The sequence below is a fragment of the Xenopus laevis genome, chromosome 3L, assembly GCF_017654675.1.
Source record: "Xenopus laevis strain J_2021 chromosome 3L, Xenopus_laevis_v10.1, whole genome shotgun sequence".
Taxonomy (NCBI): Eukaryota; Metazoa; Chordata; class Amphibia; order Anura; family Pipidae; genus Xenopus; species Xenopus laevis.
Window position 1 is genome coordinate 86,879,841 of NC_054375.1, and position 129,024 is coordinate 87,008,864.

At 35.9% G+C, this 129,024-nt stretch overlaps 1 protein-coding gene across 3 annotated transcripts; it reads left to right on the top strand.

Annotated features, from left to right (window-relative positions):
• Positions 1 to 3,259: 3,259 nt before the first annotated feature.
• grm3.L (glutamate receptor, metabotropic 3 L homeolog) lies at positions 3,260 to 118,513 on the top strand. 3 transcript variants are annotated; one of them, XM_018252705.2, is made up of 6 exons: positions 3,260 to 3,938; positions 64,735 to 65,291; positions 73,409 to 74,264; positions 114,614 to 115,680; positions 116,581 to 116,755; positions 118,429 to 118,513. In XM_018252705.2, exons 2-6 carry the CDS (start codon positions 64,830 to 64,832, stop codon positions 118,503 to 118,505), a joined length of 2,637 nt encoding a protein of 878 aa, XP_018108194.1. In that variant the 5' UTR covers positions 3,260 to 3,938; positions 64,735 to 64,829; the 3' UTR covers positions 118,506 to 118,513. The 3 variants fall into 3 exon arrangements, with proteins under 3 accessions (XP_018108194.1, XP_041442491.1, XP_041442490.1); XM_041586557.1 differs by having other exon boundaries at positions 114,614 to 115,053; XM_041586556.1 differs by lacking the exon at positions 3,260 to 3,938 and adding an exon at positions 25,883 to 26,141.
• Positions 118,514 to 129,024: the final 10,511 nt, after the last annotated feature.

Below are 129,024 nucleotides of genomic sequence, written 5' to 3' on the forward strand. Positions count from 1 at the left end.
TGTTTTATTCTATTTGGATGCCTACAATAAAAGGGACCCCTGTGTTTTCTCAAAATCCTAGTATAAATGTGGCTTTAGATGCAGAATCGTTATGAGAAATAGTAGAATTATTGCTTAGCTTGCTTTGCAGATCACCCATATTTCTCAGCAAGATAATATGCATTTTGTAGAACTCGTTATCAATCAATGCCAGATTATGAAATATACAAAAAACAAACAATCATATGGTCCCTCCACTGGCATTCTGCTCTTGTTTGCAAAATGCAAAACAAATTGCAACACTCAGACAAAAGCATCAGTAGAAACAAAGGTGGAAACATATTAAATAACAACATGAGTGCAATGTAGTTCTAACAAAACAAAATATCTGTGCATGGCAATCTGAAGTAAAAGTTTATTGGATGTATGGTCATACCAATGCCCCAGTGGATCTGAGAATAAAAATGCAAATTTCAAGAAAAACTAAATGCTAAGTCAGCCTCCAAGATTTGGGTTAAACACTTATTCCCCACCCTAGATGTCCATGACTTTTTTATACATCTTGTGAAAATATGTAACATTATGAGGTAAGAGTGGGCTCTGACCAAATGTTGGACCACAAACAGGGTTAAAACGCAAATTGAACAAGATGCAAGTGCAATAGAAGTAAATGGTGCAGAAATGCTCCCTGCACAAATCACTTTTGTCTAGCCCTTCCAGATCTGTGATCTTTGCCAATTAAATACCTGATACAAGGTGCTGATTATAGCCCTGACAGATGTAATATATCTCCATGTTTGAATCTCAACAAAAAACTTTTTGAATAATAAAAGAAAATTTACTTTTAAATATTTTTACATTTTATTTGTAAAAGGTGTCATTGTTACTGAAAGCAAAATTGTCTGCCTGGTTACATTCTGTGCACTTCCCATTCCTGAAACAATGTAGTGGAAGCCTGTTGAATAAGGCTCTATGTTTGACCAGGTGCAATAACCCACAGCAACCAATAAAATGTTTGTTTGTAAATTGGTGACTAATAAATGCATCCTGCTGATTGGTTGCTACAGACAATTATAACATTTTATTTACATTTTCCCATCAAGCTTTTACAGATGAGCATTTCATCATGAGTTCCTCTATGGAGGTGAAATATATATGAATTCTACTGCAAGGGAACGCATGCGTTAACAAGAGCAACTGTACTCACTGCATGGAACAAAACTCCCAAGTGCAGGTGAAAATTAGCACCATGGTTGTGTATGGCCACCGTAAGAGTCATCAATCTTTCAATTCCCCAAAGAATTCACAAAGTCAGAACTTAGGTCTAATATTTAAATCCCAAACTGATGAGCTGCAGAACAACACATGAAATAATGTAAAAAACACATTTCAACCCATATTGGAATACCCTTGGGGATGTTTGGGGCATTAAACCATCCCCTATTCTGTACATTCTGAAATGGCAAGTTCAGCTTTTAAAGGTAATTGTGCTCCCCTGTTTATTTTTTATGAATCACATTAACTGGCTCATACTGTTTTTTCATATTGTTGTATACATATTTCTATTTTTTTCCTTTTAATATTTTATGAACATTTAAGCTGCACATGTGAGCATGAGAAATGTAGACTAAATTTAATTATAAATGTTTTCACCAGCACAACTACTCTAGACTTACTCTGTATTTAGCTCAATTGCTGGGAGGCCCATGGCTACCATGTGTCATTGTGCGCCCCCCTCAAAAACCTTGCTTGATTAAAGTCAAATAGGAGTTTTTACATTTTGCCATTATTATTGTTTTATTCCTTATAATGTACAATTAGGTTGTGGAGTCTCAGGCCTTCACAGTAATGCAACACAAAGGATAGTCTCTATTCTGTCTCACCACTGGCAGGTAAAGGGTATGAGTTTTAGGTGTGAAGGAGAGGACAAATTCACCAAAAATCTAGCAAGATAGTAATCAGTAATGAAATAAATTCACCATGTTAATTCTGACCTTTGCATCTTGGCAAAGGCAGAATTTATTTTTTCATCATGCTTTTGATATGGAGATAGTCGGGGGTTTCAATAGATTATGTAGAGATAAATGTATTCCCACCACCACACACAGACACATACACATGGACAAGGTTGTTTCAAATATTTCACCGGGTATTGGAGAAGACACTCCACCAGCCCTGCGTTTTGCAAGAGCTGCTCCATTTGCACAAGGTGAGGTAATGCAAAAACAACACTGAGGCTCATTTATAAACACTGGGCAAATTTGCATCTGGGCAGTAACCCACAGCAGCCAATCAGTGAACAATGACAGCTGCAAGTTGAACAATTAAATGAAACATCTGATTGGTTAACATGGGTGTCTGTCCTGTTGCTAATTTGGCCAGTGTTTATAAATGGCCCCCACTGCTTTATTTACATTTTATACATTTGCACCCTTACCCACCAACCACATCTTACAGCCCATGGGGTAGGGGACAACAAGATTATTACTACTAATGTATTTAAACTTAGATCTCCAGAATATCCCCACATAAGAACTTATCCTGTCTTTTAAGTGCTTCTGCCCTGTGATTTTTCATTAGAGCTTATATCAAAAGTATTAACGCTAGCCATTGGTTCTCACTAGAGTTCAATTGAATGGATCAGCTATGTATTCAATAATAAATGCTGACTGGTACAACATGAAAAAAAATATTTTTGCTTGCTTTGCATTGAACTGAAAAATATCAGTTATACCTAAGTCAAAGTTAAAATTCTCTTCTTTGATTTCATGCTGTTTTTATTTTTAGTACTGCACTTCAAAAAAACCAGCAAAGGCAGTGCAAAATGCTGAGGAATACTTTCACACTGAGATAAAAAAAAATCATGTCTGCACTTAGCGGCAGCTACTTAATTTCATTACATAATTGCATGCTGCAGCCATCACATAAATAATCATGTGATCCGTGCATAATGCTTTCTTATGCATTGGTTTTACTTAGCTTTCCGATGTATATATTTCTAGGTAAGATGCCTTTTTTCTGTGTAAATCTAAACTGAGAACTCAGAATGATCAGCTCGCAGAATAGCACAATGTTCTTTCCCTTTCTTTGCTTTATCCAGCTGGGACATGTGTGAAAAAGTAATATAGTCATGCGGTTGTTCTGAATAATTAAATAAGCAGTATCTGCTCTTGCTAAGACACTGCTTCATATATTTATACCGAGAGCTGTGTGAGTGATAGGTGATGTCACAGTGGGTGTTACCAATGGTTGGTGTGGAAGGTGATGTTAGGATCTTGCTTGTTACTGTGTAGAGCAGCAGCTTTGCTGCTGGGAAGAGCATTGTTGGTGTTTGGGAGCTGTTAGGAAAATTATCAGTCCTGTATTGCACCATTCAAACTAAGTTGCTGTGAGAGCAGAAAGTGTGTCCTCTCATTAAATCACAGCATGGGGGCAGGAGGCTACTCCAAGGACTAATTGTCCAGAAGCCTTGACAGAAGCAAAGATTCATCAAACTTAGAAAAGGGACTATCTGAATGGCAAAATTCATCAGGCTAACAATTCACTTTTCACTCCTGCAGTATACTTCTAATTAAAAGGAACTGGATCATCTTCAAAGGGAAAAAACAATCTTAATGAAATGGTCAGTTGCAAAGAACAGATGATGGGAACCGTTCTGGGAAAAAAATATTAAGGCAAAACAAATGTCTATATTCCTGTCACACTGAAGCTCTAGTTAACTGGTGTTTGAAATAAAAAAAGAGGAAGAAACGCATTCCAGGCATCCAAATGCTGAAAAGGACTTACTGGATCAGAAACAATGAAAGAGTGAGGAAAACCTGCTAAAAGGGGAATTCAAAGTGCTGTGTATTATGTTAGGCATTTGAACTTTAAAGCACATCTGATGGTAGTTTGCTCAGCTCCTGGATGGCAGGGATTATGCTTTCTGTGGCATGTTTGTACTCTGCTACATCTACAAGGTAAGATCTGTGTTTTTAGCCTAATTACTTTATGTATGATTCTATCCAAGGTATACAGATTTACTCTGGTGTCTTTCGTGCAGGCTCCCAGGGGTGGTATATCGTTATCTTCAAAAGGAAATCACATTAGATATCAAGACCACACTCATAAATGTAATGAACGCTGCAGGTTTTGTAGAGGCAAAATCATTAAAGATCAATACTAACTCATTGAGCAAGCTTGCCTGTCTTACTGGGAGAAGAATCAATGTATGCATGTTTTCCCGATATAATAAAGTTTGATACATTGGTAATGACATAATAACAGTATATTTTCCCCATTGAAGTTATTTGCTATGTGACCGGTAGGATAGGAATTTTTTTAAACTAATGATGACTGCAGATGCAGCAAGATTTCTTAGCTAATGATCTTATTGGTCAGGAATTGGCAGCAGCTTGAAATAATAAATAATATCCTGTGGCTCATAATATCAGTTCAAGTGATATATATGCTATAGGTATATTCATTGACTGCATATAATTAACTAACTGTTATTGGAAATGACTGTCTGAAAGTTACAATTTTAAACACAGATATATATATTACATTCATTACTTTTGCTCTGGTGTCCCTAAACCAACTGTAAAGGAATATTCAGTGACTATTGCTGCTCTTGGTTTCTTCTGACCCTTGCAGCCATCATGCTGAGCTATGTCTGAGAGGCAGCACAAAGCTGTCACAGGTATATTCACAAACGAAACCACAACTGAAAGAAACAAGGGCATTTACTGCCTAGCAGAAAGGCAACAGTGTCTCCAAATTCTCAGAAGGGAATTCATAAAGAGACCATGTATGAGAATAACTGAAATCTATGCACTGACAATCCCTCACATTGGAAGATGTGGATACAATTACAAATGTTCATTACCTTCAGCTTTCTGTATAGGCTAATTGCACTGATGTAAGAAGTGGTGAGTCTAATACAATGACGGGCTAATTTATTAAGTGATTTGGTTGCATTGTTATGCCAGGTACAGTAATTTAACACCATGATCATTGTCATCAACAAACATATGCTTTTTTAAGATAGCAAACAGATATTATTATATTATTTTAATGAGAATATAATATATTCAGTGTATTCAGAATAATTCTTTCTGCAATATCATGGTAAGTGAATTAAGCCTTATGCTTTCTTGAGACTGTTACTGACAGCCTCAACCACCCCCCTCTACCCCCCACCCCAAGATGTTAGAGTTTGCATAAAGTACATACAAATTATAAGCACAGCAATATCTACAAAAGAAAATGCTCATATTGGCTGTGATAAATTATTTGCTGAGCAGAATTCTAAGGAAATGACAGCTGAACGTTGTCCCGTGGGCATGCCATATTTTGTCTGGTTTTGTACATAGTAATAAACCAGCAGGGTAGCTAAATTATTGTATATTTGTTCATTTGGTTTCATATATACTATCGTTTGCAACAAATTATTAAATAGACTGACCAAGCCAATAACCATTAGTAGAGGTAATACCTTGAAAAGTAGAAGGCTTTTATGACAGCATGTTGCAAACAACATGTTTAAGTAATACTATACTCATCCGTGATGAATTGTTTTTGAATTGCTTATTATAGGGAGTAAAACAATAAACTCCCATGTCTGAGCAGTAGTCAGCTTGATAAAGAGCCAGAGATGGCTTGAAACGTTGCTACTGTTGGTCTGTATCATGTCTAAATAAAGGCCTTTTATTACATTAAGAAGGTGCTGTTCTTGTCTACATTGAGCAGTAGTTATTGTAAAATTATTACAAAGAAGAGCCAAAGCAGCATTGGTTCATCATAATTTGTCTATTGGGAGTATAAGAGATGAGTGATTTCTAATTTTACCAAAGCAAAAGGGCAACTCCTTCATTTGATACAAAATGCAATAATGTAAATACATTTTGCACTAAAGTACAGTACAATTTCCCCATTAGGTAGAATACTTTTCCATGGACATGTACCAAATCTAAAAACATTGTACAGGTAAGGGTCTTCTATCAAAGAAGACTTTCTAAATGTCCTGTGTCAATAACTTCAGGTGCTTCGCTGATTGTATGTATTGAATGTATTTCCTGTTTAACTTCTTTAAATTATTATGTTTATTATATGATGCTATAAAAGCTAATTTTGTGATTTGCTTAGCCCATTGGTTCATTTTAATGCTGCTGTAACTATAGGCAATTAAGCAGAAGAGAAGCCATCCCTGGCATTGGGCAAGTAAAGTATACAGCAATTACACCATTTGCATGGCATCAATGCTATCAACTCCATGTGCCATGGAGTTACAAGATATCTACATATTTCACACATTTTCCCACTTAACATTTTTTTGCAGACTAGTAAGTGCAATAATAAAAATACAATAGACAGGTTCATTTCATAAGAGTTCAGTTTGAATCACTGCTATGAGAAAAATAGTTAGTATTGCATTAAAAACGGTTCATTTTTTTTAATTCCAAAAAAATATTACAATAATTATTTTCTCCATCAATGTTAAAAATTAGGTTGCAAACTTGGTGCTGCTTGGTTTCAGGAAAATGTAAAAACATAATTCCCAAGGGAATGAATAACAAGATTTACGTAGCACTTTGGTCTCAGAGGACAGAATGCACTTTGCAACGATTACGGCAACCTTTTTGGCTGCATTAAGTATGCTGGAATAACAAGATATAAAATAGCTTGTCTGAGGTGACAAGTATTTGACCCTGAGATTTGAACCAGGGTATTTAGCCTTCACATCCACAATGAAAGCACTTAATGGCTGGGGTGACTGCAGGATGCAATTACAATGAACCAAGCAACAATATAGTCCTTTGTGAATTTATTTAGAACTCAGATGTACAAAAATATGAAGCAATTGTTCACAATTATATTTGTATGGAATAATAATAGAACATTGAACACCTGGGATGCACATGGTTGGATTTACATACACATGAACTATATTTACTACAGTAAAAATATGGCAAATAGTATCACAGAAATATGCTCGTCTGAGAAGATATAAAGTATTCATAGTGCAACAGCAGAACTTCACAGGTCTCTCTCAGTGGATTTAAGATACATACTGTACATTCTTACCTCTCTGTCTCATTGATGCCTATGTGCAGACACAACTGGGAAAACTGCATGCAAGGAAAAAGTAATGCAAGTCAGAGAAGCACAACATGTCTTGAAAAATCCATGCGTTTTTTTCATAAGGGAATCATAAAATCTATGCTCTGAATGATAAAATCTCTCTGTATCTATGCAGTTGTATACAGCAAGTATAGTGTGTGCACATTTTCCTTATATTCAGATTCCAGTATTCTAACATGAATACATTTATTGATGATTAGGAATCATTTTAATTCGTTTTTTTGGTTGGATACACGATGTGGTTTATTTTAATAGCATTGAGTTCTTTTGTTTTATGTGAATTTGAGTAAAAATGTTTTTCCAATACACCTCAAGGTTTTGGTCTAAAATTATTCCTAGGAGTTGTAAACCATGATAATTTTATGGCAAGGTTGTGACCAAATTTTTCAGCATTCTGCTAATATATTTATTTGACAAGATTTTTCCTAATTGGGAAGTCAAAAGGGTCACCTGCTTAGTAGGAGAATCAATGATGGAAGTGGCTTTAAGAAAGAACACATTCTAAGACATTGCAATAAAGCTAATGTAATATAAAGCAACTTCCTAGTACCAATTAAGTGCTAAACAAGGACTTCAAAGTGTTAGGGTGCTTGTCGGCTTTAAGGATATTTATGAAAGGCTAAACACACACAAGCTGGTTAGTGGCAACTTATAGGCAGTTAGACACATCTTCGGCATGTCACCTCTGGAATGTTTTTAATGGATCTATAGAGTCATATTGGGCAATTCAAGTCATCTAGTGTGATCCTAGCTAGAGAATGGGAATTAAGAAGTAAAGAGACTGTGATAATAGAAATAATAACGTGTCAGCACTTTATAAATCACAGGTAATAGACAAATAACTGCAGTCCTTATCTATCCTTCTTACCATGAAACTGTATATGATGCACAGCTTAGCTAGTAAAAATTTTCTCTGAGCATAACAGATTTGCAGTAGATATAATATGAGAGATGTCTTCATTTCTTTCTATTATCTAATCTAGCAAGATACCCAACCAAATGCTGTTACCTGGTTAGGTTACATCTATCTGTCTGTGAAGGCTGTAGTTACCAGGATAGAAACCCATAGATCGACCCTGGGACAGGGGAGGGGCATGACTGAATGGACTGTTTTGGTGGGGGTGCAAGTATGGCATTATTGGGTTTGTAGTAGAAGGCAGGCAGGATTGAAGGGGATGGGCTTAGGCTATAATTAAAGATGAGAGAGGCGGGAATTCAGTCTGACCTGGGAGGAATACACGGGTAACAATGTTTCCCGGCAACCCGAATAGGAGGGTTAGTTGAATGTCGTAGTTTTGGCGTAGTGAGGCTGCCTTACTGGATAGCCAAAAGGGCTAAGGTGAGATTGGCCTGGGGCTAGGCTTAGGGGAAAGGAAGCACAGCAGGCATGGAAATAAGTGATGAAGGCTTAGCTTTAGGCTGGAGAACGAGTTGGTTAACAGGAATACTGTCAGTTATTGCAAACTATTGTTAAATGTTATATGCAGCCTTGTATATAACAAGCTTGTATTTTACATATGTAAACATGTTACTCATTTTGGTATATGCAGCCTTCAGCGGCTATTATGTTTTTTACACATGTAAGAATTGTTACTTATGTGTTATAAGAAGAATGATGGTTTGGTTTTGGTGGATACTTTACATAAATTTGAATTAAGTTATGGAATAAAATAAGCTGCAGCCCTTTCACCCAAAAAGTATTGTTTTGAGTATTTATGGGGAGTTGGTGGGTGTTGGGGGGCCGACATTGAGTCATACGTAAATCAAGGTTATCTATCAGCATGCAAAACCTTACTGCTTTTTTTATCAACTTGTCACAATATTTATGTAACTTTTGTAAAGCACTTTTTGCCGTAACTGCAACACAAAGAATCCATATAATTATATTCCCTAACTTTCTCCTAGATTCTTTCCTTGCTCTCCAAATTAAATTGCGTACGTTGGTGATACATGTTGCAGCTTTGCTACCAGAATGGTATCTATTAAAAGCCTTGTAGCTGTTATATAAGCAATTAAGATGTGACTGTATCTGTAGAAATACCCCAATACCCAAATAGTGGTAGATGTGGGGTTTTTTTAGTATTCAAGAGATAGTATAATCCCATTTCCCGAGAGCCATCATTTGAAGGTACTGAAAAGTTCTGGGATGGCTCCCCTGACTGCCTGAAAATAAAAAAACACAGCTCCTTCAATAATTCGGAACACGTACACATTAGTATAAAATGAGTTACTTGATACTGTAGTTCCAATGCAATGAGCATTATTTTATGGTGCCATACAGTAGGTTGTTTTTTTGTCTAGGATAGTTTTGGCTACTCAGGTATTTGCAAAATGGTTGCCTTTCTCTGTCATTTGTTCTTAAGTGCATTTTCTGAATACATTGAATCCAGACTCATGGCATTAAAAAGCAACTACCACTGGAAGGTGAAGGAGGGTAGATATAACTTGAATGTGTGCATGTATCCCTGTGCGAAGTTTACTGCAGGATAGTGTCACATGCAATGTTAAAGGATAACCTTGATCCTTGAGAACAAACTTGATAGTGAGGGTTGCATCACCGGATCAACAATTTGCAGGGGAAACCAAACTTGAGTAAAAACAATTGAATCTTTATTAATCCATATTAAAATACAACAATGGTAGCGGGCAGGGGAACTAGCTTAACGTGTTTTGTGACTGACCATCACGTCATCAGAAGGAGAACTAAACCTGAAAATAAGGCTAGAAATACTATATTTTAGATACTGACCTTACTGCACAAAACTGAATGTTCAGCAGCCATATAACAGTAATGATCCAGTCCTTCAAAGTTGTCATAGGAGGTCACATCTTGGATTGTGTTAGTATCAGTGACACCATGCATGTACAGTGTGTTCTGAGATGCTTTTGAGAAGCTAAGCTTGGGGGTCGTCATAAACCATTAAGCAGAAAATTGCATTCTGATGCTAATTGTGTTGGTCTCAGAGCTGCCATGTAATGTGAGTCTAAAGGAATTACTAATCATGATTTGTCTGGGTACATTTATATTCTTTATAAACAATATATTGCGAGTTTTCAGGTAACTGACAGCAGCACAGAGCATGTGCTGTGAATCAGTTGAAAGAAGATGGAGAGCTACAGGGCCATCCTAGGAGGCAAAGATCTTTACTGCTAAAGGGCGGTGGTTATCTTGGGCCAGTATACAACCCCAAACCCTACTTTGTCAAGTTTTAGTTCTCCTAACAAACATGTGTACCACCTGTACAAGAAATTTAATAGCCAAGATGGCTGGAACGCTTTGCCATGTTTGATTCTCCTGCTAGCACATCAGATGCATTATGTATTGTTTGTAGTATGTCTAAAATAATTTGATCCAGCTGCTTGGTGTGTTGAATGTTAACACCTGAAATGTAAATTCCCTACACTTGTCACATCTGTAGCTGAAATAAAGTTGGATAAGAACCTTTCCACTGAATAGTGAATGCAGATCGTGCTTTGAATACATTGGAGTTATGGCTAGGGAACAACAGTACCACAAGAATATTATATCCCCTAAACAGTTGCTTAAACTGTTATAACAGATCCATTTTTTACTGGGATACTAATTTCAAAATTACTTGTCATCTAAAAAGCAGCTAATATTTCTTTAGATTCATTAGTGGCACATCATTAGGTTCATTAGTGAAATATAATCTTATTATCCTGTAAAACTTTCTACAAAACTTTACTTTTTTTTTTAAAGCAAAAGTGATTATTTCCATGCAAATTCACAAAGTTTTTGATTTTACTGTGTGAATGCACACTATATGCAAATTCGCCAACTCTAGCGTAACTTCTGAGCGTATTTTCGCAACTTTGCCAGCGTTTTTTCCAGGTAAAATATGTAGCAGCTATAACAGAAGTGAAAACCTTTAGAAATGTATTTACATTTTAGTAATGTACATGTAGGGATGTGTAAAATAGCTATCCCCAGTATTATTTAGCAGGCAGTTTTCCTAGTTTTATAGACACCTAACTGGGTCCTAAAATACAGTTGGGAGGGGTAACTGTTTCCTATTCCTGCTTTAAGCTATGCCCCTTGTTGTTTCTCACAGTGACCAGTAGATGGCATTGTGCTAGAGTATAAAAGGCTCTGAAGCCATGCTTTCAGTGTCCATCTTGTGCTGGCTCTAGCCTGAGCAGGAGGCAGAGCTCGAATGGAACCTAGACAGGTCAGGTCTAGTAAGAATAGGCTACTCACCTTTATAGGTCACTCTAGGAGTGACAGACAGTCAGTATTATTTAGTTGAGCAGCTTGAGGCTCCTACGAGGATTGTAGCGGGATTAAGATCCCAGGGTACTAATTGCCCAGAAGTAGGGACTAAGTGTACAGACCTAGGGTAGGTAGTATTCCCCTCAGGTTCCACTCAGGGAAAAGGCTGAAAGCTGGGTGTACCTCCTCAAAGCTGCATGTATTGTTCCTATCTCTGAGGCGAATCATCCTGACCAAAGGTGTTGTGAGTACTGCCTATTCAATGTACTGTATGATCCTGCAAATGTTCTGATTTATGTACACTCCACTGAGGGTTGTATATTGTGCTCAATAAATCTGTTCTATGGTTAAGTTATATGAACCACTGGCACCCAATTATTTGCACCCTGAATACAGTTACAGTTGCACTACACCCTGCTTCCACATCAATGCGAAGGCTCACTCCCTAAGGTTTTAAGGTCTCATCCAGAGCATATGTACTATAAGCTTCTGGAGTGAAGCTTATAGTAGAGTAAGGTGCACTCAATTTACTATAGCGCTACATACATAAAGCCTAAGCCAACTTCCAACAAAATCCAACTATCTTATTGCCAGTTCTTGACACCATAGCTTTTGTCAAAATTTGACCATATTGATTCCATATGTGTTTTTAAGGTTAATTTTATTAATCGGTACACATTGTAGATTCTTGGTTGGTCCCGCTTCTTAGTTTTATAATAAGAAAACTGCATTTATAAGAACTATTAAGTATAAGGGTAAAGCAAAATAACAAATTTGGGACTGCAAACTACTAAAATCAGAGACTATTGGCAATGTAAAACAAAATAACAACCTACATATACAGTGTGAATATGTATGTAGAGGTTTACAAACATTGCTGTCCAACTTCAAAGGTCACTGTGGTAGCAGACATGAATGACCTCTAATGAGTGCCTTATAGATCCCATTTAAATTTATAATTTTAAGAAACTCTGTAGTCAAAGGATAGTTGTTCATTTTTAGAAGTAACCATTAGATGGCCTCAATACAAGAGAATTTTGGAGAATGAATGAACCTTGTGTAGTTGGAAGCCAGATTGTTATTAGGTAATTGCAAATATACTGTTCATATTGCACCTATACTGTGGGATATTAGAGTTCGATTACAAATAAGTGTAGTGTACAAAGTGCAGTTTGTACAGCATACGTACAGAAACAAGTTGGTGATGCACCAGAAACAATTATGGCCAATTATGCATTAAAATATGATGAAATTGCTCTAATTTTCAGTGTAAGAATGTAGTAATTTCTGGCACTTGTACTATTAAAACATTCACATTCTGTAAAGGTGAAATAACACAAAATGTTCAAAGAACTGCTCAAACCAACAGACAAGCATCAATACTGGCATTTGAGCTGAAAGATGTGAACAGTAAGCCATGTGCTGTTAAAGCCTCCCACTAGATCAAACAAGTAGTGATGTTACAAATAAAAGTCTCAGAGCTGTTTTATCTATTTTTGCACTCAGAACCAATGGTACTCTACACTTTGAAGCTTCAGTATGTTGTAACTACACTGAAATATTATGTGAAAAAGTCTTTTACATCACAAGTTAACATCCATAGTCCTGTTCCACATATGAACTGCAGTCCAATTGCAGGGACACTTGCAGGGACACACAGATTTGCTACCACATAATGATAATTTGTCACTATCAAAGTTCTTGTGGCTAATGAGATAAATACACACTGGTCTACCATGTTAACAATTAAAAATGTGGTGTTCAATGTGAGGCAAGATACAGAACCTGAGAATATCAGCAAACCCAGAATAAAAAAAGATACATTATTTTAAATGAAACATGAGCAGACTTTTCAATAGTCTTGTAAAATACAATTCTAACTCCAGTTAAATAGCAATTACAGAAATGTCCACTTTTCTAAACAAATATTGAAATCTGAATTCAACTTTTTAGACCCCATCTTTATTTTGTTACATACAGTAGCTTGGTTTTTAACAATATCTTAAATCCATAGACACATTCTCTGTGTTTATCTACCTGGGAACACCTGTGCTTCTCTGTTTAGAAAAATTGGAGCAATTAACAATTTATGATTACCTGACCCATCTTGTTTCATAGTATAGGAGACTGTCCCAATTTTGATTTATCTAAATTCTCATTCAGATAGTTGCAGAATATGGTGAAGCTTTACAACTTAAATTTTATATAAATTATAGTCTTTACATATAGAATAGTATTGTAAACTGCTTTAAGTTTCAGGATATATGACTGAATCTGAGTTCAGCCCATGTTAGTAAGGGTTCCAGCTTGATCCCCACCTGAAGATAAAACAAATTGTCAATGTATATGTCTTTATCTACCAGGAAAGATCCCTCTTAAACCATTGAGGAACTATGATGCAGTTTACCAAGAGCATGAAAGGAAATTAAATTCCTACCCAATTGAATTCTTTTCACGGTCCATGGCAGACCTGAACAGACTCATAAAATGCAAAATAGCATTTCTGATTGTTAACAGGTGGTTATAACCACCCCTGAGTCAAAACAACCCCTGTTCTCTTACCAAAGCAGAAAACAGTTAAACTAAATATTATAAAGAGACAGAGAGATAGTAGATGTTTTAATAATTCAAAAAGCATTAAATAAATAAATAAATGAAAACTCAATTGCATTTTTTTTCATATGTAACGATTACCTTCTACATTTTAAAAACGAATAGCTAATTGAAATCTATGGAAATTGTAAAAATAAGATTAAATGAAGATTTGGCTAGGTTATAGTACACAGAAAATATATCCCACATAATGATTGTGGGGATTAATCACAGGTTCTTATATTTCACTGCATTTTTCTTCCCCATTGCCCTATTTGCTGGTATGCCCTGACAATGGGTGGTGAAGACCACAGCAAATTGGTTCATAGAAATATGGGGAACAAATGAAATAGAAAAAAATAGTGATTGAAAAGCACATTAAAAAATAGTCATTGCAAAGTATTTAATCCCAAGAACAGTTTATTCAAAAAATGAAATATAAAAAACATGTATTTTCTTAATGAAACTCATGCAGTCCAATTCTTTAAACAAATAAAGAAGCTTATGTAGCCTTAAAAGTTTATTCAGTTAAGTATTGTTTCTGTTTTATTATATTCAAAAATTATCTTGAATTAATTGTGCTGTTTAGCTGAACTTTGCTTTCCCTGGTATCCTAGGAGAAAAGTCCCAACAGGCTGGGAATTTCAACTCGCTTGCCTAATTTACTCGTAACTTTTTTTAACATAGTAGACATAGTAGATGTATATACATTAAACAAGTCAATGTATGTCTCCAGATATAACAAAATAGCACAGAAAAAAGCAATAAATAGGTATTCATTGCATGGATTAAAGTATTCCATAATCAATACTGTTAATGGTCTAATTTCTAGACTAATAGATAGAGTGTGAAGGACAAATATATTTTGGTCTTTGTGGTAAAAAGAGGGTCTAGATATACTGCAGACCAAAATGGATATTGAAAACATTCAAATGCTAATTTTGACTGCTTTACTAATTTTGTGCTTTAAGATAATGGCACACTAGGTGTTTTGATCTCTGTGATTTTCTTAGGCAAAATATCTACATACAAAACACCCAGAATTCCATTATACTTAATGGCTACTCAGAGATCGGAAAGTACACCAGAGGGATTCTTCCCTGAAAACATAAGCATCTTTGTTCCTAGGTGATAATAGTTCCAACATGCTAAAAGGCCTCCTGTTCTAGAAAAACAGACCGGGAAGAATTCTGCTGCTGACATTCTATTGGGAAATGCAAAATCCCATACTTTCACTTGGTTAAGAGACCAGTTTAAAGTGGGGTATCATAAAACCTATGCTCAGTTCAGCATTAAAGCAAAACCCAATGGGCCAGTCTACCCACTTTTGAATAATCTCAGAACAAACTCACCGCATAGCCCAGGATGGATGTGAAAGATCACAGCTTTAGTTACACAATAACAAATAACATTTAAATAATGCAATAAAACTGTATGTCAATTTTAGATAATTAAAAATAGCAGTTTGTATTGTGAGGGCCTTTCCATGAAATTTAGCAGTAAAAATTATTTTGTAATATTAGATTGGTACAGTTTAAAGCCAAAGTCATAGTGACCAAAGATTGATGGTGAATTATATGAGATCAATTCATCATCATCATCATTCTTTTTGTCCTTGAAACAATTTATTCATACACTATATATGTTTGATGGCTCTGTAGTGTTCATTTTTTTCATAGTTGAGATCTAATACGCAGAGTTGTGCATGTGGCAGATTTAAATCGGAATTAGAATACTGCATGCCTGTACCAACTTAGATTCACCCACTCAACCCTAAATGCCTTATTCAGTAACTTTGCTTTATACAGAACTATCTCCTTTATCACAAATCACTTTAGCTTTATGGATGGCTAAACATTCCCCTCTGTTCACATTGGAAGGTAAATGACAACTGAAACCACTCCTATTTTCAAACCTGCCTTATACTGTATATGTTTACATTTTTAATCTATAATTTTATTAAACTCACTGGATTTTAAAGGCTCAAACTCTAATGACAACCTAGCGCTGAGCCAAAAAAACACATGATTTTCACACATCTAAAGGCTCATTTACAAAATCACTGTCACAGTGGTGTGTACGTTAAGCCTGTAATGGAATATAAGAAGCTTCATGTTGGCATTGCATGGAAAACAACTTGCACACCCCTAACATATGAATCATTCCATTTGTGTTGGATGCACTAACCAATGCACAAACTCAATTTTAAACTCAAGTAGATGGGGGCAAAGTTGACAATGTTATGGCACAAAGAATGCAATTTTGTGCTATCCTATAATTAATGAATATTATTTGAACAGTAGGCACATTTCTTCTGCCCTTAAAAAACTATTATCCACAAAGCTGTTATAACCACCAATGTTTTTTTAGAAAATGCCTCATCTGCCAAAATGCATTTATCCTGAAAAGAAAAAAAAATCATAACCGATGGGAATAAAATGAAAACTCCTGCAAAATATCCCAATAATGCAGATAACATTTGTTTTTTGTAGTTTCCACTAGTGAACAATTAGGAGGATAGATAGAATTAAGTGTAGTTACACCAGCATGTAAGGTTTTATATGATTATATAATTGTAAATTGTATGCTAAAATACACAGCCTTTGTCTTTTCAACCTACTGCATCGGCAGAATTGTGTTTCCCAAAATTAGATTGATGCTTTATTGTAATCTAATGAACACTACTTTATTATTTTCTCATTTCCTCTTGCTTAACAATTTCAAAAGGCAATCATATATGATAACATCAGTTTTACTTATCCAAATGCCTACTCTATATTCTGAGAATATTAATTATGATCTTTCTGCAAAGAAAAAAAGTTCTCCACTCCCTTAAACTCCCCCTTCTTGCTTTCCTTCTATCTGTATATTTTCACTCACACAAACGCCATTTAATTAGCACTTAGGAACTCATGTGAATGATCACAGGTTTTGTACAGGATCTAAGATAAGTGCCATTGTTAAGAAAAAGGTGAGAGCAAACCAGTGATAAGAAAATCCATTTTGGGGGGTTCGGGTTTTACATTAAGTAAACATAGAAACAAAAACAAAACATTTTGAAGCCTCTCAAATTTGCCTCAGAGGGGCATTACCATTTATTTCTCATCTCTAACAAGGGGTGCAAAATTTGCCACAGTTTCCAGATGCATCTATTTCTTCAATTGGGTTTTAAGCCTGATTTGTGTCCTGTACACCGTGGTATCCTCCATTGTAATTCCAGGGTACAGTTGTGGTACAATGTTTGTCCATGAGTATAAACAAATCAGTTTATACTATACGTCTCTTCTGCATAACCCCTTTCCCAATATGTATGTCTATGACTTTACTTCAGTATATGCATATATGTTTTCCTTTTTAAGGTTACTTGCGCAATGTATATAAGTCTCTCTGCTTCTCTCTAATCACAGCTTAAAAATACCTTATGTCATTGCAGAGTTTGGTTTGTGGGGTAATATGGTAGTATTCAAGTTCTTTTTTAGTTCCACTATATTCTGGCCTCTGCATAATTGTCCCTCATTCCTTCCCTTCCTTTCATTTCCTTCCATTCCTTTCCTTCCTCTCCCCATCATGAGCAGTAACCCATAGCAACCAACCAGTGACTGGCCATGGGTTACTGCCCACTGCCCAGGTGTAAATTTGGCCAGTGTTTCTAAATAAGTTGCAAATTTATCTTCTTGTACCAGTAGTGTTTGTATTTTTTTAGACATATAATTGCAGCCATCTAATAATCTGAACGCGTCCTGTGATTATACCTTGTCAGTTTTGTTATGTATTATATCTTTCACTGTTTGCTTTGTTTTATAAAGTATTACCCTATACATTGTTGGCTAGCCTTTGCCTTTACACAGTGTGTTAGGAGGAAGTTATGTTCAAGAAAACACAAACTGCATTTTCAATGTCTGCAGGTTAAACAGATCACAAGCTTTACCCCACTGGAATACAAATTATATTGATTTTTTGTGTTCCTGGAATTGTACTGTGTAGAAAGTTTTTCCAAACTCGTGTGGGGAAAGAAAATTACAAAATAATCTGATAGAAATTGCAGAAAAGTTGTACCTTAGTAAAATTGGCAATTTATTTTGAACATTTGTGCTTTAAGACAACAGATACATTTGTCTATATATAAAATATACAGGTACATACTGGATACTGAATCCAAAGTCTTATCATTACATGTCATTAGCAGAGTAGGTTATATGTTTACTTGGTTTTCTCCTCTTGCATAATTAAATATATTTTTTAGTAATACTACCATTGCTTATAGTCAATTTGGCTATGTTTCCTCTATAACTCTTCTTTAATTACACACTTTTGACAGTCTGTTTACTCAGCAGATTATGAAGAAAATGTTGGGTTGAACATATTTTCCACTTTTCTTTTCCTAATCCCAAGAACATATAGAGAAAACATTTGCTGAATTGCACGCTTGAGTCTTTCCAAGCATTTAGGCATTTTCAGCCATGTGCGAATTTCCAATATTCAGAAAGACCTAACTGAACTCCCAAAGTGCAATAATGCAAGTGCATCAAGAAAAAAAAAACATGAATATACAACATATTGATTAATTAACATACTTTTTAGTGAATCATTATATTTTCCATATGTTCCCCCATCTAATAACTAATAACTAGTAATAAAAAACTAATAACTAATTATTACATTCTGCAATCCATAAATTAACAATAAACAGGATTGATCACATTTCGGAGATGGGGAGAGTTGTGGGGAGGGATTTGTTGTCAGGTGACCTTTGTGTTTACATGAAGTATAAGCCACCAATACAGTGGTATATGGCCTTTTAGAAACAAAGGATTTTGGAGAAATGCGAACAAGTTGACATAAGGGCAGATGTATCATAGGTTGAGATGCATTTTTTATTCATTATTAATGAAAAAGTCACTTTTCTCTTTTTTTTTTCTTATTGGCTACAAAAGAAAAACTGAAATCTTCTGATATCCCATAAAACCAAGGAGCACAACTTAAGCAATAATGTTTATTTCACCCCATACTCAAGAATTCTGTTGATAGTATTTGTAATCACTTGTACTTAAGTTTATTTATATAGCACTACTTACAGTATGTAAGCAGAACTGTACAGCACCGTACTTGTTAAACATTCATAACTTTTTTTTTATTTTTTTTAATTGATTTATAATACATGTATGGCATCGATTATCTGGAAACCTATTATCTAGAAAGATTCAAATTACAGGAAGGCCACCTCCCATATAAGCAGATCCACTAACTGACAAAAATTGCCCTTTAGTAAACCTGCCCCCATAGAGTGCATTTTAATCAATTCTAATATTTTTTTTAAAATTATTTCTATTTTTCTCTATCATAATAAAACAGTACTTTGTACTTGATCCCAACTAAGATACAGTATAATGAATACTTCTTGGAGGCAAAAAATGGGTTTAATGAATGTTTCAGTGATTTTGTAGTATATTTAAAGTATGGAGATCCAAATTACACAAAGACAGGGCCGGAACTAGGGGTAGGCAGAAGCAGGGTTCGGACTGGGCAGATGGGACACCTGGAAAAAACCTGGTGGGCCCCAAGCTCTGGTGGGCCCTGCCGGCTCAGATCCACAACTTGCTTTTCTTCCTGCCTGTCAGTCGATGCAAAAAAAGCTGTGCGCAAGCATAGACAGACAGGGATTGCCGGACGGGGGTTTCTAATATAGTTAGTCAGCCAAAAATGTAATGTATAAAGGCTGGAGTGAACAGATGTCTAATAAAACAGCCAGAATCCAACTCCTGCTTTTCAGCTCTATAACTCTGAGATAGTCATCTACTTGAAGGGCGGCCACATGGTACATTTCTGTTCAGTGAGTTTGCAATTGATTCTCAGCATTCAGCTCAGATTCAAAAGCAACAGATATGTGGCCCCCACTCAAGTCTCTAATTGGTTACTGCCTGGTAACCATGGTAACCAGTCAGTGTAAACCAAGAGAGCTGAAAAGCAGGAAGTAGTGTTCTGACTGACTTGTTATACATCAAATCACTCCAGCCTTTATACATTACATTTTTTGCAGTGTTCTTTTTCCGCCATGCAAAGCGTTTTTTGTTATGACCAGATAACTACATTTTTGTCTCATCAGTCCAAAGCACTTTGTTCCAAAATGACTGTGGCTTGTCTAAATGACCTTTTGCATACAAGTGACCCTGTTTGTGCAGAAAGTGCTTCTTTCTCATCACCCTGCCATACAGATGTTCCTTATGCAAATTGCGCTGAATTGTAGAACGATGTACAGATACACCATCTGCAGCAAGATGTTCTTGCAGGTCTTTGGAGGGGATCTTTTGGTTGTCTGTAACCATTCTCACAATCCTCTGCATATGCCACTCCTGAATTTTCTTGGCCTGCCAGACCTGAGTTTTACAACAACTGTGCCTGTGTCCTTCCATTTCCTGATTTCACTCCTTACAGTTGAAACTGGCAGTTTAAACCTCTGAGATAGCTTTTTGTAGCCTTCCCCTAAACCATGATACTGAAAAATATTTGTTTTCAGATCTTTTGAGAGTTGCTTTGAGGATCCCATGCTGTCACTCTTCAGAGGAGAGTAAAACAGAAGCACAACTTGAACTGACAACCTTAAATACATTTTATCATGATTGGACACACCTGCCTATGAAATTCAAGGCTTAATGAGTTAATCCAACGAGTTTGGTGTTGCCAGTAATCAGTATTGAGCAGTTACATGCATTCAAATTCACGAAATGACAAGGGTACCCACATTTTTGCACAGCCAGTTTTTCACATTTGATTTAATTTCCTACAACTGAATACTGCTTCACTAAAAATCTTTGTTCAGAAAACACCCCAGTACTCAGATGTTCCTGGGAAATGAAAGTGTTATCTTTTTTGTTGAAAGAGGAATGACTGTATATATATATATATATATATATATATATATATATATATATATATATATATATATATATATATATATATATATATATATGGCGTTTACAAAAAGTAAACGCCATCCTTTAATTTAGTTATATTCTAAGCAACTAATTTATTTTTTTTAAAATCCACTTTATTATTATTGAAATGTGATGAACACTAAAATCAACCTCCTGTTCCCAACCAGTTATTATTCTAAGCAAGTATCTTTTGAATTCCATTGCTTTTTAATATTTTACAATATCCAGCAGACTTCTTTTGATGAGGTGTGCTTTGTTACTATTTGAGCTAGTGATACAACAGAAAAGAAGCAAAGCCCATTGTGCATTGCTTATTTGTGCATTTCTCTCGTGATCTATGTACATTTCCAGTAAAGATTGCCCTAAAGCTGTCCTACAAGCACAGTTCCAACCATGCATGTTAAAGCATATATTTATACAAAAATGTATTATCAGTAGCGAAATTTTAAATGAGAAAATACAAGTTGATAAATGAATGTATTTTAAATATATATATATTTCTGACAATAAATCATGTTTCAGTAAAATTATTATTAGAACTGTATATTAATACAATACAAGGGTAAGAGTAGAATACAATCAAATGTACAATGATATTAATTATAACATACAATATGGACAAAGTCCTTAGAAGCATAAAAGGTGTTTTTTTTATACTGGTGGTGTGTGACTAGGAGACAGCAGATGGATATTTACAAAAGATATGGTGCAGAGAAATACTGAATATAATATCATTGATTCTGTTGTTCATGTGGGATTTAGTGGTGTTGCAGCCTATAGATACTAAATGCATTGGTAGGACATGTAAAAAATAGTATTTTTTTGAGTATTGCAGATAAATTGTTTTAAAATGTTTCATCATGTTATATTATGCAACATTAGATATAAATAAATGACAACAAACAGAGCAGTAGTTACAACATACAAAAACCCTCACTAAAATGTGGTTATTACCTTCAGACACAGTATTCTGTGCATTGTAAAGTTGATCTCTTTACTGGTTGAAGCAGGCCAAATTAAACCCAAGGTATCATTAGAAAAAAATTGACTTTAGTAAGAACAACTACAAAAACTATATTCTGTAGATGCTAAAGTTCATCAATCAAAACTTAGGAGCAGGTGAATGAAATTATCTCTTTTTGAGGCACTTAACTGAGGATAAGATAGCTATATCCAAATATATTAAGAATGAATAAAAATCAGAAAAATCCGAATGAGAATGCGAAAGCCTCAAAATCCTTGTTTACTCAAACAAATTTTTTGTGCGTTTACAAGCAAAAAACTAAATATTTTTTTTAACTTCTACATGACCTCAACATCTTTTAGATGGTGTACTTTTACATTAGTTTTATGTTTTTTACACTTAATAAATAGTGTTTTAAAATTCGTTTTGTAGCGCTAAAATGTTTGGGGAAAAAAAAATACATACGTAATAAAATGTCCCCCAAGTACGCATTCAACCAGGGATTGGTCTAATTGTCCTTTTGGAGTCTCTTGACCCACACAAAAGAGTTGTTTGATTCAGAGCCTTTGGAAAGCAAGGGTAGATCACTTTTAAATTAACTTTAGTAATATGTAGACTGATAGTGAATAATATGTAGACTGATAGTATATGTCTAGTGTGGCATTTACACAGCTATATAGATACAATTTACCCCAGAAACCTGGCAGTTGTTTGACAGACTTATAGACTGGGACTGAATAGAAAGATAAATAGTAATAACAATCTGTAGCCTCGCAGAACAATATTTTTTTGGCAGTCTGTTCTTACAACGACTGTGTCTATTTTTGCATGACTGCAATTGCAGTTATGATTGTAGATGAGTCCTATGTCTTTTTTTCAATGGCAGTTGCAGAGGAGCGTGAACTGTAGACCATCCCTTGAGAGCTATAAACTGGTACAGATAGGGCACTCTTTTTGTTGACTTCTGAGTAGAGAAAGTTAATCTCTAAAAATTCATCAAATTGCAATATTATTCAGAACAGCACTTTTTCATTTTAACTGTTACCAGCCTTTAACCTGACAAATATACCTATATCAGCTGCAAAATGATACTCTGCATACAGGAAGTTTCATAGTAACACAGTAAATTAGGTTGAAAAGACACACGTCTTATAAGTCTATATATAACCTGCCTAACTGCTACTTTCATACATAGATGTGGAAAATTATTAAAGGGATACTGTCATGGGAAAAACATTTTTATTTCAAAATGAATCGGGTAATAGGGCTGCTCCAGCAGAATTCTGCACTGAAATCTATTTCTCAAAAGAGCAAACAGATTTTTTTATATTCAATTTTGAGATCTGGCATGGGGCTAGACATATTGTCAATTTCCCAGCTGCCCCAAGTCATGTGACTTGTGCTCTGATAAACTTCAATCACTCTTTACTGCTGTACTGCAAGTTAGAGTGATATCACCCACCTCCCTTTTCCCCCCAGCAGCCAAACAAAAGAACAATGGGAAGGTAACCAGATAGCAGCTCCTTAACACAAGATAACAGCTGCCTGGTAGATCTAAGAACAACACTCAATAGAAAAAACCCATGTCCCACTGAGACACATTCAGTTACATTGAAAAGGAAAAACAGCAGCCTGCCAGAAAGCATTTCTCTCCTAAAGTGCAGGCACAAGTCACATGACTGGGGGCAGCTGGGAAATTGAGAAAATGTCTAGCCCCATGTCAGATTTTAAAATTGAATATAAAAAAATCTGTTTGCTCTTTTGAGCAATGGATTTCAGTGCAGAATTCTGCTGGAGCAGCACTATTAACTGATTCATTTTGAGAAAAAATTTTTTTCGCATGACAGTGTCCCTTTAATGTCCTCCAGTATGTTCTGCTAGTAAACCTTCATTGTTCCCTTGTCTTGTTTATCAGGATTGCTAAAACAATACTCAAATATAAAGCATGTGATACTCACAAGCTGAATACAGTTTAAATGGAAAGGGAGACGATATTGTTTTTAAGATTAGTTAAGACATGCCTTACTAAAATACGCAGTTGTTATCATGAAGAAAGGGTAGCGGGGGAAGAAAACAAAATGCATATAGATTTTTTTTTATGTATCCCTTTTAGCATTGCCAGTTTGGTTGCCATGGCACCTGAATCATCTCAGAATTTCAGAAGTACAAGAATGGAACCGAGAATGCTTGTATTTGGAGTTACTAAGAAATTGAGCAGTATTTACCCCTTAGGGAGAAATTTTATGATACAAAAAGAGAGTCCTTGCGCATCCCTTTCTACAGTGCTAATTCCTGACATTTTTCGTTTGATTTTAGAGGCAGAATTAAGCTAAAAAAATATTATAACAATGCCAAGTTGCTTACTTATGATACATTTTAGGTAAAGCAGAAGCAATTTGAAATGTACAGTATTTGGCCACATAAATGTAAGGGAAAGCTTCCATTGTTTTCAAGTTGAAAGGGTTGAAAGGTATTTTTGTCTCTTTAATGTTTCTTCTAAAAATTCCATTACTATTCCATTCCTACTATTCCACTCTTGCTCTGATATGAATCATAAAATAAGGTTTTCTTATATACTATATAATGAATCATTGATATTGTGCTTAGTTTGTTAAAGGAAAGGACATATTGATAGTTCCTTGATTATAAAACATACTCTTCAATGCAAGCTATAAAAAGGACTACTGTTTTTTTTTTACAGCTGAAATATATAATATTCCGTGTTCATTGTTTAACATTACTTTTATTTGAATGGTACTCTTCATTTTTCCACTGTTACAGAAATATTCTGCAGCAAGCTGTATAAAATGGGCTGTTCTACCTACACGAGAACTGGCATGAAGGGAGTTTAGGACTGCTACAACTGGGAGCAAGATACCTTTAAACAAAATCAGGACTCTAAAATTCATTTAAAAAAATCTACGCTCACAGTGTGCATTTGGCATATATGCAATATCTATCAATACTAATTACACTGTTCTGCAAAATCTTTTCATTGCAAACACCCCCCTTTTCTTCTGCCCATTTGAAAATGATCATGTTGATGTAATACATTTGTATATTAAGGTGTCTTTAAATACTGACTATTTTATAAGAACCTTACAAATACAATAGGGCACATTTATTGATGGCAGTGTTCAAAGTTCATAAAAGTGACAAGTCAGTATGTTTTTTGCACATTGCAACCTGCCCGATGAGTACAGCACTGGATGGTTTGACAGCACTGTATTCATGAGAGGCAGGTATTTCCAAACTCCTCTTGTCCCCTCTCTGTCTCCTAACTTGAGTATCATTCAGACAGGCAGTAGGGGTAGGCAGGCAGTAAGGATAGTACCACCTTGCACCTGCCACCACTGAGCTGTTTACCTTGCTCCAGATTTATTGCAGCTCCCTATAATTCCCTTTCTTTGTATTCAACACTGTTTTGAATGCAATAACACTTCAAACACTATACTAGGTAATGCCCAATTAACTTTAAGACCACTTTTGCTGTATTTTGTATCCCAGACTGGTTCTTCGTTATACTAAGGGGCCGGTCGGGTTGTCTAGGGCACCCAGCCGGCCTGGCCCTGCCCTGTATGTGTGTGTGTGTGTGTCAATGGCCCTTAGACATTCTTTAGTATAGCCACCTCTCTTTTAGTATAGTCACCTCTCATTCAAGGGGTTGTCCACCTTTAAATAACTTTTAGTATGACATAGACATTGATATTCTGAAACCATTTCCAACTGGTTAATTTTTGTGTTTTGTGTTTTATTTTTTTTATTTTTTTAGGCAGCTCTCCAGAATGTCAGCAGCTATCTGGTAGCTAGGATCTTATATTCCTTAGCAACCAGGCAGTGATTTGAATTAGAGACTGAAATAGGAAGAAGGACTGAAAGGATTGTAAGCTGAAAGATAAACAAGAGGAAGGCAAATAATTCAAAAACTATAAAAAATAAATAAGGAAGACCGATTGCAAAATTTCTAGGAATCGGACATTCTATAACAAACTAAAAGTTAACTTAAAGGTGAACCACCTCTTTAAATAGGAAGGGATGAAGAGTCAGTCCTGTTGTTGTTCAGTGAATGCACATGCTGGTTGAGGGCAGATATGCACAGATGTTTCATCGTGGGTGATGAGAGAAGAACAAATTTACACAGAGAGAATGGAAAGAATGAGTTTATTTGGAGCAGGAATATGTGATTTGAGTATCTACTAAAGATGAGAAAAAAACATCTTTTAATGAAACCAAATTCTTGCAGGAATTGCTTCCAAATATGCAGCAGTCTCCATTCGGGAATTACTTTAATCAAGAGGAGGCTTTTTACGGGGCTTTACAGGTGAAAAACCTTTAAAATGAATGTATTTCTGCATCGCTTTACATCTTTCCTTTTGTGCTGTTTATCTTTTATATTTTTAGGTCTAATGATCGGTGCCCTCTCTTGCATGTAATCTGTATACACCGTTCTACTGTGCAGTGCTGCAGAATATGTTGTTGTTAAATTGTGTACATTACGTGTCCATATACTGCTGGTATATTAACAAAACACATTTTGCCACAAAAGGTCACTGAGATTTGTGTTTAGATTATTTGAATGTTGTATGATATGAGAGAGACGCACCTTCAAAGCAGATGTAAGGGAAAGTAGTGATTATACAATATTCACTTTTTGATCAAGCTTGAGAACACCAGATGGCTTTGCGGAATATACTCAACTGCAAATCAACTTGCACAGCAGCAGTGAGGGCTTCAAAGCTAGACTTTTGTCTCTGGGGACAATTCATCTGTTCATTCCTACAGGCTACAAACAGACTTTTAGGTTGGAAAATCATAGGAAAAATACAAGCATGCATGGAAATAGGGCTGCTGTGATCTTGGGTTTTTTTTATCTGTTTTTGTCAGTTTTGTCTCCTATGCAGTCGTTCAACATGTGATATAAATGCTCGCACCCAACATAAAGTCAATCATGAATTCATAGAAGTACAATACCTTCTAAAAATATCCAGTTGGAACTCTCCTCAAAATAATCTGAACCAGAGAAATACCATTGTATATCAAAATAACACTTACATAAGCTCCACACCCACCTTACTTGGACATGTTTTCACATCATCTAAAGTATCTGACCACTGGTACTATCAGCACTCATCATTTTTAGAACAATCCCATGAAGGAGCCCTTTGACTTACAAGCTCAGCATAAGCATTTGACAAGACTATGATGTTTTTATAGTTGTATATATTTAAAATGAGTTCCAGCTGAATATAAGTAGAAGAAACATATAATTTAATCAATTCACAGTTGGTTTATCTAAGGATGGTAGTGCTATTACATGCTGAATGTAATTGTTATGAATTTTTCCAATTTTCTGTCCAGTAGCCTTGGATGTTTATGTAATGCTCATACATGCAGGCACACCATTTCTTTGTTTTCTGTATTTTTCTTTCTTTATTTTTGGTATTCATTGATTCACAATTTCCATAGGCTCTAAGGCTAATGGCACACACAGAGCATAAATGCTAAAGTATACATGTTTGTACCAAAATCTGCACTGAGTGCATTGCCAGGCTAATCCTGTGCCAGTCAGTGTTTTGTATTTTCTCCCAGGCTGGCATATATTTGCTTATGTATCTGTGCAAATAACCACTGTGGCATTAAGATGGTATAAAGGTCAGAGATTGCTTTTGATTTTTCAACCTAAATGTATGCATTAAATGAGGTCTATTGGCTTTAACCTATATTTGACACATCGCAGTAGGCCTCTAACCAAGTTTATAGTCATTTCTTGACTTGACTTACCTGTTGTCTAACTACTTGCAAACATGGAGCAGCCACTGCAGTGAGCGTGATCAAATAAATTTGCTACTGTTTGAAGCTTGTAAATTATTTGCTGCCCAACATTTCAGACTCCCTGTTTTGCACATTAAAGGGTTACATCTTTTTCAAATGTCTTTTTCATATATAGGCCCTCTTGAATCCATGGCTGAGTGACTGATCAACCAGTGTTTTCATGCATCTATAACCCTTGTGTTAGTTAAAGTTTGGACCAAAGGTTGGACCTCCTAATAGGGCTTGAACTAATAAAGTCTATTAACTGCTAGTGATGGGCGTATATTTTCCATCACAATGAAAAATGCGTGAATCAGCAAAAATGTGTGAAACACATTGAAGTCAATGGGTTATATTTTTTTTTTGCAGAACTTTTTCCAAGCCACACAATTTTTTTTCAGCATACAACACATTTGGGATGTATTGTCGATGGGAATTTTTTTCATGGCGAAACCAATCAAATAATTTATCTATCACTAATTACCACTGCCGTATTTTTGGTGTATATAGATATGGGATGTCTTATCTGACATACTGATATCCAGAAAGGCCCTCTCCCATACAGCCCACTTTAAGCAAATAATTACATTTAGAGGGGTATTTAGAAAAACTTGAATTTATCACATTTTTTTTTTTAATTAAAACAAAGTTGACCTAACTCCCATCCAAGGGTATAACAATTCTCTTAAAATTGAGGATTTTTTTTCCTCTAAACATTTGAGATTTCCCCTTCAAAACCTCGACCAAGAAAAATTATAATTATATGAATCAGTCCAACTGTAACTTGTACTTGATCCTAACTAAGCTGCATAAATCCACATTGGCAGCAAAGCAAACTATTAAGTTTTTTTTAATGTCTAAATGTTTTCAGTGATCCAGAAATCCCTAGGTCCCAAGCCTTCAAAGGTATAGATCCTATACCTGCACTACTATTTCTTTTTATTAAATTTTTATATTTCATGACAACATTAAACTGTTTTGGAATCACATGTTGCTCAATTTGCAGTTGACTGAATACTAGATAAATAAAGAATGGGGGGGTTATTCAATTCAACTTTTGCTCAATTTGAGTTCAACATTAATTGCTTCAAATTGTGCTTTTGATCTTTCAATGCATCTGATGCTTACATGAAATTAATACTTAAAGATTACTGTCTTAACAATGTTTCTTCACATTTGATGAAGAGTTCAACAACTGGGAATTGTTTCTAAGAACTTCAGATTTATTTCTGAACTACTGCATAGTATGCTAATACAAGTCCTGCTTAACCTTCATTTTCAACATTTGTATTAGTCCTCATGGGGTATTGGCATTAACATTATTTTTTGCATTCAAATGTAGGTTATGAGTAAAAGAAGAATTTAAATAAATATAGCACTTATAGATCTTACTTATAGATAGTTCAATAACAAATATCCATTATCCTGATTTCCTGGCCATATATAAAAAAAAAAAAAGAAAGAAAGCTTTAGGAGTACGGTTCCCTGAATATGCAGGCCAGCATGTTGTAAGTCAGGTTGCTCTCTGAATTGTTCTATACAGGTAGTGAGCAATTTAACTTTTATCACAATTTTTTTTTTGATTGCCCGTGCATTCCATTAATTAAATGTGTGTTTTTTTTTTGCAACCTGTAGATTCATTATTTGCTAGAATCAAATTTAGCTCTCTGTTTAGTGTGAAATAATTTTGCCAGTATTGATAACCTTTATACAGTACTAACCAAAAAAAATTTTTCAGTTCATCTGAGTATTTGTATGAAGCGTTCTGGATAAAATTGATCAAATTGCATTAAAAAATCCGTTTTATTTATAAATTGCTTCTCTCAGAGTAGAACTGACAATAACTATTTGCATCCAAGGGTTCTAGTATACATAAGATACATTGATGATTTGAGAAACCAAAATTTTTTTTTATTTACATTTTCTTGTACCTGAGCTTTCGCCGACATTTCTTCAGTACCAGTGCTACCAAACCATTTGTGGAGAGTCACATGGCCCATTTTCATGTGCTTGGCTAATATTTAATGATGGAAATGATGGGAAAGCTGTCACAATAAAAATGCCTTTAACCCTATTGTACCAGAGTCTATTTGATCTTGCTGCACAGCATGTTTTCTGGCAATTGTAATGGATCAAAGAGGAACCCAGTGCCATACAATCTATAGCATCAGCACAATGGTGATTTTATGTCAGCAGTGTAGATTCTATGGTACATGGCACTTTGAAGGCAGGTTTTTTAACTTCATAGCAAATGAATCAATAGTAGCTGACTTTTATTCTTTTATTATGTAATGCTATTGTAAAAATCCACATCACTGTCCATGGTGCTGAATAAAATTGAACTGGATATTCTCACCATTATTGTGGATATTTGAATGCATTTTAATGACTGGTATCTGTAAGCCCCATGTCAGTTTTAACTATCTATGTTTCAGTGATGGTATTAGATAATAAAATAAAGGAACAATTTCAATCAAGCCACTTTTGCATAATCCTGTACTAAAAGAGAAAAGGTATATATTGGGATGAATGATGTTCAGGAATTATCAGGCTTGTCTAAAATTTTAAAAAAACACACACATCTATACAGCATACACACATTACATCCTAGTATGAATATAGTTTATGTTAACAGATGTGTGCATGGACAAATATAAGCCACAAGCTGAGTTCCAAGAAAATATATGTGTAGGGAGATAAAAGCAATCCATTTATAAAATAGGATGCAGCAGAACTGAAGAAAGCTGTTTATTGAATCTTTTGTAAGGGATCATATATTACACAGGAAGTAAATCTGGCTGAGCAGTATCAATAAAATCTAATAGGATTGTGGGATGTTGCTTGCTTTGCAGACAGATATTTTTATTAAAGCTCTAAGCCCTTTCAAGATAATCAGGCTTCTACATTAAATAACAAGTAGTTCTTGTCTAGTAGTCAAACCAGTTTTCTTTTTAGAATGAATAGATTGAAGTTGATTTTTTTTAAATACTTTTATTTGCATTTCATTAATATTTCATTAAATATTTAACATGAATTTCCAATAGAAGAAAACCAACATTAACTTGGGTTTCCAACATATGGGAAATGGCACACTGTGTTCTGCAAATTTTTCTTTGGGCTGTTTGTTTAGTCTGCTCTCTTTTTCACACATAGTTCATGGAACCCTATTACAAATTTCAAGGGTATCAGCAAATTAGCATTCAACACAAGCCGATTTTCACTTTCAGCTACTTACAGCTTTGGCCCACAGTTTAGAAACCTCAGATCTAAGGGAGAATTTGAAGGAACGAGAATGTAAATAGGCAATAAAAAGTCACAGTGTTAGGACAAAAATGGAATGCTGCATTACAACCCTGTATACAATACTAATGTATTTTATGATATTTTAGAAATAAATGCATGGATGTAGCTTTCAGTTATTCTGCAAGGATTGTTGAAAGGAATGTTACAATTATATCTCTGTTTGAATACATTGGAGCAGTGGAAAATAGCTGAACCATGGATTCATTTCCCATGAGATATATGGTTAATTGGGTTCTCAGCATTTTTTGAGAATTGTGGTTCTGAAGTCCCAAATTAAACCTTAAAGCTGCATACGTTACCAAATTGTTCTGCTGTACATAAATGCACACCTTATGATATTCTTCTTTACAAATAATTATGATTGAACCTAAAGATATAAGCAATTTCAGGTAAAGGAGCTTTCATTTGGTTGCATGACACGGATCTGACTAATACGCTTATAAGAATACTGTATAGATACTGTATACAGAATTGTATTTTCTTATTACATCTTTGTTTTAACCCACTTTCCTATTTACAAGCAATTATGTTAAACTAATGCCCCTGGATAAAAGGCCAACCCTTGATACCCATGCCTTATTATCAGCAGATTATATGACTGAGTAAAAGGGCATTTGTATCACATAGCTACACTATATACAGTATTTAGGTATGCAACAACGACATTCACATGTTAAATGCTTCTAAATGCTTTTTCGCTCAAACAGAGCTGTTATCATTAAATTATTATACCCATACCTTACAAAATAATAAGTCCAGCATAAATGTAAAACACAAGCCATCTGCAAAATTTGAAATTACACTAAAGGGAAGTGTGAAGATTTACTTGGCTTTAATCAGTTTAATATAGCTATATGGTTTTCACACCTTAAGGACTAAAATTACTATACAAGTTACCTGTGAGAAAGATTGCTTCTGGCAAATGATAATTAATTCTTAAGCCTTGAAAGACTTTGAGTTTAGTGAACCTCTGAGCACATTTGTATGAAGATTAGACATTGTTTTTTTCTCTCATTTTCTTTGAAGTCTTTTCTTCAAAGATTTTCAGCCAGTTGCTCAGACTTCATAAAAGCTTCTTTTACAAAGTTGGCTATTTTTTTATTCACATTCTTTGACTGCCAACTTTCAAGTGCATAATTACCCCTTGGATCAAATAACAAGCATTATTATTAGTAAAAGTTTAGTAATTTAGTGATTATTAAATTATATAATAATAATATAAATAATATTCACTCTCTCATGCTCATAGGAATATACCTGCTTCATTAAAAATGCAACATATAATATCTATTCTGCAAGATATCTTAGTTTTAAGAAGAGACTTTTGTGGATGTTCAGTAGCATTTATATTAAATGTATATATGTGTGTGTGTAAATATATATCAAAATGTACATTATGCTTATATTTGCCACCTTGCTTTCAGAAAGTGATGAATAATAATATTGCCACAAGTGCTCTGAAATGTTCTGTCATCAGTTTGTAACGGTTGGCACCCTGAATCTAGAACCAATGCCAAGCACCCTGGTCTCGGCTCTGTAGCAGCCGCCTTTGGCCTTGCGAGAAGCTCTCAGCTACTCAAATGCCGCCAGGTCTTAAAACAAGAGGTGCAAGGCGAAAGGTTCTAAACAAGCGAAGGGGCACAACCTTAGGTAAAGTCTTTGGGCAGAAGGTCGTAGTACAAGACGTTAGGCAAATATAGTAGTCAGATCAGGCCAGGTTGGGGCAGGCAAGGGTCAGGATCCAGAGGTCAGAATAGTCAAAAGCCAGGCAGGGGTAACAGGGATCAAAACAGGTTCAAACAGATTAGCAAAAGCTCAAATAGCACCAGGAACAAACTCCTATAACGGGCAAGGTCTGGAAGCCCTATTAGGCTATTTATACTTTTTGAATTTCGCGCGCCCTAGTGAGCAGGCGCCTGCGGCCTACTGGCAGAGGCCACATGGCGTGGCGGGCGTCCCCGCCGAGGGGGCGGCAGGCGTCCCTGCCGTCCCCCCCACTAGACCATCAGGTAAGAATACTACACAGTTTCTGCAATAAACAGCTCTTTGGGCATATACCCTCTGAGTCATCGATGGGCAATCAGATTATGTGTGTAGCGTGCTCATTAATGACATTCATGATTATGCTAATGTTAACTGGAATGTCAAAACATCTAGAATCCCTCCTATCATTGGTGTATGCTATAAACAACCTCGTATAAGTGACGAGTATGAAACCCAGCTATTCTTGCAGATACAAGCGGCTTCACAGCTGGGTCAAGTTGTTGCTATGGGTGACTTCAATTATCCAGACATTGACTGGGGTAATGGGGTTGCCAAGACAGAAAAAGCTAGAAGGTTTGTAAATATGCTGAATGACAACTTTTTATTCCAGCTCATTCAAGAACGTACTAGGAATAACTCTCTTTTGGACCTTGTAATAACTAACAATACTGAACTCATCTCTAACATTTGTGTGGGTGAGCATTTAGGGAATAGTGATCATAACATGGTCTCCTTTGAGATTCTGTTGCAGAAGCAATTCTATAAGGGAGTAACTAAAACACTAAATTTCAGGCGTGCAAATTTTGACAGTATAAGGGCATCTCTGCAACATATTAAGTGGGAAATGCTTTTCACAGGGTTAAACATGGAACAAAAATAGGAAGTCTTTAAAATGCTTGCTTAATAAATATACTTGTCAGTATATTCCCCTTGTAAGCAAGGAACGACGTTGCAAAGCAAAACCTTTTTGGTTCAATAGAAGTGTTGGTGTTGAGGTGGGTAAGAAAAGCCGTGCTTTTAAGGATTTCAAGTTAGCTGGGACAGCCAAATCATTTATAAGGTACAAGGAGGCCAATAAATCATGCAAAGAAGCTATATGGCAAGCTAAAATTTATATGGAAAAGGATATTGCAGCAAGTAGTAAAAAGAATCCAAAATTATATTTTAACTATGTTAATAGTAAAAATATGAAGCAGGAAGGCATGGGACCTTTAGTTTCAGAGGGAGGTCAGCTGGTTGATGAAAACAAATTCAAAGTGCAGATTCTGAATTCATATTTTTTCGTCTGTCTACACAAATGAGGAACCCGTTATTGAAGGTTTCCTTCTTAATAGTCCCAATTCTAGTAATACAACTAATGATGCATGGTTCACACATGAGGAAATTCAAAAGAGACTAGAACAGGTCCGGTGGCCAGATGGTATTCATCCCAGGGTAATTAGCGAGCTAAGCTCTTTACTTAATTTTTCAGGATTCATTGAGATCTGGCATAGTGCCGAGAGACTGGCGAATTGCTAATGTGGTGCCTCTATTCAAAAAAGGATCCAGTTCTCAGCCTCAAAATTATAGGCCAGTTAGTCTGACGTCAGTAGTAGGAAAGCTTTTTGAAGGGTTATTAAAGGATAAGATACTGGACTTTATAGCAAATCATAATACTATGAGTGCATATCAGCATGGTTTTATGCGTAATAGATCTTGCCAGACTAACTTAATTTCTTTTTATGAGAAGGTAAGCAGGGACCTCGATTCTGGGATGGCAGTGGATGTGATTTACTTAGACTTTGCTAAAGCATTTGATACTGGTTAAATTAAGGAATGTTGTCCTGGAACATAGTATTTGTACCTGGATAGAGAACTGGCTAAAAGATAGACGGAACATTTTCTTATTGGTCCAGTGTTGTTAGTGGAGTACCACAGGGCGCTTTACTAGGTCCCTTGCTTTTCAACTTGTTTATTAATGACCTGGCGTGGGCATTGAAAGTACTGTTTCTATTTTTGCAGATGATACTAAATTGTGCAGAACTACAGGTTCCTTGCAGGATGCTGCCACTTTGCAGAGTGATTTGTCTAAGTTGGAAAACTGGGCAACAAACTGGAAAATGAGGTTCAATGTTGATAAATGCAAGGTTATGCACTTTGGCAAAAATAATATAAATACAAGTTATACACTAAATGGCAGTGTGTTGGGAGTTTCCTTAAATGAGAAGGATCTAGGGGTTTTTGTAGATAACAAGTTGTCAAATTCTGGGCAGTGTCATTATGTGGCTACTAAAGCAAATAAAGTTCTTTCTTGCATAAAAAGGGCATTAATTCAAGGGATGAAAACATAATTATGCCTCTTTATAGTTCCCTGGTGAGGCCTCATCTGGAGTATGCAGTGCAGTTGTGGACTCCAGTCCTTAAGAGGGATATAAATGAGCTGGAGAAAGTGCAGAGACGTGCAACTAAACTGGTTAGAGGTGTGGAAGACTTATGAGGGTATACTGTCAAGGTTGGGGTTGTTTTCTCTGGAAAAAAAAGGCGCTTGCGAGGGGACATGATTACACTTTACAAGTACATTAGAGGACATTATTGACAAATAGCCGGGGACCTTATTACCCATAAAGTGGATCACCGTACAAGAGGCCACCCCTTCAGACTAGAAGAAAAGAACTTTCATTTGAAGCAACGTAGGGGGTTCTTCACGGTCAGGACAGTGAGGTTGGGGAATGCACTGCCAGGTGATGTTGTAATGGCAGATTCAGTTAATGCCTTTAAGAATGGCTTGGATGATTTTTTGGACAGACAGAATATCAAAGGCTATTGTGATACTAAACTCTATAGTTAGTATAGGTATGGGTATATAGAATTTGTGTGAAAGTAGGTGTGAGGGGTGTGTGTTTGGATGCTGGGTTTTCATTTGGAGGGGTTGGACTTGATGGACTTTGTCTTTTTTCAACCCGATTTAACTATGTAACAATGTAACTACAGAAAACCTTAAATATTATAAGAGATTATCCCAACTCCAAAATATTATATATATACTGCAATATCAATATATTGAGGACATTACAACAATTTGTGCCTTAGGCTACTAAAAGAGGTTGTTTGTCCAGGACAGGATTAATTCCTTGTGTAAAAATTTATAATGAAGTAATAGAATTCTTAAAAAAGCAGATGAAAGTTGAGTGTAGGACTGGGCATACCAGGTATGACTTTGATGTAGTTGGCCAGACGAAATATATTGCAATATATGGACAAACAATCCCTGTTTTGTTTAAAGGGTAAGGCATTTTTAGTAGCCTAAGATATAAAATATCTCAATGTCATCAATATATTGGGGTTGAGTGCAAAGGACTTCTTGTATTTGTCTATATGAATTTTGTGGTCACAGCCTCATTGCACCCGCACTTAACGTTTTAAAAAAATAGTGGTGAGCAAACTTTCTCTTGTTGTTTGTGTGTGTGTCTATATATATATATATATATATATATATATATATATATATATATATATATATATATATCATCAACAGTCAACAGTTTAATGTTTACTGATAATGATTATTATAATGATTCATCAATCAGTAATTAATTAATATGTTTTTAATAATTGTCTCTCTTATTAAGAATCCATCCCTGCAAATTCAAAATACAGTTATGGGACCTGTTATCCAGAATGCTTGGGACCTGGGGTTTTCGGGATCAGGGATCTTTCTGTAATATGGATCTCCATAACTTGAGTCTACTAAAAATAATTTAAACATGAAATAAAACCAATAGGATTGTTTTGCATCCAATTAAAATGTATTAGATCTTAGTTCGGATCAAGTACAGGGTACCAATCCATTACTACAGAGAAAAAGGAAATTATTTTTTAAAAATATGAATTATTTTATTATAATGGTTAAAAGCTGACATTTTAGTTAAAAAAGACCCTAGAAAAATGTTTTACATTACATTTTTTTTACATGAATTCATTGCTTTGTATTCAATTTCCATACTAGATGTTCCCTTCTTTAACTATGTAATTGCCGGGGTCCCGGAATGCACTTTTCTATAACATGCTTCCATAGTAATAATCTACAGTGTACTGAGTTTCTTGTATACATTGTTCCTACACATTCTATTTTTGACCTTATTTTGAATAGTTTGTCATTCCATATGTTTTAATGCAGAATCCTTGTGGCTGCCAATTATATGAATATACAGATGGAAAGAGAAATACCGAAATGTGCCTCACAGTCTGTTTCATGCTGGCAGACATAACGATGGCAATAAATAGCTGCAATATTCATTTGCTTGAATAAATATAACATAATACTTTGAATTGCAACACACATTGGGTCTGTAACAGATTATTTATAGTGTAGATGTTTGGTGTATCACAGCAAAGGAAATACTATAATATTAATGTTATAAGGTGTTAAAAAGTACAACAACACTTAACTTTAAATGCTTGTTTTAGCAAATACAAATTAACCTTGAATCTAATTAACATGCAGATCATTTTTGCAATGTGTATCAGATTAATTATGAATGTATGCCAAACCTATTGTTAAAATTATGTAATTTAGTCTGCCAAGCCAAGCTTGGCATATAAATGTGATTGTAATTAGAAACCCCAAAATGAAAACTTTTCATAATGTACCCTTTTGCAAAAAAATAAAGTGCATTTTTATATATATTACAATATAAATAAAAATGAATGCATAGCAAAAAAGAAAGCCCAAATATAGCAACATGTTTTAATTATGGATGATAGCCCTTCAAGCTGATTGAAGGAAATTGAAGAAATTTGAGGTAGGCATACTAAACAGAAGTAATTTATGGTGAGGAATCATCCATAACTGCTGAAAATGTTACTGCAATTATAACACTTTTAAAAACAAAGATTTTTTATTAAGTTAAAATTTAATTTGTTAAAAAGTCTGAAGCTCAAAAAATAGTATCCAGTGCAATGAGTTATAAAACATGAAATAAAAAGTCTAATACAGCCTTTACTTATAAAACTTTAAAACAATTGGAGGTCCAGAAGGTGACTTTTTGCACTGGGTGTGGTACCCATGGGTATCCGCAGAAAAATTGCAAAGTGGTTGGAATTTGGATGAAAAACCAACTCTACAACATGTGGGTGCTTAGCAGGCTCCCTGCAGTAATGGTTGGGTGGGATGTGGGCTGCTCAGTTATGGGGGTAAAACGTATAATTTTTCTCTTCCTTTGGAAAATCCACCCAGATGTCATATCACTACCAGTTTTTAGTGATGCCACTTACAAGGTCACAAGGCAAGTGAGATACTTTTTTAACTGGTTTCTCTAACCCTGGATTGGGCAGCCCTGCATGGGCAGTCTGGGTTGGAAGCAGATCTGCCAATCTAGACCTGCCAAGAATTCTATCAGATGTTTTTCACTCTATGTGCATGGCATTAATAACAACATTAGTGTGGGATTCAGTTGTTGCAAATCAGTTGTGGCTATTAAGGCAATATGCAATGAGAAACCTGGAATTACCAGTGCTATTTATAGGTTTCCCTAGCATCAAAGTGAGCACATACTTTATTAGAGCTGGATGGACGAGCTCATTGGTGCTCCTTCATTTGCTTAAATAAAAGTATCTATTGTATTAACAGGGTTTATGCTGTATATCTTGAATTGAATAAAACATTTACCTCCATATGTAAAGCAAAACGTTTGCCCAGGTGCAGTAACCCATAATGACCAATGTAGGGTTGCCGCTTGCCACCCTTTCCTGAAACATGGTCCAGGCAAGAGGCAGGCCAATGACACCGCAGGGCAGGCAGATGCTGTCGCAGGGGTGGACTAATGGTGTCACGGGGGCAGGCTGATGATGTGGAGATCGGCGATTGGACAATCTCCACTTCAATCAAGGTGAATCCTGCCCAGTTTTCCTAATTTGGAAAACCAGGCAGTTTTGATCTGGGCAGCCCTTCCGAAAACCGAGCTGTTCAGGTCAAAACCAGACCAGAGGTGGCAATTCATGAAACTTTTTTTTTAACAGGAGACCAGTAAATGCTATGTGTTTATTGGTTACTACAGTGATAAGAACAGTATCAAACTTTACTCCTTTATATTACATAATTGCCTTGTTACAGATTATTTACAGATTAGGTACTTCATCGTTTAGAAGAAAAATATATAATACTCATGTTATAAAGATGATTATATTTAAATGCTTGTTTTTGCAAATGCAAATTTGCCTTGAATCCAATTAATGTGCAGAACATTTGTTAGTGTATATCAGCCTAATTATGAAATGAAATCCAAACTATTGTTAAAATGTTAGTATTTTCTGCCAAGTTCCTTCTGGCATACTAATTCAATTACAAATATAAGTCTCAGTGGATGTGTAGAGAAGAAAACCTTTTATAGTATACTCCATTTTAAAAACTTAATGGTGGCATTTGAGATATACCATATCAATAAAAAGTACTGTTCATAGCAAGCCATATTATTTTAGTCAATATAAACATTGCATAATGTTCAAATAATTAAGAGATAAGGATAAAAATCAGGATAAAAAAAGTATTACAATTATTATTTCATCTTAATGGTAAGATATTTTGAACAGATGAAGTCCTTTTGCTTATTCTAAGCTCTGACTAAATACAGTTCTGCCAATTGCTAACCTTATAAATGATTATTTTCCTAGAATTTCAGAAGAAATGATAATTTTACAGTTTTGCTAACATTGATAGGGGCAAATAGTGTCTTTAAAACAAAACAGATTTATTTAGTAAAATCTTGCAAGAAAAGGATACATATTTATGAAATAGATCTGAATAAATCTCTGGAAAAAATAGCTTTTTAACTACTTAACATATTTTCTGCATCCCTGTTCTGGGAATAAATGAGTAACCTCAGGCTAGTGGTTTTGAAGACACTTGGAGACTAATATGAACATTGTTAAAGCCATATAAAAAGCTAGTGATAACATTTCATCATTGCCTTTTTACCCAAACTAAATACAGAAACTAAAGGTAATCAATCATTATATATGTCTAGCAATTTATAACTGACATACTGTATTTCTGCATTTCTCAGCATTACTACTGCAAATATTTTCCTGTTATGCAAAATCCGTAGGGTTTTAATGTTTAAGGAATGCATTCCTAATATTGTTGTTCAATATTTGCTCATTAACATATTTATATTATTTTATAGCATTTTAAATTGTATTATAGCATTAAATACTCATGCAGCTGTTTCCAATATGTCAACGAAAGTCAGTTCATATTTTAAAATCTTTATTAAATTATTAAATCTTTATTATTTTTAATGAACTGAAAAGTGTTTCCCTCTTTTTTAAATGGTCATTTATCATGGTATTTAATTAAAAAATGATATATATATATATATATAGATATATATATATATATATATATATATATATATATATATATATATATATATATATATATATATATATATATATATATATATATATATTGTTATAGTTAACTAGAGTCAAGTCAAGAGTGAGTTTATTGTCATTTCATCCATATACGTTTGTACAGTACACAGTGAAACAAAACAACGTTTCTCTAGGACCATGGTGCTACATACAACATAGATGTACAACAGACAAAAAGTGCAAGTGCAAAAATATGCAACTCCTGCAAGACAGGACAGCATAGTGCAGGGACAGGACAATACAGTGCACACTCAGCAGATATAATATGTTAAGTAAATAATACTAAACGTCAGACATGATGGGTGAATCATTGTGATATGATAGTAGTAAGAACATGATTAAGAACATGATAAAGTGCAGATGTGCTCATAGAGAACAATTGTATCCAATAGCTATTTTTTATACAATGGTGTACAGTGGCTGTGTAACATTGTGGTATATAGTAAGGTCAGATGGAGTGTGTGTGAGAGAGATTTGTCCGTTCCCTGAGTATTCAGGAGCCTTATGGCTTGGGGTAAGAAACTGTTACACAGCCTGGTAGTGAGGGCCCTAATGCTTCGGAACCTTTTTCCAGGTGGCAGGAGTGTGAACAGTGAGTGTAAGGGGTATGTTGGATCAGCCACAATGCTGATGGCTTTACAGATGCAGCGAGTGGTGTAAATGTCCATGATGGAAGAAAGAGAGACACCTATGATCTTCTCTGCTGTCTTCACTATCCTCTGTAGGGTCTTGCACTCCATGACAGTGCAGTTCCCAGCCCAGACAGTGATACAGCTGCTCAGGATGCTCTCGATAGTCCCTCTGTAGAAGGTTTTGAATATGGATGGTGGGAGATGGATTTCCTCAGCTTGCGCAGGAAGTAGAGGCGCTGTTGGGCTTTCTTGGCTAAGTAGCAGGTGTTGTGGGACCAGGTGAGGTTCTCAGTCAAGGAATTTGGTGCTTCCACATTATCTCCACATTAGAGCCGTTGATGTACAGTGGCAGGTGGTCACTCCTAGTCAACAACCATCTCCTTTGTTTTGTCTACATTGAGAGACAGGTTGTTGGCTCTGCGCCAGTCTGTTAACCGATGCACCTCCTCTCTGTATTGTGACTCGTCATTATTGCTGATGAGACCCACCACAGTCATGTCATCAGCGAACTTTATGATGTGATTTGTGCGGTGCGTGGCTGCACAGTCATGCATCAGCAGAGTGAACAGTAGAGGACTAAGCACACAGCCTTGAGGGGCTCCAGTGCTCAGTGTGGTGTTTCTGGAGAAGATGTTTCCAATCCTGACTGACTAAGATCTGTCGGTCAGGAAGTCCAGAACCCAACTGCAGAGGGAGGTGTTCAGTCCAAGCACGCTCAGCTTTTCTATCAGATGCTGAGGAATGATAGTGTTTAATGCTGAACTGGTCTTTTTTGTACAGATGAGAGAGGGCCAGAGAGGGCCAGATGGAGGATGGTGGCTATTGCATAGTCTGTTGAGCGATTTTGACAATATGTGAACTGTAGGGTGTCTAGTGCTGGTGGCAGCTGGGTTTTGATGTGTTTCTTGACAAGCTTCTCAAAACACTTCATGATGATGGGGGTGAGTGCCACAGGATGGTAGTCGTTGAGGCAGGACACTGATGACTTCTTCGGCATGGGTACAATGGTGGTGGTTTTGAGGTGAACAGGGAGATGTTAAAGATGTCAGTGAAAACATCTGCCAGCTGATCTGCACATTCTCTTAGCATTCTGCCAGGGATATTGTCTGGTCCTGCAGCCTTCTGTGAGGAAAAAGTATATGAAAGCTAATTGTAGCTGCATTTTCAACAACCCAAAAGTGTTTTGCATCAGATGTGTATATATGCAATGTATCCTGTAAGATGGAGGCAACATGACAAAAAAGTTTAGCATTGCAATCCACATCACAAATTTGCCCCCCCTCCCATAAAAAATGTCATATATTAGCACCATGCTAGGGATATAGTAAACCAAACCGAATTATAACCAAATTAAAAAGACTTCATCAGACATCATATAAGGTGCATTTAGTAGTTCAGAGAAAGAAAAAAGACAACATATTTAATAAAAAAACACATTACACCCTTTAACGGTATTTATATTGCAAGGTTACCCCATATTCTATATTTAATATTTGTTATATTATCATCTTGCCTCAGGGAGAGCTGGAAAGCTGTTTAAATACATCCCATAATTATTCGTTGGTAACAAAGATCAACAATTAACCTTCTACAACTCAATTGGTCTTAGATAAGATCCACAATGACACCTACCCTCCCATTTGAGGTGCCTGACTTGCTCCTCCTTGGTTGTGGACTTAACGTCATTGCTACACCTAATCATCACACCTAATCATCACTACAATAGATAGAGACAGTCCTGACCACAATCAGGAAAGTCAGAAAAATTTTCATTTTACCATTATATTACTTTCTAATATCTTAGTTGGTGCCATTTTTTGTCTTTTTTTTCTTCAAGCTTACCATTGTTAATTTTGTTTTACTTTGGGTGCATACAACGTATTAATAATTACCAACAGTGTACAATTATGGATTATTCTTTGTTGCTTCATAGACGATTGTATATACATTGGAGGTTTAGACCATTCTTGTTAATATGTGAGGCGACTGGGGACCTTGATCGACTGAATTTCCTACTCCTTATGACACACAAGCTACATATTGCTTCGCAGGCCTTCTTTATTAATCCCCATGGCTAAGTTCATTTTTTAAAATGCTAAGGGCTTCAACAGTATACATAAGAGATACTTGACCTTAAAAGAGCTTAAAGACTTGCGGGCTGATATAGCCTTTATTCTAGAAACCCATTTCTCGAAAGACAGCTTATATAAACTTAGCTCTAAATTTTATCCCAAGGACTATTATTTATCTGGCCTTGGGGTAAAAGAAGGCTAAACTAGTCATCCTTATTCGCATGGACTGCCCATTTTCAGTCCAGATCCTCCCATACACAAATGGTCATTACTTGTTGCTGATAGAAACATTTGCTAACATCGAGTTGTTACTTCTTAACATACAGTATATGCACCAAACAAAAGACAAATCCAGGAATCTTATTGCTAAGGCCCAACAATAATCTCCCTTATACACCAAATGGGAGGAGACTTCAAATTAACATATTCTCAAGATGTAGATATATCCCAACCTAGTATGTCTAGATTGCTTAGACAAATTATGAGAGAAGCTCAACTGTTTGATGCTTAGCGGATCAAACACCCTACAGAAAGACAATATACGTTTTACTTCCCAATGTATAAGGTTCATACTCGGCATTGATTATTTTTTTTATTTCACAATCTTGTCTTCGTTTACAATCTTCACTTACCCATCTCATGGTCAGAACATGCACCTATAACTCTGACCTTAAACCTGTTTAAAACTCCCTCCCCTCCCACCCCGACGAGGCTCATTGGCACCTCAATGAACTCTCCTACATGACCCAAAGGCCTTTAGCCAAATAGAAGCCATTTTAGGATTAAAGATGGTTCTGTAGATTCCCTCATCACGCTATGGAAAGCTCACAAAGCTACGATAAGAGGCCACTTTATTGCTCTAACGGAACAAAAAAGAAAACCCTAAACACTACCTATCTTACACTTCATAGACAACTTAGGGATGCAGAAACACAATACAACCTGGCAGGATCAGAATCATTATCTAAAGCAGTACAAGTACAAGTAGGAAAGAATTGTCTACCTTAAAACATAAACAAGCTGAAAAGGCCATTCTCTGGACTAGACAACTGTTTTATGAAAAAGCAGACAAACAACATACCCTGTTAGCTAGAAAACTGAAAGACCAACAGGCCCAATCGAAAATAACCTCCCTTAGTCTCTCATCAGGCCAATTTACGATTTACGATCCAGACCAAATTGGCTCCCAATTCCATGATTACTACAGTAGACTGTAGTCTAATCTGCACACGTTCCCCCATTGCACAAATATGTGGATAAATGGGACCAAGCTCTCCCACAACCAATAACTGTTGAAGACTGGCCCAAAATATGGTGTAAAGTCAATCACATGTGTACGACAAAGAGAACACATCTACTAAATCTAAACCTTTTGGTACTACATCCCAGACAGACTGCACAAACTATTTTACCTCAACCATCTACAAATATAGGCCATCAAACAGAGCAAATTGCTAATTTTCTGAACACCCTTAATCTCCCAAAGTTCTCAGAAGATAATCTTGCCTCACTTTACATAAATATTACTAGAGGAACTGACAAACACCCTTAAGCATATGCCCAGTGGGAATACCCCTGGCGATATCTAATCCGCTTAACCTTGATCAATTGATACATAAATATAGCATAATATTCAAATATAAGATAAATCTTAACAAGAGTGAGGCCCTCCTTTTGAATACCACACACATAACCTTAGAAGCCTCGAAAACCACGTTTAACTACAACTGGAAGGTAGACTTGTTAACTTATCGGGGTCTTAACTTTAAACCTCTTATACAATGATCGAAAGACTCTCTCCTGAAATTGTCTAAATATACAATTTCTTGGTTGGGCAGGGTGGCAGCCAAAAAGATGAATATACTACCTAAATATCTGTACTTGTTTGAGACTCTCCCAGTTACCATTTCTGCCTCAGTACTTAAGGAAATATTTCTCTATTTCACAATTTTATTTGGGCTCTACGGAGACACAGAGTTGCAAAATCAGTTATGATGTTGGCACACAGACTAGGAGGCCTAGGAGGCCCTAATTTGCAAAAATACTATGAGGCCGCACATTTAAGACAGCTACTTGCCTGGTCCCAATGGACCCCTCACATGGCTTGGGGACACATAGAAAATATATTAGCACAAGATTGCCATTTAAAGCATTTATATGGGACTCTACTTCAATAGTCCGATGCCCTCCAACCGCATGGCATATGCACTCAATATGGCTCAAGAACAAACATAAACACAACTCAGCCTCTACTAAATCACTGATGACATTTCTCAATAATTCAGCATTCAATTAGGAACCAAACCTTTATTCTATGCCAAGTGGGCTAAACTTCATTGCTTCAGGGTACGAGATTTACTCCACCCACAGACTTATGTAATCTTACCACTGCAAACAATTCAATAGAAGCAGCCACAGGTGAAAATCAAATTGTTTGAATATTTCCACTTTTTGGAACCTTATGCTATAAGTTCCAAATCAAATAGTCCTTCGGCATTTGAGATTCTGGCAGCCAATGGGCGACCCCAGAAATGACTCATCACAAAAATCTACAATCTGCACACGTTCCCCCATTGCAGAGACACAAATATGTGGATAAATGGGACCAAGCTCTCCCACAACCAATAACTGTTGAAGACTGGCCCAAAATATGGTGTAAAGTCAATCACATGTGTACGACAAAGAGAACACATCTACTAAATCTAAACCTTTTGGTACTACACCCCAGACAGACTGCACAAACTATTTCCATACCTCTCTCCCATTTGCTGGAGGAACTTTGGGGGTCAATGCACCCGATCACATATCTTCAGGGACTGCCCATGCATCCAGCCCCTATGGAGAGAGGTCATAGACCTCTTAAGCGAATTGATATGCCACTAAGTGCCAATGCCCAGTGCCCTATCATAGGTAAACCAATACCTAAATTGCTCAAATGCGGACAAGCCTTAGTGTGTATGGATGCTGGGTTTTCATTTGGAGGGGTTGAACTTGATGGACTTTGTCTTTTTTCAATCCAATTTAACTATAACTATGTAACTATAACCAAGTACTGATAGCTACACGCCTAGCCAAATGTATAAAAATCCAACACTGCCTACACTAACTGAAATAATTAACAGAGTGAATAGCAACAGAACTTTTTAGGCAAGAATAGCCCACATGCAAAATAAGGCAGACCACTATGTTAATATTTGGTCTATATAGGAGTTAAGAGGCTTGGCATCCACCCTGACCCATTTAGCCTAACTGAGACCAGACCCTAAACCTGATTTACAATGATGTATTTTATTTTGAGCAGCACTGAAACCTGAATTAAAATGTTAGTCCTAATTACATGTTTACTGTATACTTTGTTAATACCTAGGCATAAAAATTTAATGCTGACATACAACAGAGCACAGGCCATAAAGGCCCTAGCTCTAATTTAAGCCACTTTTGCTACACTTTATAGATACATATGCTGTGAATGAAACAATGTTTTGAATACTGTTCATAATATTTTAAAAATGTGAATAAAAAAAAAGTTAAAAAAGAAAAATTCGAACGAATGTTACGACCCGAAAACTCAAAGCAAATTCGAATGCAATTCAAATCGACTTTTTCCCCCCAAAAAAACCTTGAATGTCAGGAAGGCTATTGACTTCAAATAGGTCAGCGGACGTCTACCATTGACTTCTACATGAACTCAGCAGGTTTTAGGTGGTGACCTATTGAATTTGAGTTACTTTCAGTATAGGGGGATGATAAATCTCCTATTCAAATTCAAATTTGAATTTCGGATTTGAGTTGGTGGTTTTAAACTCAAAATTGTGAGTTTTTGACCAATAAACACTTGAAAATTTCAATTCAAATTTGAATTTACCATTTGAACTTAGTAAATCTGCCATTTTTTTGCATATAGCTACCAAAAATGCCCTCCCCTTTAAACAAAACAGAGATGGTTTGTCCATATATTGTAATATCTAGTAGAATTAAGTCAAAGGCAACTGGACATTTAGGGGGGTATTTACTAAACCTCGAATTTATCTGGTCAAGCAAAACTAGAATTTTTCTGTTTTTTTAAAAAAAACTCAAATTTTTCGAGATTTATTAAAGCCCGATGCTGCAATAATACGATTCAGGGGGATAGCCTGAAAAAATCGTACAATCAGATTTTTCAGTTTTTCCTTGAACCGATTAATTCAAGCTTTTTTTATACTAAATAAGGTTAAATCAGATATGGGAGTTAGGTTGTGTTTTTTTTTTATTAAAATAATGAGATAAAATCGGATTTTAGTAAATAACTCCCTTAAAGTTTTTTCACCACTCATCCGAGTGACTTCTTCAGTTCATGTTGAACTATTGACAGAGCCATAGGAGACTGGTGGCATGGTGTCTGCATGCCCATTTTGAGGAATCCAGCTCAAGTTTCTGCGCAACCCCAGTTACTCTGGAATGCTGGGTTAAAACATTGCATAGTCAGTAATACAACAGCTATTTTGATACAATACAATATACAACACAATAAATCACTTACATTGTAGCTCACAAAATAAATAGCACTTATCATGAAGATTAATGCATTTCCAAATTTACCCCTACTACTTACTGTACTTACTACTTACTTTATGCAGTTGCCACTGTTTCAAATCAGTGTAACATTGTTTTATTAGAGGATGAACATTTCTGATCTTCTTAAATTGAACCTGTTAGAAAAGAATAAATGAGTCCTTCAGCAACATATAGGAGTAGGGGTCAAAAAGGTTTTCAGAATAAAGGGAAAAAAGCATGAATATAATGTAGGTAGGAGATCATAATGATGATAATGTTCAGTTTATCTATTATTGTATTTTAGTTCAGACATTTTCTATATCAGTATATTTGATTTATTAATAGTTAATGTTACTCTTTTTAAACTCTTTGTTTCCAATATTCAGCATTTACTTTATCACCTCTGTATTTATTTCAACAGATTATAAACCAAGAGGCTAGCTATAATATTACTGGCAGGCATAAATAATTAAATATATAATATAAATAATTAAATATATACTGAGTGGGTTCCCACATGACTATGTTTGTATTCGTTTTCTGTGCTACCCTCTCCCGTCCTTCACTTTTGTATTCTTTGATCCCAGACATGCAGTATCTGGAGGACCAAGGTCTGAAATAATGTATTATGTATCTCAGAATTACTATGTGCTGGTCTTAGAATAGCATGATATCCACTACGGCTATCCACATAAATATAACATGAAAAGCAGGAGACAGAAGCAAACATCAACAGAAAAGCCAAGAACAAAGCTCTTTTGTTAGTAACACTCTATTATGTTTTAGAATATAGGCATCATATATTAGAACAATGATTGAGGATGTGTAACAGAAGTGGAGCTCACCCTTAGCCATGCAGCATCTCTCGGTTGGTCGCAGCTCTCACGGGACTCGGCCACTTCCGTCCGGTATGTCTATGCGAAAATTAGACCCGCTTTCCAGCGCTGACCCAAACATTAGAGGGAGTCGCTATGAGTAAGTTTGTGAATGCGGCTTTTATTCAATACACCGTGCGATGTACATGGCAGTGGGTATGTGCAGAAATGAATGCGTTTCGTGCCCTTACGGCACTTCCTCAGAGTTCTCTGTTATCAAATTAGATATTTTATTAAAATAAATGCAGTCACAAATATTTTAATTATCACATGTAAATAACAATAATATACATAAACTAAACAATAACTTATAGCTTAAATTACATATAATAAAGGAATTACAGATAAAAAGTTCACTTTTTTGTCTAATTCATAAATACATGATCATGGCTCACCATAGTTGCTAAATAATCTGCCACCAGCTGCTTTAAATGCCTCATTTTATTCAATAAATGAAAATCTTGAGAAAATCATGAGAAAATGCCCTCTCAGTCTCTCTCTACTCTACTGCTTGTCTTCATTTCTAAAGTGTAAGTATGTAGTTTGGAATTAATGAAGTGAATTTTCTCATACCTGCTTTTATAGCCAGGGATCAAATGACTGAATGTTTATCCAGTGTGGATACTGGGTCACACCGGGCTACATACAGACCCACTGTCCATGGACCATAGTCTGACAATTATAAAGCTTGCCCGATATGAGACAGCATCATTTTGTGCCCCCTACAGAGCAGTAGGCTGCCAACTTGGTCAAGAGTGACAATGTTGGCAGGGAACATCTGCCTATGTTAGTAATTGTTAGTTAATGAAAGCAATCTTCAAGTCACATGCAATCATATTTATTATAATGTTTTTAAGGGAATGGATAAAAATAGTGTTGTGTCATTTACATAGAAAACCAAAAGTTTCTGTGGTAAAGCAAATTACAATTAAGTATCAGTTTCATACTACAAATATACATTATTGTACAATAAAAAAACTACAAAGAAGAGAACATGGCACTCATATATATCTTGTAAACTATACCAATAGACAACATTGTTGCTGACTTTGTATTACAGTACTTGTTGCAATTGAGTGAGGAGCAAACTGAACGTCTCTAAAAAAGGTATCTATAGGTGCCTGCTGAGCAAGAAGTGAGTTTATCCATATTGTTTTCAGAGGAAGTACTTGTATGTCTGTGTAAAATGATGGAGGGATAGAAAATTATGCGAGAAATTAATATTTTATGCAGAAAATTGTTGTGGTTGTTTAACATAAAATTCTTTAAAATGCATCATAATGTGTTAGCTGTATATGCAAATATAGCATTTTCAAGACATTTGTGCTTCACCAATCCAACCTGATAACAAATTCAGACAAAGACGTAAACTGTCTAATGAAAATATGTTATTTCATTGTAAAGATTGCAGCTACAGTGCTGAGAACAGGAGTATTATACTGTACCTGTGTAATGTCAAGCTTCAAATGCTGCATCTAAATCACAGTGCTTGATGCTCTGTCTGCGCATCTCTTAAAGCCCACACATTTAGGTAAATTGCATTTTTCTCACTGCTCCACTAGACAGATTTATTCATTTCCAGATTTAACTAAAAAATAGTATATCTTTAATAATCTGCATATTAAATGTTTTGCATATTTACATATAGTTTAGACAGCTGGGGCAACTAAAGGATATCAAATATATTGTGTTGGCCTACTGTTAGTATCTAATTTCGCTGGATCTGATCTTAACAAATACACATTGGGTACAAATCGTTGCTGTTGAGCACATCAGTGTTAAACAAAGATGCAATGTCTCGATAGTGGTCATGATAAGGTCATTGTGAGATATTAGTAGACTGCTCAGATTTCATATGCAGTGCTTAGTCCATATTTTAAATAAAAATAAAATATATTTTAAACTTGGTATATTTTACGTAATTTAAATATCTAAGTCTCTATACGTCTTGCCTTAGTGTGAATGTACAGTATATGACAGTATAATTGGACACCACTATCTATATAAAGCTTATTTCTAGAAAGTGAATGCCTAAACAAAAATATATTTAGGTCATTTAGTGTCCTATAATCATGCGAATCATGTACACTGGTACCCACATAATCATAAAACAGCATCACCACAGAATTTTAATGATGGTGGTCATTGTACTAAAACATGGCTGCCCATACTGATAAAACATTTACATTTTACTACCTTCAAAGACACTGTTTCTATTTAGAATTTGAGGGTCAAACAGACTGTCTAGTTAATATACTGCTCTGAATAACATAAATGTAAATCACTGCAATAAGTGCTTGTAAGCATGTAAAGCACAGCAGGCCAATTTACAGATAGATTTAGCAAGGAGACATTTAATTTTAAAGAGCAATCGAGTCTCTTTGCCCTTTTATCTTTCTAGGAAAGAACAAATTAAATAAATCTCTAATTGTAGTTAGAATCTCAGTCACAAGGTTGACTCTGGACACATGCAGAATATTTATTTAGAATAAAAATAGCAAAGATAAAGTAGCCAAGTTACTTTTTTGTCTTAGCATTTTTAAATTTCACATTTTATTGTATTTATAATTTTGTAATTTTATAAAGTGTGCTTTGGGTTTCTCCTTTTTATGCTAAATAACTTTTTAGAAGAAACCTTTCTGAGGATATGTGAGGGGCAGAGCGGCTCCATCCTGGACTAAGGGTAGACATACAAAAACAAGGTCATGCAAATTAAAAAGGTATGGTTTGATCTACCAATTTCCAAAGACCCACCAGCACACCCTGGCCTCTCGAATTACAGCTGGTCTGGTGCTAAGTCAAAAGGGATCAGCAACCCTTGATTAACACACTTAGAAAAGAAAAACCGGAACTCAAGACTCCATGCTAGCGGGCCAAGCCCTGCTTGTTTAATACAACGTAACGTTTAAGGGGCTTGCCCCTTCGTCAGACAGAAAATCACACCACATAGTGAACCATTTAAACATTTCCTAATGCATATTCATTACTTCCCAAATGCTTAATTGCTAACTTACTTAATATAATTTGTGTATACATTAATGCATGAAAATTCTGCAGTGAAATCATCATAAGTATATGTAGAAAAAAGTCCAGAACATAGTCCAATATCAATCAATTGAAAAAAAATTAAAAAATCAAAAAGGTTTCCTGTGAAAAAAGTTAAAAAAATTTCCATTATAAACATTAAAACATTCCTTTAATAAACCTTAAAAACAATGTATCACTCTGCCCAGGCTTGAAACACTACCTAGCCCTCATCTATATCCCATAAATTGTTACATAAAGTAGATTGCTTTTTACCTTGCCCTTGCAACGTATTGATTCAATTATCATATCTGCAAAGTAGAGACGAAAGTCAACATATTAACATTTTTAAGTATTTTAAAGGTAACAAGTATTCTCAAAGATAACAAGCTAGATTGAATTCCTCATTCAGTCCCCGTGGGACCTTTGTTTGTAATACCCAGATCCAGTGGCACTTCCTTTGTAATAGTCGTTTTTTTTTTCCTGCTGATTATTTAAAGTAATCTTCTCAAGTATCTGCCATCTTAATTCAGCCATCTTTTTCGAAGAAGTGTCTGGCCAGAGCAGTTTCCCTTCTCTTTTTATTCGTCTCTTTCACATCCTTTTGATCAACAGGGGGCTAATAGTTATGTATTGTACTTTTGTGCTTATTTAAGCGTAATTTTATTGATCTACTCATTTGCCCAATATAGGCGAGTCCGCACGGACATTTTATACAATAAACTACCGCTTTAGTATCGCAAGAAAACCAACCCTTTACACTGATTTATGAGCCCTTCAAGGGATGTGTAATACTATCACCTGAGATGATCCCACTACAGTGTCCACAGTTGTGGCAAGGGTGAGTGCCTTGTAATTTGTTACTTGTAATGGTACGTTGCAACTTAGTTTCTTGAATCACTTTTTGTTTCACTAAGTCGTCTACTGTCCGTCCTCTCCTGTATGAGAACAATGGAGGTGTACTAATTAATTCCTGTATTTTGCATCTGCGCTAACCACACCCCAATACTTCAACACAGTTTTCTTAATGGTTCTTGAGTTTGAATCAAATACCATAACTAATACTATCCCTGCTCCGTGTCATGAGCTTAGAGACTGACTTACAATAAATTATAATATAAAAGTCACAATACAAGGCTAATTGGAAGTTAATTCCCATTTATAACTTGGCAGATCATTGACAGATGAACCTTATTTTCTATTAAACTTCTCAAACAGTGTCACTGGCATTCAAAAGATGGCTTAACAAGATCCAAAATGGAAGTTCTTGTTGACATCTTTGAAGACCTGGATTATTGCTGTTAAAGGGCAACTGAACCTCTCTGTGGGTCAAGTAAGGGCAGTTCATACAATTATACAATTCAGAATTTCTAATCATATTCTCTTTTAGGCTTTAGCTCTTCGTTAAGCTATTTCTGTGCTCAAGAATTCACATAGAGCTTCTTTGATGCTCTATTAATTATTATTAATTAATTTAGATAATTTTTTGTTTACCGTTGTATACCTTTTTAGAAGCATTTCAAATTTCACAAGCATGCTGATTTTAGGTGTGCTATACAATTCTGTGTCTAAATTAGAACTCAACTCAAATTGTAGTACAATGAGCTCTTTGTATGTTTAGTATCCCTGAAATCCTGTAGTTAACGCATTCTAGTTCAGCAGATAGAAATCTGGTTTGAACAGTAACCATACAGACAAGTTACTATAGCAACTTAAGAGAGGCCCTGTAACATTGCAGTAGCAGAATAGTGCCTAGATACAACAAAGACAAGTGAATAATCAAAGCATAAGTCTGTGAAAAACTATAATACAATTCTGTTGTGCACACAGCATGAGAGAGGGTGATCTTTAACACTTAAAGATCCTAATGCTTCATAATGGCCAATACAAAAAACATTCATCTTACTATGTAACATTTTAAAGTACAGAATATGTCAGTTATAAGAAATAAAGAGGTGTATTCTCAATATATAAGCCATATATGTAATGGTTTCCTAACATTCAAGATATGTAGAGGACTGATAAAATAGTTACCCTTTATGTTTAATGGCAATCCCCTAGAGTTTTAGACAGCTAAATATGGGTTGTACAGGGCAGATTGGAAGGGGAAACTGTTTCCTTATCCTGTGTCAAGGTATGCACCAGGAGGGAGGTGATTTTTATATTGTATAAAAGGGAAAACCTGATTAGGATTGTACTTCTTTTTGGATTCCACCTGGGCATGAAGGTAGAAGAAGATTAGAGCCTGGTTGGTGATAGACCCAGTAAGGGAAGGCAGTTGTGTAGATATCCTTTTTATAGCTTGCTCTAAGAGAGAGAGAGAGAGTTATGTGAGCAGCCTCTTGCTCCTACTAGGAAAGCAGAAAGAATTAGAGTGTGGTGTAATACTCAGGATAGAGACTTAGGGGTAGATATCTTCCTGTCTAAGTTCCATATGAACTTGAAGCTGTGGTTGGACATTTGCAAGTTGACTATCCTCCGATATTTTTATTTGTGAATATATGCCAACGATTATGCCCAAACAACTGTATTGTATCATTTGTGCCTATTCCCCAAGATATGCATTTTCACCTTTAAAAAAATACACCATATTAATTATATGAAATGTATTGGGGGGTTATTTGACTGAATAGTCACATTTGCAGTGTTTACTATAAAGTAAATATAAATACTCAGATGTCAGGATTTGAGGAAAACTAAATTCATTCACTTCTGTGCATTACCTGAATGTTTAACATACATCTTATATAGTAGCTAATGGATAGGAGTTCTACAATTCAGTTATGATTCTATTAAATTATTAAACTATGCATATTTTTTGCTTTTCACTGACTTCTGAAAGATAGTTTGCTTTATAATTAAATTATACTATGACATTTTACATTATTTTGTTTTTCAAAATTTTTAATTTTCTCTTCTGCAACTTTCAGTCTTAGAATTTAAGATAATCTATTTGCCAGGTGTAACCATGCTGGAAGATGGATGGTAGAGGGCCTGAAAAGAAGCATAAGCAATAACAGATAAGAATAACAATAGCATTTAACCCTTGCAGTCACTTTTTGTTTTTGTTACTAGTGTCTGTAACTCCTCTGTTCAAAAACCTACAGAATAAATAATGAAGACTAATCCAAGAGTTGCTTACAAATAGGTCTATCTATAACTTAATTTAAAGGTGATCTTTCCATTAAAAATATTTTGCTGTACTTCAAATTCCAGTCTGTTAGACAAACAATTATAGTATTGTTTGATCATCCTACTGTATGCTTGGCATTACTGTATGTGTTCAAGCTATTGAGAATCTATGTGTACTAAAGGAAAGAACCTCACATATTTCTCCTTTCAATAATGCTAACAGATTCAAACACTCATTGTTCAATATAAAAAAGAATTCAACATTCATAGCCAACCCATACTATTAATCAATTGTGACATGGTTTGTGCACAGAAATCCAGAAAAAGCTTTTATATCCTAAATTTAATAGATATAAATGCATACTAAATAAAACCAGCAAAGCTTATCAAACTAACAAGGTTTGTTCAATAAATAACCTACCCAGTCCAGAAATATATACTATAAGAACCTGATTTATCAACATGTTGAATAATTATTTAGTTCACTATTATTTACACATTTTGTTCCAGCAGGAAAATCCACTAAACTATATGTTTTTCACAATGACCATTATAAGAAAATGTAAATCAACCCACAAAAAAGCAAACAAGAATTGTATTTTGGCAAATTCAAGCCAGCAATTTAATATAATAATGGAAAAATGCTGCCATTTTGCCATTGCTTAAACTGGTTTACGCCACCTCAGGCTTTTAAGCAAAAAAAAAATCTCTGAGGAAATATAGAAAAATGGTTTAGGAAACTGCACAAAAATTAACACATTTGACAAATGTTTTGCATAAAAAAACAAGAGAAATTAATTTGCATAAATGGAAAAAGGTGCACACATATTTACTTGTATACTGTATTAGTAAATCAGCCCCTGTTATTGTAAATGGTTATGCTGTCCATGTGCAAGCTGATCTACAAACTGATTAATCAGACTTCTGAATTGCTACAGAACATTTAAGCTTTAATTGTTTATTAAAGTCCACATGGTGCGACATAACAAATCCCTTCTTTATTTGGTGTTCCTCTGGAGCATGATGTACTGCATTAAAATATAATATACTCTGTTTCATATGTAAGTAAACCTGATTTACTCAGCAAAAAAAAGGCAGTGCTTGCAATTTCTCTGTTCTATAGGTTATTTCCTTGAAGCAAAATTTAACTGAGGTTATTAATCATAGTGACACAGCTTGAGTTGACATCTATGTGGAAAACATCATGATCAAGTTATTCATAGTGATACCTTGTACTACATATGTGTAAGGGACGCACAGCCCATTTCAGAAATCTTTCAGACTTCCCTGGTTGCCTAGCCCTGCACATCACCTATATTCACCATCATCATCATTGGGTATCACTCGTGAGGAAGCAAATAGATCAGCCAAGGCTCAGACAAAACACTAGGGGTGCTGGAAGCTACAAGGGGCCTCTAGGAAAAGAGGAGAACCCTGAGTGCTGCTGGAAAGAGTTTGGTACCAGAAGAGAATATAAAGGCTGCCACTATCAGAGAAAAAGACTGTTTAGGGAAGTAGGGAAGATGGTAGCTCCAGTGCTCCAGCATCAATGTTGATGGATAGATCCACTGCCTATCCAGCTAAAAGATTTCCATGAGGTGACCAAATCTTTTTTTAGTGTGCAGTACTATTGAAATCCATTTTAATTCCAGTGAGATGGTCCATAATAATATGCATTTTAGACAAAAAAGGACCTATCAAGAAAAGTCTATGACCACATTGCCCAAGCCAAGTAACCAAAGCATATGTCTTGCAATGATTTACTAAATCTAGGTATTGTGAAATAAAACTTCTGCTTTTTACTGCATGCTTTTCTTAGCTCATAACAAAATTACAGAAATGTAAAAATATATACCTTGCCATAATTCCCAGCGCATATTCTTTGACTCCATATAGTTACATAGTTGCATAGTTAAATCGGGTTGAAAAAAGACAAAGTCCATCAGGTTCAATCCAGCATCAATACACACCTCTCCCTACTCTCAGATAAATTCTATATAAACCCATATATGTACTAACTATAGAATTTAGTATCACAAACGCCTTTGATATTATGTCTATCCAAGAAATCATACAAGCCACTCTAAAAGGCAGTAACAGAATCAGCCATCACAACATCACCCGGCAGTGCATTCCACAATCTTACTGTCCTCACTTTAAAGAACCACCTACGTTGCTTCAAATGAAATTTATTTTCTTCTTGTCTGAAGGGGTGGCCTCTGGTACAGTGATCCTCTTTATGGGTAAAAAGGTCCCCTGCTATTTGTCTATAATGTCCTCTAATGTATTTGTAAAGTGTAATCATGGCCCCCGCAAGCATCTTTTTTTACAGTCTGCCCTCAAAATGTAAGCCTTCCATCCCTCTAACCAGTTTAGTTGCACGTCTCTGTACTCTCTCCAGCTCATTTATATCCCTATTAAGGACTGGAGTCCAAAACTGCACTGCATACTCCAGATGAGGCCTTACCAGGGACCTATAAAGAGGCATAATTATGTTTTCATCCCTTGAGTTAATGCCCTTTTTTATGCAAGACAGAACTTTATTTGCTTTAATAGCCACAGAATGACACTGCCCAGAATTAGACAACTTGTTATCTACAAAAACGCCAAGATCTTTCTCATTTAAGGAAACTCCCAACACTGCCATTTAGTGTATAACTTGCATTTATATTATTTTTGCCAAAGTGCATAACCTTGCATTTATCAACATAGAACCTCATTTTCCAGTTTGCTGCCGCGTTTCCCAACTTAGACAAATCACTCTGCAAAGTGGCAGCATCTTGCATATAACCTATAGTTCTGCACAATTTAACATCATCTGCAAAAATAGAAAAAGTACTTTCAATGCTCACCTCCAGGTCATTAATAAACAAGTTGAAGAGCAAAGAAATGAGTACAGAGCCCTGTGTTACTCCACTAACAACACTGGTCCAATTAGAAAATGTTCTATTTACCACTACTCTTTGTAGTCTATCTTTTAGCCAGTTCTCTATCCAGGTACAAATACTATGTTCCAGGCCAACATTCCTTAATTTAACCAGTAACCTTTTGTGTGGCACTGTATCAAATGCTTTAGCAAAGTCTAAGTAAATCACATCCACTGCCATCCCAGAATCGAGGTCCCTGCTTACCTTCTCATAAAAAGAAATTAAGTTAGTCTGGCAAGATCTATTATGCATAAAACCATGCTGGCACAAACTTATAGAATTATGATTTGCTATGAAGTCCAGTATCTTATCCTGGAACAGCGGCACCACATTAGCAATTCGTCAGTCTCTCTGCACTATGCCAGACCTCAAAGAATCCTGAAAAATTAAGTAAAGTGGTTTGGCAATCACAGAACTAAGCTTGCTAAGTACCCTGGGATGAATACCATCTGGCCCTGGACCTTTGTTTATCTTAACATGTTCTAGTCTCTTTTGAATTTCCTCATGTGTGAACCATGCAACATTAGTTGTATTACTAGAATTGGGACTATCAAGAAGGAAACCTTCATTAACTGGTTCCTCATTTGTGTAGACAGATGAAAAATATGTTTTCAGAATCTGAGCTTTTTTTTTGTTTTCATCAACCAGCTGACTCCCTCTGATATTAAAGGTCCCACTACTTCCTGCTTAATTTTTTTATTTTTTTTCCTATTAACATATTGAAAGAATTATTTTGGATTTGTTTTACTGCTTGCTGCAATATCCTTTTCCATATCAATTTTAGCTTTCCTTATAGCTTTTTTGCATGATTTATTGGCCTTCTTGTATCTTATAAATGATTTACATACAAACACACTCCTCCACCCTTTTTAATCCCTCTGTTCCTATCAGACTTCTAATCAAAAACCACCCCCTAAAACTGAGGGAAAACTAACTGCAAAGTAAAGCAGGTTGTAACAAACTTGCTGTAAGCACAATAGCACACCAAACTTTGCTATTTAGCACCAAAGACAGAAAAAAACGATAAACTATAAATATTTAAATAAAAAATCTTACTATAAAATAACAGTTAATAACAAATACTTATCCTTTTCAGTTGATTTGTTTGCTTTTAGTTGCTTTTTCCAGTCAGTAGCCTGTTTGAAGCACTGATCTTACACTGATTAGTCTTAAGGGTGGATCCATCACTTGGATTTTCCTTTGGGGGGTCTGACTGAGCTGTTTTGGGTGCTTTGAGCACCACATTTTTAAGTAGCCCATACAAATAAATGCAAAAATGATGTAACTCGACTTCCTAAATGGTGACTTTTTCCCTGATCCAAGCAACACAATCTTCCTATATTAGTAAATCTACTCCATAAAGTTAATTGTTTTCTTAAAGAAGATGCTATAAAATTAGTAGCTGAAGGCAGCAATACATAAGAAAAGCTAAACATCCAACTGCACAAGTAAAAGAAACAAGAGCTGCAATTTAGACACAATCAATTATGTTTTATAAATGTAGTTTTAATAAAAGTTCTGGTCTAGTAATCATGATCTGTTCAACACATTGCTGAAATGAGCTAATAGCAGAATGCAATTTGCAGCAGCTTCTGCTTGCTTAACAAACACTTGCTATGTTAATTGTGATTTCACACTTGATAGAACATGGTTGCCTCCAGGTAACATTCAGTTCACAGGACATTTACCATTTAGATAAAATTTTCTACTTAATATTATTCACCATCTGAGATGCCTTCAGGTGACCAATTGGCCAACTATAATGGATAACCATTTGTTTAACTTTTATAATTACGTATTTGTTATATTCAGTATCACATGTTTCCACAGCATATTTATTTGGTGACCTGAAAACAGCAGTATCAAGTATAATCGATTTGTATTTGAATTGCATTTGTTAGATGAATTTTCATAACAGATCTTATATCGCTACAATGACAGTGGGATCTCCTTCTGGGACTTGAGCCAGAGATACATAGTTATTTCAGCTTGTTATAAAGACAAACCAAATCCCTCAAAACCTCTTTTCAGTCTGTCTGTCTTACATCTTCTATTGAGGGCTGTAGATATGTTGTGACTCTATGTAAGTGAAGTTATAGCAATAACCTGCTTCTAGTAACAGCTGCCCATCTAAGCACTTCTCCACTGAGTAAAGAAGAGAGATGTGAACTGAAGTAAAGCATAATAACTTTATGGCAATGTGGCTTCTAACTTCTCTAATTTAACCCCTCTTTTGAGAAGATCTAAAAATATCAGTACTGTAATAGGTTTCCATTGTACATTTCTTTTGAGGAGCTGCTTACCCTCGCAGGGTAGACCTATATAAAATGCGAGTAGACGTATATGCATCTTTATGCATCTTTTATGCAGTATGGTGCAGTGCATTGAATTATATGGAGTGTAGGTCACAAACTGCACCAAATCTCATCTGCATTTGGAAGTAAATGAACAAAAACAGTTTAAAACTAGTCTGAAATTTTGAAGACTGGACCAGACTGATAAAATGTTCATTAAAAAAATCTGATAACTAGAAAATAAAAATTAAATATAGAAAGTACTAAACTCTAGGGGGCAGATTTATTAAGAGTTGAATTGAAAATTGAAAATTCAAATTTCCAAATTTTTTTTTTTATATTCAAAGCTCTCAAATTTGAATTGTAAATTATCCAAACTCGATTCGAGTTTTAATTAGAATTTCAAGATTTGTCACACTCTGGCCCTTTAAAAACTTGAATTCGACTATTCGCCACCTAAAACCTGTTGAGTTCATGTATAAGTCAATGGGAGAGATTCAGGGTTCAATTTGAACATGTTAGTAGCCTTCCTGACATTTGAGTTTTTTTCAGAGAAAAGAGTCTGTAAAATTAGTTTAAGATATTAGATTTTTTTATTAAATAACCCCCCATCAATTTTCAGTATATTTGAATTTAATAGGTTAAACAAAACTCATATGAATTTGAAATTAGACCTCTAGGAGTTAATATCCAATATTGTCCAGGGTTAGAATAGGGTGTCTTCTACTACAATGAAGAAGTGGCCAATGCAAGATGTGAGGTGAAGAAAACTTGAACTACAAGTGAGAATAGCAATACAATTGTTAACTGATAGAACACAGAGCAGGTGAAGCAGAATACTGTAGCTGTACCTGTCTTTATACCTAAGCATATATATGACTTCTATAATGCACCTCTTCATGTATTTCATGCTTACTAGTGCAGGATAGGGCTGGGATATGTTGAGACTTATGTTGTGCCAGATAGCATAGCCTCAAATAAACCTTGTACTACAGTTCCTTATTTATTTATTTTTTATTTGTCCAAATGTAATTTTGAAAAGCTTTCTTATGCAAAGACAAATATATCAATTTCCACCAAATAAAATGCTGTATATTTCCTTTGCAGCAGCCATACAATATATTGTTAATGAGCAGAAAGGATTCATGTGCCCAACACCTTTCGAGATATGTAACTCAATTTTACTGAACAGTTAATCCTTGACCTGATAGAAAAGCACTGACAAAAAAAGTTCAATTGTGACATAGCATTCAAGCTCTTCAGATAAATTAGTTCTCTTGTTATCCTCATTTTACAGAGTAATTGCCCTATTCTTTTAGGCGGTTTATCTTCCAAATAAAAGAGAGGTATGGTGGTATTTCATACGATTTTCTTGATTAAGGGGTTATTAAGTTGCATATGTGTTTTTCTGTATTCACTATTCAAACTGAACAAAAGAGTTCAGTTCCTGATTTTTTTGTCTTCTTTCATTTTTAAAACACTATAGACTACCTGTAATTAAATGTTCGGAGCTTTGTTGTATCTCAAATATGCAGAATATTATTCAACAGTAAAAACTACATTTTCTTTTCCTTAACCACTTCAAAGAATATCACAGAGTGGCATTTATTCTGAAATTTTCATAATACTTTAACATTTCATTAAATAATCAACAGGAATGAAATCAGTCTAGAAAAATATATCACTTTTAACAGTTTTTAGGTTGGCTAAAGCAGAGTTTTGCATTGGGCTCAATTTCTATATTTAAAAATTGGGTCTCTTTTAGATGCATTATCATGGCATTTATAATAAAAGTCATAGATAGTGATGTTCGGCTTGACAAAAGTCGACCCGCACCGACCCTAACCCGCCCATTTATTACCTGCACCTGACCACAATCTTATGAGCCTCGGTTTTGCCAGACCCCCAAACACCGCGCCCATATCTGATGTCAAAGAAGGGGTGGGGCATGCAGGTACAAATCTATAAAATGTGAAGACTGGAGGCTGAAGCAGGGCATAATAAGGTCTGACACAGGGTGTGCACATGGTGATGTTCTGACGAAACCCACCCATGGCCCCAAGTTGTGTGAAAGTCTGCCCTGAACCCACCTGACCCATGGGTAAACCTGCGCATTTCTGCCCAGCACACACATAACTAGTCACAGGTATTGAAAAAATATAATAAAACATGATTTTTACATTATTTCCAATGACAATTGAAATGCTATATTGTGCAACTTAAAATAGGAAGAGTATAGAAAACGTAAAGTTTGAAACTAGAGAGTCTAGTGTAGACTTTGTAGAATTTTGATTGTAGTTGAATCTCTCTAGGACTGTTATAGTATGATAAAAACATATCAGGGGTAAGGTCAGGGGTGATCCTGGGGCTGCTTCCACTTAAGCTCTTATAGCTTCAGTGTTGGAGTGGGTCAAATGGGGGGCTGCATTGCTAGTGCAGTGAGCAGTCTCTGCACTAGTGAAGCCTAATTTCCATTTTAAAAAACAGAAATTCAGTTTTTAAAGTTACAAATTGTGGCATTTTGCCGCCCCTGGTAACTGGCTGTTTACTGCTGCCTGAGACAAGGTTCTCCCTGGGTAAGATGAAAACCAGAAAGAGATGCTTTTTAAAAACTTTTAGCTCAATGTCACCCATTATTCCTAGAACTTAAAAATATATTTTTAAAAGCAAAATGTTTTGTTTGATACATTTCACATCTATCTGACAAATGTCAGCCCAGATTTAGTGTCATCACTTTTCTACTTCATTTGTCTTTTGCCTGTGTTGTATTTTGACAGCCATGTATTGTACCACCTATTACTTATTGAAAATGTCTTTTTTTCCTGTACTTTTAAAATACTTTTTTGAGTAGTACTTTTTATTGGGAAACTTGTAAAGATACCATATTTAGGAGTCCCCATATACCTTGAAGCATTACATGTGCCCCTTTTTCAAATTTATAAGAAGAATGAAATGTGATAAAAGTGTTGTTTTAGATGCTCTGCGGCATCAAAATACAGAAACCTGTCAAACATAGCAACTATTAAATTAAAAACAGTCCAAAATGTAAAATACTGTATATACTAGATCATTTAATATATCTCAAAGTGTGTAATAAAAAATTTAAAACAATCATGTTTTGATGGCTGTTTCCCTAGAGATATTTCTAGAAAAAATAGGGAAGTTATCTCAGATTAAGCCTGTTATCATGATGATCCATTTTGGAACTAGACCAATAGATATGGCGTATGTAGATTATCTTCTCTGTTCCAGGGACAAAATAATTTTCAATGTATGTGCCCTTGACTCTGCAGTCTTGTAAAAATAACTATATATTATTTTTTATTTTCCTGCTGGTTTTTCATTTTTTTTTCATATCACTTTGGTGATGATTAAACTAGCAAAGGCCCTGCTTAGATATACAGTATTGCTTTCAGACAGGATTCTTGGTAAAGGTAAATGTCTACAATTAAACCACTTCCAAAATGTAATTATTAACCTTTATACTTGTTTCTTTATTTTGATGTTTTGCTAGTGTATCTTAGTACGATGCAATTAATACACACAAGCAGGACATTTTACACATTCCACTCTGTTCTGTGAATGTAATATTTCTATTAATATGCACATGATATTGGCTTCGTGTCTGATGGCTTTAATGCCATCATTTCAATGACCATGTTATTGAATGTATATTATTTGCCTTGTGTCTGAGAGGCCAATGAAATACAATAAGTATTTTCAGAGGAGACAGGAAGCACAAAAACTAAGCAATATTTTACTGATTCAATATTTCAAAGAACAGACAGGTAACCTTCCAGTGACCCAAACAAATAGCTGAAAATAAAGTTCAATCTCCGACTAGCAGAATGGGATACACAATTCACAGGATTCTTCTGTTGCTGAGGAGGAAACTGAAGAATAGATCGGCTGACACAAATTCATCATCCTGTATATGTGTGTGTGTATATATGTACGTACTGTACATGTGTGTGTATACTGTGTACATGTGTGTGTGTAATGCTTGGGACCAGGGATTTTAAAGATGAGCAGTATTTCGGCAATGTGGCGTACCATGCCTTCAAGCTACTACTATGCATTTAAACATTTAAAGAAATAGGATCAGTCAAGAATGACAAATTGCTTGCACAAATAGGACACTATGGGACTTGGCTTTAACATATTTTAGAGCTTTCTGAATGAGGGCTTTCCATATAATAGATGCCATACATTATGTAATTTTATTTGTATTCATATGTTATTATTTCTGCAAAACCTTGGAGGCTCATTTGTGCAGGAGTAGTAGAGCAGTTCATATACAATTCCAAAAGTGACATTTCCAATAGAGTCCTATTTCAATAAACAAATCTTTGCTTTTGGTTTGACTTTCTTTCTAATAATAGTTGTTAATGTTAACTTTTTGCGACATTACGGCATGACATTTTCCCCTTATCTAGGAAACCCCTTATGCCCAGGAGAAGATATATCAAAGTATGAAATTAGAGCTCCCCAAAGTAAAATTCTGCCATTATCTATTCCTTCCTATGTGATTTTTAGAGGCAATTTTATCAAATGGTAACCACTCACCCATTAATAAAAACCCCTCCAAAAACCCATAGGAATGAATAGAATGGCAGAATTTTACTGTGATCAGTTTTAATTTCAGACTTTGATAAATCTGCCCTTAAGAATTGCAGGTAACAGATCCCATACCTGTATCATCTTGTTATTGGAGATTTCATTGAACAATATGTTTGGTAATTACAGGTTTAAAAGTGTATTAGGCTGGAACATCACGGTGCGTGTCATTCTGATCCGACGCGATGAGAGGAAGCTAAGGCATCACATCAGATGCGCCGAATCTAATGTAAGTAATACAAATGTCGCATCTACAAACTGATTGAATCCAACACGACAAGACTGTTGGATGAAGACTCAACATGCATCGTTCGCATCCAACAGTTGTGTCTTGACGGATGCAATCAGTTTGTAGATGTGACAATTGTATTACTTACATTTGATTCTGCGCATCCGTCGTGATGCCTGCACTTTCTCTCATCGAAAGGACACACACTGTGTAGTTCCAGCCTAAGGCTCAAAAAAGGCACAGTTCAAATAACTCTCTAAAGCTTTTTTTTTTTTCATTTTATCTCTGTAGGAATGTAATGCCACTGCAACAATCTACCGCAAATTACTTTACCGCGAAGGAATAACAAATTGGGCTTTTCGCTGTCATAACAAGCCACAAAAGTCATGAAGACCAGCCTTCAGGTCATTTTGTTAGCTTTATTTTGCAAAGCTGTTTTGCTTTCCTCAAGTGACCACAATTTTGTGAGGAAAGAAATAAAGTTTGAAGGTGACCTTGTTTTAGGAGGGTTATTTCCTATAAACGAGAAAGGTGGAGGAATGGATGAATGTGGCAGGATTAATGAAGACCGAGGCATCCAGCGACTAGAAGCTATGCTTTTTGCAATTGATCAGATTAACAGAGATAGTTCACTTCTTCCAGGAGTCAAATTAGGAGTTCATATTTTGGATACCTGTTCAAGAGACACATATGCTTTGGAGCAATCCCTTGAATTTGTTAGGGCTTCTTTAACTAAAGTGGATGAGGCTGAATACATGTGTCCAGATGGGTCATATGCCATTCAAGAAAACAGCCCCTTGTCTATTGCGGGAGTCATTGGTGGCTCCTACAGCAGTGTTTCTATACAGGTAAGTAAGTTAAAACTTTTATATGCTTTTATACAATGGTTACCAAACATGCATCCTGACCATGGACTTATACTTTATACTATACTAAATATATATGCATGCAAAGGCATACATAAATTTAGATCCTGCTTTCTTTCATGTACTGAACTTAGGTTTAAAGTTAAGTAAATAAGAAAATTTTAAACTGTGCTTTAATAGGCTGCACATTGATGTTTGATAAAATGCAAAATTTTCTTGACACAGAACAATTCCTTGCACATACATAGCTAATGTTTTGATTCATTAATGCACATTAATCATCATTTGATGCAGATCGTTCCCTAGTGAGATAACAGTGTTTTAAGTCTTTAAAAGCTCTCGATATCGTGGCTATTATTGCAGAGCTGACCTAGCACTGATAAATAAACCTTGTGAGGGCATCTTCAGTTCATGGTGTTAACAACCCTTCAAGTACATGCCTATCACCTCTATGGCATTGTGGTGTACCTCTTACAGAGCAGGGTACCTACAGAGATATGTGCATAACTGCCGGGTTTATCAGGACTATTCTTTAACTGGGTACTGACAAAGACTTTAAGCCTAATGATTAATCATTGCTATAGCAGATTTTGGGGGTGTAGAGCTCAGAAGAGACCATTTGTGATGGATAGCCAAGGCCTTGCATTTTCCTAGGAGCACCACACTGCTATTCCCCAGCCTTACAGCTTTCTCCTACCATACATAAGGCACCACAACTAAAGCATTTAGCAGCACTGACAAATTGTGAAACCCTGACACTAACCAGCTGAGCTACATCATTAAAATATACAATATATGCATCACTGCCTTTCCCAGTCAATAGTCCTTACTCACATCAGTTGAAATTCTCTAAAAGCAAAGTGTACTCAAAGTCGTAATGAAAAATATGTGCAATATGAAGAATTTTTCCTTTATGCTTTCCTGCTATGCACATTCTTATGTGTCTTTATTTTGCTTTATGTTAGCTTTGTAATCATAATTATTATTATATCATTATATAATCATAATGTTTTATATTTAGATGTTTCTATAAAATGTTTCTTTTATGAACTTTCCAGAAATTTTATATACCAAACTAAATCAAACCCCATTTGTCTACCTGCTGATTACTAGCAAACTTTGCACCTTAATTACATAACCTCAAGGAATTTTGTCCTTTGCTGTAATGCAGCTCTATAACACTTCATTTTGTAAAATCCATAAACTATGGATCTCTAGTCTAAAAATTCTCAGCTGTTACAGGATGTCAATCTGGAAATTAAATATTTGCTGAACTCTGTGTCCCTCTAGCTCAGACTATTATTTTCATTTCAATTAACTTAAGTTCATTTAATTGACTGCTGAGAGACCAGAAGTCTCAGCTTTTGAAGCTGTTGCAAATAAGCAACAATACTAGGAATAGCTATTTCTTATGCATACCAGCCTTTTCATGGAAGAAAAAAGAAAAAATATACATAAGCATATAGATTAAATTAAATTATTTAGGAATACAGCCTGATGATTCCATGTTGTGGACTACTGCACATATCAGGATGTATAATTTAGACACATAAGGATATTTTTAATAAACATTACATTAAAAATGGATTCCATACCTGTACTTCAAACTTAAAATGAAACTGCTACAATGCATTTCTGCTCAGAACTTTTATAAAACCCTATAGTAGTTTGCTATACTTATCGCTGTGATAACAACATGGACAATATTGTTTGGCAATACAACTAATTTCATGTGGCCCTGCAGCACAGCAAACATAATAAAATGTTTACAGTTGAGTTATATGATAGCCCTTATACCTTCCCTAGAGATAACTTGCAGAGCAGAGATCATTTGGTAAGATTCTAAAGGGTATGCCTCAGCTAAGCTTTCAAGCTTCCTTTATTAAATGTTAATTAACCTATTAAACTAATCCATATAACAACTGGGAAATCTTACTTGTGTTTGTGTTGAGTTAAATATCAGACCCATTAGTTGTCATTGATAACTCACCTTGGTAGCATTGTTCTAGAGGACAAGAGGAAACAAAGAATTGGGAAACAAATGAATGTAAGTTCACCTACAGTATAAAAAAGAATTATATATATGGGTGTTCCTTGGTGCTAACTAAAACAGCATCAAGATTGAACCATTGTTACATCTACAATATAAATATATAAATTAGTTGTACACATATGCATGCTACGGGAAATAAAAAACAGACTTTGGAATGGTAATGTATTACTATATTTTGATAATAAACATCAATACATATATTCTAGAGAATGGAGGCAGGTGGTCATATATAGGAAAAGAAGGAGTGGGCAGTAGGACTTCAGCATTCTATCAGCATCCTTTATCTAGGAGGCATTAATATACCTAGACCTAATTATTTTTATAGTGATTAGATTTGTCTTCAGCATATGCTGATAGTTTTCCATCAGTTGCATTTCAGTTATTTTATATTTGAGCTGGGAGAAAGTAAGCTCTGGGGAGAGCTAATGTGTGGCTATGACCTACTTTGCTAAAGAGAGTATGTTTGCCATGCAATGTTACCTTGTTTATCAAGAATGAAAAACAAAGTAAAAGCAACTATGTGTTAGGGTAGATGTAATGCATTTATATGTGTATGTTTATTTGTATTTAGACCTACTTGCATATGCAGTGCTGTAAAATAAATATAATGTTAAAGTGGAAAGAGTATTTGGAAGAATATGACTTTTTTTTCTCACAGATTTCTAGAGTAGTTGAGGCCAAAACTGATTAAACAACTTTCTTTGAAGGCCTAGAGCAGTGATCCCCAACAGTAGATCGTGAGCAACATATTGCTCTCCAACCCCTTGGATGTTGCTCCCAGTGGCCTCAAAGCAGGAGCTTATGTTCGAGTTCCAGGCTTGGAAACAAGTTTTGGTTTTTGGTGTGTACTGCCTTACAAAGCCTCAGTGTAGGTTGCCAATCCTTATAGAGGCTACAAATGGCCAATCACACCACTTATTTGGCACCCCAAGAACATTTTTCAAGCTTGTGTTGCTCTCCAACTCCTTTTACTTCTAAATGTTGCTCACGAGTTCAAAAGGTTGGGGATCCCTGGCCTAGTGTGTCAGTGGCACTGTCTATGCCCTCAATGAGAAAATAGGAATTTCACCTGCAGTCTGCCTTTTATAATAAAAAAGTAATATAGATGACTAAAAGGTGACCAGAGGTTTAATATCCTGTCGTTTATTTTAGTTTTAATGATGAAATGACAGGTATTATTAAAATAGAATAGTAAACACATTCAAAGTAATATTATGCAGGTTTTGTTTGGGTTATAGAAAAAGGCAGGTGATATTTATTAGATGAGACGGTATAAGATGCATATCAGTTGATGCATTTTAGTACATAAAGCCAACATTCCTCTCATACTGTTGTCATAGGGAATGGGAGAAATAAGTCTAAAATGTATGCATTGCATGATTTCTATCTATAGAAAGTTCGGTAAACTAGGAATCCCTTTCAATATCCCTTTCTCAAAGTTATAATTTATTAACATTACAGCTGTGTTTATATTTCAGCAGAACAATGACCCCCAAAGTAACAATGGTAAAAAAAACTGAAAGTCATACAATGGACTTTTCAAAACCCAGCTCATGCCATTGCATGTTAGAAAACCTTTACAAAGCCCAAATAAAGTATATTCATACCATATTATGCTAATGATCAGATTTAAACATCAAAAGAAAATGTTTATTTGATTGTTTTATACAGACAGAAGAGAAGGTCCAGTCAACTGTGGTTTAAAAGATATTAAGTCACTATGGGTTGTTTAATGATTTTCCATAAATGCCATTTGTATTTGCTACGTATTTTCATCAGTATGCTGCATACATGCTTCCAGATGGATTAACAAATAGCTAGAACGTTTTATGTGAAAACATGTATTCTAAAACAGCAGTCCGGCTGCAGCTAAAATACCAGGAGGGACTGATTTTTTGCCTCATCACCCCCAACAATATCAACAGGTGAAGAGCACACTATGGTCTGTATTTATAAAAGACTATTTATTTTTCATCAATGTAGTGTACAATTTGATGCTGAAATTCTTATTTCTAAAGGTGCTGCATTATAATGGACATACGTTTACCGTCTTTGTGTAAATGGTGTAAAGGAAGCACCACTACTAAATATTAATTGGTACTGGCATGGTTACTTCTCAGTTTATCTTTAATGGCTTTTATAATACAAAGTACTGGGCATGTGGCAGCACAAAAACTATATATCTGTGCTGTTTTTACCCACTTTTATAAAAATATCTTTACATCTATAATAATCACCAATAGTGATGGGCGAATTTATTCGCCAGGGGCGAATTTGCGGCGAACTTGCGCGATTCGCCACCAGCGAATAAATTCGCGAAACGCCAGCGAAAATTCGTGTAAAAAATGAGACGCCGGTGCCGTTTCGCGAATTTTTCACCGTTTCGCGAATTTCGCGCAAAATTCGCTAATTTTGCAGGGAAGCAAAACGCCGCAAATTCGCCCATCACTAATCACCAATGATAGTCACTCAGTGGCAAGGTGCACACAACTAGCACCATTTTGGAAACTAAAGAGGTGGCAGAGAAAATAGCCAATAATTCAGATGATAATAATAATAAAACCACACATTTGTTTGAATTATAATTCAGATTCCAAACAAACCCTTCCTGTTTAATAAGCACAAGGCAATTGTATAAGAAGTGGGCAGAGCTGACCACATGAGATAATAACTATTGCCTCCCATTAGTACTACTTCTGATAGCATAGATGAGTGAATCAACACTGATTTTCACCAAAATGACAATACAAAAAAATATGGTGATTTGTAAAACAAATACCACTAAAGGCAGTGTCACACACTAAGTACTACAATGGCAAAAAGGCTTGTCCTGCTCCAATCCTATATGTGAAGCAATAAATAAGATTCACTTATCACATAGGGTAGATTTTTGACAGAAAACGCTAACAATTATTTTTTACATAAAATCAACCTCATGTGCGTAACGACATGAATCTAATGTATTCTTGCCACTTCATATATTGGATGGATGCAGGACAGATTGGCTTTTTCTCTGTTGTTGTTTTTTGCTGGTGGAGAAAAAGAACTCTGCAACAGTACCATAAGGGGGATATAATAACAAGGCCAAAAAAACCCATAGAAACAATCAGTCGGTACTAGGTAGCATTTGCTGCTTTTCTGTTTAAAATATCTGATTGGTTGCTACAAGTTACTAGATCTGGAGTAAATACTGCCCTGGTTATTACGCTATACCCTTTAAGGGTGTAATATATTAACAGGTGCAAAATCTGCTACTGGTATATAGTAAACCACAAAAACTTATGACCAGGCAGCATTTACTGGTCAACTGTTAAAACATCTTATGGCATAGTGACCGAGACATACAGTACTTTGTGCCTTTAATTAGATTACACTGTTAGTGCTAATGTAACAGTTTTATTTCACACTCTCAATTCTATATATCAGATCTGAAAGACATGTGGACACTTATAGAGAGGAGTAGAATTAAGCATCATATAAAGAAGACCAGTAGCAGGTGCCCAGCATATTGACGAAAGAACTGTAGGAGCAAAATGGTCATTTCAGGACTTGTCTGATTGTATTACATTCAGCCCATGTTCTTTGTAAAAAAAAAAAATGATGTCTCACACAAAATGTACAATTTTATCAATTTATGTTAACATATGAAGCAGAAGAAAAGTATAACAACTGATGTTCTGAATTTCTGTGTACCACACCATTACTCATGTATAAACTAATTTCAAATAGTATTGTATTGAGTCTAGAAATTTTATGAGATGACTGACTCAAACACGTAGAATGAAGTCTGTATTAATGACGTTATAATAGATCACATTTTAAAGCTGGAAATTAATTTTGAGCAACACTATAACCCCTTGCCATAATTGACTGCACAGATAGATGATATTTATCATATCTGTCAACCTAATTGTTTGTTTGGCAGGTGGATGAGAGCAAGAACTGATTGCTTTAGACCTAATAATCAATCATATCCCATTTTAATGTCAGTGCTCTTTATTATATGTTTTAAGGATATGTAGATATGTCTTTGATTTTGACCCCAGGAAGTAAGTTCCCTATGCTGATACTTGTTGTGGGGTGCACAACAATAAGGCCTGAAGCAAGGTGCATTCTTAAATAGTATAAAGCTCAATATCTTGGCACAAAGTACTACATGAGGCAGTTATCCTTGGAGTAAATTGCTAGTTCTGTAGGGACAATGCCAATATGTTAAATACAAAAAAAGATCAGCTGGAGCTGAGGGTTTTATGTGAAACTGAAAGATATAAAGCACCCTGGTAGTTAGCACTAGAGTCAATATTTGAGAGTGTATGGCATTTGCCAGTTCCTGAATTTGAGGTGTTACAAGTTACAGTAAAACTCCTCAGGTTTACAAGCGTTTGCGTTGCATAGTAATTATGTTCTTTTGTATTCACCGTCACTGTGCTCCAATAAGGCAGCTTAACTTTATGAGCTCCTGGCACCCATATTAGCTCTCAGTATAAATCTTTTGATCCACATACACCGTATACTGAAAGGGTAACTTACATTGGCATAAACATGCACCCAAACTGTAGCATACGCTTGATTACACAACACAGATTGTGTTCTTATAGTTTTTGATATATGTAAATGATTTTTAGTGTACTCACCCAACCTTATTCTTTCCATGTTGTCAGTAATGCAGTGAAAATTGATGACTCATGCTGGAATGAGCCAGTTAGAGCAGTGTTGTCTGTGACCCATAGTACGAGTGTGTAGTTTGAAGCTAGAAAATGTAGTTAGTTTGAGAAACTTCCACATAAAATGTTAAATATATAAACAAATTGAAAATAAAATAGACTTGAAACATAGTTATTAAACTTTATTCTATAGTGTAGATATTTTAGCTTTAAACACCTCATTTTTCATCATTGAAGCTTAGAAAGAAAGAAAAAGTGCCCTAGTAGGCCCTGTAGTAAACATATTGATGGTCATTTATCAACACTGGGCAAATTTGCCCATGGGCAGTAACCCATAGCAACCAATCAAATTGCTGCATGGGTAACTGCCCATGGGCAAATTTGCCCAGTGTTGATAAATAAGCCCCAGTGAGAGGTTTACACACCCCTGATTGTAATAAAGTCCAAGCAAACCTGGAGTCACAAAAAGCATAGTATGTTTTTTTTTCTTAATAAAAACAATAACCTTAAGTTGATGATATAAAACTCATCAAAGTGTAAATTTGCCACCATAACTGTTAAAATAGAAAAAGTGGGCCAGGCTATCACATCTGTAGTTCAAAGGTCTGGTTTAATTAAGAACTAAAACAATTAGTGGGTGCCAGTAATAATAGCCAGCACTGATATGCCAGATACCATCAATAAATCCATCAGACCTTCATGTTCCTTCAACAGTGGATAGTTGTGACCCTACTCAATGCTACCCTTATAATATTTTTTGTAATTAAACTAATGTATCTTGTAATCCCAAGATATTGTAAATAAGATAATGTATCTTGTATTTCCAACATTTTCCTCAGCTCTTATTATGGGGACATATCCAGCACATACATGTTTTCAATCCACAGTAGTAGCAGAGTTTAGAGAAGTGGTATAATTTTTAAAGAATTTGAACTTAACATGAGAATATTGACTGCCCAAGCAAAGTCACATTACTGCTAATGCTTATCATAAGTCCAACACTTATAGCACTGATGTCTTTTTGTAGTTGACTCCCATGCACTTAGCAACTTTGCCTCAAGAAAGAAAAATTAAGTTTTTATAGAATTTAGAACCCAATCCACATTCCAGGCATGAATAAGTTAATTATCCTGATTATTAAATAAACAGTATATTGTATTAAGCTGCATTTAGAATGTCAGCTAGAATCATGAATAAAAATGTAAATTAAACACAGGTAATGGATCTTGTGTTAAAAATCTCAGACCAATGAATTTTTATAGTAGGGATCTACAGCATGCTTTTAAATAGTGAGTTGTTAGCCAACATTTTTCCTTGAACTTCTAGTTTCATTCAGAATGAAAATCTATTTTGCTGATTATATGCTTATTTTGTGTCCACAGGTTGCTAATTTGTTGAGACTTTTCCACATTCCTCAAATCAGCTATGCTTCCACCAGTGCCAAACTTAGTGACAAATCTCGTTATGACTACTTTGCTAGGACAGTGCCACCAGACTTCTATCAAGCAAAGGCAATGGCTGAGATTTTGAGGTTCTTTAACTGGACATATGTGTCTACTGTTGCCTCAGAAGGAGACTATGGGGAGACAGGAATTGAAGCATTTGAACATGAAGCAAGGTTAAGAAACATTTGCATTGCCACATCAGAAAAAGTTGGGAGGTCTAACATTAAAAAGTCATATGATAATGCTATAAAGGAGCTCTTACAAAAGCCAAATGCTAAAGTTGTTGTACTTTTTATGAGGAGTGATGACACTAGGGAGCTTCTGGCAGCTGCTAATAGATTCAATGCTTCCTTTACATGGATTGCCAGTGATGGATGGGGAGCACAAGAAAGCATTGTTAAGGGTAATGAACATATTGCATATGGGGCAATAACACTGGAGCTTGCTTCTCATCCTGTTAAAGAATTCGACAAGTACTTCCAAAGCCTGACACCTTACAATAACAACCGTAATCCATGGTTCAAGGATTTCTGGCAGCAAAAATTTCAGTGTTCACTACTGAACAAAAACCATCAGGTAAAGTTTTGTGATAAGCGTCTCAATATCAACAGTTCCAACTACGAACAAGAATCAAAAATAATGTTTGTGATAAATGCTGTTTATGCAATGGCCTATGCATTACACCAAATGCAGCGCACTGTGTGCCCAAACACCAACATGCTGTGTGATGCCATGAAGGTCTTAGATGGAAAACAAGTTTATAAAGATTATCTTCTGAAAGTAAATTTTACAGGTAAGTTTTAGCTTTTGTTTCCTTTGTTATCTGTACTTATAGGTGATATAGGCACCACATAAATGGGGCTGAATTACCTGAACTATCAAATCTGAGGAAGTTCAGAGAAAAAACTGATGGTGCTTAACTGGATTTGAGTGATTTAGAAGATTATGGAATGAGTTTAACAGGTACAACATTGGAGATGTTCACTGAGATTGTTTGTGCCTGACAGCACATTTTCAGATTTACAGAGTTTCAAATGCCAGTTTATAGAAAGGTATGTGAAGACACAATAAAGCTTGAACAAAGGTACTGGAGCATGCTTCTGGAAACATCTTCCTCATCTTTTCCTAAGGATATTGTTTGTTTTTAAACTTGTGGTTAAATTAGTGATCCTGAAAATAGAATTCAGCATAAACGGGATAGGTAAAAGCCAGGGAAGCAATTTACATTGCAAACATGGTAATACCATATTCTGGTTATTTTACGAACACTATAGCTAAAAAAAACTATGTTTTGATTTCTATAGCAGCTGTGCTAAGGGGTTGATAGGATTTTATTTCAATAAAATATTGAGTGGGGGTAATTGAATAAGAGGCAGTATAGTAATCTCAACTTCAAGTATTTTATTGTACAATAATTTAACAGGGTTGTGTAATGCCTTGTTGGCTACTATTATCCTCATATTTTAAAAGCCCCTTGTAAATGTTTACTAAACTCACTGTCATATATTAGGGACCTAATCTGCTAACAGTGTCTAAAAACAACATATCTGCACAAATCTGCATGCACAGTGACCTCTACTGACCCCCCTGTCTTGTGTGTCATTTTTCACTTGCAAAGTGAAACAAATTAAATACTAGGAGTATTTTCTCTTTTATATTTATTGTATAATGAAAATTATCTTACAGCTTCCACTTTTATGACTTTGCTGAGATGAATAGACTCATAATTGGTTATTTCTCCCCCCTTTTTGGGGGGAAAAACATTTTTTTTGTGGGGGAACAAACTCTTATTTTTTTGAGATTTATTATAACCCAAAGCTGTTAAAAGTCTGAACCGAAAAGTCCACCATCTCAAACCCGCCCAGGTCATATAGAAGTTGATGGCAGATTTCCCTTTTACACTTTGAAGATATCCTGATTTGCACTGGGTTAAATCAAGCGATTCGGGTGTCAAAATTCATACAAATTGAGTGAGAAAAAAGGGGTTTATCATGTGAAAACTCATGAATGTGATTCAATTTGAGATGCAATTCAATTCAGAAAAAGTTATCTCACGGTTTATCACGTGAAAACTCTATTGAAGTCTATGGGAAAAAACTGGAACTGAATTTAGAGAAAAGTTTTTTCTCCTCAAATAGAATCTTGTCCATGAGTTTTCACCTTTTTCTCACTGAATTGAATCTGGCCCAATATTTTGAGAGAGACAGCAAATGGACAGCAAGAAGTAGTTTTTTTGTCCATGTTATAGTGGAAAAGGAAACTAACAAATCCTGTAGAGTTTGGATGTCAGAAATTATTAGCTAGACATAGAGCTGACTGTCTGTAGACAAAATAAAACCTTTGCACTATGTGACTATTGAAACTGCATGGAAAAGATTCCTTTTATCCCTAGAGAACATAAATGGAAATCATAGCCTACAGGACATGCTTACTGATGTAGTGAGTCTTATTGTGAAATCTATAATGCTATAACTCCTCAAGGAACTGTTCTTAATGTTCATCCCAGTTACAATAAGCCAGAGTTACAAGGATTAATGCAATATACATTGGAACAATTCCTTGTAAGCTATTAGAGGAATACTTGCTTACAAAGCATTTTGCCCTAAGAAGAGGTGGTTTTATTTTAACACAATATAATTACAACATCTGAAAGCACTGGTGGGCCCCAGCGAGGATGCGCACGTTTTATTGCTAATGCTGTTGTAGATGGTTGTAATAAAGGTAGAGGGTTTGCCTGCAAGCTAGAAAACCAAATACCTGAACTGACTGAAAATGTAATGTTTCTTTCAGAACCTATACTATTTTTATTACTTTTCTTAGTTTTAATCCGTTGTAATTTTTCAGCCTATTGTTTACCTTTCCAGACCCCAGACCCCAATGATCTTGTATGCTTGCATGAGTGAGATGAACAAATCCCTAATTAATTTTCTATGATTAAGAAAGCATTAAGTATACCTGGCCTGGCCCTGTATTGATATACAAACTGTAGACCTGTGAGTGCCTTGCTTTACATGATATTCTATATCACTTTTCTGCAGTGTGCACCAAGGAATTTTCTCCAGTATGCAGGGCTGCCATCAGAAATCACGGGGCCCCGCACAACAAAATTTTCTGGGCCCCCCTCGCCACCCTTCCCTTAGTATGAAGGCCACACAAGACACAGGCATTACACAGGCATTAAAACATTAAGTGCCCCCCTACGAGTTAAAAAAATTACTTTGGTGCCCAGGCCCCTCCTACAAGTTTTGGTGTCAGGTGGTGGTTAAAGAAAAAAATCATTTGTGGCCAGGCCCCCACACATTTTAAAAATAAACAATGAGCCAGGGCCCCCACACAAATTAAAAAAAAAAAAATAGCCAGGGCCACCACACTTTTTTTTAAAAAACAACAATTAGCCAGGGCCCCCACACATCTTCAAAAAAAAAAACTAGCAAAGGGCCCCCACACATTTAAAAAAAAACAATTAGCAAGGGCCCCCACACATTTTAAAAATAAACAATGAGCCAGGGCCCCCACACATTTAAAAAAAAAAAATAGCCAGGGCCACCACACTTTTTTTTAAAAAACAACAATTAGCCAGGGCCCCCACACATCTTTAAAAAAAAAAAACTAGCAAAGGGCCCCCACACATTAAAAAAAAAAAATTAGCAAGGGCCCCCACACATTTTAAAAATAAACAATGAGCCAGGGCCCCCACACATTTAACAAAAAAAAAAAAATAGCCAGGGCCACCACATTTTTTTTTAAAAAAACAAGAATTAGCCAGGGCCCCCACACATCTTTAAAAAAAAAAAACTAGCAAAGGGCCCCCACACATTTAAAAAAAAACAATTAGCCAGGCCCCCACACATTTAAAAAACAAACAATTAGCAAGGCCCCCACACATTTCAAAAAAACAATTGGTCAGGGCCCCCACACATTTTAAAAAAAAAAAAAACAGCAAAGGCCCCCCACACATTTAAAAAAAAACTATTATCCAGGGCCCCCATACATTTAAAATAAACAAATAAACAATTGGTCAGGGCCCCCACAAGTTAAAAGAAAAAAAAAACTGCACGTACCTTAGCCAGGGAGTTCAGATGCCGGTATCTTCAGTTTCTTGTGCTCTGATTCGCCAGTGAAATGTAAATCCCGGTAAACCCGCATGGTGATTGGTTAAAGTAGAGGGGAGGTTCAAACTTCTCCCAACCAATCCGCATGTGGCTTTACCGGGACTTACATTTCATGGCGAATCAGAACACAAGAAGCCAGTCATCGGAGCTCTGATGCAGGGGCCCGGCTGTGCAAGTAAATGCAAGTAAGTGCAAGTTAATGCAGCACGGCCGGGCCCCCCTTAACTCCCCAAACCACCAGGGCCCGGGACAACAGTCCCCCCTGTACCCCCCTGATGGCGGCCCTGCCAGTATGCATATATATATAGTGTACAGGACTCCAGGGGTGGGTCCTGGATGAAAGTTAAATTTCCCCTTTATTCAGGTACCTGGAGGGTGCACAGCAGCAGTGCAGGAGTTAAGAGAGCCCTGAGAGTTCAGGAAGGGAGTTGGTAGACACGTGAAGTCTGCACAAGAGAAGTGTGTTTGGAAACCACTCTCCTGACTGGGAATGAAAAGCTTTGCAAGGCTGGGTGAGCCTGATCTCTGAATGGGAAAATGAACTGTTTTCTTTCAAATCTGCTGTGCATGAAAGTGACTGTTACTTTATGCTGAAGACTATATTTAAGTTGACTTATTTTACCTGCTGAGGATACAGCTTGTTTAAGTTGTTATCGTTACCTGCCAGTGACGGAACTAGGTGGGGGCGGGCCCTGGTGCGGGCTGTGCAGCCGTGCCCGCCCCACACCCTAGTCCGTGCGGCGCTGCAGCCGAATCTAGCCAGTGTGACTGCCGGGGGGCCCTGCGGGGGTGCGGGCCCTGGCCCAATTGCACCCCCTGCTCCCCCGGTAGTTACGCCACTGTTACCTGCTGAAGATACAGCTTGTTTGTTTGAATAAGGAATAAAAGGACATTTATTCTACTACTGTGTTGTAGTGCATGGGCAATCCCACTCCTCCTGAACTTTACAATATATATATATACAATTAGGTAAAGTTTACCATACAACTGGCTTCAACACTTGGAACCCAGAACTTGCGCTAAGTGCTGGCATATGAGCAAACAGAACCTCACAATACACTTCTACTTGGCACACCAGAAAAATATCTCTTTTAAAAAGGAGAGTTTTTATGAGAACATTTGTACTTTTTATATTTGCAAGGCATCCAGTGTAATATATATTGTATTAAAAATGACAACATAAAAATCATGACAGTATACCTTTAATATAGCCTCACTGCCGGCCATTGGTCATCGGGGACGATCTTGCTTCCCAAGTTACCAATGTTCTGTGATATCTGACCTATAGCTATGTATATTTTAAGAACATTTATTTGTATTAACAAACAAAATGATAAAAATCAATAATGATTCAAAATTTTATAGAGGAAAAAATATCACACATGCGTCTACTTTTCTGCTATGTTGTTTCAGCATCTCTCAGGAGCCTTTATTTGCTTCAGGAGGCATTTAGACTGACATCTGAGACTACAGTGATTAGAAGTCTCATTGTGGAAGAGTCTGCTTTATGGTGCATACACAGTTTTGATTTGCTTGACACAAAGATGTGTGTTATTTATTTTAGCTTAACTAGAAATGTATGCTGAAGAGTTATCATAACCATTGCACAAATGGCACACAGCACTCTACGGTAAAGCTATTTTGTTTAAATTAAACAGTTCTATTCTTTGAACTAGAAGCATTACCAAATAACTAGATTAGTGGATTAATTAAAGTGAGTCAATGTTAGTTTTATGGTTTTTAATTACCTGAACATTAGAAATAAAAGGAAATAAAACTACATATAGCTGTTATATTTGTCATCATCCAGTCTGGTGTGATACACAGCTAATACATTGGAGTGGAATATGATACAATCAAGAACAATCATACCCAGATTACTGTGTTTTGGAAATTCAGCCTTGTTGCATTTACAAGTTAAAAAACATCCGCTACATTAAGGATGATTATTAACATATATTTTTAGATTGCTAATATATTCCTCAGATCTGTACAAAAAATGGATTTATACAAAGAACATATAGCATTACTTACATAGTGACTAGTAAAAGTCTACAAGTCTAACAGTCAGTTATATTATGCAGGGTTGGTTGTTTCTATTATTCTCCAAATTGTATATAGAATATCATATACAGTACAGATATTGGACCCATTATCTGGAAACCCATTATCCAGAAAGCTCAGAATCACAGAGAGGCCTATTCCCATAGATTCCTTTGTATTCAAATAATCCAGATTTTTTTTTAAATGATTTCCCTTTTCTCTGTTATAATACAAATCTGTTATCCAGAAAACCCCAGGTCCTGAGCATTCTAGATAACAGGTCCCATACCTGTCTTCCGTTATAAAAATATTGTTGTATCTATTCACTGAGTAAAAGAAAAAATTAGAGGGTAAATATAATTGTGATGTGAAAACAGTGTGATAACTATTAACTGAAGTTAATGAACAAATCCCTTAATAAGAAGGTCCTTATTTTTACTTTATAAAGGTTCAGGGCCACCAAACATTACTTTTTAAGACTTACCATAAAAAAGAACATTGGCCAGAAAATACTTTTCTTGGATCTTTTTCCTTCAACACCTATAATAAAAAAATGTCCTCATAAAGTCCTGAAAAAAATAGGTGGAATGTGTAAAGAACACAGAAGATGTTACAACCAAGGAGTTTGCATTTGAGTTGTATATGTGCCTTCAATTTATTAAGAGTACTGTCTAGAAGTTATACTGGAATCCTCTCACATTAGCAAACAAAATAGTATTTAATCTAAAAATACTGCAAAATATTGTGTCCTTGTTTCTCTTATCCTCTCCAGACTTCACTACAGTTACACAAATTTTAATCATTTGCATTTGCTACAATGCAGACAACTACCTCAACCTGATACTCCTTCTCTCTACACTGTATTAATGGTGTCCAAATTTATCTCAATATCGGCTGCTACAAACTCCGATCTAAGCCGCTCGGGTTTTTAATGCTTATTTATTATTACATTTTCTCAAAAATTACCTTTGCAGGAAAAGCTCAGATTTTCACGATTTTTTCCCCGAAAATTTTGAAATTGCCTGAAAACCCCCGACACAACCAAAAATCAATGGGACAGTTCCCATTGACTTTTATCCAACCAACAGGTTTCAGATGCTGTGTTTTTATATTCGGGCTTTTTAGCCCTCCTGGTTTTATAAATTCCGAAAAACTCGTGATTTTTTTTAAAAGCCTATTGTAAAACAAAAAATGCTGAATTTTTCGGATTTCGGGTATTTTCGGGTATTCAAGTTTAGTAAATAACACCAGTTGATACATTTCTAAGAATCCCATAGGAATGAATAGAAAGTGGGTGAGCTTTAAAATGGTGAGCTCTAATCTAAGATTTTGATTAATCTGCCCCTTAGACTTAAGGAAGAAGATTTTTTTTAAGTCAAACTGATTGAAAAAAAAAAACTACTTTCACAGTCCATATAAGAATGTTTTTCCCTCCTTCTGTCCTCACATTCTAGATAAAAATATGTTTTCCTCTTACATGCCTGAATTAAGTAGGCAGTAATTGAATTATTTAAAATTGAAGTTTACAAAGAGGATATTTACTGGCATAAGTGTTTAAATAATAATCTTGAATTTAACATACTGTAGTTGTGTTTATTTTAGAGCAGTACATAAGACTCTGTGGAATTAGATGTCATCTTGTGTAACAATGGTGCATGCAATGGTCTAGAATTGATTTGTTGTTGATGCCACTCTTGGTTTTCCTGGGACATAGGTGCTTAGTTACTTGTTGTGTCCTTCATAATCCTGTCCCTAGACAAACAAATATCCAGAATGCCTTTACACCTCTGATGTACATTCATAGTGATGTGTTGATACACCTGGAGGGCAGATCGAGCTGGTCTGAGTCATTCAATATGCTTTCATTGTTATTTTAAACATTCCTACTTCAGAATTTCTTTAATAAAAAACAATGGCACTTAAAATATCAAATTTACCTTTTTTCTACAAGAATGTTTATTGCATGATGGCATTGAGGGGCTAATTACTTTTTTTAGGGCTCTTTTTTACAAGTGCATTGTTTGTCCTGTAAATCTTGGCTATATTGTTCTGGCGCTGTGTGCATAAAAATTCTGTATAGGAGGCACTTATTTTATCAGGACTACATGTTGTAAGTAAGGATGGCAAAATAAGATGCCTGAGTAATTGTATGTGTGTGTATGTGCAACCATATCTTTATAAAAAAATTATATATAATCATTTATTGGGGGTAATATTAAATTGTTCATCAACTAACAATATTCAAAAGTTGAAGTATTAGACAGTTTGTCATCATATCAAATTATGGAATTTTTTTGGGATAATAAAAGCAACATTGGTTTTATAGAACGTTGATGTTTGCAAACACATTTTCTTGTTATTCATAACAAAGTAGAATTATAGATGATGAGAAATTTGCAAAGGCATGCATATCCACATAAACAAATAACTCTTTGGAATTCAACGTGTATTGTAAATGAATAAAGGGATCAGACACCCTTACACTTTATTGACAGGCACATCCTTAGTAATATGGACACCTAAGTGGGTCCTTATGGGGGCCTTGTGCTTATGTAACCCCTGTAGTTCTCACAGTGGATGCTAGATGGCACTGTGGCATAGCATAAAAGGCTTGAAAACCATGAGGTGCAGCAGAGGTTAGGGGTGGTGGAACTCAGTCTGAGTCTAGTAAAGTGATAGCTATACCCTTTAATAGATCACTCTAGGAGTGATAGATAGGGTATGTAGATGAGCAGCTCAAAGCTCCGACGAAGATATTAGAGGGATTAAGATCCCAGGTATTACTGACCACATAGTAGGGCCTAAGTGTTAGACTCAGGGAAGTACGTAGTTCCACTACGTAGTTCCACCTAAGGTAATCCTGAAGATTGGGGAAATACCTTCTCACAAGCTGCATAACTCTCTGCCGTGTATTCTGTGCTCTCATTCTATGTTTGGTACAGTGAGTATACCTTGTTATATTGGTTGATCTATGGTTATTCTATGTTCCATACTCCCCTGTGAACTCTGGTTTTGGTTAATAAATTCAGTTTATGGTTTAAGCAAAATAAAACCACTGGTGCCCAATCTCTTGTGCATTGCACACGATTACAGTTGTACTACACCCTGCCTCCACCTCGTTGCCTACATCTGTGTAAAAAAGAGTCTCATGGGTGGTATTACCCCACACGGACAGTAGCTAGAACTGACAACAGTAAAGTCAGTTTATTATAGCGCTACAAAAGCAATTCTCAAGATTTGGATTAAAGAGGAAAATAAGGTTTTGGATTTGATATAAAATTCAGCTTATTATTCATTATTAGGAAAATGTTTGTTTTTAAAATTTAAACAGGCTATTCAGGTCAGGGTTCTGTACATTAAAGTGGCATGTGACCTTCATGTATTGCGTGGTGGGATTTTCTGCTTCCTTCTGTATTTAATGAATCTCGATACACAAATCAGCTGCACAGTATGTAGTGCTGCATGCTTCATTTTTAGATTGGAACTTGTAGGCAGATGTATAAAACATTTTCAAACATTAAGTTAAAACTCATTTAAAGTTAAAGCTATTAAAGAGCGGATTTAAATTTATTGACTTCAGTCCACTTTCACCATCTGTCCTTTTAAACAGAAGAAATAAATTAAAGGAATATTTCAAAGTAATGCAGCAGATTTATGGGACATGCTCATTCTGTTGCCTTGGTTATCTCACTCTTTGTTAGAAAGATGGGTTAGCAGTAGCTTGGAAGTGAAATGCTGCATCTGTTTCTTCTGGAACTGTTTATTAGGGAAGGATTTCAGTTTCAGATTAGGCGTTAGGGAGACACAAAGCTTTTATTTGCTTAATTGTACTTAAATTAGTGTTTGCCTCTTGCAGTGATGTTTATCTAATTACTGTTTCCTGTTTATTATTCAGTCAGAGAATCTAGGCCGGTAGTGAGCATCAGTGACTGGAGTAAAATCATTTAAACTGAAATAGCAAGATTGATACAGCAACTGGGCAGGAAATATAGTCACACTTATAAGTATGGTTTAGAGATTTAAAAAAAGTGTAGCTTTCAGCTATGCTATGTTTTACGGGTTAACAGCTTGTGCAGCCACATGAGACATTTCAACTGGAAACTTTTGTACCAAGTGATCAATAAACTGGCAAAGATAAATACATGCCAAATGGCATTTTAGCACATTTTTAATACTGCTTTTCCACCAATACTACATGATATTTCTCCAGTTTATGGGAAATATAAACTATTATAACTATAGTGCAAAATCATGATTATGATATAATGTATTACAATTGCAGTACAATACTTCTCCTATACGTGACTGAATTATAGCATACGAGGAGCATCTTTATTTTAAAGATTTCAATTCAAATATATGTGTGAAAACTGCCATGTTTGTTCTTTGGCTGAGCTACAGTAACTTTGAAAAGTTCTTAATGAGAGATAGTAGTGATGCCATTTATTTATTGCCTATTATCATAGGGAATATCTTTTGTAGAAAATAGCTCTGCCGTTGTAAGCAGCACCATTAATATGAAAGTATAAATGCAAATATGCAAAATAGAGTGTTCTTTGAATAAGTTAAACAAGGTTATGTTTAAGAACACAGGGATATATACATAGTTTTGTCCTACAAGTTCCTTTGGTTTTGTTTTGATAGTTGGGGCTGTGTGTTGTTTTTCTTTTTGCCCTGTACCCAGTTGCTTTGGGCAACAGAAATCTCTTATTGTGCTCATTGTATGGCTACCTACTTTCAATATCAAGTGTTTCTTTGCTAGTACATCTTACTTTTTAGCTATTTTAAATCAGTTTTTTTCTATAATGGTTTTAATTCAAATTTAAGGGGTGGATTTATTAAAGTTCAAATTGTATTTAACCTGAAAAATTCATGTTTCCATTGGTATTTTTCAGTCAAAACTTGAATTTTCAGGTTAAAAATAAAAACTTGAATTTTTCGAGTTTTTGTAAAAACTTTTTCGAGATTTATTATACCCTGAAGTTAGAAATAGCTCAAATCCAAAATACTTCAGCTAAAGCTTGTCAAGGTCATTTAAAAGTCAATGGCAGAGGTCCCTTGAACCATTTGAAGATATTAATAACCTTCATGATGCTTGAGTTCTTTTTAGTGTGTTTCCCATGGAAACACGATTAATTTGAGAAATTCAAGGTTTTTTCCATGGAAAACTCAAGTTGATAGAAAGGGTTATCACACTCCTCATTTCAAGTTTCTTTCTGCTATAGCAGATGTTCCATAATGTTCCATAATGTGAAAGACTTTATATATTTCATTATGCAACACATAGGGGCAGATTTACTAAGGGTCGAATATCGAGGGTTAATTAACCCTCGATATTCGACTAGGAACTAAAATCGTTCGACTTCGAATATCGAAGTCGAATGATTTAGCGCTAATCCTACGATCGAACGATCGAAGGATTATTCGTTCGATCGAACGATTAAATCCTTCGAATCTAACGATTCGAAGGATTTTAATACAACGATCGAAGGAATATCCTTCGATCAAAAAAACGCAGGCAAGCCTATGGGGACCTTCCCCATAGGCTAACATTGACTTCGGTAGCTTTTAGCTGCCGAAGTAGGGGGTCGAAGTTTTTCTTAAAGAGACAGTACTTCGACTATCGAATGGTCGAATAGTCGAACGATTTTTAGTTCGAATCGTTCGATTCGAAGTCGAAGTAGTAGTCGAAGGTCGAAGTAGCCCATTCGATGGTCGAAGTAGCCAAAAAAACACTTCGAAATTCGAAGTTTTTTTAATTCGAATCCTTCACTCGAGCTTTGTAAATGTGCCCCATACTGTCTTTGCCATGTTGGATAAGCCATTTTTACTGTGCATGCTTTATTGCCTGGTTAATAGGCTGTATTCTATTATAACAATAAACAGTTTGAGAGATGAAACAAAGTTAATTGCATACATTCATCTGTGAAATTCCTTTCAGCATATTTTATAAAACATGTGACCTACTCTTTTATTCATAATGTCATTTTAACTTAGTTTTTATTTTTATATAAAAGACAACATATATTATATATAATTTACTAGGTATGCAAATGCAGTTTTAGTAATGATTTCCACACTTAACAAGGTACTATTATGTCTCTGTTGCTCAAAGAAATCTGATTTGTGAATGGTACACGTGTATCACATCTTCGACACGGAATGATCTGCCTGTGTTCCTTATTGCTTAAGTAATATGATTTGAGCAGTAACAATTTGCATTTTGGAAGATCATCATGCTACTGCTAACTGCTTCTTGTAACCAAGCAACCAAAGACTTTATTAGGTTTTGAACCTTTTATAGGTGGGAGCCAGATTAACTCTAAAAGCTACAGCAAAATTAATAATTTATTACTAAAGCAAATATATATATATATATATATATATGTATATATATATATTTCTTATTAAACAAAGGTTAAAAGTAAAAAAAAAATAAACATACATTATATTCTGCTGGTAGAAGATTTAAAAATCAGTTACTGTTAAAGTATTATAGGGGAAGGAGCAAAAGTGTAACATTTTTATTGCACAGAAGAAAATCTCACTGTTATAAAATAAATCATGGTGACACATTATTAAAAAAAGCACATACATTTATCTGTGGGTATAGGGCTCAAATCCTTGCTGTGTATATTCTGTCCTGAGAAACCATCTATGTTTAAATTTTTCAGATTCAAAGTTTATTATTATTAATAATAATAATAATAATAATTTGTTTAGACTTCAAACTAGTTCAACCAACTTTTCAGTTTCAATATCAATTCAAGTGAATAGTCTTGTTCAGGTGCAGTTTTGTTTTAGAACAAAAAACGAATTTTTAAATTCTAACCACATCAGGCAGATTGCTGGTGGGTAGCTATGCATTGGTTGCAACTTATATTAGAAAATTAGCCTTTAAAATGTTGTGCCATTTATATTTTCCACTCTGTGTTGATTTATAAGGTAACATTAAACAATTAAAAGTACCTTGTAAACAGTAAAATTGCAAAATATATTTTCTTGTCAAAATAATCATAAAACGATCCGTCTATTTTTTATATATAATTTGAACTTCCCCTTAAGGGCGTTACTGGTGGCAGCTTTTGTTCTTTACAAGTCATTTTTGAATATCATCCTTCCTGTAATATGTCTGCTGTCAGGATATTGGCAAAGTGACCGTGGCAGATAATTTGACATTGTTACTATCCCAGGCTGCACAGATATTGTTTTATAATTTTCATGCATATTTTTTGTAGTTTGGTATTTTGTACCAATTATATATTAATCATATGATAATTGCTTATTGTGACATTACATTATCAGTGCTGAGCAGTATATTACACCATAATAGAGATGTAGAGCACAAGATCCCAAAGCACACTGTTCTAGAAATGGAACAGTTATTATGCATTAATGTGAGACAATTATTTTTTTTTGGTATGCAACACCAAAGAAGACATCGTATGTTGTTTAAAAGCTTACTCTGTCGTCCTCAAGCTTCTAAAGCCTAACAACATGCAAAATAAAATCTTCATGACCTATGATAGCATCTATGAACCCTATAAATAAAACCTTTTTAACTCTTTACAGCACTGTATTGGGCGAGTAGTGTGAAAATTGAGCTAGCAATACAATAAGCTACAGGGGAAAAAATACACATTAATAGGCAATAGGGCATGATGTCTGAAAATGTTCACATCTTCTGCAAATCTTGATTTGCTGCATATCTTCCCTGAGATAAAGTTTAGCGTATAGTATTAAAAAGTCCACCAAGTTAATACTTTTGCCTAGCAAAACCTACCAACCTAACTGGGTTTTTTTTGGGATGTGCATACAAGGGGTGTGCACAAAACGTTTGGTACAGTCCCAAGATTTCTGATGGCAGACAAACATAACTTTGTACTTGATTATTTCTGATGACCCCTAAGCTTCTCAACAGCTGCTCATAGTCCACTAAACATGATCTTGATGTTCATCTTCTTGAGTGTTTTTAACCTTCAAAAGAACCAAGATGATGAGCTCCTGTGGACATTTCAAAATCCTGTATCATTATTCTTATAGGGATGTTAAACTTCTCTGGTCATGCAGTAAGTTCAATCCATAAAATACACCGTTTCTAGCTATAACCATTTTTTGGCTTTATTTCTCTTTTAATACGTAAAGGTGATGTTCTATCACAAATATATGTCAGCCAGCAAAAGTGAATTCAAAATTAGTTTAAAACAAGACATGGATGTGCTTTTGCAGAATTGATGTTTATCTCCTCAATAACAGAGCTGTAGTCTAAAATACCTTTTTAAAATAAATTGTTGTCGAATGCAAATTAAATTACCTTATCTTATAGAAATGTCACCCCCGCAAAAACGATGTGAGCCTGTAGAATCATGCATGTTGCATTATTAGTTGCATTGCTAATTGTAATCACTCTGTTGATTACAAGCTTTTTAAGTCTTCCTATGTAAGGTGAAATATTGACTTTTGCATACATGAAAATCACAACAATCATAAATAATCATAGTACAATTTTCTGCTACTTCAGTTGACTATATATTAACAGAGACAAAACTAACTAGGTTGATGAATCAAGCAATTTAATTAATTTACACTTATTTGGAATAATATTTTCCAGAGTAGATTTAAGACAATTTCCAAACTACAAAATATTCATGAAAGAAGTACACCACTACAGGAGATCAACAGAGCAAACATGTATGTACATGCATTTAATCATATATTTTGCTCAAAGGAAAGCTGCTCGTTCTAACTAACTAACAGAAACATTTATGTTAATAGAGGTGTTGCATTTTGAAAGAATTTTAATACATGCATATTCCACATTTTATCTAATGAGGTCACAACCCCCGCATTAGAGCCTCTCTAATGTAGTAGCTGCTGCCAGATGTGTATGCTGACTCCTCCAAATATATCAAGATATAGCTAACACTCCCAGTCCCACTCTCCAGTCTCTTCTGTGCTCCTTTCCCCTGTGACTGATGAGGAATTTTCAAAAATGTTGGCTTCCTCTCACCTTACTACTTGCCCACTTGATCAAATTCCTTCCAAACTTCTCCACAATGCCAATCTCTGTCTAATCAAAGCCTTAACTCATCTATTTAATCTCTTGCTCTCAACTCAAGTCTTTCTTTCTCAAACATGCTCTTGTCACCCCCATTCTAAAAAAAATCTCTCTGCTACCTTTCATCTCTAAACTACTTGAGTGCCTAGTTTACAACCGACTAAAGCTATTTCTCTCTGGACCCCTACAATCTGGTTTTAGGCAACAACACTCCACTGAAACTGCCCTTATTCAACTAACTAATGACCTTTTAACAGCAAAAGCCAACAACCACTTCTCACACTAATATTTTGATCTCTCAGCTGCATTTGGCACTGTGAATCATTCTCACCTCTTCCAATCTTTCCATTCGCTTGGCCTTTGTGATACAGCCCTGTCCTGGTTCTCTTCTTAACTCACTAATCTCCTACAATGGAGTATTATATTCTCCCCTACTTCTTTCAGTTGGGGTTCCTCGAGGCTCTGTTGTCTCTCTTATTTTCTCTCAATACTTTCTTCCTCGGCAAACTAATCAACTCATATGGTTTCCAATACCACCTCTATGCTGATGATACCAAGATCTACCTCTCCTCTCTCAACACAGAGCTCTTAACTGGGGTCTCCTGCTACTTGGATGTCACAACAATACCTAAATGAAACCTTTCTAAAACAGAAATGGTTCTCTTTCCCCCAACTATAACACCTGTATCATACCTGAAGTATCTATCATAGTTAACAATTCCACTATCACCCAGTCTCCCCAGGTCTGGCGCCTTGGGGTTATCCTAGATTCTGCCCTGTCATTCAATCCTCATATCCAGTCATTGATTAAATCATGTCACTTTCACCTAAGAAACATAACCAAAATACAATCATTTATCACCCAAGATGCCGCCAACTTTCTAATTTACTTTCACTTTATATCACATCTAGACTACTGTAACTCTCTATTAATTGGCCATAATGAACACTGCCGCCAGGCTTATGCACATCAGCAACCATCCCTCCTCTGCCATGCTACTCTGCCAATCCCTGCACTGGCTTCCACTACCTTTCAGAATAAAATTCAAACTTATGACCCTGACATACAAAACATGACATACAAAACACTTCATAACTCTGCCCCTCCCTACATCTCTGAACTCATCTCTAGATACTCACCCAACCACTTACTACGCTCCTCTACTGACCTGCTTCTCATTCCTCCTTTAAGACTTTACCCCTCCTCTGGAATTCTCTCCCGCAGTCTGTCTGATTTTCAAAAGATCTCTTAAGGGTCAAGGTACACAGGCAGATTCGGGGAGATTAGTCGCCCTTTGACAAATCTCCTCTTTTTGAGGCGACTAATCTCCCCACACTGCCTCCCCTGCCTTCCCGAAGGCTAAAATGTGGGATGGCACTTGGAGCGATTTGTTTTCCGAAATGGATATTTGTCTTGCGCAGAATCTCCTGAATCTGCCTGTGTGCCCTGACCCTAAAACATACTTTTTTTTAGAGAAGCCTACCCTCACTCTGTTTAGCTACCACATGCAATAACATATGCTTCATCTCTCACCTACTCATTCCCTTTGCCTTTTCAATTGTAAGCTCTTTTGCACATGGTTTCCCTACCTTTTGTACCAGTACCGGTCATTATGTATGTAACTCTGTATGTTCTATGTATGTAATTTACATGATTTCTCTGTAAAAACACATTAGTTTTACAGCCAGTGCCAGGCCTAGTCAGCAAAATACATCGCCGCACCCACATGCAAGCTGCAAGGAAGCGCATGTGCACAAGAGCGGCAAGTGCGCATGCGCAGAAGACGGCAAACTGCCTAGAATTGCTGTCACAGCTCTGAGCATAGTGGTCCGAGCTAGGGGAAGGCATCAGGAGAGGTACGTGCATTGTGCCCCTGTGACTTTGCACCCTAGGCACATGCATCTTCTGCCTACCCCTAGTTCCGGGCCCTGTTTACAGCACTGCACAATATGTTGGCTCTCTAAAAATATATGTTAATAATAATAATAATCCCTTTTTTTTACAATTTACCACCTCCAAAAGCTTAAACATACTAAAAAAGTATTGAATTAGTCCACAAAAATTGCATACTTTATTTAGTGGTATCCACCAATTTTATTCTGTTTTGTAGCATATAGATATCAGAAGAATAAAGGTTAAAATAGCTTAATTTATTCACAGAGCACATTAAATCAATTTTTCAATAAAAATTGCCTCTCCATATCACTGCTTGATATTATTTGAAAACTCGTCAGACTGCACCAAGGAGAATGATTTTTTTTTAAATTAAATACACAGATCATCCACACAACAAAATGTGTTCTTTTTACAGGATCTTCATTTGTTTCCGTTTGTTTTAGAAATTAAAACATTAGGAAGATTCATGGATAATTAAGCACAAATCACATATTTTATGCCAGCCTCTGCTACTTTTAGAACTGATTATAAGGTAATATGTGCAATGGTATTTTATTTATGCCAGCAGATTACAGGAAACTAGGTTCACTAGAGGAAAACTCAAGCTGAAGGCTGTTATTTGTGATCTTGAAAATAATATGTAGTCTCTTCTTGCAATCACATCCCAAACCCCTACCTAATACATTGTTCAGCCTTCAGCAACCAAACTTATCAGAAATTCATCTGCTGTTTCCAAGCCTGAGGCTGTAAGATAGGATGGCTCACCATGGTTGTTCTGAATCACTAAAGCTAAAAATTTAGTAATATAGTATTTTATCCATTTTACGCTTTCAGAGCACAGAGACAATCCTCCACATTTAATATAATATCTAGTCTATCTACTTGTCTACTTGAATATTTTAAATAAATCTTTGTGGTTTGCAGCAATATATTTAATGTAAAAGGAACATAGCCAAAAATAAGTTAGGTTTAGAAATATATATATATATATATATAAAATGATATTTTAATCAGTTCTGTATTGCTGCGTAATGCTATGTAACAGAGGTAAATAGAGCATAGAGGCAGATGAGAAGAAAAACTTTGGAGGCATATAAATAAAAAGTGCAGCTCTTGCTCAATGTCTAGTTACCTGTATAAACGTATCTGCAAAAAACATTTGCTGGTTGATATGGGTTACTACAAGTGGAATAAATGTAGAGAGAGATATTACATTGCCCCAAAGACAGAATGAAAAGTGGAGTATTAAAAGGTGCAACATTTGCTGTAGTTCTAGTAAACAGCAGCAACCATTCTGCAGTTATTATTTACTGGTATGATGTTCGAAAGTAAATGTCTTTGTAGCTATGGTTTATTAAAAATGGAGCAAACTTACATAGAGGGTAATGGTGTACTGATATATGGTGGATCATTCAGGATGGACCATTTGCATTTAAAAATTAATTTCACTATAGAGAGAATGTTGTATAGCTCCATATGACATATACTAAATGGTTAGGACTGTGCTGACTGAGAAGCTTAAGTACACCGCAGCCATATTGTATGACTAGATATCACACATTTGAATTGAGGGCAGGGCTGTTTTAACACAATAAGAAGGCATTTAAGAAATCTGCACCAATATCGGTGTCAAAGTTTGGTGCCACTACAAATGTAGTGGTGTTACATGTAAGCTTCATTGATGTATGCCACCATTAACTCTGGGAAGAAGAAATAAAGAAAATACCGTTTTCCCATTAGGTACAGATTTATCAAAGATTAAGATAGCTCACTTATCTAAATGACTAACTCCTATGGGAATGGTAAATGATACTGTCATGGGAAAACATGTTTTTATTAAAATACATCAGTTAATAGTGCAGCTCCAGCAGAATTCTGCACTGAAATCCTTTTTTTTTTTTTCAAAAAGCAAACTGATTTTTTTATATTTAATTTTGAAATGTGACATGGGGCTAGACATATTGTCAGTTTCTTAGGAGCCCCCATCATATGACTTGTGCTTTGATTAACTTCAGTCACTCTTTACTCCTGTACTGCAATTTTGAGTGATATCGCCCCTCCCCCCCAGCAGTCTAACAACTGAACAATGGGAAGATAAATAGATAGCAGCTCCCTAACACAAGATAACAGCTCCATGATAGATCTAAGGACAACACTCAATAGCAAAAATCCAGGTCCCACTATGACACCTTCAGTTACACTGAGTAAGAAAAACAAAAGCCTATCAAAAAGCAGTTCCATAGTGCAGCACTGGCTCTTTCTGAAAGCACATGACCAGGCAAAATTACCTGAGGTGGCTGCCCACACATCAATATTACAACTAAAAAATACACTTAGGGGCAGATTTATCAAAGGTCGTGGAGAATTTTCGAATTTAAAAAATTCTAATTTCCAGTTTTTTTTGTGTACCTCGACTAGGGAATAGTTCAAATTCAATTTAAATTTGAAAAAACGTAGAAAATTAGAATATCGAAATTTAACATGTACTGTCTCTTTAAAAATTCGACTTCCACCATTCACCATCTAAAACCTGAGAATTCCTTTTTAGCCTATGGGGGACCTCATAGAACCTATCTGGAGTCAATTGGTGGACTTTGAAAAATCTAATTTTTGGGGGGGGGAAACTTTGATTCAAATTCGATCTAATGCGCTATTACTTTGATTCGTATGATTCGAATTCGGCCAAATACGGACCTATTCGATCGAAAACTGACCTATTTGGCCAAAAAAAAAAACTTCGACTTAATTTCTGTTGGTCTTCTTGAAATCGAATTTCAAAGTTTTTCAAATTCCAAATTCGACCCTTGATAAATATGCCCCTTATTGTTTCAGGAATTAAATATGGTAGAGTGAATTATTTGCAGTGTAAACAGTAGAAATAAAAACGGCACCATAAAAATCATGACAGTACCCCTTTAAAAATAAAGTTCAGTCAAAAAAAAGTCAGAAAAAACAGGATAGATGATACTCACACATAAGATGAATTGAGGAAAATAACACCTCCACTTTCTTAAATCTGCCCAGATCAGTCATTGTAAATTCTATAACATCTGTGGATGCTGGTGGATTAAGGGGAAAGTTTCATTGTCATAAAAAGCCTGGTCTTATATTAAATGCTCCTTCAATCTGGTTAGCTAAAGTGCACCAGAGACTACACCCTAATATACATACGTACATAATCATTTCTCCATGAGAAAGAGACATGAAACTATTAAAAGTCAGAACATAACTGTACTGAAATGTTTCTATATTTACAGATTTGTATAAAAAGCCATAATAATATGTATTTATGATACCAACACTAATTCAAATCAAGTAAGAATCTTCTTTCAATCTACAGTTTTTATGTTACAGTGTAAATCATTCAGTAAACAACATTAAATATACAGCATTGCTATCTTCACTAATTTAAAAAAGCCCTCTGGGTAGATGCTGACTGTTCAGTTCTATCAGATTATTGCTATATGATTGCGACTGGCCTGACAATACTCTGGCTCATTAGTAACGGTACAAAACTGTGCATTTGATACAACCTTTACATGGATTCGGAAGTAATGTATCGTTGCCAGGTTAAACTGTTTTTAAAAAAGAAGACAATCATTTTGTAATCGTCATCTACTTGTCTATAACACTATAATACCCTACTGAGAAAATATAATAGCAACATAATACCATAATGAGTTGGAACTTTTCTTTGCATTGTATTCACACTGAACTTTGAGCTTACAATTAAAAGGTCCCACTATCTTTATTTTGTGTATAGTGCAATACATTTACAATTTAAGACTTTTCTCAACAAAACCACAGTGCAACCTATTTATGCCCTGGGTCCATGTGAATGAGAAGAAGCTTGCACCATAAAGAAATAGTATGGGTAAACCAAAGAAACTCAAGTACAGCTTCAAGATGGTCACTTCACATTTGCTGCAAAATTAAATGAGTACAGAACTTCTCCTCGCCAAGGTGCAGCAGCGATAGATTTTTTCTACCTAAACTTCAGTTTTTAGAAAGTATAAACAAGTAGATAAAAAACTCCTCAGGTAACGAAGGGGGAACTGCCCCCGAAACGTTGTGTCGACTTAATAAACACGTAAGGGGCTAGTCCCCTACTTGAATTGCACCCTGTGTGCCGGTACCTGTTTTCTTCGTTCCTGCTGTGTTGCGGAAGTGCCGACTTCCTAGGGTCAGAGCACCGGGTCAAGTACTCCATAGGGCTCAGGTGTGCACGTGAGTGTGTTTATCAGACCCAGAAAAAAAATTTAAGGACCCAAAGTGTATAGAACAACACCATAAAAGTCACTCCTAAACATGCCACACATTCATCAAATAATAGAGTACTTTGCAAAGACAAAAGAGGTAATGATAGGTATTGGTAGGAAGAGAACCCACTCTGAAATATCCACGTTGGCTTTAGTATTAAGATATGCTTGTAGACTGGTTAGATTAGGAAAAAGCTTACCAGAATGCTTTCAAGTAGATTGGGAGTAATATAAAGATTCATGTTTCCCTTAAGAAGCAAGGAACTTTTTCTTTGATTATGAGAAATGTGAATGTTATATTACTCCCAATCTACAGGGAGCTTTCTCCTAATCTAACCAGTCTGTCAGTAAATCTGAATACTAAAGTCAATGTGGAGATTTCAAAATGAATTATTTTCCTACCATTACCTCTTTGGTCATCACAAAAAATATTTGATGAATGTGTGGCATGCTTAGGAGTAAATGAATGTTCTATACCGGGGGCCCCTAACCATTTTAACTTGTGGGCCACATTTTAATATAAAAGAAGTTGGGGCGCAACACAAGCATGAAAAAAGTTCCTACGGGGTGCTGCAGTACACATGGATTGTATGCCTCTAAACTTGCTTCCAAGTCAGAAATCCAAAAATGAGTACCTGCTTTGAAGCCACTGTGAGCAACATCAGAGGGTTTGGTGAGCAGCACTTTGCTAGAGAATGGTCCGGGATCACTATTCTATACACTTTGGGTCCTTTAAAATAAATTGTTTCTGGATTTGATACAAGGGTGTGTGTATAAGGGTGTATTTCTGGATCTGACGCAAGTATACACTTTATTCTTGTTGTTTCCCAACATACTTAATTCTGGAGCTTTCCAGCAACACACTTTTTTGAATTTACAACTTGATGTAATCCTCCAGAAGGAGAGAAAAAATTGTGAACGTGTATATAATATATTACTTCTATTTACCCTTTACAACGTTTTACAATTGGCTGAACATGTTTTCATGTAGAATTATATAAACATTTGGTAAGAAGCCAAAGTTGAAAACAGGTACCAAAAGCTGTAAAACCACAAGTGTCCCAAATATAGTAACACAACAGAATTATTTGCCTTGTTTCAATAAGTACAGAGCATTAGAAACTTAATATACTATTCATAATACACAAAATTTACAATTCCAAGTCATTATACTCCTTTATTTTATATTACATATGGTTTTCAAGGTAGAAATATGTTTTGATGGAAGCATCAAAATTTGCACAATGTAATGATTTCTCTGTTATTACTGCATCTAAATGAATATTGTAAATTCCTGCAAAGCTCGGTCTAGCCAAGATCCCTATTTTTTATATCTTGTTCTCATAAATTATAAATTAAACAGCATGTTTTAAAGGAAGACCAAAGTGTTTTGGATTTTGTAATGTATATGAGAGGAATTTTAATTCTGAGAAAGTCCGTGCTGAGCCTTTCTGGCTTATCTTCAAAAACAGGGACATACATAACCTTTTCAGTACTTCACGCACTAACAGCTGAACTTCATACAGTAGCAGTGTGGTTCATGCAAATAAGATTGGACTCAGCTTTGACTTTGCTTAAACCTTTGACATCATTCTCATGTGTATATATACTGAATGTGAAGAGTGCTCATTTGACTCAGTGAAAAAATAATTTTGGAAGCATGTTTTAAAGAAGAACACTAGAGTATGGAATAGTAGTAATTATTCCGAGTATTATGATTTTTATAGTTTTGAAGGCTCATGAATGTGAGCGTGTTTGTGGTTTTCTTTTTCAGTAGGATCAAAACGTTTTACTTACTTACTTGGTGGTGGGTAAGTATGGGTTTTAAGGGAGAAGAGCAGTTGATAACTTTTCATAAATGAAAGAATTCCAATCTCCCAAAAAAAATCCTTATCTGCTGCTCCTAAACCAAAGGTGACTGTACTCATCACTGACTGCAGAGTTGATACTGAAGTTGACTGTAGTCAACCTGTAGCACCAGAAAGCCAGGAGACCAGCAGTTTGTACCATGGGTAGAATATACTTTTTTGTTTACCTTATGAGAGAGTGGCACACCAACACTTTACACTAACACTGAGCACCTATCCAAGAAAAGAACAGGAAACAAATCTAGTTCAGAGTAGTCAGTCAATAATCAAGCATATCCAAGAAGAAAGTCTTGTATATGCTTGATTCTGGAACAAAATAACAGACTAAAATCAGGACTGGAAAATGTGTGTCAACCCAGAAGGAGGTGTGACTGAATAAACACCAAGGGGCAGATTTATTCAGGATTGAATTGGTTCTCCACAAAAAAATTTGATTTTCCAGGTTATTTTTTGGTCAAAAATCTATTTTTCAGGGTTAAAAAACAACTTGAATTTTCGAGATTTATTATACCCCGACCCTGGACCCCATCCAAAAATACACCATCTAAAACCTGTCAAGGTTATGTATGAGTCAATGGCAGAAGTCTCTTTAACCATTTGAAGATATTAATAACCTTCATGATGTTTTTTTCGGTGGGTTTCACTCTAAAGCTCAATCAATTCAAATTCGCTGATTCGAGTTTCAAACTCAAATTTGTTGATTCAAATTTTTTCCATTCAAGTTTTTCTTAAATTAGAAACCATTTGAGTTGTGAGTTCATCCAAGTTCATTGGAGGTTTAAAAAAGATCACATAGCTCTAATATTCAGCAAGTGTTGTAGTTGTAATATGGTGTGTAGGCAGCCATCTCAGGTCATTTTGCCTGGCCATGTGATTTCAGAAAGAGCCAGCACTTTAGGATGAAACTGCTTTCTGGCAGGCTGTTGTTTCTCCTACACAATGTAACTGAATGTGTCTCAGCGGGACCTGGAATTTACTATTGAGTGCATTTCTGTCTACCAGGCAGCTGTTATCCTGTGTTAGGGAGCTGATATCTGGTTACCTTCCAATTGTCCTGTTGTAAGGGAGGGGTGATATCACTCCAACTTGCAATACAGAAGTAAAGAGTGACTGGTTTACCAGAGCAGTTTATCACATGACTGGGGACAGCCGGGAAACTGACAATATGTCTAGCGCCATGTCAGATTTCAAAATTAAATATAAAAAAAACCTGTTTGCTACTTTGAGAAATGACTATTAATTAATGAGTTTTGAAAAAAAAATGTTTCCCATGAAAGTATACCTTTAAATTTTCTCGAATTCATTGAGATTTATTAAACCCTGAAGATGGAAAAAGTCAGACCTCTCAGACCTGCAAGGTTGTATATAAGTCAATATGAGAGATCGGTATCCTATTTGGAAGTTTCTGTGGTCTGCACTGGAATTAGCCCGATAATAAGAATTTTTGGACTTTTTGGGCAAAAATCAAAAAAATTTGGGCTTTTCAGGAAAAAGCTGAAAAAAATCGAGTGATTCCAGAAAAAATTGTACGATTCAGATTTTTGCTAGATTTTTTTTAGCATTTGTCCCCGATCCAAAAAAATTGTGCTTTTTATTAATACATAAGGTCCGATCGTGGATTCTAGTTTGGTCTGACTTTTTTTTATTGAAATAGAAAAAATCGGATTTTGATTAATAAGTAGTGATGGGCAAACTGCCGGCAAATAAATTCAAGAAACGGCGCGAAAATTCGCTGGTGAAAGTTCGCTGGCGTCAAATAAAAATTGTCGCCGGCATCAAAAACAAGATGCAAATTTTTCGCCGTTTCGCGAATTTTGCTGGAAATTTGCGAATTTTCCGGCGAAATGGCGCAAATACGCCCATCACTATTAATAAGGCCCCAAATGTATGCAGCCAGATTCTAAACAAAGTAGCTCCAGCTAACTGGCCCTTAAAAAAGACACTGAAGTTCAATTTTAGGCAAGGCCAAGTGTAATTAGAAAGGGGTTGATGGTTCTGCAGTTAATATCAGTAAAAATGTAATTCCAATAGACATAAATCTCCCCCAAAAATTTGTTCCTAACATGAAAAAAAATATTGTATTTATTTTTACATAAATAAGTCAAATCTCAACCTCTATAGTGTGTTATTTTTGGGGCATTATTAATTAGCTATTATTTTCTTTTTTTTTAAAAAAAAACACCAGGAACCATTTTTGAAAGATTACAAAATCTTATACCTCTTGTTGCTAAGTTACCATATGGCAGATTCATACTGACAGAGGATCTTTATACAAGCAAAGCCTAAGACAGCTCTAATTCAGCTTCATGCATTGATGTGGGGATCATTGACTTCATTGAAGTCATTGCTGTTGACAGCTCCCCGCAGACCCTCCTCAGTTGTAGCTTTGGAAGTGGAGGAAGTGAACCTGGACAGACCCCTTTTGACAAGGCAGAGGAAATGCAACTCAAAATTAATTGACATCTCCAGCTATTTCTGTAGTGGAAGTCTTTACTTGTTGCTTTCAATAACAGTGTTAAAAGTCTGGGAAGCATGAACCCCGAAATTTCTTTTAAACAATCACATGTAAAAATGATATTTGCTATTTACATTACTAAAGTCAATTTTCTTCTGTGCTGATTTTAGTGGTCCTGAATATTTGAATCTAAACAGAGTCTGCGTTTTTAAAATGCATTTATTCAGATTTTAGCATATAACTGCATTATCAGTAAACAAACATGTTTTGTTTTTTAGTTGTCAGGCACTTTTGAAGAGGTCCATCCAAATTTTCTTTTAAAAAAAACAGTGACAATTGCTTTAAACTGCCACTGTACAAATTGTAAAATGAATAAATACATTAGTTGTTGCTATAGAAAGCTGGACAATTTAGTGTCTTTATTTTTAAGCCACACTCTATAATAGAAATAAGTACAATATTGGTTCATAAGGGGTCATTTATTATTCCTCAGGGCACAAGTGGTAGAGCACTTAGTACTCAATAAGGGTAATTTACATTGCAGGGTAGTGTGCAAAGTTCAAATAAAGGCTGCAATCACCCGCAAGCCTTTGTGCTCTGTTTCAGCCAAATGAGATTTGTATGTAAACTACATGCAATGCAATCCAGCACTTGGTCTGAAGTTAAAGGGGAACTATCGCGAAAAATGAAAATTTAATATAAAGTTCCACATACTGATCTAAATCAATTAAAAATTCTGCATCGTTAAATAAGCAAGTTCATCTTCACTATTCCTCTCTCAGCATATGTTTCTCTTCATTCTGTCTTCATGCAGGAGTTGGGTGTCAGGTAATCATTGACAGTTAGATCCAATATATCTTATGGGGCTCATTATGCTTTAATTAAATGAGATTAAAAATCACCAGAAATCATGTCTCTCTACATGCAGAATTTGTGCAAAAGGCAATTATTTTGTTAGATTTTGTTTGTACTGGAATGAGTTATTTCAATGAGCTCTAATTCATCTGCTAGGAAAAGAGCCCCCCCCCATAAGATATATTGGATCTAACTGTCAATGATTATCTGACACCCAACTGCTGCACAAAGACAGAATGCAGAGAAACAGATGCTGAGAGAGGTATAGTGAACATAAACTTGATTATTAACAATGCAGAATATTTAATTGATTGCATTTACAAAGTTTTTTATTTCTATATGCTGAAGCTTACATTAAATTTTCATTTTCGTGATGGTTTCCCTTTAAATGTACTTAAATTACACACATGTAATAACTTCAGAGCATCCTATATCCATTATCCCCAACTAGGAACAATTTAATGTGTTCCATGGGCATATAACATTGCACATCTTTTCTGCAAAGGGAATTTTGGTATTGCTCCTTTCATACCGTGACAACCACAGCAGGTAGCATCACTGACAACATAACTACTGAATGCAGGCGATATGATCACAGTTACAAAACTCAGGGTGTTCCAAAGGCATAAATAATGTTATCCTTCTTATGAGAGGGAAAATGCAGTAAATTGGTGCCAAAAGACTGTCAACTTTAGGTCCTCTCTGCATACATTTCCAGTTCCTATTTCCTGATGATCAGAAGTGTCAGTTTAGAGCAACAAAAAGAAGTTTCACTTCAGAATCTATACTACTAGTCATACATGGAGGTTAAAGGATAACTATACCCCCAAATGAATACTTATATTAAATAATCTTACGAAACTCAATATATATTTAAGTAAATATTGTTCTTTTTCATATTTTACCAAAAGCCACCATTTCGTGATGGTCTGTGTCAGTGGTCCCCAACCAGTGGCTCATGAGTAACATGTTGCTCACCAATCCCTTGGATGTTACTCCCAGTGGCCTCAAAGCAGGTTTTTACTTTTGAATTCCAGGTTTGGGGGCAAGTTTTGGTTGCATAAAAACAATCTGTACTGCCAAACAGAGCCTCCTGTAGGCTGCCAGTCCACATAAGGGCTACCAATAGCAAATCACAGTGCATAATTTGCATCCTCAGAAACTTTTTCCATACTTGTGTTGCCCTCCACCTTTTTTTTTTACATTTGAATGTGGCTCACAGGTAAAAAAAGATTGGGGATCCCTGGTCTGTGTGATCCCTCAGATCACCTGACCACTAATATTGCAACTCTAACTGTAACATGAAGAAGTGTGAAAACAAACTACAGCACTTTGTCTGTTAATTGGCTCATGTGAACTAACATGTATGGTTTGTTTGGTTTATGTATGTGCACCATGAATCGTAGCATCCCAGGAGATGGCTCTTGTTTCTTAAAATGACAATTTTCTGTTCATGATTACCCAATGGCACATAATACTAAAAAGTATATTACTATGAAAATGGTTTATTTTTGTGAAGCAGACACCTACATTGTTTGGTGGTCTAGTTTTCCTTTAAAAATTAATTTCAATACAAACTGAGTTTCTATTGAGAAACTCTGAAGTGGTTTTATATCTTATTCACCTTATACATGGTAAATCTCCTCTATATATGTGTTCTATGCTAACCATGCTAACTATCTTATAAACTGACCCTTTTTTAGCTCTCGCATGGTTTATAGATAAGGTATGGAGTTTGTACATGTGACAACGAGAGAGTAAGTTGTGATCACAAAGCTAAAGGGATGGCTGTTTATTGGTGAATACATTTCAGGGGTTGTTTATGTGTATAGGTTATGTGTGAACACTTATATACACATTTGTGTACAAAGCAACCAATAACTGATCTTTGTCTCCCATGGGAGATCACCTTTTGTGTGGGCAACAAAGCATTTTCCTGCAATTAAGCCAGATCATCTAAATTCAAAGGTATTTGGACATTCTGCTGCCCGCAGGATATGTGGTCTAGTGACAAACCACTACCTCTGCTATTGACCAAAAGGTTGCAAATGCCCCAAAACAATAATATATTGGTTATCTTTCCATAAACTCAAACTCCTTTTTGCAGTCTTCCATTTTTTTGTAAAGTGTTCATTAATTTCTAACATTAAGCAAACACATTTAACACGCTGAATGTTCCAAACCTGGGCTCTGAAATGTCCAAATCTCACTGAATGGGCTATGATACATTTCCTTTTAACACAGTAATTCCCAAGATATATAACTATATCATAAAACCTGCTTGGTAAGGCAGATGTCTTTAAAGTTACGAGTTATGTAAAAATATCTTTACACATTTCGATATATACACACCATATTGCTCCATTTTGCAATAAAATCAGTTCACCTTTAAAAATGTTTCCAGTAGCAATTCATATCTTGTCACTAAAAACCTGACTGTGCCAGAAAAGACTTTTCAGCAAGATGAGACAGTACATGTCATACATATAAAATACTAAAGCTTTTTGAAGAACTGTGTAACCATATCTATAATAAGCCAATTACTTTGACATTCATTTACCTCTAGAGATGGACTAGTGTTTTTGGCAGAGACCTTACAACTATTCACATCCATGAGATAAAATCATCAACACATGTCACACAGCGACATTAAGCTTTTTACATTCTGTGGCCTTCAGATGAACAGTAGGAGAAGCAGCAAAGTGCAACAAAAAGCCTCTAGGGAACTGTAATTGGTGATGGAGCACATCCTTGCCCTCTAATCCTCAGTTCTTTTTCTACAGTACAATTTTTGTACTATGAAAATAGTATACTGTACTTGTGAAATTGTCAAGGTGTAAGGTGCACACCCATTACTGGTATGTATGTATGTATAACTTTATTTGTAAAGCACTGTTAAGGAGATGCAGCGCTGTACAATGCATAAAAGTACAATATATATATAAAAGTATACACAGGGAAGACAAATCACATTATAAATATATACAGAATCATATCAGGACAAGGAGCTTAAGTGCTATATGGTAAGAGACATAATGGGAAGGAGGTCCCTGCCCCATAGAGCTTACAGTCTAAGTGGATGGGAGGTTAACATACAGTGCACAAGTTAAGGCTTAGTCAGTAGGCACAGAACTAGGCTAACATTCTAGTGCTCGAAAATGTAGTCTCTTAGTTTTTTCTTGAAGCTGAGAACACCCACCTTATTACTGGCACATAAGAAGTTCACACTTTTGGTATAATAGAGGTATAACGTGTATTGCCCAAAATGATGGGGTGAGAAGGCTATTTCAAAGTGGTCAGGTAACAGCATAATTATAACCATTAATAGTTTTCTTGAATGTGACAGAAACATGAGCAATGTCGCAGCTGGTAATAATTCTGTGTGTTTTCCTGCAATACTTGTCTTAACTGCCTCACAGTCAATACAAGGATCCAAAGCAAATCTCCCTTTAGAAGGCAATTTAAATTAATGTACTGTACTCTCAGCATGAGGCCAATGAACATGACTTGGGCTAAAGTATAAAAACAAACTTTTATTTTGTGTCACACCTAACATGCTGTTTGATAGTACCTGTTGAGGTGATAAAAATGCTGCCTGTTATAATTGCACAATTTGCAAATCTTCCAAAGTTGGGATATGATAAAAAATGTACTGCATGTAATGCGTTAAAGGAAAACTATACCCCCCACACAATGTAGGTCTCTATTAAAAGATACTGAGTAAAACAGCTCATGTGTAAAACCCTGCTTCATGTAAATGAACCATTATCATAATAATATACTTTTTTAGTAGTATGTGCCATTGGGTAATCATAAATAGAAAATTGCCATTTTAAAAAATAAGGGCCGCCCCCTGAGATCGTAAGATTCACTGTGCACACATACAAACCACATGTAAGGTCACATGAGCCAATTAACAGACAGAGTTCTGCCTTTTGCTTCAACACTTCTTCCTGTTACAGTTAGTGTTGTAATATTTCTGGTCAGGTGATCTCTGAGGCAGCACAGATAGAGTCACGAAATGGTGGTTCAAGGCAAGAGATGTAAAAGGGCAATATTTATGTAAATATATATTCCAGTTTGGTAAGATTCTTTAATATGTCATTCAATTTGATATAAACTATTTGTTGCTTAAGTGTTCATTTTGGGGGTATAGTTTTCCTTTAAGGCAGCTGTTGTATAAACAACATGTACTATATACTATACTGTATATATATATATATATATATATATATATATATATATATATATATATATATATATATATATATATATATATATATATATGTATATATATATAAAATCAAAACACCACAATATCGAACTTGGCTCTTTTTTGTGCATATATATTTTTGCAGATATATTAAAAATGAAACCTCTAGAATACAGTAGTCATTAAAGATGACACAGTTTCAGTTTCAAAATTAGTGAGTTTGCTTCTGGGTTATTTCTTCAGATGTGTATAAATGATATCTTTCACATGCTCAAATAATGCCGGAAGAAAATCAGCAAACACTGTGGTGTTTTTTAGTTCAGAGGTTTTTTTTCGTTATGAAGCACAGATTGACTGCAAAGAGAGAAATAATAAAGAACTAACTCTTAGGGGCAGATTTATCAAAGGTCGAGTTGTGCTTTCATGTAAAATTTGAGTTTTTCGAGGGTAGTTTTCAGTAAAAAGTCGAAATTTCTAGTTTATTTGAGGTATAAAAACTGGACCTTTGATAAATAAGTGTAAGACACTGCACTCTGTTTCAGGGCACCCTTTCTTGGACTCAGTGTCTCAACCATGTGACCTTCTGCAAATCACTTAATTTCCCTGTGCCTCAGGCCCCATCCATAACACATAAACCTATATGAAAGAATGTGCATGTTCTAGCTAACGAAAAATCTAAAGATTTATAGGCGCGAGAAAGGATCAAACTGCCCTAAAGGCAATATAAAGATGCATTTATCTTCATTAGCATTTAGTCTGGATTTCCATCCAGTATAGAGAAGGTTGTTTTTGTTGGTCAACGTCTTCACTATTAATTAGATCACCCATCCCAACTTAAATTGATGTGACCTAACCAAGATAATAAAAATGCTGACACCATGTCTCCCGTGGATAAAAATAGACCACTGCTGCTGCCCAAGGTAAGTGAATCCTAATAGGTCATGTGTGAGCACTGCTATTGAAGTATTTTATAAAGTTTTTGTCAGTAGTAATTAGTTTGTGATTACTGCCCGTGACTTCTCATACATGTTTTTAATACACTTTTAAACATTTTAACATTACAAATGAACAGGTGCCAAAATATGATTATTAGGGATGCAGCGAATCCAGGATTTAGTTTTCAGCAGGATTCGGCTGAATCTTTCTGCTCGGCCAAACCGAATCAGAATCCTAATTTGCATATGCAAATTAGGGACAGGGAGGGAAATCAAGTGACTTTTTGTCACAAAACAAGGAAGTATAAAAAGTTTTCCCCTTCCCACCTCTAATTTGCATATGCAAATTAGGATTCAGATTCAATTCCGTATTCGGCCGAATCTTTGCATAGGATTCGGGGGTTCAGCTGAATCCAAAATAGTGGATTCAGTGGATCCCTAATGGTTATTAATATTTAGAAAGGATTGGTGTATGCTGGTGGGTATATGCCAAGCACCAGTGGTGACCTTTATCCCTATATAGTCACTAGTTCTCAACATTGATAGAAGTATGTATGGTATGTATGTATGTATAACTTTATTTGTAAAGCGCTGTTAATGAGCCGCAGCGCTGTACAGTGCATAAAAGTACAATATATATCTATATAAAAGTATACATAGGGGAAGACAAATCACAAAATAAATATATACAGAATTATAAGACATGTGGTAAGAGACATAGTGGAAAGGAGGTCCCTGCCCGTAGGGCTTACAGTCTAAGTGGATGGGAGGCTAACATACAGGTACAAATTGGAGATAAAAAAAATGCACAAGGTAAGGCATAGTAAGTAGGGACAGGACTAGGCTAATGTTCTAGTGGTCCAAAAGGTAAACTCTTAGTTTTTTCTTGAAGAGATTAAGAGAGGATTCCTTACAGAGGAATTCAGGGATGGAATTCCAGAGGTAAGGAGCAGCAAGATAGAAGGGTTTGAGACGAGAGATGGCAGTGGATGTGGATGGTGTGAAGAGAAGGTGTCTCAGAAGTGCAGAGAAGACGACCAGGAATGTATAGTGAGACAAGAGAATAAATGTAATGAGGAGCAGAGGAGTGAAGGGCTTTGAATGTTAGTAGAAGGGTTTTATATGCTATCCTTTGCTTAACAGGCAGCCACGCTAAGGATTTTAGTTGGGGTTGAGCAGGTTCCCTTTTAGGAGAGAGCAGAAGGATCCTGGTAGCAGAGTTTAAGATTGATTGGAGGGGAGAGAGATGGGAGTCAGGAAGACCAGTTAGGAGGAGATTGCAATAGTCTAAATGGGATAAGATAAGGGCATGGATTAGTGTTTTGGCTGTTGTTTGCGAAAGAAATGGGGGTATCTTGGATATATTGCGGAGGAAGAAACAACAGGTTTTGGCAGTATTATTAATATGATTAGAGAAGGAGAGGGACTGGTCAAAGATGACCCCTACACAGCGTGCTGAGTTAACAGGGTTAATAGTCATGCCATCAACAGTAATGGTGAAAGGAAGAGAAGGGCTTAGTTTGGGTGGAAAGACCATGAGCTCAGTCTTGGCCAAGTTGGGCTTGAGGTGGCGTTGGTTCATCAAGGAAGAGATAGCTACTAGGCAGTCTGCTATCTTGGGTTTGAACGTCAGAGGTTAGTGAGGGAGTGTCTAAATATATCTGAATGTCATCGGCATAGAGGTGATATTTAAGGCCAAATGAAGATATAAGGTCTCCTAAAGAGAGAGTGTACAAGGAAAACAACAGAGGACTAAGTACAGAACCCTGAGGCACCCCCACATTAAGATGAACAGGAGGAGAGAAAGGTAGGAAGAGAACCAGGATGCGGCTTGATCACGGATACCAATTGAATGGAGAACTTGCATTAGAACAGAATGGTTAACAGTATCAAAAGCAGAAGATAAGTCCAGGAGAATGAGAATAGAGTAATGCCCTTTGGCCATAGCAGTCTGGAGATCATTTGCAACTCTACATAGGGCAGTCTCAGTGAAGTGTGCAGGTCAAAAACCAGACTGCATAGGGTCAAGCAGATTATTGGTGCATAGCAAATTAGTAATATGGGAGAATACGAGACGTTCCAACAGTTTAGAGGCTAGCGGTAAGAGAGAGAGAGACAGGACGGTAGTTAGACAAACAGGATGGGTTTAGTGTAGCCTTTTTCAGAATGGGCTTGACACAGGCCTGTTTGAATAAGGAGGGGAAGGTAGCAGAAGTTAGTGAGGAATTGAATATATGGGTAAGTACTGGAGTGAGGACAGGAGCACACTGTTTTAATAGAGGTGATGGGAAAGGATCAAGTGAGCAAGCTGTTGATGGAGAGGATAGGAGAAGTTTAGAGACTTCCAGCTCAGATATACGATCAAAAGAGTTGAAAATAGAAATAGAAGCTTTAGGTGGAATGAGAATATTTGTATCTGAGGGGTGGGGAAATTGTTTGTGGATAGAGTCAACTTTGCTTTCAAAGAAGTCAGCAAAGTCATGGGGGGTATGTTCAGGTGTTAGCAAATCATTTGTAGAGGGATGAAGTAGCAAGTTGAATATTGAAAACAGGCCTGGGATAGGGCAGTACCAAGGCGTGCCATAAGAAATTTATAGTGGAGGAAGTCAGCTTTTGTATGGGATTTCCTCCACATGTGATCTGCCACTCGCATACAGGAGCGCAGAAATCGCATCTGGTCGTTCATCCAGGGATGGAGATTGCAGGCTCGACTGGGTTGTGGCTGCAGAGGGGCGTATTGATAGCAGCAGACAGAACCGAGTTGTAGGTATTTACCAGTAATTCAGGATCAGAGGAAGTAGTGATGGAGGAGAAGCTAGAACTGAGAGAGTCAGATAGAGCAGTTATATCAACAGCACGGGTGTTGCGAACCAGAATTTTTGTTTGAGGGTTAGCAGAGGGGGGAGTGTGTGAGGACTGGGAGGGGTTATCAATGTGACAATTGAAGTCACCTAGAATAATTGCCGGGCTGTCAGAGCATAGGAAAAAAGAGAGCCATGATTCAAAGTCAGAGAGAAACGTGGCAGGAGATTTAGCAGAAGGAGGTCTGTAAACAACAGCTACCCGTGCAGCAAGAGGGTAGAACATTTGAACTGCATGCACCTCAAAAGAAGGAAACAAGAAGGAAGAAGGTGTAGAGATTAGTTTATAGAGGCAGCGAGGGGAGAGCAGAATACCTACTCCTCCCCCACAACCAGTAGTGTGGGGGTCTGAGAGAAGGCGAGACCGCCATGAGAGAGAGCTGCCTCCAGGGCCGGGCCAGGACCTCTGGGCACCCCAGACAACCCGGCCAGCCTTGGCGCCCCATCCACCGCGCTTGTAGGAAGAGTGCATGCATGCGCGCTGACCGGCCGCGTGAACCGATTCCGGTACACTCCCTCCCCTCATGCGCGCGTGCTTGCGGAAGCGTGGAACTCACTCAGTCGGACTAGGGGTAGGCATCAGTGACAGGTACGTGCCTGGCGCCCCCCAAGCTTTGCGCCCTAGGCACGTGCCTACTCTGCCTACCCCTAGTTCCGACCCTGGCTGCCTCGATAGCATTGTCATTCTGAGAGATCCAGGTCTCAGTTAAGGCAAAAATCTGAAGAGATTTAGAGAAAAATACATCATGAATTAAAGTGGATTTGTTAGTAACAGAGCGGGTATTAAGAAGTGCACAGGAGAAGGCTTGATGAGCAGATGGGAGAGTTGGAATTTGAATAAGGTTGGAAAGGTTAACACTATTTGTAGGTTTGAACAGAGAGGTCCATAACATGGGCGATGGCAGATTGGTATATGGCAGGGACCCGGGTTAGGAGAGATATCACCTGCAGCTAGTAACAGTAGAAGAGAGAGTGAGAGCATTTGGGAGATAGAATTGAAATTCCTATGCTTATGTGAAGTAGTAGTTGCAGGAGTTAGATTCTTTAGAAAGCTATGTAAGTGTACTGCAGGGAATTAGAGGCACATTTATCAAAGGTCGAAATTCGAATTCATGTGAATTATAATTCGAATATACTCGAAACTCAATTGGGTGGTTATTTAATAAAAAAAAAATCGAATATCTAGGACTCGAACAAATATTACCGGCCCAAAAACTCGAATCGAATTCTACTCTGAATCGACTAAACATTTTTTTTTCTGAAAAATACTCAAATGTCAGGAAGGCTATTAACATGTTCAAATTGGTCCCTCTCCCATTGACTTATACATGAACTCGGCACGTTTTAGGTTGCAAATTGTTGAATTTGAGTTTTTAAAGGGCCATGGTGTGATACATCTCAAAATTTACATTTTGAATTAAAATTCTAATTGTTTGGATTATTCAATTTGACCCTTAATAAATCTGCCCCTTAGTGTCCCAATTATTGCTCCTGTTGTTGCTAATATCATTATGAAGTAGAAGGGAGCATTATACATTTTACTAAACAAATTCTTCTTTAAAATACATCCTTTCTCTGATAAGTCAGACTTGACTTTGATAATTGAGTTTTGCTGGTTATGAGTTATCGGCAAAGAGTGCTGTGTTTTGTGATCTTCACTACACCATCAAATTCTGCACAGTCACAACATTTTTTTTTTTCTTAACATTTTCAATTTAATTCTTTTGACTTGACAGTCTTTGGACAGGAATCATCTCAGTTCAGTTATATGAGTGGACAGGTCAGGCCACAAAAAGTGTCAAATCAAGTTACATTTTTTTTCTGAAAATAGGATATTTGTTCCTGAACATATTGCTGACACCAGATGAGCACAGATGTGTGATGCCCTTACAGGATCTTTATTTTTCATTCTGATTTGCTACACAAATGGCAAGAACAGGGCAGAAAGTCATGGATAAACAGATATAAACACAAACTGGTTGGTCATGAATGATGTATGTGAGTTCATTCACTAGACTTGGTTATTGTCAGGACATAACAGAATTAAAAAACAGCAGTTACAAGAATAGCATGTCTAAGCATAATAGAGGATTTTCTGTACAACCGAAGAGAGGGATCACATTGTATATTTTATTATCTTAGGTACTTAGAGAACTGCTGAGATTATGAGAATTCTAATATAAGGGGTTACATTTTTTGCAGTCAGGAATGTTGCTGAATCAACCAGGTCAAATTTACTAAAAGTGTAGCTTGAATAGAAAGTTTTACACAAGATAATAACCTATAGTAAAAGTGTGAATCTAAGGGGTGGAAACTGCAAATAAAATGAACATGAATGAACCTGGAAACTCGTCCATCATTCATTCTATGAAATATTGGCACTTTTTGTCACCCATGATTTCACAAAGGTGACAAAATGCCCCATGTGTCATGTCCCATATCATTTTATATAACCAACTCCTCCTCCAGCTGTCTTTGGTGCCTAAAGTCAATAACATGTGACATTACATCTTCGGCATTTTTTTTTTGCAGCAACAAAACAAAAAATTCCTTGCCGTAGTGGGTGTTGAGAATCAATGAAGGTTAAAACAATCACGTAAATGCATGATAATATATTTTAAGGAAATTCACAGATACAGTATTCCTACAATTTTTGATACATTTATATGCTGTTTCATTAGAATTTTAAAAGAATTTTTATTACAGACATAGCTTAGAGGAAAAATCATCAAGGCACACTTGCAGCCCACCATGTAGCAGGATTCATGAGACGAGTTTGTAGATTAAAATCCAAATTTCTTTAGGTACTTCACTAAAATCATTACACGTATGACTAACTCATAGTGATAGAGAGATGTAAAGCAGAATGTTGGATTCTAACTCTTATGTTAGACATCCAGTCACTCCAGCCTTTATACATTACATTTTTGACTAACTATATTAGAAACATTTTTTATTTTGCACAGGCTATTTATGCAGCTTTTGTTTTTACACAGAAATGTTCCTTTAATAAAGGCCTGAATAACCCTAGACAGATGGCTGATGATGGTTTTCTTCTTAATGGTCTCCTTATGACACTCAGAGAGACACAAAGATACAAGCCTCACATGCAATTAACATTTTTGAATTGCTTTAAAATATGATTCCATCAAGAAAACGACTAAATTTTGGGTACTCTACTAACTAGACATTGAAGAGAAAAAGAAGCCAGGTTACTATTATTAACCAATACTGAAAAATGCACTAACCACTTTACAGTTCTTTATTTTCTTTTATGCCTAACAGTTGCTGTATTTAGCACCATAATTTTACACATTCATATTTGTTCGAGTTAATATGAAAATGTAGGCGGCAATTACATTCTAGCAAAAAAGATGTAGTTAAAGGGGTGATTCACCTTTAAGTTAACTTTTAGTATATTATAGAATATTATTCTAAGCAACTTTTCAATTGTTTTTTTTATAGTTTTATAATTATTCGCCTTTTTCTTCTGACTCTTTGCAGCTTTCAAATGGGCTTTGCTGAGCCCTTATAAAAAAAACAAATGCTCTGTAAGGCTACAAATTTATTGTTATTGCTAATTTTTATTACTCACCTTCCTATTCAGGCCTTCTCCTATTCATATTGCAGTCTCTTATTCAAATCAGTGCATGGTTGCTGGGGTAATTTGAACCCTAGCACCCACATTGCTGAAACTGCAAACTGGGGAGCTGCTTAATAAAAAGCTAAATAACTCAAAAAACACAAAAAATGAAAACCAATTGCACATTGTCTCAGAATATCACTCTCTACATAATACTAAAAGTTATTTCAAAGGTGAACAACCCCTTTAAAATGTGGCAATGGACAAACACAGGGTACTAAATTCATGTTAATCTTGGATCAACCCAGTGAGATAAAAAGCTCATGTTTAGTGTGAGGCAAAAAAAAATCTGACATTTTGGCATATAGTGATTCACATAATTTGCCACTTATGAAACAATGCAGAGATGCATGGCGTAAATTCCAGATGTGAAAGCTACATGCCCATTAAGTGCATATGTTAATGTGATTCCAAAGTTTATACCAAATAACCCCTTATGGCTTTTAATTCAAATTGTTTATTTCAGTTGCTTCTCAGCTTTATTAATATAGATTTCCTTTGTGCACCTGCCATTTCTGACGTGGAGGAAATTGGTTCAATCCATTCATTACTTTCTGTGCTACACTTTTCTATATTTACAATATATGCACCATTTTATGTTTTCTTGAGAGTCTTCTGTAGTGGCGCACCTGCCTTAGTATCATCATATGATTGGAGATGATCTGACAGACTGAATAGAATGCAATTTTCAGTTACACATCTAATAACTGTACGCAGTCTTTGTAGCATTTGTCTTAAGAGAGCTGTCTTAGCAATAGTAAGGGCTATGCTACTGATCACTTGAATGTGACAGCTCTTAGTCATACTTGTCTTAAATATTGCACTAAATGGATTAGAGCTGATTGCTGAGAAAAGAAAGAAAAAGATCAATATCACAATTATCACCTGCATGTAAACTTTAACCATCTTATGCCTCGGTAATATGTATGTAATACATATATGTAATACACTGTATTGAATATATAATGCTGTACATTTTATAGTACAGGCATGGGATTTCTTATATAAAAGCCTTAAGCTGCAATGCTCAGAAATACATCAATTACATTTTCCTTAGAGTGAAGTTTAAACAAATAATGCTTCATTTTTGTCTAAGTTGCTTTTACCTCTCTAATTACAGGACAGAACCGTATACATTATGTGAACTAAGCTAGCATAAGGCTGTATTGATATAAAAACAAATAGATTTGTTAACAATCCTGTTTTATAAGCCTTAAGGCATGGTATTCCACATTACAGAAACACCCCATGTAAAAAAAAAAGCCAAAATCTCAAGCCTTTTTGACATGAGGACAGAGGTCCCTTCACTATGGAGCTAATTAATATAGTAATCGCTGATTTAATACGAATTTATCTGTGGCCAGCGTGACGTCATTTTGCCACTTTGCAAATTTACTTGTGTAGTGTTCTGTATTCGCTGTAGCATACACTTCTATTCAAATTTAAATTTGGCACCGTATGCAAATTAGCCTTCGCTAGCGCAACTTCGCCTCCTGAGAGCAACTTTGGATTTTAGTGAATTAGTGGCGGCCTGGCGAAAATTCGCCAGGCGAAGTGCAGCGAAGGCTGCGCTAGCGCACTCCGCAGGTTAGTGTATTTGCCCCATGTGTCAAATATATTTTATACAATTTTTCTGAATGGCTGATCTACTCGTAGCTGAACTGGCCTTTATCCATAAATATATGTCTCTTGTTTGGCTGACTTTTTTACATACAGTATTTACAAGTAAACCTATATAACAGAGCTATTGTAAATACAGTACTTATAATTGATATAATTTTTCATATCCAGTATGGCAGTGCTGTTTTTTTAGTAGACCATTTCTAATGATAATTATTGCAGAGGCTACATTCATACATGACCATTTAGTGAAAACCAAAACCATTAAGTTTCAGTGTTTATCATGTGAAACCATCATGTCACCCTATCAGTCAACGTAGTATACCGTACCTCTCTGATTATCCAATTGGTTCTATGGATTGAAGCCCTGGTAAATTACAAAGTCTCTTCTCACAGCAGTCACAGTAGAAGTCAAAGACATTTTTGTAATGAGATTTTGCAAGATATAGATTTCCAATGACAGATTTACTATGTTAATCATCCACGGACAAATTTGAAGATAAATTCTAGGGGTGTCTCATTCCAAATAGGTATACCATTTCTTAGCAGCAATACATGGTTGCATTTAGATGCAATAAAGCAGTTTGTGATTAAGACTGCGATTAAGTAAAAATGCACACAAGACATTTACTAACAGTGGGGAAATTTGCACCTAAGCAGTAACACATGGCAACCAATGAAATGTCTCCAATAATTTTTCCCTTGCATCTAGATCAACAAAGCTACTAACTAACTTGTTACCATTGGTTACTGCACAGGTGCCAGTTTTGCCCATTGTCAGTAAATGAGCCCATATATTTTTACAGTATATAACAAACAAGTGAAACAATATATGTATATAATACAGTACCCTCTAAGATGATTATGATACAGGTATAGGACCTGTTATCCAGAATGCTGGGGACCTGGTGTTTTCTGGGCAAGGGATCTTTCTCTAATTTGGATCTTCATACTTTCTTTCCCTCCAAAAAGCATAAATTATACCTTCTTCAATCCTTCTTTGTGTCCAAAAGGTATTAATTATATTTTAGTTTGGATCAAGTACAAGGTACTGTTTTATTATTACAGAGGAAAGGGAAATCGGGTTTTAAAATTTTTAATTATATGAATAAAATGGAGTCTATGGGAGACAGCCTTCCCATAATTCAGAGCTTTCTGGATAACGGGTTTGCGTATAATGTATCCCATACCTGTATTTAAAATATTTGACTAAGAATGTGTTGCTTACTAGTCTCCAAGCAGATTGTCGTTCACATTTACACACACCCATGCATATGTTAAACAGTATCACTTTATAATAATTGTTCTCATTTGTTTTGGCAGCTCCTTTTATACCCCCCAGTAATACAGACACCATTGTGAAATTTGATGCATATGGAGATGGAATCGGCTTATATAATGTGTTCAATTTTCAGTATCACAATGGTAAATATTCCTACACAAAAATTGGCCAGTGGGCAGAAACCTTGTCGCTGGATGTTGACATAATACAGTGGTCCAAAAGTTCAGTTCCAACATCACAGTGCAGTGACCCCTGTGCTCCAAATGAAATGAAGAATATGCAACCAGGAGATGTATGTTGCTGGATTTGTATCCCATGTGAAAAATATGAATACCTTGCTGATGAGTTCACATGCATTGACTGTGGGGAAGGACGATGGCCTACAGCAGACCTAACCAGTTGTTTTGATCTACCAGAAGATTACATTAAGTGGGAGGATGCCTGGGCAATAGGACCAGTGACCATTGCATGCCTTGGATTTGTAAGTACTTGCCTGGTTGGAGCAGTCTTTATCAAGCACAATAGCACACCTTTGGTGAAGGCATCAGGAAGGGAACTCTGCTATATTCTCTTGATTGGCGTTTTTATGTGTTATTGTATGACATTTTTTTTCATAGCAAAACCTTCTCCTGTCATATGTTCTCTTCGCCGTTTGGGACTGGGAACATCTTTTGTTGTTTGTTATTCTGCACTACTGACCAAGACAAATCGCATTGCCAGGATATTCAGTGGTGTAAACAATGGTGCCCAAAGACCAAAATTCATCAGTCCAAAATCTCAAGTTGTCATATGTCTCAGTCTTATCTCAGTTCAGATTGTTGTTGTATCTGTATGGCTCATGTTGGAATTCCCTGGCACAAGACGCTATACGCTTCCTGAAAAAAGAGAAACTGTTATATTAAAATGCAATGTCAAAGATTCCAGTATGCTAATTTCATTGACATATGATGTGGTCCTGGTGATATTATGTACTGTATATGCCTTTAAAACAAGAAAATGTCCAGAAAATTTTAATGAAGCCAAGTTCATTGGATTTACAATGTATACAACTTGCATTATTTGGCTTGCTTTCCTGCCTATATTCTATGTTACGTCAAGTGACTACAGAGTAAGTATAACGCTCCCATTGAATTATTTGTTCTTGCCGTAAAATGACTAATATGCCTAATACTGTGTTCTGCTGTTTATGGATGAGCAACATTTATCTTTAAGAAGATAATCTCTAAATAACATTGTTAATTTTGTCTAACACAAATTTATCTAACACATAACCATAAAAAAAAACAAGATAAATCGAGTAACATATGTTTTAGATATGTGTGATATTCAATGACCACAGGAAATGCCAGTCACCATTTTCTTCTACAGTATGCACATGCAGCAATATCAGATTGCAGAAAAAGGGCTAATTCACAAAATAATGGGGCAAGCTTAAAAGTTGTCATTTGAATGGGCAAAGTTTAAAAGTCATACCCCAGCTATAGTAAACAATGTTAGCAAAATGCTTTTATGATTGCACCCAATGGTGCCATTTTTAGCATAGCTTTCTAAGGGTGTAAAAAGAGTTTCTTACTCTGTATGTAGCACTGCTAAACATCTACCATGTTGCATACAAAATGAGGCAGAACTATTAGGAACTATTAGGGCTGCCACCTTTTCTGTAAAAAATATCAGCCTTCATATATTTTTATGGGTTTCCCTATAGATAACATTGGCATCAAGCAACATTTTTACCCAACAGGTTGGTAAAATACTGGCCAGGTGGCAATCCTAATCCTGACCGAGAGGCAGAAAACTCAAGGAGTACCAGATAATGCAAAGTGCAGGGGATCCCAGTACGTGCTTATGTGAGCTGTGTTCTGCACCTTGTATCAGATGTTCTGTATTGGAACACTTGCAGTTATGCAATAACAATGCTCAATTAGCCAGAATAGAAAATAATCAAGTTTATGTTGTAATAATTTTTATAATAATATAATAATTTTTTATATTTTTTTTTGTATTTCAGGTCCAAACTACAACAATGTGCATCTCAGTAAGCCTGAGTGGTTTTGTAGTTCTTGGGTGCTTGTTTGCACCAAAAGTTCATATCATCTTGTTTCAACCCCAGAAAAATGTTGTAACCCACCGATTACATCTTAATAGGTTCAGTGTTAGTGGTACTGCAACCACATACTCACAGTGTAAGTATCTTTATATTCAGCTTACACATACATGCCATAATAATTATACAGCTCAAACACACTGTAATAGAAGTCTATGGCAGAAAAATAATAACACTGGAACAATATTTACTTTATGCATAACAGTATTTTATTATTATTAACATGTATTTATATAGCTCCGACATATTGCGTAGCACTATAAAGTAAATGTGATTATACAAATCACATGAATTCTATACATAGAACATATGGGGTTACATACATCACAATCGGTATCGGTACAAAAGGTGAGGAAGGCCCTATGCAAAAGAGCATACACTCTAAAGGGAAGGGAATAATACACAAGGTGTGGGAGTGGGCAAAATCGAATTAGGTGGGTGAGAAATGTGGTACTGTATGTGGTGTTGCATTTGGTAGTTAAGCAGAGTGAGGGTAGGCTTCTCTAAATAAGTGCGTTTTAAGAGATTTCTTGAAAGCAGAAAGGTTGGGAGAAAGTCAGACAGACCGTGGGAGAGAATTCCATAGGAGGTGTGCAGTCCTTGCAAAGTCTTGAATGCGAGCATGTGAGGAGGTAATGAGAGAAGAGTTGAGTAGCAGGTCAGTAGAGGAGCGTAGTAAGCAGTTGGGTGAGTATTTAGAGATGAGTTCAGAGATGTAGGGTGGGGCAGAGTTATGAAGTGCTTTGAATATCAGGGTCATTAATTTGAATTTGATTCTGAAAGGTAGCGGAAGCCAGTGCAGGGATTGACAGAATGGCATGGCAGAGGAGGAGCGGTTGCTGAGGTGTATGAGCCTCGCAGCAGTGTTCATTATGGACCGGAGAGGTGACAGTCTCTGCTGGGGAAGGCCAATTAAAAGAGAGTTACAGTAGTCTAGACGTGATATGACGAGAGAGTGGATAAGAATTTTGGGAAGGTCCCCATAGGCTAACATTGACTTCGTTAGGTTTTAGGTGGCAAAGTAGGGGGTCGAAGTTTTTTTTTAAAGATACAGTACTTCGACTATCAATCGTTCGATTCGAAGTCGTAGTCGAAGGTCGAAGTAGCCCATTCGATGGTCGAAGTAGCCAAAAAATCATTCAAATTCAAAGTTTTTTTTTTCCTTCACTCAAGCTAAGTAAATGGGCCCCTAAGAGTACCGTTGTTTATTACCACTATAGCAGTATTGAATGGACATTATCCGCAGTCAGATGAACCTGATTAATTTCTGCCAAAGTCTGTAACAAGGACCACTAAAAAAGTAAACTTCTGGTTTGAAATATTTTTAGTGCAAGGTATTGATTTAGTGCTCATGGCTGCCCTCTGTGAAGTTTACAGTCATTGGAAACATCCTTTTTACTATTTTAAGAGATACTGTCCCTGAAAAAATGTCAGGGAAGTTGTTAGAAGAAATGAACTCTACAAGACTTTTCCCTCACTGTGAGACTTAGAAGGGTCCAGTTTTGAGTTAGAGAGGAAGTGTCACGATGTCCTAAAGAATATGAACGTAGTTGGGCAGCAGTCACCATCGAAATTCGAACACTAACATAACAGATAACTGCATAACTTCGTCATGTACTTTAATACTTTGTATCATACTACAACAGAATAATTATATAGACACATTTAAATTGTTGTGCCTTTTTCCTTATTAATAATTACTAAATAAAGGTAATTGGCTTTGGATTAATGTAATGGTATTTTCTTTTTCAGCCTCTGCAAGTGCACATTATACACCAACTATTTGCAACGGAGGAGAAGTTCTTGACTCCACCACATCGTCCTTATAAATGTGATCAGAATCTATGTCTTGAAGATTTTTAGACTGTTAGCTTTGATGCACTTGTTGTGCAGTTCTGTAACTTTTTTTAGAAAAACAAAAATATTTTTGAGGACTGTATAGCTTAATGTTCTAGAGCTTTTTAGACTGGTACAATGACCACAGCTGTTGACACATTTAGATGATATGTACATAGGGTGTATTCTCTACACCAGAAACTTGTTTGCTCCAGGTGTTGTAAAACTACAGGGCAACACAAATGTTGGAAATTGTAGTTCTAGAACAGATGGAGTGTACGAGGTTACCTGTTCCTGCTCAACACCGTCTGCAGTGATAAAATAACCATCATCTGCCATTTCAGTATTAAAAGGTCTTTTACTTTCATATGATGTTTTTTGTAAATTAGGTTATTGTTGTAACCAGTTTTAGGATGCATTACAGTTATTTGCAGTTACCCAAATGTATAGGTAACTGGATGTTTTTGCACAACAGAAGTATTAATGTAAAGATAACCATTCATTTAAAAAAGGGAAAAAAAAACTTTTTGAGGGTTTTAAGCATGTTTTTCTCAATAATGATAAAATACTTTATTGCACAGAATGGAGATGTAATGGTGAAATAGCAAAGTAACATGAATGTATGACTATGGCTGTACCATTGCAAGCTTTAGGAGCCAAACTGTTAACTTAATGTTTAAAGAACTGGATATCCTGCAGAAATGGATACACCCAACAGTACAGAATAAGAGTCCAAATAGAACCTATTGCTCCCTTGATTGCTAGTCCACATTATTCCCAAACACTGTGCTGCTGCTTTAACATTTATATTTAGTTTACAGATACTGGTTTGGTGCATGAACAAAAAAACATAAACAGCTCATAAAGAATTATGTTCTGGCATAGTTGTGTTGAATTTTACTGTAGAAGCTCTATGATCAAATCTGATCGTAGAGATCATTGTCACTTGGTTGGCACATTGTACAAATAAATATACCATGCCATTGAATCATTGTTATGGTACTTCCCTTTCCAAACAATGACATAAAGCATCACTTTAAGGGACAGATTTATCAAAGGTCGAGTTTAATTTTTGAATGAAAAAAATTTACATTTTGAGCTATTTTTTGTGAAGTTCGACTAGGGAATAGTCCAAATTCGATTAGAATTTGAAAAAAAATCGAAAATTTGAAAATCAAAATTTATCATTCGCCATCTAAAACCTGCCGAATTGCTGTTTTTGCCTATGGGGGACCTCCTAGAAACTATTTGGAGTCAATTGGTGGACTTTGAAAAATCAAATCGATTTCGTTCGAATGCGCTATTCCTTCGATTCGTTCAATTTGAATTTGGCCGAATACGGACCTATTCGATCGAAAATGGACCTATTCGACCAAAAAAAAAAAAGCTTCAACTTAATTTCGGTTGGTCTTTTTGAATTCAAATTTCAAAGTTTTTTCCATTCGAAATTCGACCCTTGATAAATATGCCGCTAAGTATCCAAGCTAGTAATATACCAACCAAGAAGCAAACATACTAAGCACACATAGCAAGTCTTGCACACTCACTTGTAACACAGATTGGAAGGTGGTACTGCTTTTCATACAAACCCAGAAAACAAAAAAAATTAGTTCTGCAGAGTTGTTTACGGACACGTCAGCTCTTTTAGAAGGATATTCCTCAAGCTATTGCTTTCTTCCAATAGTGGTCTGCATAAAACAAGATGTTCTTGTAATAAATGTCACGCAACTGTTTTACAATGGGGCTCATGCATAAACATTGTCCACAGCTGAATCATTTGCACAGTGAACGTATTTGCCCTGCAAAGATTATAGTTTATAATCATAATTAAAGCAATGTCATTTACCCTTTAAGTACTGCAAGGTTTTAGCATAGTGTAGATCAGATTGAAGTGTGTATGGGATTTTAAAATTTATTGCAGATTGAATCAAATAATATAGGTAAAACTATACTGTGTATTACCCACAACATCATTAGCCAATTGGGTTAGCTGTGGCTTTACAAACCTTTAATGTTGTGCTTCCAAAGCTTGGGTTACAACTCCTAGCATGTCTTCACCCAGTGGTTCCCAAATTCTGGGGAGGTCCCTTGGCATGGAGGAGTGGTGTAGGGGCATGCCTTAACATCAACTATTGCAGGATTTGAAATTCCTATTTCAATTCCCTCTTTAATTGCACCACTATATTTATGTAGAGGTTATGTAGAGGTTGTGGGGTCTGCTTCCTCTGTAGCTGTAAATTATTTCACCCTCCCCAGCCGCTCTCTTACCTACTAGCTGGGAGGGTTTATGCCCAAAGCCTGGAGATACGGGTGGTAGGATAAAAAAGGGTAGCGGGCAGGAGGTGGGTAGCGAGGTAGGTGTCACTGTGCACCAGACACTAGTTCTGCAACTGTATATATGGCTTAATGTTTGCTAAAGCAATTCTGACATCTGTTATGAGTTAACTGAGGCCATCACCAAAAGGTTCGACCTCCAATGGGGGGGGGATTGAATTACAAAAACTCCCTTTACTCTTAAGATATTTAAAAATTCTGGAAGTTGTATACCTGCAGAATTTAGAATCCTGAGTTTAAATTCAAAGAAATCCTATTTCATGGTATCAAAAGTCTATGAATAATAGATAAAGCTAAATAGGATGGCAGTTGAAATACAACCTTCGGCATCCTCTACTGTGTGAAATAAGGCATATGGTCCTTTTCTGATTTAAAATTAGCAATTCTTTTTCTAATTGCTCTGATTTTTGCCTAAAATGTGACTGTATATTGACTTTTTTGTATACATAACTTCTTTTTTATAGTTTTTGATCATACAGATGGCTTTTTTAATTTAAAAATGAATGAAAATACTCCAGCTCACAATAAAAAGTCACACTAATTATATAGTGCTATTATTGTTACCATACAGCAGTATTATCATCATCTGTACAGTATTTATGTTTTAACTCACAATGGGTCAGGGTAAGAGGGATTGTCTATACAAAAATAGATGTGTTTCAGCCTTGGTCCATGATACGTAGAGTTTTCAAGACTATAAAGACTGTAGAATATTTATGATTAGTGCTTCAGTTTTAAAAAAAACAAGATATTAGCTCATAACAACTTCTACAATATACAGCACAAGCCAACTGCTCTTTATGGCTATTTTCTTTGCCCAATAATGAGCTAGCACAAGCTAATCTTAAACTAATTTCATGGGCAGTGTTAAGTAAAGCACAAGACCTGTGTTTAAAATAAGAAGCATTTGAAATATGCTCTCTTCTGTGCTTTTTACTTCAGTAAGACATGAACTGAGAAATACTGAGAAAAACTGAGAGATACTATCTTCTCAAGGCTCTAAAGGCTCTGGAAGCAGTACTCACAGAAATTCTACAGAATGGAAGTTGTATATGTGTCAGGCTGTCTATTGTTATGTATTGGAGGGACAAGTGCTTTTAACAGAGTGTCTGAATTTCAATAATATTTCATTTCCACGTGTAGCCATGTTATCTTTCAAACGCTTCATGACAAAGTAATGAAAGCAATAGGTGTCTTTGATTTCTGTACTAAAGAAGCAGCTTTGGTGCTGTATTGTAATTCCACTGGAGTGCTTTCATAAAGTATTCTGTACTAGGCAGCTGGGGTTGTATAGAACATTTTCTGATAAAACATGTTGGTACAGGAGCTATACAGAAGCAGCGCTGCTTGTCATGGATCAGAATGTTAATTCAATCTTCCAATAAATATTTTTATGTTTGAATAAAGCTGATGTTATATGCTATGCATATTGTTCCTAATATTAATTTTATTTTAAAATATATCAGCAGCTCAACACATATTGAAAGAACCACTCAAATTCACAGGACCAGACAATAATCCACCATTACACTAAATTATTAACAAATTGGTTAACTGTTGCAGCTTTCTGGAATCACAGCCTCTCATTTTCAGCTGATATTACCTTTTTCTATAAAACTCCTTGCTACCCACATTTTCTCATTACCTGGCTACATTGCTTGCTTAATGATAAGTATTATGAAGAACAATTAAAAAAAGAACAAGTAAAATATCTGCTAAATACTAATGAATTGGACTGTGATAAGAATTCAGTAGGACAAGCATCCAAAAAGTTGGAGTCCAGTGTTACTCACAAATTAAACTTCTTTTTTTTGTGGCTAAATAATGACGCCCAGCCTCCCTTATAAGAAGGTTGCCGAAATATAAGCCAAAAAGAGTCATCATCCATTATCTCTTAGGGGTTATTTACCAAACCACGATTTTTTTCTGGAAGGGTTTTTTTTTGTACAAACACTTGATTTTTTTCCCAGATTTATTATACCCAGAAGCTGCAAAAAGTCAGAATCTGAAAATCCACCATCTCAAACCTGCCGAGGTCATGTAAAAGTCAATGGGAGATGTCCATTTTTCCATTTAGAAGATATTGTGGTCTGCAAGTAGGGTTTGTCCGATAATCCAAAAAATTTGGGGTTTTCAGGGGATAACACAAAAAAATCGAGCATTTTGGGTGTCAAGTCTGAAAATTCATACGATTCTGTTTTTTTTTCTGACAAAGCTATTTTATTGATATATAAGATAAAAATGTGGATGGGAGTTTGGTCGAGCTTGGTATAATAAAAATATGAGATAAATTCAAGTTTTAGTAAATAACCCCCTTAGTGTTCTTTCTCTTTGGTAACATTCCTTCCAAACTCTGCCAGCACTAGCTGTGACTAAATGAGACACTTATGAACCAGATCAACTAGCCAGTAAGCTGGAATCATTAGGATGCAAGCAGCATTGTATTCCAGGGGTTGCCATTTTGGATATATATACACACACACACACACACACACACACACACAACAGCAGCTTATATTATCCTTATATTTTACAAGATAGGATATATATATATATATCAGCATAAAGGACACAGAGCACTCATAGGTCTTAATTTATGTGCAAAAATTCAACGTTTTGGTCCTACACAGAGGACTTTATCAAGGCATTTAGCCTTTAGGTCCTACATATATAACCGGACATATTCTATGACAGACAATTAATTATATCATAGGTGTATGAAATACACCTATGAAGTGGAAGTAGAAATTACTTTATTTTGGGAATGATTTTTTTGGCTACATTCAGTGAAGTCAAAATTATGGAGAATATCCACTCAGTGTCTCAAGAACTCACCACAGTGGATGAAGATGGAGAAAAGACAAGAACTATAACAGTTATTCCAAGTAAGGCTTGTAAATACAGCACAGTAAAGTAAAGGTATGGAACCTGTTATGCAGAATGCTTGGGTCCTGGGGTTTCTGGATCAGGGATCTTTCCGTAAGTTGGATCTCTATACCTTAAGTCCACTAAAAAATTATTGAAACATGAATCAAACCGAATAGGATTGTATTGCCTCCAATAAGGATTAATTATATCTTAGTTGGAATCACACACAAGGTACTATTTTATTATTATAGAGAAAAAGGAAATCATTTTTACAAATTTGATTTAATTCAATAAATTGGAGTCTAAGGAAGGATTGTCTTCCTGTAATTAGGGGCATTCTTGATAATGGGTTTCCAGATAGAAGATCCCATACCTGTACAACATAAATATCATTTTTGTACTCTCATTAACGCAGGCCTAAATCTAAGTGATAAAGAGAAAGCAAAAGGTGCTTGTCTCTCCTGCAAAGGTTCAACAGCCAATTTAAACCAGTAAAGTAAAGTTTTTTATAAAACTGAAAAATAAGATTTGTGAGAAAATTGTACTCTCTAAAGATATAAATGAAATTGTAAATTCCATAATTAATTACAGTACAGACAGACGTAATCAGGATCTAAGAATAAGATTTAGAAATAAGATTTAGAAGCACATTATATGTGAACTAAAATAATTTCACCATTTTAGAATCAATTTAAGGATTGCAGGAAGGCTTTTAAATCTTTTTCCCGTTTCATATTTTTCTGCTAGGAATAGAAGAAAGCTGTACAGAACACAGAAAGGCCTATTGAACCCTAGAGAAAACAGAAATAGAATGCTTACATTGCTTGGGTTAATAGGCCCAGATTTACTAAAGATTTACTAAAGATCAGTAAGCATTACCTCTGGTTTAGCACGTTTGTAGATATAGAATCTATAATATTTCTAAATTTTCAAGCCAATATTTTCCTTTATATTAACTGGGATTTAAAAGTGTGGGCAGATCATGAGATTTGCTGCCAGTGATCTCCTGGTAATACCTTCCCCTAACTAACTTTTGGCACATGTAAAACATGTTACATGCTGCAATTCAGTTTAATTGTGGGAAAAAGTCTTCTTTGACATTTTCTAGGAATTAAACCACCAGAAATATGTTTTTCATTCAGCAATCTAAAATATATAAGGAGATATCTCAGGTGTGGGATCTTCATCCCCAAATACATTAAATGCAGTGAGAGACAGTAAAAACTTTAGCCCCAAATACATTATATACAGTGCGGGGCAATGGTTCCTGGCAACCCTGATTTCCCTTAGCCTTTTAAGGAGCAGGTTTCCTGAAGGGCGGAAAAGGAATCAGCATTGCATAAATCAAAATTAAGTCTAAAATGGTTTGCATTGCTAAAAATGCTCCCATGCCCCACCAAATGCTATATATAACAGGTAGTAGGATAAAAAATAATAGGCTGGTTTATTAGCAGAAGCCATGTTAAGGTGAAATAATAGATTTAATGAGCAAAATAAGGAAATAAACAAAGCAGATTCCAAAATATAGGCCTGTGGTGAGGCTAATGGAAGAAAAGGTAGAGTCAAAGTAACATACAGAATGATCAGGGCTGGCGGCAGACAAGCAAAGTCCATAAGGTGGACTGAGGTCAATGGCAGGCAGCAGAAAAGTAAGGTCTAGCAAACAGCCCAGAGGTCAAATCAGGGAAATTCACGGCAACAGGAATCAGATACCTGGTGGGAACAGGAGAACAGGACCAAGGAACCAAACAGAGCACACGGAAACCAAGCAGAAGACACAGGAACTGAGAATCACAGGAATGGCTGCCTAGATTGGGTTCAGGAGCTCAGATGATCAAGCAATGGGCAGTTGCAAAGAGCAGGCTTATAAATGACCCTAATTGGTTGATCACAAGCACATGTTGTAGTTGAGGTAGGTGGAGGGAAGAATGTAGCAGATAGAGAAGCTGGACGCATCTCACTCTCCAAGTATAAAAGCCCCCAGTTTAGTGTTCAATTCTAGGTAGTTCCTGACAATAGCATAAAAACGGCATATTGCCCTGCCCTTTCATAAGATGCAGACCCAACTTTTTTACAATAAGAGCTGTAATCTCCACCTAAAAAAGGTGGTGGCAAATTGCAAATATGGGATCTGTGCATACAATGTGAGCACTGTAGCCATACTGTAGCTCTACAGCTGACACAAAGTGGGGGTTAACTTACATAGTAACATGGTAAGTTAGTTTGAAAAAAAGTCACACGTCAATCAGGTTCAACCTTTTAAATCTATATAAAACCTGCCTAACTGCCAGTTGATCCAGAGGAAGACAATAACCCCATTTAAAGCCTCACCAATTTGCCTTAGAGGGGGGAAAAATTCTTCCTGACTCCAAGATGGTAATCAAACCAGTCCCTTGTGCTATGAGCTATCTTCCATAACCCTGTATTCCCTCATTTGCTAAAAAGCCATCCAATATCTTCTTAAAGCTGTATAATGTGTCAGCCATACTGGCTGATTTGCGGAGAGAATTCCACATCTTCACAGCTCTCACTATAAAATACCCTTTTTGAATATTATGACGGAACCTCCTTTCTTTTAATCGGTAAGAGTGCCCTCTTGTCAGCTGGAAGGACCTACTGGTAAATAAAGCATTAGAAAGGTCATTGTACAATCCCCCAATATATTTATCAAATTATTAAATCCCCCCTTAAGAGCCTCTTCTCCAACATAAAGAACCCCCAACTTGGCTAGTCTTTCCTCATAGCTGAGATTTCCCATACTTTTTATCAGTTTAGTTGCCTTTCTCTGGACCCTCTCTAACTCCATAATGTTCCATTTGTACGCTGGAGACCAAAACTGCAAGTCATATTCTAGATGGGGCCTTACCAGCGCTCCGTATAGTGGATGATAACCCCCTCCTCCCGCAAATCTATGCCCCTTTTAATACAGCTCTTGAAGCTGCTGACTAGCATTGCTTGCTACAGTCATGTTTATTATATACAAGGATTTCAATTATGGATTTGCCAAGTTCAGTCCCATTTAGAATATAAGTGGCTTGCATTTTTTTACATCCCAGATGTACCTATACATTTATCAACATTGAATCTCATCTGCCATTTATCCACCCAGATTGCCAGTTTGTCAAGATCCTGATGCAGAATGCAGTATCCTGCATTAATATTAATTAGGCTGCATAGTTTTGTGTCATCTGCAAACACTGATACATTAGTTACAATACCCTCCCCTAAGTCATTAATGTTAAATAAAATGTATCCAATAAAGAGCCCTGAGGGACCCCACTAAAAACCCTACTCCAAGTAAAGAATGTACCATTAACACCCACCCTCTGTTTCTGATCCTGTAGCCAGTTTCCTATCCATGTGCAAATAACTTATTTAAGCCCAACAGACCTTAATTTAGAAAGCAGTTGTTTGCGGGGCACTGTATAAAATGTTTTGGCAAAATCCAAATAGATCACATCTACTGCACCCCCGCTGTCCAGCATCTTATTAATTTCATCATAAAAAGCAATCAAATGACATAACCTATTCTTCATAAAGTCATGCTGATTGCTGCTCATAAGGCAATTTACTAGGACAAAACTTTGAATGTGATTCGTTAAAACGCCTTCAAATAATTTGCCAACCACAGATGTCATCTGAGATCGTAATCCCTTTTTAAATATAGGAATAACATCAGGTTTCCTCCACTCCATAGGTACAATACCAGATGAAAAAGAAAGCATTTGCCCCAGTCCATGCTCTGAAGGACAGCCCTTAAAGAGCTAAAATTAGCTTTTCTGAAATTGAGGGCTTTTGTTGCCCCAGTTTATATTTGTTTTTTGCACCAGACATTTAAATGATATAACATTATGGTCACTATTACCCAGGGGTTGATTTACTTGCACATTTGGGTCATTAGAGATCACAAGATCCAGTATAGAATTTTGTCTGGTGGATCCTCAACAACCTGTGCCATAAAATAGCCATGCAACAAGTTTATAAATTTGTTCATATTGACTGTCTTGGCAGTACTGTTGCTCCAGTCAATTTCTGGGTAATTAAAATCCCCATTACCATTACTTTCCCCAAAGTAGCCGTCTTTTCTATTTGCATCAGTGGCTAAGCCTACTCCACACTTACATTAGGGGGTCCATAGCATACTCCTATAATTAATTTGCTGGATACTGTAAAATCAGTGAAGAGCTCCACCCATAAGGCTTCAGACCCCTCGTTTTCTAACATCACCTGCTCCTTTATATTAGCTTTTAAATCCTGCCTAACAAACATGTCCCTTCTCCTTTTTTTTGCCTCTGTCATTCTGAAACAGAGTATAACCACTGATATTAACTGCCCGGTCATGCGATTCATTCAGTCATGTTTCGGCAACACTAATCACATCATATTTTCCCTCCAGCTCCAGCAACACGAACTCTCCTTTTTAACCAGTCAGACTTGCATTTTGAAAATATACATTTAATACTGAAATCAAAATGAGAATTTTGTAAATGCAACTTGTGTCCTCCCTGTCCTTTACAGTACCCCCAACCAAATATCTTCCCCCATTTTTTTATACCTGCTACCTCATCTAGCCTGTCGTCCACAGAATCCTTTACTGCACCCTCCTACTACATTTACATCTCCTACTACATCTAGTTTAAAATCTCCTCCAACCCCTTTAGCCATCTTCTTCCCCAAAGCAGCTGCCCCATCATCATTGAGGTGCAGCCCATCCCTGGCAAAGAGCCTGCAGACAATTAAGAAATCAAACTGACACAAGTTTTTTTTACTCTGTCCTATTAGGGGTCTCACCAGAAACTTGTTTGGATTCTTCGATTATACCCTTTCTTTCCTTGTTTATACCCTTACATTCCTTTATTTATAACCAATCAATACGATAAATGCTGCATATCTCATTGGTAAGTATAAAATGTGAACACTGCCTGAAAATAATGAATAGCTTTTTAAGGAGGATGCTTCTCTTTTAAAAATTTGATAAATTCTTGCATAAATGCCATGGTTTTTTTTAATCTCACCTTGCCTTGGTGTTGGTTGTGTTTATGTTTTATGTATATCTTATCTTATGTATAAACAGCAATGCACAGTTATACAGTACTATAATAGTCCGAATAGATTGGATTAGCATTGCAATAAATACAATTAATCACAGTCACAATGAACCATGTTCCAAAAGATAAAGGAGGAAAGAGATTCCTGCCAAGTAGAGCATACAATCTACTTTTTATCAGTAGTCACTGTTTTTAGGCCTCTGCTCTATTTTTTCTGTTAAACCTTTCTATGTATATATCTGTAAAAAGAGATTGTGTATCC

Coding starts and splice junctions, on each gene's coding strand:
- grm3.L (XM_018252705.2), top strand. CDS start 64,830: ATGAAGACCAGCCTTCAGGTCATTTTGTTAGCTTTATTTTGCAAAGCT. Junction 115,681..116,580: donor TTACGTCAAGTGACTACAGA/GTAAGTATAACG, acceptor TTTGTATTTCAG/GTCCAAACTACAACAATGTG. Junction 116,756..118,428: donor TGCAACCACATACTCACAGT/GTAAGTATCTTT, acceptor TTTCTTTTTCAG/CCTCTGCAAGTGCACATTAT.